Source organism: Asterias rubens, chromosome 2 (genome assembly GCF_902459465.1).
Source record: "Asterias rubens chromosome 2, eAstRub1.3, whole genome shotgun sequence".
In the NCBI taxonomy this organism is placed as follows: Eukaryota; Metazoa; Echinodermata; class Asteroidea; order Forcipulatida; family Asteriidae; genus Asterias; species Asterias rubens.
The window spans coordinates 9,742,978-9,886,990 of NC_047063.1; the positions used below are offsets into that span (position 1 = coordinate 9,742,978).

At 41.0% G+C, this 144,013-nt stretch overlaps 3 protein-coding genes and 1 pseudogene across 4 annotated transcripts; 2 read left to right on the forward strand and 2 right to left on the reverse strand.

Annotated features, from left to right (window-relative positions):
- Nucleotides 1-26,620: 26,620 nt before the first annotated feature.
- LOC117307365 lies at nucleotides 26,621-33,590 on the reverse strand (annotated as a pseudogene).
- A 985-nt stretch (nucleotides 33,591-34,575) lies between these two features.
- On the forward strand, nucleotides 34,576-52,554 carry LOC117307364 (protein transport protein Sec61 subunit alpha). Its single transcript, XM_033792098.1, has 13 exons — nucleotides 34,576-34,719; nucleotides 36,651-36,718; nucleotides 37,078-37,143; nucleotides 38,388-38,466; nucleotides 39,448-39,579; nucleotides 40,598-40,707; nucleotides 42,132-42,285; nucleotides 43,272-43,432; nucleotides 43,973-44,113; nucleotides 45,912-45,968; nucleotides 48,045-48,236; nucleotides 48,757-48,833; nucleotides 50,580-52,554. Exons 1-13 carry the CDS (start codon nucleotides 34,716-34,718, stop codon nucleotides 50,764-50,766), a joined length of 1,428 nt encoding a protein of 475 aa, XP_033647989.1. The 5' UTR covers nucleotides 34,576-34,715; the 3' UTR covers nucleotides 50,767-52,554.
- Nucleotides 52,555-61,243: 8,689 nt separating this feature from the next.
- Nucleotides 61,244-106,326, reverse strand: LOC117307040 (GATA-binding factor 2-like). Of its 2 annotated transcripts, none has more exons than XM_033791677.1 (6): nucleotides 106,022-106,326; nucleotides 91,695-92,074; nucleotides 86,967-87,548; nucleotides 80,873-81,015; nucleotides 75,740-75,865; nucleotides 61,244-63,700 (listed from the first exon to the last, which is right to left on the reverse strand). In XM_033791677.1, exons 2-6 carry the CDS (start codon nucleotides 92,002-92,004, stop codon nucleotides 63,308-63,310), a joined length of 1,554 nt encoding a protein of 517 aa, XP_033647568.1. In that variant the 5' UTR covers nucleotides 92,005-92,074; nucleotides 106,022-106,326; the 3' UTR covers nucleotides 61,244-63,307. The 2 variants fall into 2 exon arrangements, with proteins under 2 accessions (XP_033647568.1, XP_033647567.1); XM_033791676.1 differs by having other exon boundaries at nucleotides 80,873-81,018.
- A 33,247-nt stretch (nucleotides 106,327-139,573) lies between these two features.
- On the forward strand, nucleotides 139,574-140,647 carry LOC117302943 (adenosine receptor A3-like). The gene has a single exon (XM_033786945.1). It carries the CDS (start codon nucleotides 139,574-139,576, stop codon nucleotides 140,645-140,647), a length of 1,074 nt encoding a protein of 357 aa, XP_033642836.1.
- The last annotated feature ends 3,366 nt before the right edge of the window (nucleotides 140,648-144,013 follow it).

The following is a 144,013-nucleotide window of genomic DNA, read 5'->3' on the forward strand; positions in this document are numbered from 1 at the left end:
GACTTAAAAATGCATGGCAATGGAAGGTGATCAGCCTTTTTTTAGCTAGATGAATTTAATCTGGGTGCTAGTTCTATTTAATGTGGAGCTCCATTTACCAACACATCCTTCAAAAGCCAACAAAAACAATCGTTCAGAATTATGTATTACCTTTTAAGTTATAGGCCTTTACCATATTCAGATCATTATGAGCTTGTTACTGGTGATCTTTCGACATCTTCATAATGGTGGCTGACAAACACTACAAAAAAAATGTTAAAAAATAATATAAAAATTACAAGGGGTAAGTTCGGCAGTTTTATCGAATTTGTATGACACGACATGTACAGTCAAATGGATAGCCTGCAGTGAATTTCTAGACATGTTCCAAGTTGTTAGGCTTTCATCGTCTTCGCAGGCAGCAGCCAACTCTGCCAAAGAAACAACCAGCATCGCAACAGAGACAGAATTAAGATAGTACATGACATTATCAGACATATTTTTTAACACAAGATTGATAAGTTTTTGAAAGACAGTCAATAAAACAGTGCCAAGTCGTACATTGTGAAAATTAAGAAAAGGCATAGGGTTTTCTGCTAAAGGGACATGTTTCCTTTGATAGGGCAAGTTGGTCTGTAAAAAGCGTTTGAAACCATTTGTTATGGAATGCATGGTTAGAAAGATGTTTCAAAAGTAGAATAAAATGATCCACACATATATGCCTCGAAGTTGTACGGTTTCCCCAAACATCGTGATCCACAAAATGAACAACTTGCTCGCAGCGTAAAGTGTTTTAAAAGAATGGAACAAACGTTTTTTATTTTTGATAAATGAAACAAAATAAGCTTTGGAACAATTTAAAACTGAAAAAAAAAATCAGTTGCAAATGTCTGAGGACTGGATAAGATTAAAAACAACAGAGTATTATGACCTCAGTGCATGCGACAAGTTTTGTTTGAATTTAGACAAAATAAAGTTCAAATTGAGTAGATATGGGATAAAACTTAAAGACTTACCCAATGTAGATAATAGTTGCAGTCACATGAATGATCTATACTAGTTGTACTGAAGCAGTGAGTATGAAGTGAAGCATCGAGTTCCTAGATAGCACAACCTTTACAGTCACATGGATAGCCTGCAATGAGTTTCTAGACATGTTCCAAGTTGTTAGACTTTCATCATCTGTACAGGCAGCAGCCAACTCTGTCAAAGAAACAACCAGCATGGCAAGAATTATTCAGTCATGAAGCTGATATTTTGATTATCTAAACAAAATCATAATTGTTTGCTTAATAAAAACTCACTAATGATGGTAATTTACCTTTTTCTTAGTATTTGTATTGTATGTGGGCATAACGTTTTTATTATAGGTTGTTTTATTTTAGGTAAATAATAATGACTGAATAATAACACTAACATTACAACTTAAAAACTTCATTAACGAAAGAGTGCCATTAATTTTATATTCTCAGTTATCCTTAAAGTTTATTACATTACCCCAAAGATGCAAACGCTGAATTCCGAAAAAGAAGCAAGCAGCGATCGCGATGTTGCAAATAAACTCTATCGGTCGGAACGACGTGTAGGAACAAATCATCACAGTGAATGTTTGCCACTGCATTTGAAGCCTTAGAAAGATGCGGAACCAATTTCTACAAATAAGCTGTAGAATGTATGGGGTATAAGGTGCCTTGCTACCCGTGACGTCACGCGTGTGAACATGGTACAAACAATGAGTTAAAGGGCTTTGTATTTTTTGGAAGGACAAAAAACACAATGTCTGCAGATTTACATTAAACTTACACAGTCTGAAGATAATGATAGTAGAAAGCTTCCCTGAAAATATTACTTGCTCAGGTGCTGTAGTTTTTATGAAATGAGTAAAACAATGTCATGAAAATAAATTTCGTCTCAGATGGTCTCAGTGATCATGATACGAAAATTATTTTAGAATGTAAAAACGTATTTTCATGGCATTGTTTTACTCATTTCTCAAAAAATACATTACCTCAGCGACTAATATTTTAAGGTATGCTTTCTACTATCATTATCTTCAACGGTGTAAATTTAATGTAAATCTGTGGACATTGTGTTTTGTGTTACAAAAAGTACCCAAATCCTTTAACAACTAACAACAGAAAAGTTATTAATACATTAAAAGGTTGCAATCTGTTTGTTTTCAAAATGTGCTAGAGTCAATACCCAGACGTCACACAACATTGGCTTTACAAAACAATTTATCAGTTAATTTGGAACTTCAGGTTTGGAAATTCTGAGGAACATTTTGCGCAGCATTAGCCCAGAGACAATTAACAGAAAAAGCACAGCATCCATTTTAAGACAATTTTAAGGTTAAAAAACATCCTCAGCAAGTTTTGATAGATTGGGCAACATATTTTAGTAAAAAGTACAAGGGTTGTCAAGATTGCATTTTGAGAGTTGGGCTGGCAATTTGAAAAAAAATCATAAAATATTGGCAAATCTTTTGGGGATGGCACAACAACACTCCTGGGGGGAAAATATGACAACATCCAGCTGTGAACAATTAGAGAGCTGAAATATCGGTACATTGGCAACATTTAGAGAAATATACATCATGAGCCTCGAGTAACAAAGATAGCACAACATGGGTTACAATTTGAACATGAACAAGATTTAGATTGGCATGTCTGGTCAGTGAGAGGATACAGAAATGAGCAAACAATCAACAATGGAAAAGTTTCCGTATGGCGCCACCACTTTTTCATTCGATATGAAATAATATAGTATCTTATTTACCTCAATGGGATATCCCTTTCTGTAAAAATGAGTGAAAAAGTGGTGGCGCCATACGGAAAGTTATCCGATTGGGCAATATATTTTGGTGAATATCACATGGTGTAAAGATTGCATCTTGAGAGTTGGGCTGGCACTTGGACAGGATTCACATGACCAAAATTATCAGCAAAAGGCCAAAGGAAAAAAAATGCAATCTGGGCCCAATTTCATAGAGCTGTTAAGCACCAAAACTTGCTTAGCATAAAATTTTCGACTTGATAAAGACAGGTATACCAACCAAATGTCCACGTCAGAAAAAAGAAATTTCATGCTAATCAAATTTTCATGCTTAGCACCTCTATCAAATTGAGCCCTGTTTGTTTTTAAAATGTGCTAGTGGTAATCCCCAGACGTCACAAAATTGGCTTCACGGAACAATTATCGGTTAATTTAAATTAAAATTATAAAAAAAAAAAAAATTAAAAAAAAAATTAAAAAAAATTAAAAAATCACGTTTGCAAACTCCGAGGAACTATACGACTTGTGCAGCATCAGCCCAGAGACATTAAGAGAGAAAAGCACAACATCATCTTTAAGACAATTTCAGAGTTAAAAAACATTCACTCAGCAATTTTTGATAGATTTGGGCAACATGTTTTGGTGAAATGAACAAGGGTGTACAAATTGGCTTTTGAGAGTTGGGCTGGCACTTGGATATACATGTAGTTTGATAATGGACAAACAAAATCATAAAACGATGGCAGGTCTTTTGGGGATGGTACAGCAAGCGTGGGGAAAATAAATATTACAATAACCACTTGTGAACAATTTTAGAGCTGAAATATCGGTAGATTGGCAACATTTGGAGAAATAGACAGAGCCTCGAGAAACATCAACCATATCGAATAGCTTGACCATTGAGTATAATAATTTTCAGGTGTGTACGCAATGACAGGATAGGAATATGGGGGGGGGAGAAAAATCTGTTCAACAGCAAGAGTCTTTAATTTCACCGGGTGGTTATTGGTGGCTCTGGATGGGTTGGTCCACGGTCCATGCACGGTGTATGTGAGGGTGCACACCCGGTACTTTTGCGAACATTTGCAATGCTGTTTTTTTTTTTTTTTTTGATAACGGCTTTAACGTCTCTAAATGCAACTCGGAAACATAGATTTCAATTAAACAATGATATGCTCTGTTCAAAAATGCTCGTCCCGATTTGTGGGTATGGTCACACTGTACATAACTTACGGTTTTTATGTTGGGGTTTTGTATGCAGCAACACTGGCACTGAAGAACACACTTAAAAAATAACATCGCCTCCTCGAGAAACCTCCTCAAGAAACATGCTATTAGCATCATAAACAGTTGCCAGATGACGATGTTACAGAAGCACGATGTTTCACGATGCAAATACTTGGTATTTTAAAACCCAAATCACACCGAACTCGCTCAGAATATTTGTCTCGGTGCAACCATGTGCAATACGTAGCCTGGGTTTCACGCTGCCCGCTTTCTCCGTCGCCGAGCTAGCCGCGGTTCTGGCCCTATTTCTGGACCGAAAATTAGGGAAAATAGAATCCATGCAGTTAAAGGCGGTTGAATTCTGGCCCCACTGCACGGTACATAACAGTACTTGATACCGTGGGGTCGAAGCAGGAATTTTCAAGTTTGTTTAACCTCGTACAAACGAAGCCGCACTTCGGCCTCGTTGTACGGTGCTTGCGTGTTAAGAGCCTTAGACAAGGCTAGGGGATGGCTGAACATCATGGTGCCGGTCGAATGGCCATGCAGCATGCAGCATGCAGCGTGACTAGCTCTATGGTAGCATGTAGCATAGGACTCTTCCTCTGGCAATGGGCTGTGCCGTGGTGTGTACCACAGCATATACAAACAGCACACATGTTAGATGAAGAGTACTACTATACATAGGGCTACATGCGAACGTGTTTTGTGTGTGTCATAAGGGACTGCACTGTGGGTATGCTGCCGTATGGTGAATGGGTGAACCATAGAGTACTCTATGGGTGAACCATGGAGGTAGAGTTCTGAGCCATTATGCTTTAACTCCACGCAGGCAGTAACACACTGTCTGGCATTTAAACATTTTCATTCAATACGCCTAGCATTTCGACATTTTCATTAATCCTACGGTATGCTCGACGATTGTCTAGAGAGTAAAATTAATACAAAAGGCTCAACATAAATCACTTTTGCTATATGAGGGGTGCTAATAGACTGTGTTGAATATGACGTCACGCTGCTCAAATATCTGACCTACAAAAACGAATACAAAAAAGCCTGCCATAAATTCACCATATTGCAGATTTTATTTTGAAGGAAGCTTAATCGGTCCACTAATTAATACCTAATGAGTAATTAACTGCTTGAAACACGTCATGTATGTTAACCATATATAGAACTTGTACGGTAATTTTAATATTAAGTAGGATTTGAAACTTTGCATGTTGGAAGTAAGATATAGAAAAGTTTGCGGTAACACCATGTAATAACAATCTCTCAATGAGTTGGGGTGGTTCTGAAAAGAACCGTTGGATTAACTCGACGTTTCGATCAGTATGCTCTGATCGTCTTCTCCAGAAGGTATGGTATGTTAACCATATATAGAACTTGTACGGTAATTTTAATATTAAGTAGGATTTGAAACTTTGCATGGTGGAAGTAAGATATAGAAAAGTTTGCGGTAACACCATGTAATAACAATCTCTCAATGAGTTGGGGTGGTTCTGAAAAGAACCGTTGGATTAACTCGACGTTTCGATCAGTATGCTCTGATCGTCTTCTGGAGAAGACGATCAGAGCATACTGATCGAAACGTCGAGTTAATCCAACGGTTCTTTTCAGAACCATCCCAACTCATTGAGAGATTGTTATTACATGGTGTTACCGCAAACTTTTCTATAAATTTTAATATTAAGATGTGTAATAACCGTACAGTACTTCATATTGCATAAAAGATGTAGTTTTTGTTTCATAATAACTTAAGTTTGGACCTGACACCCTTCATGAAGAGTCTATCATAAGAACCCTATGAACATTGAAAAAAACTATTACAAAAAGGCATACCATAAAGTCACTTTGGTTATGAGGGGTGCCAATTGGCAAACTTCACTAAGAGTCTACACTCATGTGTGCAGAGAGTAAAATTATTACAAAGAGGCATACCATAAAGTCACTTTGGTGACAAGGGGCATTGAGGCAATGACCAGGGTATGAGGCAATGACCAGGGGCATGGAACAATAACCAAGGGCATTTAGACAATGCCCAGGGCCCAATTTCATGGCTCTGCTTTACCGCAAGCACAGAATCGGCGCTTACGGATGCAGGGAATTTTGTGCTTACGGCAAGCGTATTTCAGCAGCAAATTTTGGCTTCTGCTCGTTACAAGGCATTCTACGCTTACAAGGCTAGCGCAGAAATTTGGCGCTTGGACGTAAGCGGAGAACCGTGATCGTAAACGCAGATTTTGGCGGTAAGTAGAGCCATGACATTGGGCCCAGGGTTTGAGGGCAATGACCAGGGGCATGGAGACAATGACTCGAGGCATGGCGGCAATGACCAGGGGCATGGAGGCAGAGATTAGAGGTATGGAGGCAAAGAGCAGGGGCATGGAGGCAATGACCAGGGGTATGGGCCATTTACCAGGGGCATGGGCCATTTACCAGGGGCATGAAGACAATGACTCGAGGCAAGGAGGCAATGACCGGGGGCATGGAGGCAATGACCAGGGGCATAGAGTCAATGACCAGGGGCATGGAGAAAATGACCATGGGCATGGAGGCGGAGACTAGGGGTATGGAGGCAATGACCAGGGGTTTGGAAGCATTGACCAGGGGCATGGAGGCAGAGACTAGGGGTATGGAGGAAATGACCAGGGGCATGGAGGCAGAGACTAGGGGTATGGAGGCAAAGAGCAGTGTATATGAAGGCAATGACCAGGGGTATGGGCCATTTACCAGGGGCATGGAGGCAATGACCGGGGGCATGGAGGCAATGACCAGGGGCATAGAGGCAAAGAGCAGTGTATATGAAGGCAGTGACCAGGGGTATGGAGGCAATGACCAGGGGCATGGAGGCAATGACCAGGGGTATGGAGGCAATGACCAGGGGCATGCAGGCAATGACCAGGGGCATGGAGGCAATGACCAGGGGCATGGAGGCAATGACCAGGAGCATGGAGGCAATGACATGGGGCATTGGAGGCAATGCCCAGGGGTATGGAGGTAATGACCAGGGGCATGGAGGCAATGACCAGGAGCATGGAGGCAATGACCAGGGGCAGGGAAGCAATGCCCAGGGGTATGGAGGCAATGACCAGGGGTATGGAGGCAATGACCAGGAGCATGGAGGCAATGACATGGGCATGGAGGCAATGACCAGGGGCATGGAGGCAATGACCAGGAGCATGGAGGCAATGACCAGGGCCATGATTGCAATGACCAGGGGCAATGAGGCAGGCACTGACCAGCGGCATGGAGGCAATGATCAGGGTATTGAGGCAATGACCAGGGGCATAGAGGCAATGACCAGGGGCATGGAGGCAATATAAGCAGGGTTTGAAGGCAATGCCCAGGAAACCAATTACAGGCTATAGGGATAGATGCAATGACTGTGGGCATGGATGCATTTACCGGCAGGGGCATTGCGCAATGACTAGGGGCATTTCACAATGACCAGGGCGCAATCCCAGGGGCATTTTGCAATGACCAGGGCGCAATGCCCAGGGGCATGAAACCAATTACCAGGGACATGCAACAATAACCAAGGGCATTGAGGCAATGACCTGGGGCATGAGGGCAATTATGTCTAGGCACATCAAGTCAAGGTACAAGGGTATGGATAGGAGCTTAGGTATAGAGGCAATGACCAGGGGTATATGGATTCAATTACCAGGGGCATGGAGGCAATGACCAGGGGCATGGAGGCAATGACCAGGAGCATGGAGGCAATGACATGGGGCATTAGAGGCAATGACATGGTGCATTGGAGGCAATGACCAGGGGTATGGATTCAATTACCAGGGGCATGGAGGCAATGACCAGGGCATGGAGGCAATGACCAGGGGCAAGGAGGCAATGACATGGGCATGGAGGCAATGACCAGGGGCCTGGAGGCAATGACATGGGGCATTGGAGGCAATGCCCAGGGGTATGGAGGCAATGACCAGGGGTATGGAGGCAATGACCAGGAGCATGGAGGCAATGACATGGGCATGGAGGCAATGACCAGGGGCCTGGAGGCAATGACCAGGGGTATGGAGGCAATGACCAGGGGCATGGAGGCAATGACCAGGGGCATGGAGGCAATGACCAGGGGCATGGAGGCAATGACCAGGAGCATGGAGGCAATGACATGGGGCATTGGAGGCAATGCCCAGGGGTATGGAGGCAATGACCAGGGGTATGGAGGCAATGACCAGGAGCATGGAGGCAATGACATGGGCATGGAGGCAATGACCAGGGGCATGGAGGCAATGACCAGGAGCATGGAGGCAATGACCAGGAGCATGGAGGCAATGACCAGGGGCATGATTGCAATGGGGCAATGAGGCAGGCACTGACCAGGGGCATGGAGGCGATGATCAGGGTATTGAGGCAATGATCAGGGTATTGAGGCAATGATCAGGGTATTGAGGCAATGACCAGGGGCATAGGGGCAATGACCAGGGGTTTGACAGCATTGACCAGGGGCCTGGAGGCAATGACCAGGGGCATGGAGGCAATGACCAGGGGTTTGGAGGCAATGACCGGGGGCATGGAGGCAATGACAGGGGCATGGAGGCAATAACCAGGGGTATGGAGGCAATGACCAGGAGCATGGAGGCAATGACCAGGGGCATGGATGCAATGACCAGGGGCATGAAGGCAATGACCAGGGGCATGGAGGCAATGACCAGGGGCAGGGAGGCAATGTCCATGGGCATGGAGGCAATGTCCAGGGGCATGGAGGCAATGATCAGGGTATTGAGGCAATGACCAGGGGCATAGAGGCAATGACCAGGGGTTTGGAAGCATTGACCAGGGGCCTGGAGGCAATGACCAGGGGCATGGAGGCAATGACCAGGGGTTTGGAGGCAATGACCGGGGGCATGGAGGCAATGACAGGGGCATGGAGGCAATAACCAGGGGTATGGAGGCAATGACCAGGCGCATGGAGGCAATGACCAGGGGCATGGGTGCAATGACCAGGGGCATGAAGGCAATGACCAGGGGCATGGAGGCAATGACCAGGGGCAGGGAGGCAATGTCCAGGGGCATGGAGGCAATGACCAGGGGCATGGAGGCAATGACCAGGGGCATGATTGCAATGACCAGGGGCAATGAGGCAGGCACTGACCAGGGGCATGGAGGCAATGATCAGGGTATTGAGGCAATAACCAGGGGCATAGAGGCAATGACCAGGGGCATGGAGGCAATGACCAGGGGCATGGAGGCAATGACCAGGGGTATGGAGGCAATGACCAGGAGCATGGAGGCAATGACCAGGGGCATGGAGGCAATGACCAGGGGTATGGAGGCAATGACCAGGGGCATGTAGAAAATGACCAGGGGCATTGAGGCAATGACCAGGGGCATGGAGGCAATGACCAGGGGCATGGAGGCAATGCCAGGGGTATGGAGGCAATGACCAGGAGCATGGAGGCAATGACCAGGGGCATGGAGGCAATGACCAGGGGTATGGAGGCAATGACCAGGGGCATGGAGACAATGACCAGGGGCATTGAGGCAATGACCAGGGGCACGGAGGCAATGACCAGGGGTTTGGAAGCATTGACCAGGGGGGAGGCAATGACCAGGGGCATGGAGGCAATGACCAGGGGCATGAGGGCAATGAACAGGGGCATGGAGGCAATGACCAGGGGTTTGGAAGCATTGACCAGGGGGGAGGCAATGACCAGGGGCATGGAGGCAATGACCAGGAGCATGGAGGCAAAGACCAGGGGCATTGGAGGCAATGCCCAGGGGCATGGAGGCAATGACCAGGAGCATGGAGGCAATGACCAAGGGCACGGAGGCAATGACCAGGGGTATGGACGCAATGACCAATGACATGTTTATGCAACAGCTTCTCGAAACAAGACCAAAAACTGTTCCTCATCTTTAAAATAAATTTTGTTGTGCTTACCTTTCAAAAAAGGTTACTCTACTTGGAGATGATGAAACTCAACCTGGTTGATTGGGGATCTCAATGAAGCTCAAGCAAACCACTCTATATTAATCAAATTATAAATATTGTCAGTAAATTATTTGCATTATTTAGAGCTATAAAAATATAGCCAGAATGTTGTTTATAAAAGTTGTTGTTTTTCAAAGAAAAAATACTCAATTAGTGACAATCTTGTTTTTTAGAAACACGTGATAATACAGCAAGACACTTGTGACTTTATGCGATTTTACCCCTTGTGATTTATAAAACTTTAGCTCATTATCAACAATAAAGCAAGACTTACCCCTTTTTACCAGGGACATGCAACAATAACCAAGGGCATTGAGGCAATGACCTGGGGCATGAGGGCAATTATGTCTAGGCACATCAAGTCAAGGTACAAGGGTATGGATAGGAGCTTAGGTATATGGATTCAATTACCAGGGGTATATGGATTCAATTACCAGGGGCATGGAGGCAATGACCAGGGGCATGTAGGCAATGACCAGGGGCATGGAGGCAATGATCAGGGGCAATGAGGCAGGCACTGACCAGGGGCATGGAGGCAATGATCAGGGTATTGAGGCAATAACCAGGGGCATAGAGGCAATGACCAGGGGCATGGAGGCAATGACCAGGGGCATGGAGGCAATGACCAGGGGTATGGAGGCAATGACCAGGAGCATGGAGGCAATGACCAGGGGCATGGAGGCAATGACCAGGGGTATGGAGGCAATGACCAGGGGCATGTAGAAAATGACCAGGGGCATTGAGGCAATGACCAGGGGCATGGAGGCAATGACCAGGGGCATGGAGGCAATGCCAGGGGTATGGAGGCAATGACCAGGAGCATGGAGGCAATGACCAGGGGCATGGAGGCAATGACCAGGGGTATGGAGGCAATGACCAGGGGCATGGAGACAATGACCAGGGGCATTGAGGCAATGACCAGGGGCACGGAGGCAATGACCAGGGGTTTGGAAGCATTGACCAGGGGGGAGGCAATGACCAGGGGCATGGAGGCAATGACCAGGGGCATGAGGGCAATGAACAGGGGCATGGAGGCAATGACCAGGGGTTTGGAAGCATTGACCAGGGGGGAGGCAATGACCAGGGGCATGGAGGCAATGACCAGGAGCATGGAGGCAAAGACCAGGGGCATTGGAGGCAATGCCCAGGGGCATGGAGGCAATGACCAGGAGCATGGAGGCAATGACCAAGGGCACGGAGGCAATGACCAGGGGTATGGACGCAATGACCAATGACATGTTTATGCAACAGCTTCTCGAAACAAGACCAAAAACTGTTCCTCATCTTTAAAATAAATTTTGTTGTGCTTACCTTTCAAAAAAGGTTACTCTACTTGGAGATGATGAAACTCAACCTGGTTGATTGGGGATCTCAATGAAGCTCAAGCAAACCACTCTATATTAATCAAATTATAAATATTGTCAGTAAATTATTTGCATTATTTAGAGCTATAAAAATATAGCCAGAATGTTGTTTATAAAAGTTGTTGTTTTTCAAAGAAAAAATACTCAATTAGTGACAATCTTGTTTTTTAGAAACACGTGATAATACAGCAAGACACTTGTGACTTTATGCGATTTTACCCCTTGTGATTTATAAAACTTTAGCTCATTATCAACAATAAAGCAAGACTTACCCCTTTTTACCAGGGACATGCAACAATAACCAAGGGCATTGAGGCAATGACCTGGGGCATGAGGGCAATTATGTCTAGGCACATCAAGTCAAGGTACAAGGGTATGGATAGGAGCTTAGGTATATGGATTCAATTACCAGGGGTATATGGATTCAATTACCAGGGGCATGGAGGCAATGACCAGGGGCATGTAGGCAATGACCAGGGGCATGGAGGCAATGATCAGGGGCATGGAGGCAAATACCAGGAGCATGGAGGCAATGACATGGGGCATTGGAGGCAATGCCCAGGGGTATGGATTCAATTACCAGGGGCATGGAGGCAATGACCAGGGGTATGGATTCAATTACCAGGGGCATGGAGGCAATGACCAGGGGCATGGAGGCAATGACCAGGGGCATGGAGGCAATGACCAGGGGCATGGAGGCAATGACCAGGGGCATGGAGGCAATGATCAGGGGCATGGAGGCAATGACCAGGAGCATGGAGGCAATGACATGGGGCATTGGAGGCAATGCCCAGGGGTATGGAGGCAATGACCAGGGGTATGGAGGCAATGAGCAGGAGCATGGAGGCAATGACATGGGCATGGAGGCAATGACCAGGGGCCGGGAGGCAATGACCAGGGGTATGGAGGCAATGACCAGGGGCATGCAGGCAATGACCAGGGGCATGGAGGCAATGACCAGGGGCATGGAGGCAATGACCAGGAGCATGGAGGCAATGACATGGGGCATTGGAGGCAATGCCCAGGGGTATGGAGGCAATGACCAGGGGCATGGAGGCAATGACCAGGGGCATGGAGGCAATGACCAGGAGCATGGAGGCAATGACCAGGGGCAGGGAGGCAATGCCCAGGGGTATGGAGGCAATGACCAGGGGTATATGGAGGCAATGACCAGGAGCATGGAGGCAATGACATGGGCATGGAGGCAATGACCAGGGGCATGGAGGCAATGACCAGGAGCATGGAGGCAATGACCAGGGCCATGATTGCAATGACCAGGGGCAATGAGGCAGGCACTGACCAGCGGCATGGAGGCAATGATCAGGGTATTGAGGCAATGACCAGGGGCATAGAGGCAATGACCAGGGGCATGGAGGCAATATAAGCAGGGTTTGAAGGCAATGCCCAGGAAACCAATTACAGGCTATAGGGATAGATGCAATGACTGTGGGCATGGATGCATTTACCGGCAGGGGCATTGCGCAATGACTAGGGGCATTTCACAATGACCAGGGCGCAATCCCAGGGGCATTTTGCAATGACCAGGGCGCAATGCCCAGGGGCATGAAACCAATTACCAGGGACATGCAACAATAACCAAGGGCATTGAGGCAATGACCTGGGGCATGAGGGCAATTATGTCTAGGCACATCAAGTCAAGGTACAAGGGTATGGATAGGAGCTTAGGTATAGAGGCAATGACCAGGGGTATATGGATTCAATTACCAGGGGCATGGAGGCAATGACCAGGGGCATGGAGGCAATGACCAGGAGCATGGAGGCAATGACATGGGGCATTAGAGGCAATGACATGGTGCATTGGAGGCAATGACCAGGGGTATGGATTCAATTACCAGGGGCATGGAGGCAATGACCAGGGCATGGAGGCAATGACCAGGGGCAAGGAGGCAATGACATGGGCATGGAGGCAATGACCAGGGGCCTGGAGGCAATGACATGGGGCATTGGAGGCAATGCCCAGGGGTATGGAGGCAATGACCAGGGGTATGGAGGCAATGACCAGGAGCATGGAGGCAATGACATGGGCATGGAGGCAATGACCAGGGGCCTGGAGGCAATGACCAGGGGTATGGAGGCAATGACCAGGGGCATGGAGGCAATGACCAGGGGCATGGAGGCAATGACCAGGGGCATGGAGGCAATGACCAGGGTATTGAGGCAATGACCAGGGGCATAGAGGCAATGACCAGGGGTTTAGAAGCATTGACCAGGGGCCTGGAGGCAATGACCAGGGGCATGGAGGCAATGACCAGGGGTTTGGAGGCAATGACCGGGGGCATGGAGGCAATGACAGGGGCATGGAGGCAATAACCAGGGGTATGGAGGCAATGACCAGGAGCATGGAGGCAATGACCAGGGGCATGGATGCAATGACCAGGGGCATGAAGGCAATGACCAGGGGCATGGAGGCAATGACCAGGGGCAGGGAGGCAATGTCCAGGGGCATGGAGGCAATGTCCAGGGGCATGGAGGCAATGCCCAGGGGTATGGAGGCAATGACCAGGGGCATGGAGGCAATGACCAGGAGCATGGAGGCAATGACCAGGGGCAGGGAGGCAATGCCCAGGGGTATGGAGGCAATGACCAGGGGTATATGGAGGCAATGACCAGGAGCATGGAGGCAATGACATGGGCATGGAGGCAATGACCAGGGGTTTGACAGCATTGACCAGGGGCCTGGAGGCAATGACCAGGGGCATGGAGGCAATGACCAGGGGTTTGGAGGCAATGACCGGGGGCATGGAGGCAATGACAGGGGCATGGAGGCAATAACCAGGGGTATGGAGGCAATGACCAGGAGCATGGAGGCAATGACCAGGGGCATGGATGCAATGACCAGGGGCATGAAGGCAATGACCAGGGGCATGGAGGCAATGACCAGGGGCAGGGAGGCAATGTCCATGGGCATGGAGGCAATGTCCAGGGGCATGGAGGCAATGATCAGGGTATTGAGGCAATGACCAGGGGCATAGAGGCAATGACCAGGGGTTTGGAAGCATTGACCAGGGGCCTGGAGGCAATGACCAGGGGCATGGAGGCAATGACCAGGGGTTTGGAGGCAATGACCGGGGGCATGGAGGCAATGACAGGGGCATGGAGGCAATAACCAGGGGTATGGAGGCAATGACCAGGCGCATGGAGGCAATGACCAGGGGCATGGGTGCAATGACCAGGGGCATGAAGGCAATGACCAGGGGCATGGAGGCAATGACCAGGGGCAGGGAGGCAATGTCCAGGGGCATGGAGGCAATGACCAGGGGCATGGAGGCAATGACCAGGGGCATGATTGCAATGACCAGGGGCAATGAGGCAGGCACTGACCAGGGGCATGGAGGCAATGATCAGGGTATTGAGGCAATAACCAGGGGCATAGAGGCAATGACCAGGGGCATGGAGGCAATGACCAGGGGCATGGAGGCAATGACCAGGGGTATGGAGGCAATGACCAGGAGCATGGAGGCAATGACCAGGGGCATGGAGGCAATGACCAGGGGTATGGAGGCAATGACCAGGGGCATGTAGAAAATGACCAGGGGCATTGAGGCAATGACCAGGGGCATGGAGGCAATGACCAGGGGCATGGAGGCAATGCCAGGGGTATGGAGGCAATGACCAGGAGCATGGAGGCAATGACCAGGGGCATGGAGGCAATGACCAGGGGTATGGAGGCAATGACCAGGGGCATGGAGACAATGACCAGGGGCATTGAGGCAATGACCAGGGGCACGGAGGCAATGACCAGGGGTTTGGAAGCATTGACCAGGGGGGAGGCAATGACCAGGGGCATGGAGGCAATGACCAGGGGCATGAGGGCAATGAACAGGGGCATGGAGGCAATGACCAGGGGTTTGGAAGCATTGACCAGGGGGGAGGCAATGACCAGGGGCATGGAGGCAATGACCAGGAGCATGGAGGCAAAGACCAGGGGCATTGGAGGCAATGCCCAGGGGCATGGAGGCAATGACCAGGAGCATGGAGGCAATGACCAAGGGCACGGAGGCAATGACCAGGGGTATGGACGCAATGACCAATGACATGTTTATGCAACAGCTTCTCGAAACAAGACCAAAAACTGTTCCTCATCTTTAAAATAAATTTTGTTGTGCTTACCTTTCAAAAAAGGTTACTCTACTTGGAGATGATGAAACTCAACCTGGTTGATTGGGGATCTCAATGAAGCTCAAGCAAACCACTCTATATTAATCAAATTATAAATATTGTCAGTAAATTATTTGCATTATTTAGAGCTATAAAAATATAGCCAGAATGTTGTTTATAAAAGTTGTTGTTTTTCAAAGAAAAAATACTCAATTAGTGACAATCTTGTTTTTTAGAAACACGTGATAATACAGCAAGACACTTGTGACTTTATGCGATTTTACCCCTTGTGATTTATAAAACTTTAGCTCATTATCAACAATAAAGCAAGACTTACCCCTTTTTACCAGGGACATGCAACAATAACCAAGGGCATTGAGGCAATGACCTGGGGCATGAGGGCAATTATGTCTAGGCACATCAAGTCAAGGTACAAGGGTATGGATAGGAGCTTAGGTATATGGATTCAATTACCAGGGGTATATGGATTCAATTACCAGGGGCATGGAGGCAATGACCAGGGGCATGTAGGCAATGACCAGGGGCATGGAGGCAATGATCAGGGGCATGGAGGCAAATACCAGGAGCATGGAGGCAATGACATGGGGCATTGGAGGCAATGCCCAGGGGTATGGATTCAATTACCAGGGGCATGGAGGCAATGACCAGGGGTATGGATTCAATTACCAGGGGCATGGAGGCAATGACCAGGGGCATGGAGGCAATGACCAGGGGCATGGAGGCAATGACCAGGGGCATGGAGGCAATGACCAGGGGCATGGAGGCAATGATCAGGGGCATGGAGGCAATGACCAGGAGCATGGAGGCAATGACATGGGGCATTGGAGGCAATGCCCAGGGGTATGGAGGCAATGACCAGGGGTATGGAGGCAATGAGCAGGAGCATGGAGGCAATGACATGGGCATGGAGGCAATGACCAGGGGCCGGGAGGCAATGACCAGGGGTATGGAGGCAATGACCAGGGGCATGCAGGCAATGACCAGGGGCATGGAGGCAATGACCAGGGGCATGGAGGCAATGACCAGGAGCATGGAGGCAATGACATGGGGCATTGGAGGCAATGCCCAGGGGTATGGAGGCAATGACCAGGGGCATGGAGGCAATGACCAGGGGCATGGAGGCAATGACCAGGAGCATGGAGGCAATGACCAGGGGCAGGGAGGCAATGCCCAGGGGTATGGAGGCAATGACCAGGGGTATATGGAGGCAATGACCAGGAGCATGGAGGCAATGACATGGGCATGGAGGCAATGACCAGGGGCATGGAGGCAATGACCAGGAGCATGGAGGCAATGACCAGGGCCATGATTGCAATGACCAGGGGCAATGAGGCAGGCACTGACCAGCGGCATGGAGGCAATGATCAGGGTATTGAGGCAATGACCAGGGGCATAGAGGCAATGACCAGGGGCATGGAGGCAATATAAGCAGGGTTTGAAGGCAATGCCCAGGAAACCAATTACAGGCTATAGGGATAGATGCAATGACTGTGGGCATGGATGCATTTACCGGCAGGGGCATTGCGCAATGACTAGGGGCATTTCACAATGACCAGGGCGCAATCCCAGGGGCATTTTGCAATGACCAGGGCGCAATGCCCAGGGGCATGAAACCAATTACCAGGGACATGCAACAATAACCAAGGGCATTGAGGCAATGACCTGGGGCATGAGGGCAATTATGTCTAGGCACATCAAGTCAAGGTACAAGGGTATGGATAGGAGCTTAGGTATAGAGGCAATGACCAGGGGTATATGGATTCAATTACCAGGGGCATGGAGGCAATGACCAGGGGCATGGAGGCAATGACCAGGAGCATGGAGGCAATGACATGGGGCATTAGAGGCAATGACATGGTGCATTGGAGGCAATGATCAGGGGTATGGATTCAATTACCAGGGGCATGGAGGCAATGACCAGGGCATGGAGGCAATGACCAGGGGCAAGGAGGCAATGACATGGGCATGGAGGCAATGACCAGGGGCCTGGAGGCAATGACATGGGGCATTGGAGGCAATGCCCAGGGGTATGGAGGCAATGACCAGGGGTATGGAGGCAATGACCAGGAGCATGGAGGCAATGACATGGGCATGGAGGCAATGACCAGGGGCCTGGAGGCAATGACCAGGGGTATGGAGGCAATGACCAGGGGCATGGAGGCAATGACCAGGGGCATGGAGGCAATGACCAGGGGCATGGAGGCAATGACCAGGGTATTGAGGCAATGACCAGGGGCATAGAGGCAATGACCAGGGGTTTAGAAGCATTGACCAGGGGCCTGGAGGCAATGACCAGGGGCATGGAGGCAATGACCAGGGGTTTGGAGGCAATGACCGGGGGCATGGAGGCAATGACAGGGGCATGGAGGCAATAACCAGGGGTATGGAGGCAATGACCAGGAGCATGGAGGCAATGACCAGGGGCATGGATGCAATGACCAGGGGCATGAAGGCAATGACCAGGGGCATGGAGGCAATGACCAGGGGCAGGGAGGCAATGTCCAGGGGCATGGAGGCAATGTCCAGGGGCATGGAGGCAATGCCCAGGGGTATGGAGGCAATGACCAGGGGCATGGAGGCAATGACCAGGAGCATGGAGGCAATGACCAGGGGCAGGGAGGCAATGCCCAGGGGTATGGAGGCAATGACCAGGGGTATATGGAGGCAATGACCAGGAGCATGGAGGCAATGACATGGGCATGGAGGCAATGACCAGGGGCATGGAGGCAATGACCAGGAGCATGGAGGCAATGACCAGGGCCATGATTGCAATGACCAGGGGCAATGAGGCAGGCACTGACCAGGGGCATGGAGGCAATGATCAGGGTATTGAGGCAATGACCAGGGGCATAGAGGCAATGACCAGGGGCATGGAGGCAATATAAGCAGGGTTTGAAGGCAATGCCCAGGAAACCAATTACAGGCTATAGGGATAGATGCAATGACTGTGGGCATGGATGCATTTACCGGCAGGGGCATTGCGCAATGACTAGGGGCATTTCACAATGACCAGGGCGCAATCCCAGGGGCATTTTGCAATGACCAGGGCGCAATGCCCAGGGGCATTAAACCAATTACCAGGGACATGCAACAATAACCAAGGGCATTGAGGCAATGACCTGGGGCATGAGGGCAATTATGTCTAGGCACATCAAGTCAAGGTACAAGGGTATGGATAGGAGCTTAGGTATAGAGGCAATGACCAGGGGTATATGGATTCAATTACCAGGGGCATGGAGGCAATGACCAGGGGCATGGAGGCAATGACCAGGAGCATGGAGGCAATGACATGGGGCATTAGAGGCAATGACATGGTGCATTGGAGGCAATGACCAGGGGTATGGATTCAATTACCAGGGGCATGGAGGCAATGACCAGGGCATGGAGGCAATGACCAGGGGCAAGGAGGCAATGACATGGGCATGGAGGCAATGACCAGGGGCCTGGTGGCAATGACATGGGGCATTGGAGGCAATGCCCAGGGGTATGGAGGCAATGACCAGGGGCATGGAGGCAATGACCAGGAGCATGGAGGCAATGACATGGGCATGGAGGCAATGACCAGGGGCCTGGAGGCAATGACCAGGGGTATGGAGGCAATGACCAGGGGCATGGAGGCAATGACCAGGGGCATGGAGGCAATGACCAGGGGCATGGAGGCAATGACCAGGAGCATGGAGGCAATGACATGGGGCATTGGAGGCAATGCCCAGGGGTATGGAGGCAATGACCAGGGGTATGGAGGCAATGACCAGGAGCATGGAGGCAATGACATGGGCATGGAGGCAATGACCAGGGGCATGGAGGCAATGACCAGGAGCATGGAGGCAATGACCAGGGGCATGATTGCAATGACCAGGGGCAATGAGGCAGGCACTGACCAGGGGCATGGAGGCAATGATCAGGGTATTGATGCAATGATCAGGGTATTGAGGCAATGATCAGGGTATTGAGGCAATGACCAGGGGCATAGGGGCAATGACCAGGGGTTTGGAAGCATTGACCAGGGGCCTGGAGGCAATGACCAGGGGCATGGAGGCAATGACCAGGGGTTTGGAGGCAATGACCGGGGGCATGGAGGCAATGACAGGGGCATGGAGGCAATAACCAGGGGTATGGAGGCAATGACCAGGAGCATGGAGGCAATGACCAGGGGCATGGATGCAATGACCAGGGGCATGAAGGCAATGACCAGGGGCATGGAGGCAATGTCCAGGGGCATGGAGGCAATGATCAGGGTATTGAGGCAATGACCAGGGGCATAGAGGCAATGACCAGGGGTTTAGAAGCATTGACCAGGGGCCTGGAGGCAATGACCAGGGGCATGGAGGCAATGACCAGGGGTTTGGAGGCAATGACCGGGGGCATGGAGGCAATGACAGGGGCATGGAGGCAATAACCAGGGGTATGGAGGCAATGACCAGGAGCATGGATGCAATGACCAGGGGCATGAAGGCAATGACCAGGGGCATGGAGGCAATGACCAGGGGCAGGGAGGCAATGTCCAGGGGCATGGAGGCAATGTCCAGGGGCATGGAGGCAATGATCAGGGTATTGAGGCAATGACCAGGGGCATAGAGGCAATGACCAGGGGTTTGGAAGCATTGACCAGGGGCCTGGAGGCAATGACCAGGGGCATGGAGGCAATGACCAGGGGTTTGGAGGCAATGACAGGGGCATGGAGGCAATAACCAGGGGGTATGGAGGCAATGACCAGGAGCATGGAGGCAATGACCAGGGGCATGGGTGCAATGACCAGGGGCATGAAGGCAATGACCAGGGGCATGGAGGCAATGACCAGGGGCAGGGAGGCAATGTCCAGGGGCATGGTGGCAATGACCAGGGGCATGGAGGCAATGACCAGGGGCATGATTGCAATGACCAGGGGCAATGAGGCAGGCACTGACCAGGGGCATGGAGGCAATGATCAGGGGCATGGAGGCAATGACATGGGGCATTGGAGGCAATGCCCAGGGGTATGGAGGCAATGACCAGGGGTATGGAGGCAATGACCAGGAGCATGGAGGCAATGACATGGGCATGTAGAAAATGACCAGGGGCATTGAGGCAATGACCAGGGGCATGGAGGCAATGACCAGGGGCATGGAGGCCATGCCAGGGGTATGGAGGCAATGACCAGGAGCATGGAGGCAATGACCAGGGGCATGGAGGCAATGACCAGGGGTATGGAGGCAATGACCAGGGGCATGGAGACAATGACCAGGGGCATTGAGGCAATGACCAGGGGCACAGAGGCAATGACCAGGGGTTTGGAAGCATTGACCAGGGGGGGAGGCAATGACCAGGGCCATGGAGGCAATGACCAGGGGCATGAGGGCAATGAACAGGGGCATGGAGGCAATGACCAGGGGTTTGGAAGCATTGACCAGGGGGGAGGCAATGACCAGGGGCATGGAGGCAATGACCAGGAGCATGGAGGCAAAGACCAGGGGCATTGGAGGCAATGCCCAGGGGCATGGAGGCAATGACCAGGAGCATGGAGGCAATGACCAAGGGCACGGAGGCAATGACCAGGGGTATGGACGCAATGACCAATGACATGTTTATGCAACAGCTTCTCGAAACAAGACCAAAAACTGTTCCTCATCTTTAAAATAAATTTTGTTGTGCTTACCTTTCAAAAAAGGTTACTCTACTTGAAGATGATGAAACTCAACCTGGTTGATTGGGGATCTCAATGAAGCTCAAGCAAACCACTCTATATTAATCAAATTATAAATATTGTCTGTAAATTATTTGCATTATTTAGAGCTATAAAAATATAGCCAGAATGTTGTTTATAAAAGTTGTTGTTTTTCAAAGAAAAAGTACTCAATTAGTGACAATCTTGTTTTTAAGAAACACGTGATAATACAGCAAGACACTTGTGACTTTATGCGATTTTACCCCTTGTGATTTATAAAACTTTAGCTCATTATCAACAATTTTAAAGCAAGACTTACCCCTTTTTCAGATTTAGCCCAGTAAAAAAAAATGCAAGGCCTATCCCTTCTGTTTTTATGCAATTTTAACCCTATTTCAACAAAAATGCAAGGCTTATTACCCTTGTGATTTTATGCAAATTTTGCCAATTTTCAACAAAAATTCAAGACTTATGCCCACCCCTTTTGATTTTATGCAATTTTAGCCCAGAAATTGACATTTTAGTTAAGCACCTGCTTGCTTTATGTTGACAAATAAATTAATTTTAAAGAAGATTTTCCTGTACAAGTTTATGTGACAAGTGAAGGTGCACATGGAATGGATTTAAAAACTCACTTATTGCATAGAATTGTGAGTTTTCACTGTTGAGAAAGACTTCAAGCCTGAAGCCTTCCTCTTCCTCATATTCAATTTATTTGGTGAAACAAACTCTTTCACTGAAACTACATTACTACTGCGGGGGTTGTTTCTAACAAATGTTTTATACTATCAACAGCTATCAAGTGAGCTTTAACAAAGTTGACGTATAGTAATGTTTGCTCTTAAAGACACTGGACACGTTTGGTAATTGTCAAAGACCAGTTTTCTCACTTGGTCTATATCTCAACAACATTAAGCATAAAATAACAAACCTGTGAAAATTTTGACTCAATTGGTGTTAAAGTGGTGAGAGAATAATGGAAGAAAAAACAACTGCTCTTGTCGCGTAAGTTGTGTGCCTTCAGTTGACTCTTTTGATGATTACTCAAAAATAAATTGTTAGCATAAAAGCTGTCTCGTGCACAAAGCTACAAAAGAAAAAGAGAATGAATCCACAGGTCGCGACCCGAAAGTTAACTTTTCACAATATGAACACTGAGGGCGCACTTGGCTTACCTACATTATTTTATGCATATGTTGGGATACACCAAGTGAGAATACTGGTCTTTGACAATTACCAAAAGTGTCCAGTGCCTTTAACAGTGGTCCACATGCCAAATGATATATAAATGCTACCGATCAGTCAAAATTCACCCCAAATAGTTTTTCAGCTAGCTAGTTCAGTGTTGAAAAGCATCCCCATTTCATATGAAATATGGACAAGTGAAAAAGCTGACAGACTAGTGAAATAACAAGTTAACTGGTGCTGCTGGCAAGTCCCTTAAAGATCACAGCAAACCATGCATTAGTACAATTCTACTTTAAAGGCACTGGACACTAAAGGCCTGGGCGACTAGTGTCGTAGTCGAGTTGCGACTACCATTCTTCATCTACTCGGCCATGACTACTAGACTACTACAAAAAATAGTTGAGCCTTCTACAAAATTAGTTGCAACTATTACAAAAATAGTTGAGCCTACTACAAAAATAGTTGAGCATACTACAAAAATAGTTGCAACTACTACAAAAATAGTTGAGCCTACTACAACAAAAAGTTGCGACTACTACCAAAATAGTTGCGACTACTACAAAAATAGTCGCGACTAGCTGTTTGGTGAACCAATATTGTGTTGCTCGCGACAACATAGTTTTCACTTACAAAACACAATCAGGCATCAGACACAATCCTTCAATCCTTTTATCTTGAATTTTTCTATATTGCATTTGCCACACTGCATCTTGAGAATTAAAATAGTCGCGGCTAGTACAAATATGCCTTAATTTGAGACGCAAAGAGTCGAGTATAAAGTAAATTTCACTAGTCGCCCAAGCCTATCTGGACACCTTTGGTAACTGTCAAAGACCTGTATTCTCACTTAACGTATAAATTAATTGGTCATCGAAGTTGCAAGAGAAAAATGAAAGAAAAAAACACAATTTTTGAACACTAATGAAAGAAAAAACACGATTGTTGCACAAAATATTGTGTGCTAATTTTTATATAAAAGGATTCAAGCCTGAAGTATTTTATGGAAAAGTTTCCGTATGGCGCCACCACTTTTTCATTCGATATGAAATATTATAGTATCTAATACCTCAATGAGATATCCCTTTGCATAAAAAGGTTATCATAATAATTTTTGTTAATCCGTTAATTTAAAGTTATAAATTCATAGGAATTATTTAACAATTTGACTCGACATTTGCGTTTTCAAGTGTGTCTGCCCGACTACGACTAGTCACCATATACAACAAAATCCACAAAGTACCAGACTAGTACCAGTCAGGAAACGTGTATTTAAAATAGCCGCCTGGCCGGAAAGCGTTGTTTGCCTAATTTTGACCGTTTTGAAACCTCAAAATCACCGTAAAGATGTCCTTAATATAAGCTATAAGTAATATTCTACTCACCTCGCTCATATTATTGCGGTTGTTTTGTCGGCCGAATTGGCTAGAAAGAATGTGGAGTGTGGAGGGAGAACACGAAGTCTTCAGATGTCAGCCATTTTGTCTTTAATTTTGAGGCCCACAATGCACCGGGTGCTCGCGCAAGCAAACGGAAATGGAAGATAACATTTGCCACTTTGTTATAAAAAATCGTTTCGAATAAGCATTTTTAGATTGGTTTAAAGACTTTTGGAAAGACGGGTGAGCAATAAAATCAAGAAATAACTGAAGTTTCTCTTTCCTTGATAAAGGAAGGGATGATTAGGGCGGCGCCGAGTGAGATGTTTTTCTCCTTATTTTTTACTAAACGTAAAAAACATTTTAAATTTGAAAATACGAAAAGTAATTTCTCTTTTAAAGAATCCAAGCATAAAGTAATATGACCGAGAGTAAATCTTCACACATAAGGAAGCATTTATTATTAGTTTCATTACAAGTTTGTAACAATGTTTATAGGTTTTCAAGGGAATGTATGTACGTTTGGTAATTACTCCTAAAATTCATGGCAAGACAAACTTATTTGGTTACATATTATGTAGCAGCTCTCAATAGTATAAAGCATTTTAAGAATCATTTCGTTTCGAAGTAAAGTAGTAATGGAAAATCTGTTATTTTTTTCCACAATTTTTTGATTTGAGTATCAGATTGTCTTTTTCAATTATGGATCATTATTCCTGCGTGGACATATCCCCAAAACGCTCCCACCTTTTGAAATTAAATTCTCACACGCTAGATTTACTGTATGTAGTTATCTAAGGTATATATACTCATTATAGGCCATGGAGTTGCATTTCCTAGAACGAATAACACACCTAAACCAAATGTATTATAAGGGTTAGACCTTGTTTTATCAAGGATGCTTGTTTAATACATGACACAAATAAACTTGCTTTCTAGATAAATACTGGCAACTGGAACTGTTTGGTCACTAGCTCTTATTATATGAACTTATTTTTTTAAATAAAGATATTCTAAACCATATAGGAGTGAGGTCTTGGGTTGGTGGATCACGTGGTCCAAAATGATAATAATACTGATATTTAATTCGATATCACATTTGAATAAAATGTAGCAGCCCTTAGCGTTACTAAATAGTTGTTTTATATCAACTATACCATGAATACCAGCTAGTTGCTTTGCTCAATGGCAACGGGTCACTGTGTACTAATTGTCTTTAGAATAAGGATTACCAGTGATGACATCATTTCTATTTTTAGGCCACACATGTAATGCATTGACAAAAACATTTTGAAAACAAGAAATGACATGGTGAACGGTAACATATTACATGTATATGGCAAGTTACTTATTGTCCACCGCTTAATTTTTTTTTTCAATTGAACATTTATGATATAATACCTTAGTTAAAATGCAGAAAGCAAGCCACTTACAGTGTGTTCTACATACCACAATACAATTGTAATTTTATAACCACTACAGTTGAATTCACAAAGACCATAGAGTTATCTCTTAGTGTTACAAGCACACAATTTAAATAATAAAAAATATAGAATTTGATTTTTTTCTCTCCAAATTGGCCTAGCACTAAATTATTTGGTGCGCAAAACTTAAAAGAGTAGTCTCACTTTCTTTGTGAACAAACATAAGTGCATATGAAACTTACACATTATAATTTACAACAGTTTTTTTATACAATTACAGATTTTGTAACAACCTACATGATTTTTGGGGCAACTTAGTCATTAACATTGTCATGTAAGAAACCACTCAAAGGGAAATTGGGGTTGAACAAAGGAAAAAGAACAATAGCAGGATTTGCACCAACAACCTCTGGATTAACTTGCTCAACCAACTGAGCTATCTAGCCCTATGTTGCGCAAGCGGTCCACTTTCATGGCAGTTTCTTCGTTCGGTGAGTTGCCAGGGATTACACCAAAGGTTATAAGTAGCCAGGGATAACACCAAAGGTACCGAGTAGCCAGGAGTCACACCAAAGGTACCAAGTAGCCAGGGGTCACCTAGAGGTAACAAGTAGCCAATGGGTCACACCAATGGTCATGAGTAGCCAGGGGTCACAACAAAGGTTACAAGTAGCCAGGGATCACACCAAAGGTTACATTGTAGCAAGGGGATGACACAAAAGGTACCAAGTAGCCAGGGGTCACCTAGAGGTAACAAGTAGCCAATGGGTCACACCAATGGTCATGAGTAGCCAGGGGTCACAACAAAGGTTACAAGTAGCCAGGGATCACACCAAAGGTTACATTGTAGCAAGGGGATGACACAAAAGGTTACAAGTAGCCAGGGGTCACACCAATGGTCATGAGTAGCCAGGGGTCACACCAAAGGTGACAAGTAGCCCGGGGGCAAACCAAAGGTTACAAGTAGCCAGGGATCACACAAAAGGTTACAACAAGTAGCCAGGGGTCACACCAAAGGTTACAAGTAGCCAGGGATCACAACAAAGGTTACAAGCAGCCAGGGGTCACACCAAAGGAAACAAGTAGCCAGGGGTCACACCAATGGTCATGAGTAGCCAGGGGTCACACCAAAGGTTACAAGTAGCCCGGGGGCAAACCAAAGGTTACAAGTAGCCAGGGATCACACAAAAGGTTACAACAAGTAGCCAGGGGTCACACCAAAGGTTACAAGTAGCCAGGGATCACAACAAAGGTTACAAGCAGCCAGGGGTCACACCAAAGGAAACAAGTAGCCAGGGGTCACACCAAAAGTAACGAGTAGCCAGGGGTCACACCAAAGGTTACATTGTAGCAAGGGGATGACACAAAAGGTTACAAGTAGCCAGGGGTCACACCAATGGTCATGAGTAGCCAGGGGTCACACCAAAGGTTACAAGTAGCCCGGGGGCAAACCAAAGGTTACAAGTAGCCAGGGATCACACAAAAGGTTACAAGTAGCCAGGGGTCACACCAAAGGTTACAAGTAGCCAGGGATCACAACAAAGGTTACAAGCAGCCAGGGGTCACACCAAAGGAAACAAGTAGCCAGGGGTCACACCAAAGGTAACGAGTAGCCAGGGGTCACACCAAAGGTTACAAGTAGCCCGGGGGCAAACCAAAGGTTACAAGTAGCCAGGGGTCACCTAGAGGTAACAAGTAGCCAGGAGTCACACCAAAGGTAACAAGTAGCCAGGGGTCACAAAAAGGTTACAATAGCCATGGATCACACCAAAGGTTACGATACAACCTGGGAAGCGTCTTATGGGGATTAAGACTTTTGATACACACTTGAGCGCAAGATTATATTGTCAGACAAGCAGATTCTTGCAGACAATGTAATGTTTAGTTACAAAATATCTCTGAAAAATCAAACTCCAGATTAAATAAAAATAAATATTTTCAGATTAAAATATAAAATGATTGAACCATTCGTTTTCAAAATTGGAAAGGTTTGCCTTTAAAAGGCTTCTCGCCTCATTCTCAAATGAAGAATTTATACTGCAACAAATTAATCATGATGTGTGACAGCTCCGATGGATGACACACATTACTCTAAGCCAAATTCATTGGGGGCTAATAGAGTAATAAATAATTAAAAAATTTCGTAAAATTGTTTGAGTTCTGAACTCTTCTCATAGGGCATATTTTTAGGTTTACAAAATACAACTAAAATCATTGAAAAGGAAGACATGTAATTAAATAAGCTTCGGTGATAAAACTTTGCTTTTGTTATAAATGTAACATGTAAATGGCTTCACTTTTTGACCCTAGCAGAGTTCTTTTAATTTTGAAGGTGAAAAGGCTAGCCATTGATAAAGACTCTGCTAAGATCGAAACGCGAGGCCAAAAACCCTTTTAGGTTTGTAAGCAGTTTGCAACAGCCAATTACAATTTTGTATCACTTCATACTGTATATCATACGCATTTGAAACTACTGGGCAAGAAACTTTACCAAAAAAATCACAGACAGGAGCATCCACACGTATTGTACACAATATACTCGCACAGCAAATCACCCAAAACGAAATTAGCAAGTTATTTCTTGCTTACACAGGCCCTCTAGGATACAGGCCTGATACTTCACAAGGGAAGATTTTCTCCATGGTTGCATTGATGCCCTTGAAATGCTAACAATAGATTTTACAATTTCCTCATAGGATACCCTTTATCAAGGAGAAAATGCCTTGGTGCCCTTGCCCTTTCAAAAACAAAGCATATAATACAGGCCTGTCTATAGACAGTGCTCTTTCGTAAAACACATCTTTGTTTTGAAATCCACGTTCGGCTATTGGCTCCATCCGCTTATTGAAACTCCATTCCGAGAAAGCAAAGGTTTTTCACAAACAATGTGTGAGCGCTGGTTTCAAAGTGGGCCTTTCACATGCGAACTACAAACTAACTATCGACCATTCATTTGGGCGCAGGTTGTCGGTCCCAATGGTTGCATGTGATATCATTTACACAATCACATACACCAGTTCCTGACAACCCTTGTTTATATGCAAGTTTGCACTGTTGTTTATTTATCAGTTTGCTGGTGTTCTGTCTTAATCCTGTTTTGTGTATATAGTGCAGTAAAACACCACTGATCGCTTTCTCAATGCACCATTTGTTCTCAGCATTCTGACTCCAAAGATGATTGTGTCTGAGAGCATTTTGTCGGGAATTGCAAGTAAAAAATTAAAAAATTAAGGCTTTCTTGATAGCATGAGAACTTTGAGGAAAGCAATTTCAAATTATAATTTTCAACAGCACTGCTGCAGGCCTTGTGAAAAGACCTCAAAGTTTAGTGACTCGTAAAATTTCTGGTTTGTGTTTTTTTCCCCTTGAATCCCAGACATTCTTTTTAAACTTCCATACACTCCCATCTATCTTGTACACACACCGTCAGTCTCGGAAACATTTCCTCAATTTGTGCGATATGCTGCTGCCGAATGTACTCCGTGTCGAATATCCACAGCTCCAGGAGGCTCTTGAGGCAGCCAAGGACCTCTATCAAAGCTTCGGGAGAAACAGGCGTCCCGCCTCCGAGGTCTAAGATCTTCAGAGATTGGAGGTTCTTCAAGTGCTTCAGACCCACATCAGTGATGTTGCAGCAGTAGTGCAGAGTAAGGTCTTCCAGCTTGGTCAGGCTGTTCCCAATCTTGAAGAAGGCTGTGTCGCTGATTTGTGAGCACTGCTGGAAGCGTAGTACTCTCAACTCTGTCAGCTGCTGAACGAGGCAAGTGAATCCGCGCTCCGTGTAGGTCCCTTCGCTCTCGTCCACAACGCTACTGCGACAAGAGACAAGCTGCAGGGACTTTAAAGTCCGCAACGTCGCCAGATGACCCAGGGTGTTGTTGGTGATGTTCGGGCAAAACACTTCCAGCTTCTCTATTTGGAAGAGCAACCCCTGCGTCAACGGGCAGTACCAGTTTGCGGCAAACTGGTACGAGCCCAAATGCAGCTCCATCAGATACGAGGGAAGAAAAGAAAGGTCTGTTGTCTTTAAATCCTTCCCCTTAATGGACAGTTTTGTCAGGCGTGGACATTGTTTGTTGAGTAGCTGCAACATTTTGTTGCTGGCGCGGTAGAGTCAATGTTTCCAGTGCGTCGGTGAAGTATGTCTGCATGAACAACAGTATCTTGGTCAGGCTGCTCTTCCTGCTGGCAGGTATGTGAGCATCCTTCCACAGATGTTTGTCCTTCATGAGGGAGCTCCATCTCCTACAAACACTGAAAATACACCGCAGAAACAAGAATTTGAGTCAAATAACTAATGATTAAAGTTATATCAGGCAGTCATGAGTAAATTCGATTCTGACAGGTCGTTCCATTGCAATAAAGAGTGTGATACACACATGTTTTGTACAAATATTGACGGCTTCAAGTGCTATGGTTAAAACTATGACACCCCAGGTGATCCCTGAGCATTCTTGTTTCCCCCGGTGGGAGTCGAGGGGAAAAACGTGCTCAGGGGATCACCTATGTTTCATAGTTTTCACCTTAGCACAAGTAAAAGGCAGTCAATATTTGTTTTATAATACCCCATACATACCCCGCACCGAAGGTTTTTACCGCAGACATTTGTTTCTAATGGGAATTTACAGCTGTGAATTTACATAATACGGGTTAATACAGCTGGAGCATATCACAAAGTAATAGAAATTGATGTCTATAGAATCTGCCATTTATGCTAAAACAGTTTGGTTAATGCTTTATAAACTTTGCTGTTGGTAATTCAAGATGGCGCGGCCCACTGTCTTTAAAACAATTATAATAATATCATAAGAAATACTTTATAGCGCAATTCAGTACTACTGACGTACTCTCACTGCGCTTTACATAACAAATAAACAAATTTATACAAGAGAAAGCAACAAATAAACTAAAGAGTATAAGATTACAAAAAAGATTGAGTGAACAGGTGGGTTTTGAGATGTGATTTGAAGAGGTCCGGGTTTATCTGAGAATGGGTTTATCTGAGAACGGAGGATAGCAGGAAGAGAGTTCCAAAGGGTGGGTGTGCTGAAAGCAAAGGCTCTTTTACTGTGCGGACGTTATTATTTCCTTACCGTGCTGATCGGCACCTGCTCTTGATTGACAGGAAAGAAAAAATATGAATAAGGCTCTCATCGGGCAGACAGCAAACACCGGACTCTGATGGGACCAAAGAGGCTTTGGCCTTCAGCCTTGGTGACCGACATAACATGCTTGCTCAGTGATACTGCTTTAATGTAGGACACATGGTCAACAATAGTGGGCTTTGATTACGTCGGGACATGGATCCAGTCAGCATAAACCATGGCAACTAAAATGGAAACAGAAACAACATTAATAGGCCGAATAATAATAGTGGCTTTCATATAGTGTTCATACTCGTCACACTTGGTGCTCACTGCTCAAGGCGCTTCAATTTCAGTATTTTCCTGCAACGAGGTACATGTTGTATGTGGAACTACTATTTGAATTATAAGATAAACTCCTTTTCACAATTCCGTAGCACCATGCAAGGGTTTACAAGTTGCTACTGGTGCAATATGCAACAAATTCAACCGGGAACAATTTTCGATAAGTGCACTGGGTTCTCTTACATTTTTTTATAAATGTTAAATATAAAACACAGGGCGAATGGCTTTACATCCCATCCTAAGGAAGAAGTATCTTGCTTAAGGATACAAGTGTCACGACTGGGACTCGAATCCTCACTCTGCTGATCAGAAACACCAGAGTTTGAGCCAGGTGGGGGGGGGGGGTTACTCAGAACTTTCCTGGGCTCTGTGAAACACATTTACTATCGATGATTGGAACCGTCTTGCCACTGGGCTAGCTTGCTGGTCTATCAGTTGGACATATCTGCACTAGCAATGCAAAGGTTGAGGGTTCGGGTACCACCCTTGTGATTTGCCTGTGGATTTGTTCACAGAGCTTACATAAATTTCACCTTTATTTGCCAATCATAGCAAGAGAGACCACCTAGGCTACAGTACAACTCAACATTTTAAAGGAACACGCTGCCTCTGGATCGGACGAGTTGGTATACAAAGCGTGTGTAACCATTGTATGGTTAGAAAGAGGTTTAAAAAAAAATAATACAATGATCCACACAATTATGCCTCGAAATTGCATGGTTTTTCTTTTACCTCGTCGAATAATAATATATATAAGGCTCCCCCGGCTCACGGGGGAGCCTTATGTTTCTAGAAGTAGCTGGCTAGGTAGTTGCGATACGTACGTAACCCTCCTGCCGGCGGCGGAGCGGGAGGCGAGCCAGAGGCTCCGTCGTCGGCAGGAGGGTTACGTCGCAGCTTCTGGCTAGGTAGAGTAGAGAGAAAGCATCCGTTGTGTTGCCGTTGCGTCTGTCTGCTGTGATTGAATGAGATGTCTGTCTGTTTGATTGTTTTTATTACTAATGAGTAATATTAGACAATCCCACAGAATTCTTGCAATTCTTTAAAAGTGACAGCATAGAGTAAGGACAGAGAGTAAATGGACAAAAACAAGTTAAATACATGACATTTTAGAATTAAAAGAAAGCTTGTCAAATTCCATTACATTTACAAACTTGTAAAATGGAATCTGATTCTGAGGAATTGAATGTCATTTTAATTTAAAAGACTAATATACAAATATTTAAAAAAGAATAGAGTAAGAAGAGCAAAAAAATGGATTTTAAGAGCTTATTTTCATTGTGGTCCTCTGTATAAAAAAATCATTCAAAATTAAAGAAGACATAAAATAGAAACAGTGAAAAAGGATACAAATTACGAGAAAATTGCACGTGGGGTGGATAGAGTAAAACACTAAACATGCCATACATATACAAATAAGAAACAAGCAAGATAAAAAATTACTTGAAAAAAAGGACGTCAGATATTATTTAAAAAAAGAAGCTGTTCTTACACTGTATCTATTCTTCGATTTGAGGCACACGTAGCTCAACCACGGAGGTAGAAGAATGTTCAGTTCAAGTTCCTTCTTGTTGAAAATCAATAGTTCCAAAGATAAACAATTGTTTATTGCCTTCCCTTCCGTTGTGATTTATGTCCAGTTATATAAGGCCGTGTCCGAAACGGCGACTTCGGCTACAGCTACGTCTAGATCAGCGCGTCTACCAGTGTTGAAGAATAGGCAGACGCGCGCGATCTAGCCGTAGCTGTAGCCGAAGTCGCCGTTTCGGACACGGCCTTAATTTTGTTTAACCCAGAGCCGTATATTGGTTATTTGTACATGTATATGGAATATAAAACCCATGCACTTGATGTTGATTCATTAAAGTGACATTTTAGCAAATACTACCTCCCTGCAGCCGATTTCACGAAACTTTACGCAACTGCGTGAGTCCACTTGCGCAATTTTAATGGCGCAAGTTGCTCCATAAACGTTGCACAAGTGGACTTTTGCAGTTGCGTAAAGTTTCGTGAAATCGGCTGCTGGTCAAAGACATGATGTTATTAGGATGTGGCTGTTCAGTGTGAAGTATTTTGGTAATGAAACGTTGGCGAAGGAGGCTGTTTACAAGTAACTACAATGAATGAAAGCTTAAATTTGTGTTTCCTTATTAAATGTTTGTTTACACATTTACTTTGTTTCCTTTTTTTTGGGGGGGGGACACAGATCAAAATATCATGTAACAAAACTGGACTGCTTTGACAGTACATGTGTATATTGTTATACATGCACATGCCATTGACAGTATGAAATAATCAGTCTCTTACTGCCAAGTTTGAGAAGTATTCATCCAGCCTTTGTTTGCAGCATGACCTGTCCTGTTGTGTTGGCATCTCCCTACAGTTGGTACAAACCCACCAGCTTGGCAAGAGCTTTGCGGAGGTGGATGATGTGGACTTGGAGGTGGTGGGTTTGATGAGGTCTCCAAGATGTTTACGCCAAGTCCTGGCATCTGCTCACATAGTACCTTCAACAAGAAATTGAAAACCATTGATATGACTTATTATATTATTAGTTCTCGAAAATGTTATTTTTTATTGTTTGAAAGGTCACACTTCTTTGAAAGAATTCGGGTTGACTTGGGTACGAGTTGACTTGGGTACAATATTTTGGGTAAACTGTTAAAAATATACAAAAAACATTTCATAAATCTGTACTATTTACAAAAGCCCTCCCCTTCCCAGCCAGATAAACGACTCTTTTAATTGTAGCATCAAAGTAAATTGGGGTAAATTATGCCAAGTCATTAGTACGCTGGGCACTCGATTCAAATCCCCACCCCCATCTATGCACTGAGTGAATAGATCTACAAATTAATTATATGTAAACTAGTCATAGTACATGTACATTATGTACTCTCACAACTCAGTGCTGCGGCTGTCTCATGGCTGTGAATTTACGTGTCATGTCCACAATAACAACTAACAATAACATTGCACTGGGTATAAACAATCACGGTCCGTTCTCTCTCTCTCGTCGGCTAGTCCATGTCCCACTACATTATTCTTACCCTGATTGGCGAGGTGTCCTTTCCTTCTTTTTGGACGTGTCTTCAATCATCTCTTTGCGTAGAGCAATGAGCTGAATCTGTGTTTTTCGGCGATCCATTTTGACAGCAAAATGACAGCAAAATGGTCAAATGGTGTGTTTACAAATAGAGAACGGTATATTACCTCGTGTTCTTCTGGTAGGTTTACCAGGCCATTGGCTACGGCGCCAGCCTAACTGCTGTGCATCGCGCATAAACGAACGATCGTTTTGACGGCTTGAAAAACGTATATATTTCGCGGGCCATGTTTCGGGGTCAGAGGTCAGTGTTTGTTTTTTTTAATTACCATTCACTAATTACAACACATTAAATGTGTTTTATTGCAAGAACAACTCTTAATAAGTATAAGGAACACCCTCAAACGTGAAATTTTGTGAAATCTGAAGGCAACGTGTTCCTTTAACGCAGCGACGTGAAGAGTACCAGTTATATACTGAGTAGAGTAGAGTAGAATCCTACTCGACATGTGCCCTGGGAAATTTGTTCGCATATATGTTGCAGCAATTGCACAACGTCGTATGGTAGAGAACGGTATATTACCTCGTGTTCTTCTGGTAGGTTTACCAGGCCATTGGCTACGGCGCCAGCCTAACTGCTGTGTATCGCGCATAAACGGACGATCGTTTTGACGGCTTGAAAAACGTATATATTTCGCGGGCCATGTTTCGGGGTCAGAGGTCAGTGTTTGTTTTTTTTAATTACCATTCACTAATTACAACACATTAAATGTGTTTTATTGCAAGAACAACTCTTAATAAGTATAAGGAACACCCTCAAACGTGAAATTTTGTGAAATCTGAAGGCAACGTGTTCCTTTCAGCAGTTATGTATGGTACCCAAACGAAGCATACGGTTTACCCACACATGTAATAATAGGGTGCCACAATCACATTTTGTACACGTCCACGTTTACATTACGTCACGTGACCAAACCATTTTATCGCTGGTGCCCATCCATTATACTGTGCGTTGTCGGTGATGGGCGGGTACCAAGCACTGGAAAATCCTTTCCGTCATCCGTTCGTGAAAAGTCTCAGTCAGGGACAAAATCACGTCGGTTTTTTAACAAAATATCCGGCCTATTCGTCGGTTTTTTTGACTTGTAAACAGGAGACAAAGTCAACAAAATGGGTACGTTAATTGACATATCGTTTTAAATAGTTGCTGTGTGTTATATTTGTTGTGGTATTGAAATACTAATTGCAGTTGTTTGGCTTGAAAACGTTGACAATTTCTAAATTGACCACTGACTGCAATTCGCGTGGTGCGGTGGTGGTTTGGACAAAAATTGTGCCCACCATATGTTGAAATATTTGTAAAGTTATACTGGAAAATTCTTTCGTGCATCAAAAGTGCTCTCTCATGGAAGTTTTAACCTTTTTATTAAAAACATTATGAACTTATGATACTTAAACATGAGGCTATCTGTCCTTAAATTTTGAAATTTAGACTAAAGAAATTGCCCTTTTCTTTTGTTGAAAAAAAAATACTCTGATTCTGAACAAATTTGATTAAAAAATATAAATGACTTTTTCTTAAATTAAACTTATTAGAAGGTTAGTATGGCTGTTCAAATCTTTGTTGAACACAGCCCCACAATTAGGGCCAATCCACTTTGTATCCTTGGCCCTCCCACTCACACTCCACAGTTTTTGGGGCAACCTTTTTTCTCTGCCTTGTTTTCCTCAAGAAAAGATCATGAAACCGACTGAAATGTGCGTCACGCTAACACAGTTTGAACAGGGCACGCTGTATTCGAAAGCGCACGTTTGCTTCAATCAACCATTCCAATCATGCTGCAGTCTCCATCTGTGTTGGGCCAATGAATGTTCTGCTTTTATTTTTTAAACGTAAACAGTTCTTCTCCTTTAGAATTGCAACAAGCATTGTCGCTGTTAAGCACACGCTAAAGCTTTCAATAGCAAAGTCAGCGGAAAAAAAGTTCAGAAACAAAATCACAAGAAATACACAATTAAAACTTAAGGGTATCCTTGCATGAACAATAAAGATTATTTTATCGTTTAATATTATTAAAGGTTAAAGATTTGTTTCTTCCTGATTTTGTTTTGCTGCTGTTTTAGGGGGGTGATTGCAACGTAAAGTCAAAATTAATGTGTATGGAAGGCAATGTTTTTGTTAATTTGTGCTTCTGTGTTAATATGTTGTTTACTTTTTTTTTTCTTTTTTTCTGAGACAGGTATAACTGATAGTTTTTCAGTCATGTCAGTAACCCAATTTTCTCCCAGTTCTTGGATCAGCTGCTCATGTTGCCCAAGACATCAACATGTTTCCCCACCAACTGTGGTCTTCAAGCCCTAAATATTTTCTAGAAAGTACACATCAATTCATAACGAGCATAAGTTATGCTTCGTAACTACATCATTATACATGTACAAATAACAAAGAGAAAAATGCGACTTAATTGGCCCTACTTATTTTCAACTTGTATTTTGAATAATTTATGGAGAAGTATCAAGGCTTTTAAAAGTCACCTGGAAATATAACTTTTTTTCTCTTCAAACATTAGAGTATAAATATGTTCCTGAGCAATAAAATTATTTTTTGAGTAATTGTAATATAATGTAAACGATTTAAATGCTTACAAAAATAAATATAGGTGTGTTTGGTGTGACTCTGCCTACCCCTTTTGTGACGTCAATCGAGGCAGACTATAAAGGATCCAACTTTGAACACACTAGTGCAAGTACATTCAAGTGCTAGTCGTGAGTTTGTACATTAACAACAAAACATTCTTGCATTTTTCCGGCAATGTCGACAAGGTGTATTGCTGCTGGAGGCAGCAAAACAACTAAAGATGGGGTCAGTTTGCAAAGTGCGCCAAGCGACACTATCTTGTGTTGCCACTGCATGCACTGCATGCGATTCTATTTGCAGGTTGCTGTTGATCAACTTGAATCTTGGCCAGAATAATTTGTTGTTATTACAATGAGTTATACGACTAGCTGGATTGATTTATCTGATTTAAAAATAACCGTATCGCTACAGAGTTCATAATGAGTTGTATTGCTAATGTTTTTTGTGTGTTATCTTTTTCATTTCAGTTAAGTTCCTAGAAGTATTGAAGCCGTTTTGTGCGGTGCTGCCAGAAATCTCGAAGCCTGAACGAAAGGTGAGTGAAGTTAACCTGTTCATTTTTTTTGTACTGTTTAGAGCTTCTTTCGCTAGTCTGCCCAAAACAAAATGTGCTTCTATATAGATGTCATCCGATGTGAAGCAATTAGCACAGTTTTAAATTTCAAGATTTTGAGAGGAAAAAAGGCAATTGTATTCCGTTAAACTGCAACCTTAAAACCCGAAAGAAAGCACGAATATCCCCTATTTCATAGTCGGAAAAAAAAGGACTTGAACAGAAAGATTGTAAAATCTGGCTAAATGATAATTAAAATTTGAGGAGCATTTTGGAGGATCAGGAAGGGTTGTTTTTAATATGAAAATATTTCAACCGTTTTGTTTGCTATTTTTGTACAGATCCAATTCAGAGAGAAAGTACTATGGACTGCAATTACGCTGTTCATCTTCTTGGTGTGCTGCCAGGTAAGCATATTTTTTACCAGAAGAGATGTCTTGTCAATCTGTCGAGATGTCATCTCTCTATCGATAATAATGAAAGAAAAAAGCACCCTTGACACACAAAGTTGTTTGCGTTTACATGGTTGATTTCGAGACCTCAAGTTCTAAATCTGAGGTCTCGAAATCAAATTTGTGAGAAATTACTTCTTTCTCGAAAACTATGGCACTTCAGAAGGAGCCTTTTTTCACAACGTTTTATACCATCAACCTCTCCCCATTACTAGTCACCAAGAAAGGTTTTATGCTGATATTTATTTTGAGTAATTACCAATAGCGTGGACTGCCTTTAAAGTGTACTGTTTCCCTTTTTTTTTTATCTTGAGGGCTTCAATTGGTTGTCGTGGCCGAGCATTTCAGGGCATCAAATTCAAGTTCTTTTGGTTAAGTCATCAGGACCTAATTTCATTGAGCTGCTTAAGCACAAAATTCTGCTTAAGCAAAAAATTCATTGCTTAGTAAAATCAGATTACCGACCAAGACTCCACTCAATTGTTATGCTAAGTAAACAACAGCTAAATACTAGTCATAAGCAATGTATATGGCATGAAATTTTGGCCAGTAACATGTGTAGAATAAGCGAGCTATTTTCGTGCTTATGCAAATTTTTTGCTTAAGCAGCTCTATGAAATTGGCCCCAGGTGTGGGTTTGAATTCTGGTCGTGACACTTGTTTGAGCAAAACACTTCACTATAATTGCTTCTCTTCACCCAGGGGTATAAAGTGGTACCTGCGAGGGTAGAGGTTGATATTGTGTATGAAAAAGCCTTAGGAGCCCCAAGGCGGCTGGGGGTGTATACTCTCAGGCCAGGAAGCTGATAAAAATTGCAGGAATGTTAGTGGCCCATTATAAGCCAGAGGAGTGTGTTGCTGTTTTGGATACCCTGCTTGAAATGTGCACACTCTGTTTTATCTGTAACTTACATAAATGTATTGTAAGTGAACAATTTCCAGCAAATTTGAACACCCTTTCACTACATCCTGGCTATGGCTAAAACCTTGTATTGGCTCAATGACCATGATGACCAGGGCTCTATAGTAAAGTGCATTGATACATTGTTGCAAATGTGCTATATAAGATTTCCCAAGAAATCGTCTGTTGATCTTATTCTTACTGTATAAAGTATGAAGTGAACGGTTTCCTTTGTGGGGTATGTTGGGTAGGACTAATGTTGGGGACTACAATAAGAATAATTACATTTGTATTTCAGATTCCTCTGTTCGGTATCATGTCGTCCGACTCAGCCGATCCCTTCTACTGGCTTCGTGTCATTATTGCATCAAACAGAGGTGAGTCTCTTGTAAGCCTGGGGGACTAGTGCGACTTTGTGTCATAGTCGCGACTATTGATTTTCTTATAGCTGCAGCGACTACTTTAGAAAAGTCCTGACTACCTGTTTGGTGAACCAATTGCGTCGCTGCTGACTATTCATGACATCATAATTTACTTATGAAACCTAATCAGACATTAGTGACACAATCCTCCAATCCTTTCAGCCTGAATTTTACGATATTGCGCCTGTGGAAAACATTATGCAATGCATCTTGGGAATTGACAATTGGTCGAGACTGGTGTCGGAGTCAAGGCTAATTGAGGTGTGACTAGTCGAGTAGTAAATTCCACTGGTTGCCCAGCCCTAGTCTCTTGACAGGGATTGATGACCAACCTATTTGATTTCCCTTCGTACGTGTAGTCTTCCCACTCTAGTCCCATTTCCTTCCTGTACTAGTTCCCATACCTGTCAGTTCTTGTATTGATCATGAGCGTACATGTATTTTCCAAAATGAAGCATGAAACTGGTTCTGTAAAAAATTACAAACTTGGCATAATGAACTGGGCCCAGTTTCATAAAAGCCTGTAAGCACAAAATCTTGCTAAGCACAGACAAATTTTGCCTAGCAGAATCTAGTAACTAGCCAAAATTTAAACAAAAGTTTACAAGGGTTGCAACTGGTGCTCAAAACATTTTTTGCTTAGCATCAACATTTGCTAAGCAGTGTTTTCTGCCTAACAGCTTTATGAAATTACGCCTTGTTCTGATTCACAATTTGAGGGTTTATTTGTACAATAATGTAAGATCACTGCAACTTGCTTGTCGCTTATTTGTTGTTGTTGGCCTTGGTGCCCTCAAAATATTCCACTAGAAACTTGAAATATTTTATAGAGGTGCCCTGTAAAAGGAGAACACCACTGTGCATTTAACCTTTTCAAAGACTAAGCATCAGGTCAGAATTAACTAACAGAATGACTAACTATTCTTTCTTACCCAGGTACCTTGATGGAGTTGGGTATATCACCTATCGTGACATCAGGTCTGATCATGCAACTTCTTGCCGGTGCTAAGATCATCGAGGTTGGAGACACCCCCAAAGATAGAGCACTTTTCAACGGAGCACAAAAACGTGAGAGAAATATACAAAATTAGAAAAACGTCAATGTAGAGAATAACAAAAGAGAACACCAGAAGATTAACTAGAAAGTGAAACAGTTATTAATTCCCATCTTTGGATTAATCCCAACTTGAGCAGTCCTTCTAATTTCAGGAATGTTATGACATGTACACATCAACAAAAGCATTCAAAGCTTGTTGCAGAACGAGATACAGTAGCATAATAATAATAATAATAATAACAAATTCTTATATAGCGCATTTCACAATAACCGTATCAATGCTCTTTACATTAGTGCCCTGGTCATGGGGCCAATAACATCCCTGTAATGTTTCTCAGCTCCCTGGGGAGTATACAGCCCTGAGCTGCCTGTAAGGCGCTTGTGGCTTTTTCATACACAATAACAACCTCTACCCTCGCAGGTACCCATTTATACCCCTGGGTGAAGAGAAGCAATTATAGTAAAGTGTCTTGCTCAAGGACACAAGTGTCACGACCGGGATTCGAACCCACACTCCGGTGAATCAGCACCAGAACTTGAATTCGATGCTCTTAACCACTCGGCCATGACACTCTATGACATGGTTGTTGTTTGACAATATCTCCCGGCCTTATAGGGCCTTCTTCACTGGGGCAGTTTTCTCAGTTACCCCGATCATTGCCTTGGTGCCCCTTGAAATGTTCCAATAGAACATAACAATTTCATAGGGGTGCTGTTTGGCAAGGAGAACACACCTTGTTTTCCTGGTCTTTCAAAATCGAAGCATCAGTCCTCACTCCTCTATGTCATGTGATAACATGTGGTTTTCCAATTGATTGCAAATGCTGCGAGCAAATATGCTGCATTTCGGTAATAACAAATGCTTGTATGTTAATGGCCAACTCTATCCCTGTTCTACATGAATGAACTCTGTAAACTGTAAACCAAGTCTTGGTGTCAGTTCAACCATAGACTATGGGTCACACATTTATTAATTACCGATTTCACTTCTGGCTGATTTTAATGGACGTTGTCTGTGTTACTTTGCAGTGTTTGGTATGATCATTACTGTCGGCCAGGCTATTGTCTATGTCATGACAGGAATGTATGGTGACCCCGCTGAGATTGGTGCCGGTATCTGCCTTGTCATCATCATTCAGGTTGGTCAACTATCTCTTCTTTATTTTTGAAATGGTACTTACAAATGAGTGACAAATATTCTTTTTCAATCCTTCTGGAATTAAAAGTGTTGGAATTTGTCTTGTTATTATTCTGAACAATATGCGATTTGAGGCATTGCATGGTGAGGTATCATATTAGTTGCGGTTACACCATCATGTGTATATCTACTTTGTTGGTAGATTTTGTTCTTTTGAGAGCTTGCCCTGCTTGATATTCTACTACCGAAAGTAGAAAATTTCTCAAAAGAACATAATCTACCCACCATGTAAATACGCACATGGTGTTACCGCAAACTAAACAGACTGAACAATGTTTTAAAGGAACACGTTGCCTTGGATCGGTCGAGTTGGTCTTTGAAAAGCGTTCTGTAGCCGTTTGTTATAAAATGCATATGGTTGGAAAGATGTTGTAAAAGTAGAATACAATGATCTACACAAACATGCCTTGAAAAAGCATGGTTTTCCTTTTACCTCGTCGACAAACACGGTTGGCCATTTATGGTTTTGACTCTCATAAATGGCCGACCGTGTTAGTTCGCAACGTAAAACGAAAACGGTGCAATTTTGAGTGATACTTGTGTGGATCATTGTATTCTACTGTTAAAACATCTTTCCAACCATATGCATTTCATAAGAAACGGTTTCAAATGCTTTTTATAGACCAACTCGTTCGATCCAAGGCAACGTGTTCCTTTAATCAGTTAAGATATGTTCCTAGCACAATTTTTGCTCATGTGAGGCCCTGTAAATTCAAAGTGCTTACAGTACCAGACCTTCGTTTTTGAGGAGCGCTCCTACCGCGCTCCTGGGGCTGTTTTCAGGTGCGCGATCGACAGCGCCGCTCCTCGATCATTGCGGTGTATTTTATTTATAACACAAAAGCAGATTTCACGCCAGTTGTTGTTACTTTGCGTGTGACAATAAATAAAAGAAACATTGAACGCTAGAGGTCGCTTTGGAACGATGCACTAGCGTGATATTAAACGCCCTCTATTGGTAAAATCTACGTGAACCAGCAATAAACGCATGTGTATTTGCTAATGCTTTATATCAAAATATGTGAAAACATTTTAGAAAAAAAGGAAACATTAAACATAAAACCTTAAAATCGTGCGGTATTTTGTCACACGGGAGTGGGATCGGGTTGTTTTATTTTATTTTGTCTGTAAATTTTATTTGTGTACGTCCGATCCGACTTGACCATTTTATTACTCATAAACTGAGTATGCTAGTCAAACAAATTGAGCTCCTGGACAATCTAAGAAGAGTGATTTTTTAGGAGCTCAAATTGAGCTCCTGAGTATTCTCAGGAGAGCGATTAAAAGAGCTCCTTCTATTTCTATAAATGAAGGTCTGCAGTACATTTTAATGAATTTTGTATTTTTTTTTTTTTTTTTCAATAGTTGTTTGTTGCTGGTCTGATTGTGCTGTTGCTGGATGAACTGCTGCAAAAGGGCTATGGACTCGGGTCTGGTATCTCCCTCTTCATCGCTACCAATGTATGCGAGACTATTGTATGGAGGGCATTTAGTCCGGCCACCGTCAACACCGGCAGAGGTAAGATTCTTGAAGCCCCTTTCATAAAGATTTCCTGTGCACATTCCACAAATAAATAGTAAATCTAAAAGATGCACCAAGGCAATGACCAGGGGACATGAAGAGCAATCACATTGGTTGCCTCTGTGAAGATTCAGGCATGTCTCTGTTGTGTTGAAAGCAATACCAATATATAATTTTGTGCGAGTACTGAATTTGTATACATGTACATTATAACCTCTAATGAAGGATCTAGCCCAAAGACAATAGACCGATCCATTAAGCTCCACCTCGCTGCATATTGACCAATAACAACCCATTGCACAACCAAAAGTCCCACACTATAAAGTCTGACATGCGTGCCCAGAGTTGTGCAGAATGGCATTGGAGATGCTCACGTGTTCTTGCTCACACATGCGTTGTGGGTGGAGCCTAATGGATCAGTGTATTGCTTTTCATCGGGTCAGGCATTCATATCTTATCCAAGTCCAAATAGCTTGGATTAACATACATGTAGCAGTGGAAGATGTTAGAGGAATGTGCTCATGTGTAGGCAAACGGTTGTCTTAATCCATGTGTGCTACATGGAGTGTTGTTGCTAGACCAATTTTAGTGGTTGGCTCTAAATCCAATTTTATTCATGTTTAGATATGGGGCCACCATTGCTAAAGGGCAATCTAGGGGGAAGTCTGTGCTGGGCAGCACAGTGTATTTTGTTAAGAGTGCTGGGCAAAGTTGGTTAGTTCTGAGCAGGCCTGCCTGGCACTGCCCACCGTGTCTACAACACTGGCCACATGCACCAACAAAGTATAAAAAAATGTTTTTTGTTTGCTTGTTTGTTTGTTTTACAGTTAGAAATTATTTCAAGATCGATTGTATCATTTCACCTGCACCAATCAATTAGGAAGGAGCCACAATGGCAGACTTCCAACCACTTGCTGGGTCTACCGACATGCTCTACCTTTCTAGAGAGACCCAATTAATAACATTTGTTTTGATGTTTTCAGGTACTGAGTTTGAGGGTGCCGTCATTGCCCTTTTCCATCTGTTGGCCACACGTACCGATAAGGTTCGCGCTCTCCGTGAAGCTTTCTACAGACAGAACCTGCCTAACCTGATGAACCTGATGGCTACCATCTTGGTGTTTGCTATTGTCATCTACTTCCAGGTCAGTATATATAAACTATTGGAATAAACTTTAAGTGTCTTTTTTGTTGATTATCTGTGAGTGGTTTGAATATAACCACTGTAGTAAATGAGTTTCATGTGTTAAGGTTGTCACAAAAACAAATTCTAAGTTACAACATGCTGTACACAAATCTGCCTAGTGATTAATCTTGAGCACATATTGATGTACATGTATGTCATATTTTTAGTGTAAAACCAAGTGAACATTACCCATAGCAACTGTTGTACTAAACCTAAAGCAAGCAAATAGTATATCTGGAGCAACCAGTTTACTATTACTAAACAGCATTTTCTTCCTACCTAGTTATCAAGGAAATGTAAATTTCTACTGGAACATTTCTAGAGGGTGCAAGGCTCCAGGGACATTGAGACAATTTTCTCCGTTGCCTCCATGAAGTATCAGGCATGTCATCCAAACCTTAAGCTATGCTGATCCAGAATCTGTACATTTTTCTAGACGTAAAGGAGACTTCAATTTATTTTCATTATTTATGTTTGCTTTTTGTTAAATGAATTGCAGGGCTTCCGTGTGGATCTTCCCATCAAGTCAGCTCGTTATCGTGGCCAGTACAGCTCCTACCCCATCAAGTTGTTCTACACATCTAATATACCCATCATTCTACAAAGTACTCTCGTCTCAAACTTATACGTCATATCTCAGGTTAGTATGATGCAAAGGTCAACACTAGAGGGGGTTGCATGTACAGAGGTCATCTCTGACTTTATTTTGTTATCCATTGACACTGATGGTCGTCTAATGATATAATGTCAGTCTTAAAAACTTCGGTTTTTGAGGCCCTTTCGAATTCTTGGCTTAGGATTTGCGTTCAGGCTCCGTTCTTTTGGGTGGATTTCACAAAGAGTTAAAGACTAGGTTTATCTCAAGTTAAGACAAGTAACTCGTCCTAACTTGGGACTGGTCATACGTTTTTAATATCTCCTAAGACTAGTCCTAAGTTAGGAGTAGTCCTAACTCTTTGTGAAATTGACCCCTGGTCCGACTCCCTGAATGCATAGCATGCGTATTGTCAATACAACTGAGGGGCCTAGCTATAGAGGACCTGGGGTCGATTTCACTAACGCGTTTTGGTCATCGCAAACGCCGAAATCGATCGCTAAATCTAAAATCCATCGCAACTTAGCGATGGATTTTTAGCCGACGATTTCACTAAAACTTAACAATGAATATACTCGTCGCAAAGTTTTATTTAGCGATGACAATCTTGCGATGACATGTGGTCGCAAAGTAAAAGTTCATTGCAAACTTATGATACATTGCGCCATTACGTGCTTATAGTTATAGCGGTGTACGTTTTGACGTATAAATTGCCCGTGATTTAGAGTAAAATGAGTGGCGCTACATTATTTTAGTCTTGCGGTCTTTTACCTGGTAGACTCAGATTGCCGATGACAACTATCAGCGACGCAACTGCAGCAAAGAGCCCCTTAATATCGGAAAAAAGGAGATACTATATGGGTTCGATTATTTTAACCATCATTTTTAGAAAAAATGTGTATTGGCAAATTGACAGTGTGAAGCTTTATTATTAGACAGATATGTCAGAATTTTCATCAACCCCACCGTAACAACAGATTTACGAAAACTGTTTATTAAAATCTAAAATTATAATAGAGGCCATAGGCCTATAAATGCTTTAACCCTTTGTAAATGAATGCCTAAACATGTCCACAATAGTTCGTATGCACCAACATGACAACGACTTACATATAAACTGCACAAAAATACCATTTCATTTCGAGCGACGACCGACGATTTTGTTGCAGGATGTCAAAGGTCACTACTATTAGCCTCGTACAAAAACTTTATTCCCTTTTTAACGTCATCGCAATTGCGATGACTTTAGTGAAACGCAGAATTAGCGACATCGCAATTGCGATGGATTTGAGGTTTGCGATCTCATCGCAAGTGTGTTCGCGATGATCGCAAACATAGACGTTAGTGAAATCGGCCCCAGATTTAGGCTTTTGAGTCACACAAATTGCAAAAGTTTGTTTTATTGTTGATTCTTGTTTATAGGGTGGTTATTGATAACATATCCAAAATCGGACAAGAGTTTCAAGCCAGAAGTGACCTAATTTGCATATTTAAAGTAGGTGGTAATTACCAATCTTCAAGGTCAATTATCTCTAAAACTATTCATTTTATGGACAAGGTTTGTGTTAGAGGTGAATAGAAACCTGACCTTGAGAATATAATAATATGTTTGTAAACTCAATTGATTTTGGATATGTCATCAATAACCACCCAATAAACAAGAATCAACAATAAAACAAACTTTTGCAATTTGTGTGACTTGACATCTAAATCTGGTCCTCTACTAGTCTGAGCTGAAGCCGTAGATTCGAAAAGGAACATAGTTTCCAAACTTCTGGTTTTCCACACTGCTTAGTTTGCTCAGTCCTTTTTTCATATTGAGTTTTATGTTTTTATTTTGCAGATGATGGCTGTAAAGTTTAGCGGCAACTTCTTTGTCAATTTACTCGGTGTTTGGGCGGTAAGTGTGTCCATATTGTTTCAGTGAAATATTAATATTGTCTGCTGACCACAAAGGTTATCAGGGATAACAAGGGTCAGGATCAGCCTTTCTTGTTATGTTTATGCTTAATCCATCCCTTAAAGACACTGGACACTATTGGTCATTGTCAAAGACCAGTCTTCTCACTTTGTGTATCTCAACATATGCGTACAATAATAAGCCTGTGAAAATTTGAGCTCGATTGGTCGTCAGAGTTGTGAGATAATAATGAAAGAAAAAACACCCTTGTCACATGAAGTTGTGTGCTTTCAGCTGCTTGATTTTGAGACCTCAAATTCTAAATCTGAGGTCTCAAAATCATATTCGTGGAAAATTACTTCTTTCTCGAAAACTATGTAACTTCAGAGAGAGCCGTTTCTCACAATGTTTTATACTATCAACCTCTCCCCATTACTCGTTACCAAGTGAGGTTTTATGCTAATAATTATTTTGAGTAGTTACCAATAGTGTCCACTGCCTTTAAATGGTGATTATCAGAAATTGACAAAAGTTAGCAAAACATTTAATTGTGTTAACAGATGTTATGACCAAATTGAACATTTCTGCAAACTTCCAATTTAAATAAAATACCAGTTTTAAAACTCTTTTTGACTATTTTGTTTACCATTGTTACAAACTGATTGTATCTGTTTTTGCTTTGCATTTATGCCGTCCCATAGATGGTTGGCAAAAACCTTGGGTGGTGAATTGGCAGTAGAAAGGCCCAGATTGACTTCTTATTAACTGATATTCTAAATCACAATAGAAATAATTTTTCCTCTAAAGATTGAACTTGTTTACTATGGTTGCTTTTCAATGTCATACATTTCTAGAAAATCCAACAAGTTGTTGCTTAATGGTAGCATTTAACACATGAATGCTAAAAAAAAAATGAAAATTTACTAACTTTGAATTGGGTTTATACAATCCTGTATCTACTGACATTAGCAGCTCTCCCCATGCTGTTATATTATCATCATGCAGGGAAATTAAACTGTAGGCTTCTGTCATTACCCATCATGTCTTTGTGTAGTATGGTGGGGTGTGCAGTGCTTTCAACATTGTTGTCAAGTAAAGTCTGGTGCATACTTCCTGCGAATGCGACATGAATGTTGATGTCCCAAATTTGAGTAATGATGTAAACTTCATGTAAAATTCGCTTCACATTCGCAGGAAGTATGAACCGGGCTTAACCATGCTCAACCCTTAAATTATGAAGGTGTCAGTGCAAAAGTTCATATACATAGATTGCCTTCTTGTGGAAGTGTCGTTGCCGAGCGGTTAAGAGCACCGAATTCAAACTCTGGTGTTTCTGATCACCAGCGTGTGGGTTCAAATCCCCAGCCGTGACAATTGTGTCCTTGAGCGAGACATTAAACCATTGCTTTCGTCCTTCGGATTGGATGTGAAGCTTTGGTCCCATGTGTTGTGTGGCGCATATAAAAGAACCCATTGCACTTATCGAAAAGAGAAGGGGTAGGCCCGCTCTTCCTGGCTGTGGCTGCCCAATGGGTCAAGCACCTTGTAAACCCTTATAAGATGCTACATAATTGGGTCTCAGAATTCTTACTTTTTCAATAACCTCTCTTTCTGTATATACTAAGCACCTTGAGTACCTTGTTGGTAGAAATGTGCGCTATATTAGACTTCGATATTTTATTATTATATTATTCTATTAATTTTTGGTTTTACCCATATACACCGATGTGTGTAGCACTGTATACTCAGTACTTTCCCTGAGTCCTGTGAAAAAAATCACAGGCATTTTACTCGGGTGGGATTCGAACCCATGACCCTTGCAATTCTAGAGCAATGTCATACCAACTAGACCACCGAGATTGCCCGGTAGCTAGAGGCAGTTCGAATCCTATGTTTAGCAGCGGGTACTGCAAACGATTGAGTATACAGTGCTACACACATCGGTGTATATGGGTAAAACCAAAAATTAATATTCTTTATCCCGATGCAAATTTAACATCTATTAAATATATTATTCTAATTCTAGATTATGAAGAGTTTTCATTTTGCCTACAATTTGTGTTTGACTTTGTACAGGAAGCGGGCGATTCGGGGCCGCATCGATCGTATCCTGTAGGGGGACTGTGTTACTACATGTCCCCACCGGAGAACTTTGGCCACATGATGGTCGATCCCATACATGCTGTCTTCTACATCATCTTCATGCTTGGATCTTGTGCATTCTTCTCCAAGACGTGGATTGATGTGTCTGGCTCCTCCGCTAAGGATGTAAGTAATCTTTTTTGGGACTTTTGTTGCCGGTCTAAGAGAGACGATCTCATTGCCTGTATTCAAAAGCCTCCTGAAGACATTTCTGCTCCCCAACCAAACCTAGTTCAGTTGTTATTATTTTTGTCCTCGTTTTCATGTAAAGTACTCTGTTTTCATTAGAGCTTTTTTTAATTGCTTTGTATTATTATTATTTGGGTACTTTTGGTAACACCAAACACAATGTCAGCAGATGGACATTAAACTTACACGGTTTGAAGATAATGGTAACAAAAAGCTCACCTTAAAATATTACTTGCTGAGGCGCTGTTCTTTTTGAGAAACGAGTAAAACCATGTCACGATAATAACTGGTAAATACGTTTTACATGCTAAAGTAACTTTCGTAGTTGGAGACAAAAATTTATTTTTGTTTTTTGCTCATTTCTCAAAAACTACAGCACTTCAGCAAGTAAAATTTATCAACCATATCTAGAAGATGTATATCAATAGCAAGTGATTTGTCTGTTTGTTTGTTGTAGGTCGCTAAGCAACTGAAGGACCAACAGATGGTGATGAGAGGTCACAGAGAGAAGTCCATGATCCATGAACTCAACAGGTCAGTAACATTTTACCATCTCATAGGTTGATTGCTGGCCTGGATTGCACGCAGGCCTCCGTTGCCCCTGGTCTGGGCCTTGGTGCCCTTTAAAAAGTTTCCCATTGACTTTAAGATTCTCTAATGGAAGTGCCCTTTGCAAAATGATAATGGCCTTCCTCTTTGAAGATGAAGTTACAGGCCTGGATTGGCTGTGGTGTTCAAACACTTCAGGAAATCTTTGGTTCCCAATGTGAGGGGAATAAAATGATGCATTTTATCGGGTTCCAACATTGCCCAGTCTGTGATTGTTTTTTATTTGCACTGATAAATTTTGTTACCGTTACTGTCATTTTGTGAATACTTTTGAATTGTTGACGATCATTTATTGTCTTGTTATGCTTTTCATTCAAGCTGTATTGGACACTTTTTTCACAGCTTGTGTTGTATCATAAAATGTTGTGTATTTTACCTTACATCATTGGTACATAATGTGTGTTATAATATTGCTGTGATGCATTTTTTATTTTGAATTTGACTTGTTATTGCCATATTTTATTGTGACTGACATCATTGGTGCATATTTTATATTTTGAATATGATTTGTCGTTGCCATATTTTATTGTGATTGACATCACTGATGCATATGTTATATTTTGAATATGACATGTCATTCCCATATTTTTGTTGCATATTTTATATTTTGAATACGTCTTGTCATTGCCATATTTTATTGTGACTTTTATATTTTGAATATGACTTGTCATTGCCAATATTTATTGTGACTGACATCATTGGTGCAAATTGTATATTTTGAATATGACTTGTCATTGCCATATTTTTGGTGCATATTATGTATTTTGAATATGACTTTTCATTGCCATATTTTATTGTGACCGACATCGACATGGGTGCATATTTTATATTGTGCCATATTTTACTGTGACTGACATCATTGGTGCATAATGTGTGTACCAGTAATAATTTCGCTGTGATGCATTTATATTTTGAATACCACTTGTCATTGCGATATTTTTATTGTTTCTGATTTCTATGAGTGTTTTATATACTCGAACATATTGAATTCGTTATGTGCTGTTTGCTCGTTTGTAATGTGAAATGTGTTTTACCGATTTTAACTACTTTATTGAATACGCCACATTTATTTGATCAGTTGTGCAGTTTTCCAGATTTTTTTTTTTTTACTTTTTTTTTATGCAATATTTTACATACAGGTTCACTAAATATTTAGTGTACCGTTGCTCTTACTTGAAATGTATCATTACACATTAATTTATTTGTTTGTGCCACATTAGTTTGAACTGTTTTTCATTTTCCAATTGCGTATACAATGTATACTGTCAGTCAAACTAGGTCTAAACCAAGTGTGGATTTTCAATGTGTTCTGAATTTTGTAAAGATAAACTTTTTTAAGAAAAGTTGTTTAATCTTAACATTTGTCATTAGGACCTTAAGAAATGTTTTTATAAGTTAGAAATCACGTAGGCCTAATGATAGTGGTTATCTTCACTTTTTTTTTCTTCAATGTGTTCTGAATTTTGTAATGATAAACATTTTTAAGAAAAGTCGTTTAATCTTAACATTTGTCATTAGGACCTTAAAGAAATATTTTTATAAGTTAGAAATCATGTAGGCCTAATGATAGTGGTTATCTTCACTTTTTTGCTCACAAAATCCCCCCTTATAAGTGCAATATTAAATTGAACTGTTATATTGACTTGAGTTATTACCATTGTGTCTCTACAGGTACATCCCAACAGCAGCTGCCTTTGGTGGTCTGTGCATCGGCGCTCTCTCAGTTATGGCCGATCTCCTGGGAGCAATCGGCTCCGGCACGGGTATCTTACTGGCGGTCACCATCATCTACCAATACTTTGAGATCTTTGTCAAGGAGCAGAGTGAGATGGGAGGCATGGGTAGTTTACTCTTCTAGATCACAACCAATCGTCTCACGCCAATTTTGTTTTGTTTTCCTTTTTTGAAACCAATGAAATCCATACACAATTTCATTATAGACCCCTTGAATAAGGCGAAACGCTATAGGACCGCTGATCTCACGCGCATGTTTTTTATGCACAAAGAACAGCCTATTGTCCAATCATTTGCGCTTTTTGTCCCAGTGAGGGTGCTCTTTAAGCGTGGGATGTCACAAGCGGTCTGCATCTTAATATTGTGATCACCTCGTTATCTTGCACGAGAGAGAGGTTCCGTCCAAAGGTGCCATTACACTGGTTTGTTCGGACAGTGAAATACACACGTTTGTGCAGTTTCAAGGAGGCGTGGCGTGTAAAAGCTGTTTTTTTCAAAGACATGTTCGACTGACATGCTGACTTCATCTTAAATGACTGATGCTTTGTATGTGCAGCACCTTTCACACATCATTGGTTCTTCGGAAGAGTAAATTTGGGGTGAACTATTTATGAGACAGCGACTCGGCTACCAAGGTACATTTTAGAAAGTTACTGAATGTTGAATGTAGCTGTTCTAATTTGTTGACACTGACTAAATTCAGAGAGTGTGTTTGTTAGCAACTTTGATGGCATCACAGTTCCCACTCTGCAGTTTTTGAACTTCAGACTTCGACATTTCCTGTAAAATGAAAGCTGTATTTTGTGGCAGTGTATTTTTTTTAATATGAAAATACAGTTCCCCCATTTGCCTATAAAGATGAGTCTTAAACATTTTAAGATGCAGGTATTTGACAGCATTATTAGGTCACTATTATAACAAATTTCAATGAAATGACTGTCTGCTCAAACTTTTGTTTAATTTTTCCTTTTTTTCCCCTTTTCCCCTTTTCTTTATAGTAGTGTTGGTTAAGGCTTTAATAAACAAAAATGGTTAGTTTATTGCAGCTTTTGTTTGTAGTTCTTTTAGAGAAAATTTATGTGTTAAATCAAACCCACAGCTAAGTTTAAGTGCTTGATTTTTTTCTGATTTATCTTGAACCAGTCAATGAACTAACACCATCAAATGTTCATTAAAACTGGGCTTTTACTGCCGGTACATTTTGTATTAGGCTGCTAGGTTTAATATACGTTTTGCTAAAAATTGAACATTTTGAAACAGATTTGGTCGAGTTTTTTGTTTTAATGAAAAACCTCTTTCTGAAACTGACCCCTTGCTTAGTGTATTGTAAATTGAAGTCCCTAGTGGAATTTGAAAAAAATTGTTGTAGAATTAGAAAATAATTGGTAGTTTCTTCAAAAGGATTAAATTATTGAGAAATTCCCTTTGTACAGACTTGCTCCAAGAAAGAGAGAACAAAAAGAACCATTCAGCGAAAGTAGAAATTTACTTAATATAATTTATGTGTTTACAACCTTGTTTTTTGATCGTTTTGTTTTTACTAAAAGGGAACAAATCCCTTAAAATGATAATTTCCTATCCAGACTCCTTAATGGTGGTTTCTGTCTGTGCGCTTTTGAAAATCATTTTGTGCTTCGAAATTCAGACATTTCTAAATTAGAGCACAAATGGTTTTGAAAATGCGCAGCCTTCATTTGAAGTTTTCCTGGACAACTGTACCAGTGTTTAATTGGTCAGAATTGGTTAACGCCAGTGAAATACTTCCCCCCACAACATTTCGGCATACATTGGTTATGCTACGGATTACCATCTTCAATATTTCCTGTGGTTTTATTTGTATGTGCTCATTCGACTTTACTCACATTTGTAATGTAACAAAGTCGCGAATAAAATCGGACGGACGGAAAACGAACTGTTCTATGCGAGTTTAATTTAGTTGTTTGCATCAAATGTGGAAACCTTTGTAGACCTTGTATTAAGGCGAAGGGAATAACACTTGCATGCATCGTATAGCTCCTGCTTTCAAGATCTTGCACTCAATTATTTAGTGAATTTTTAGTAGTACATTTTGTACATGTAAGCATATTATTGTCGCGAGTGCGATGCGAACCCCCCCCCCCCTGCTTTGAATTACATGGCTAGTACTATTCATAACAAAACATGGTTGCAGTGCATCACTGTCTTGTGGCTCGATTTATTACTCGCTATTGTAGGTTGTTTTAAGTTCTGTCGGTACTCGATGATGGTTCTACGGACGTATATAAACTGGCCGAGCAAGGTCGGGTAATGACCCCGGGAAAACAAGTCGTCTTTCGAAAAGATGTACTCTGACATACTCCCGTTGATTGTAAATCAATAAAAGTATGTTAACTGTATAATGGAGAAAGTATTTTTTTTTTTTCGTTGCGTCTGTGAAATAGTTGGTGCTTGGAAAGCGTCGAGCGAGGGCGACAACTTGCGTTACATTTTCTATTGACAATTTGCTTATTAATCATCATTATTTATGTTGAAAATTTTGTCCATGTGCAGGCCTGTTACTTGACGGAGGCAACAAGGCGATTGCCTCCATGCCCCCGGTCACTATTATTGCCTTGGTGCCCTTGAAGTGCTCGAGTTGTACCTGTACAATTTCCTTATAGCGAGGAGAACATGCCTTGGTGCCCTTGCAAAACGAAGCATGCAGTGCTTCATGTAAATATTTGTTGACAGTGGATTGTTGATACAAAGTAAAATCGCAAAGAGTTCTCTTCTCTGTGTGGATGTGACTGTTTACATCCTGCATATATATACAGTTTGTAGTAGTTTATAATTAAAGGCTACACCACTGTTAAAATGATGTCAATCAACTCATCCTTTGGAAAGTAATGGGTTGTCTGTTATTGTTGGTTATTTTATTTATTCACGGGCCTACAAACTTTGCAAACATTTATGTTAATTGGTTTTAACGGGGGGAAACCAAACAGCAATGTTTTATCATTGAGAAAGGCCTTTACAGTGTGGCTAATCAACACTTTGAACCATAAATGGACTTGACATAAAAATGTCAATTGCAGGAACGTGACTTCATTTGAAGGCCAGTCAGTCATCTCCCATAGCACATAGTCGCCCCATTGAGATAGTCCCTGTCCCCTGCAAGCTATAGATTACCGCCCCTCAACATAGAAATGTTAACTTTTTGTCCATGATGTTCAGCCTTTAATAGCCTGTGCACAATAGACCTATTAACAGACTTAAAAATACTGACGTCGAACTGTCATCGATAAAAGATTTGCCTTTTTAATCTTGCATGGCGAGTTGTCCAAATTGATAGGCGTGTGTTTCCTATTAGAGACGTGTTAGCCCCTCAGCGTTTAACTTTCGTCAAATCTAGCCTCTACACTCGGGCCCTCTGTAAAAACAACAACCCGCTATAGATGCGCACCTTTAATTGAATATCAACCGATCCACTGTTCTCTATATTCAGAACTCATGTGTTCCTAATCAATGTTAGTTCCAGAACGTTAAATGCGCATTTCCCCCTTTCTAACCCTGATTTGGATGGGAGACTGCGCGGCCGCAATGTGACCTTTTTCCTTCGACGGAATTATTGGCCTAATTTCCTTCTCTCCAAATAAAATTATGGCGTCTTTAATTTGTTAAGCCAGGGGCGCGTTAATTGGATGTGCTGCTTAAAAGCTGGCTCTTATGTTTGCGAGATAAAATGTTCTCACCAAAAATGATGCTGGGAGGTGGGGACGTTTAAGCACTCTGATGACGTCATAACTTAAGATATGTTGCAAGTCTTAATCTGTACTAGACAGCTTCTTAAAGAGGGATTTGGTTATAATTGTGGTTAAAACATCTTTGGTTTCATCTCAAAGCTTTTGCGAGATATTGTTCTCACCCAAATTGATGCCGGGGAGGTAGGGACGTTTAAGCACTCTGATGACGTCATAACTGAATATCTTTTGGAGTCTTAGTATGTACTGTACTAGGCAGCATCCTTAAACTTAAAGAGAGATTTTGTTGTAATTGTGGTGAAACGTCTTTGGTTTCATCTCAAAGCTTGACACAGCCTTCTGAAACCGTTCTCCCCAAGTGGGGGAAAATGGCGCTTGAATACCCGAGTCCTCAAGGTTCACTGTTGCTTATTTTGATTGCTGGAATTGAAACATACCTATATATGAACGGCCAGACTATTTGCCTGACAGCAAATCAGTCACCCTTTTTCGAATGTCTTACAAATATTTCTTATTGAAAAGTACATGTAATGTACACTCTTTTGACGGTCTTGTGCATGTTCAAATAATCCCAATTCTTTCGAGTATATATAATCCCATTTTTTTCGTAGCCCTCAGCTCACTTGTGTGTAAAGTTTTTGTCACCCGTGTTTCCTCAACTATTATCACCTAAAGAAGTCTTCTATAACGGAATGGCCTTTTTAAATTCATTTTTTTCTTATAATTTTGTTTCGCTTCGCCCCTCGTTAACGTGCGATTATTGAATTATGTGTTCGTGCCCATTTTGTGTGACATTAAAGGCAAAAATGTACTCGTTAAGTCCAAATCTTGTAATTTGATATCCAATATAGGTTTCCAAATCCTGGAATGTATTGATTTAGTTTTGGTTTTGTATAAAAAAAAACCATTTCAAATCTGAAAGTGAAACCAATGCTAACTGCATTCTTTAAAAAAAAATTAGATTATTAAAATTATCTTTAGGCCTAATATCCTACATGTAGACGTTAAATAAGACATCGTATATTGGGCATTTATCGTGGTGTAAGCTTACATTAAACAGCACCTCATTTAATTGATAACAATCTCAAGCCATTTTCCTAGTCGTCAACTTTCACTTGCAAAGAAACACAGCAGTCCTGCTGACCGACAACCCGAACGGACGGCAGGTGCGAGAGTACCGTGCATCCTCTCTTACATCCACGCCGTGTTTTCGTCACTTCCATCGGCCTTAACGAGTGGCGACGGCATGCTGCTGGGGTCGGTGGCTCGCAGTTGTCTCCCCTCGCAGTGGGGTGACATTTCTGAATGAAAAACCTTTCGAGACAGCTTTATTAAACACTTCACGATGGTCGTATTCAAAACGAAAGTTCATTGGACTCTGTGTTCTCGAAGAAACCGTACGGGACTTGCACTAAAATACAGTTTTTGAAAAAGTAAAAAAAAAGCAAAAAACAAATTGAACAAAACTATAAGACTTCACCTCTTCCAACCCAATTTTCACGGATGTAAATTCAAGCCTGAGAATAAAACTCACAGGAAAACTTAATGTTTTAATAATATCAGCTTCCTAGCCGAAAGCTGCATGCTAAGTCAAAATAGCATGATTTCTATCTCCTCTGTACTTGTTCGTGTTGAAGCTTCTGTTTAGCGTTTGTTGAAGACGTATGCATCATTAGTTAGTCGTGTCACCAATGCAGGGTTTTATGCCGATGATAATGATTACATGTAGATGATGTGGCATAGTTCTTGGGTCATAGGATCGTGACCACTAGGTGTAGCTTTGTTTCTGCATGCTAAGTCAAAATAGCATGATTTCTATATCCTCTGTACTTGTTCGTGTTGTTGTTCTGTTTAGCGTTTGTTGAAGACGTATGCATCATTAGTTAGTCGTGTCACCAATGCACGGTTTTATGCCGATGATAATGATTAGATGATGTGGCACAGTTCTTGGGTCGTAGGATCTTGACCACTAGGTGTAGCTTTGTTTGTACCATAGCACGTGCTGCCCATCCAGCCCCCCTCCTCCCCTGAACCCCCCCCCCCCCTCTTGCCAAATCAATCTAGCCTTGTTCTTTGAATAGCAACTATAATGTCATTGATAAAAGGGAAACGTCCCCAAATACATTGGCGCCTTAAGCTACCTGGAATCCATTATTGCCGAGGGAAGGGCACGCGGCGTGTGTTGACATTTTGAACATTAAATTTAAGACGAATAAGTTATGGGATAAAACCCTAGGTCTAGCAGACATAAAGACAAGTTCATGCTGAAATCACGAACTTCTTAGCGGGAAAGACAAATCACTCACCAGATAATAAAACTGTTCAAAGTTTTAAACAAAATATGATCTATTAAAATATTACTTATTTGAGCCTGTAAAGATGAAAGACGTTTTTATTTGATGGAAACAAGCCAAACTCAATCAGCCTGATCAATAACCCATGCCAGTGTGGGGTTCCTATATAAAACTGCTCTCTTGAGTACTAAGTAACATCCAGTAATGGAGTCCGACTATGTTTTTATGTCTCAGTTTGGGCCCTCAAGAACAAAATGATGGCACACCGTGTCCAATTATAAATTCGTAACAATTTGGGTGACCCACAATTGGAACAAACTGTGTAAATACCGCCCTCTTTTGATGCCAATATTGAAAAGAATGACTAAATAATAGCGGATAATTGTACTTATATTTAATTAATGATCTTTTTTTTTTTTACAAACAATTGTTTATATTTCTCCCTTTGGAGCTGTACCGATGGGTAAAGTAGATCTGCCCTGCCAGTGGTGAAATGGACAAGTCGGACGCTCATCATCAAGTCTGATGTGCGCATTTTGCAAACTAGACACACAGTCCCTATACACTAATTATTCCCCATTTCTCATTTTGATAAGGCTTGTCAGTAACAGCCCATAAATATTGGTGTGGAACTGGACTATAGCAATGTTCCAATCTTCTATCAAATTATTAGAGTTTAGACACTAACGAAAAAGTCAAAGCTCATTTTTCATTCATAACAATACTGTTTTATTGGATCATATAAATTATAACCAGTCAATAGAAGTGTATTATAGCATTGATTTGTTTTATGTCCTACAAAAACATCTTTCACAGCTCTGGTGGATTAGATAGGACGTGGATAGTTGAACTAAAATCTTTGTCAAAATGACTTGAAGTTATGCTGTAGTTTTTCCTCGTTGGGGGCCTCCGCATCACGGCCTTCGTGCCTCCCTTTAATCGCGAATGGGTGGCCCAAGCATTTTGGCCGGGATTGTAGCCCATCAGTTGTTTTCTGCGTTCAGGGATTCAGACCAGAGAACGGAGCCTGAAGCCGAATCCTAAGCCAAAGCCGTGGATTCGAAAGAGCCCAAGTAAGGGTCTTTTGTTTTGGGGGTGGGGTTTTTTAAGGGTAAATATTTTAAGCGTTAGGTAGGCTAGTTATTCCACGAGTTGTAGTAAGAATTTGATACTATTGGGACGGATTGTATTGATAGACATTTGTTCTATTACAATTTAATGTACAAAATACTCGGTATAAGCAGAGTTCGTTTCTGACAGTCACTTAAACAATTATGAATACTTTACACTGTTCAGGTTGTACGTATTTACAATTTTTGTTTTATATTATCACTTTTCTTGTGACGCTCTACAGTTAAGAAACAGTCATACAACATATACGACCACATTGACGTTTCCTTTATAGAATAAGAGACGAGATTCGAACACTCCATATGTTTGACTCCTAGAGCGACCTTGTGGCCTGTCCTGACCCCCCCCCCCCCCAAGTTGCCAAACTGAAGATTTAAGGAGAAATAGTTTGTCTCATTTATTATTTACTATCCCATTCCGCATGAGTGTAATGATGGGAGACATTCAGGGAACAATCCATGGCCGTTGACTATATACAATAGACCTTTGGCAAGGTGTGGCCATCTTGATTTTCCACTCATTCAATTAATAAAACCAAAACGAGACCGGTGGAAGAATTAGTCTGGCTCCTTATATATTCACTTTGTTAGAGTGGTGTCAGTTTTGCTCTTTTGAGGGTGAGAGTCAATCTTTGTCACTCTCTTTGAGTGAATATGGAACTCACTCTGGTTGTCCGCCATATGGCTGTTTGTAAGAGTGGTATGAGGGACAAAATAAAACAATGGTGGCATTCTTTTACATCAAGAGATCATATTAACATTGATTACCGGTATACTGGATACAAGTGGCATAGTACAAGATGGTGGTACAGGTGTCTCAAAATGAACACCATCATGTTTGAATGCTGTTCGAGACGTCGAGAACACACCGGCTCTTTTTAGAGCCGAGAGAGTTTACACATGGTCCCCGCAAGTCTACTATTCATATATACATTTTTAGACTCTTACCATAATGCTTACAATAAGGCCTAACTTGACTTGACAATTTTAAGAATTCATATAACTATAATTACGATGTCTGTCATTGCAGTTAGAGCAAATCCACACCATAATAGTTACTACAGTCATAATTTCTGCCGCTTGTATTGGACAAGATGAAGCGGGAAATACCACGATATAATTCCCGATGGACAGATAATATTAAGAGTTGGTAATTCCCTGATAATTCCAAAGTCTTTGAAATTTAATACCATACTTCCGTGTTCGGTGGCATTAGATAGGAGCGTCTTCGGGAGAGGGTCTGTACGGGTGAATTCTCCCGAGGGGACGGTCGGACTAGTGGGTGACCAACTCCAAGGTTCAAGAGCCGCCAGTCGGATCCCCTAGATTTTTGGGAAAGGTTAGGACTGTAGCCTACTCTAACTAGTTTTAATAAGTCTTTGATAAAAACAAATGGCCAGTGTTGAAAACCGCTTATACCATTACCAACCAAAAGGACATGTTGTGTGAGTGCAAACAAATTGTTAATGGCCTGACGTTTCGATCCTAGCAGAGTCTTTCTCGAAGGCTAATTGACCAGTTTTCAGTCTAAAAATACAATACCGTGCGTCGGGTAAACAAAAAAGTGTTTTTCGCTGAGCGGTGGATACGAAATGTTCAACAAAGACGCATTTGTACATTAAATGTAGTCTCTACGTAAATCGACAGAGCTCGAAAATGTTGAAAATAAAATGCTGGTGTGGATAGTATTGAAAAAAAAAATCCAAATGATAAACACCCACTGTCTCTCTCTCTCTCTCTTTTTTTTTGGTGGTTGGGGATCTTACCTTTGTCTCTGCCTTGAATGGTTTCTCAAAGACTTTGTATAACAAACTTCCTTGTGGAGCACCCCAGTCTTATAGAGTTAATATTGAGTCCTTATGTTCCCCTATTTTGTTTTGTTGGTCTCTAGTGTACCAACAATGAGAACACTCGTAAAACCGGTATGACCACTTACAATTTCGGGCCATATAGTTCAACACCTGGCCGCTTTTGGGCTCTACAAAAGTCTGCTCATAATACTTTTGGAATAATCGTCAAGCAAAAAATATTGAAACCATTTGAGATGTCAGTGCGTCCTGCTTTAGTGGTTTTGGGGTATACAACGAATTCTTGCAAGTAGTATTGGGTTTAATCAATGTTGTTACTTTGGATCTTCCGAAGTCCTGGGATGGATTTCACAAAGAGTTGAGACTATAAAATTTAGTCTCATATCAAGTGAGGACGAGTCTAACTTAGGTATAGCCCGAGTTTTAATAAGTACAAGAGTGTTGGGACTAGTCCTATAAGTAGGACTCTCTTGTGAAATCGGTCTCTGTCATTTGACATCCGCACCTCAAAATGTCCGGCTCATTTATCACTGGGCCTGTTATAAATTACAGTAAACAAACACTCAAGTATGGCTACTTTTGACAAAGATTTAAGTGACAACGACTTACTTTTTATTGACTTTGTAGGTGAAGTCAATGTCCCAAAAGGACGGTCTTAAGAATAGGGTTTGCCATTTTTGTGATGTGAATACCATAGGACAACCCCTTTGAACAAATTTGTAGTGTAGGTACAAAATACAGTGTAAATCTTGTAGAAACGGCAAATACTAATTAGTTTGAATTTGTCATTTAATAAACGGATGAAAGAGCTTGAGCGAGACAGGGAAGTAGACCATAATGCACTTTCATTGGTATGCATTGAATCAATTAATGTTTATTAATGTTTAATAACACATAATGTTTTAATAGGGCACAGTGCAAAGCTCCAAAAAACGAGGGCTCGGTTACCAACAGAAAAACAACATTTTACCCTCTTTTTTTCTGGGAATATTATTATATGGATGTCAACACTGGAATAGTATACACACACAGGGCTTGCCTCTAATAATGCTTATCAGTCTACATGATTATACACATAATTCGCAACAACTCCCGGCCTGTCAAGTCTGCATAACCTCACACGCGACACTCACACGCCCCGACGGGAGGCTGGCAAATCCACCCAAAAGCCGGCGGTAATCCCTAGGCTTATCCTGGCCCGGGCTCGAGGGTCCCTAGGCCCCCCCCCCCCTTTAACACAAACGCACCACGGCTTATCACAATGCTAAATGTGTGTAATCGGGTTTTCGCTTAGCGCTTCCTTCCTCCCAGGGGTTCCAGCTAATGTCCACATGGTCTTCGCTTGCCTCGTCCTCCCCCCCCCCCCCCCCTCCATCCCCACCACCTCCACCCCCACATTTTAAGTGCATACGCTAATATTTGTGAATAATTTGATGTACTAAACAAACTTTCGCGTCGTGTGGTGGTAATTATTATCCAATTCACGCTCATGGCTAAAAATAAACCCATCCCTGAAATTCATAAGTCAACTGGCCGTGTCTCAACGCCCTTAATATTTTCAATTTATGTCTGCGGTCTATCATCAGTAATTGGTGACGCAACCCGTTTTCAAATTTACTTAGAACAGAAAATACGAAACAGAAGTTTGGCTGATGCTCAGAATAAAGGTGAATTTATTCGGGATGGTAATTTCGACGGACAGCATGCTTTTATAAAAAGTACAAGAAATTGCGAAAATAAAACAAGGATCTTTTGCTGAAAGTCCAAGACATTTTGACAAATATAATGAGATTTTCTCTATAGTTTTAGGTTGAATGGAACTAGGCTAGGCCTATATACCTCTAAGAAACTCCTGGTCAGATTTGCATGCATTCCCAGGGGCCTGATCCGTTTACGGTCAGACTAGCCCGGAATGTGTGTCAAACCATGGTCAAAGTGACTCAAAAATTAGTCAAAATCCCTATAACAAAAAATAGTCAAAACCTAAATTATAACAGATCCTGGGTCATGCCGACCCAGAAGTGCGTCAGGGCCCGATTTAAAAAAAGGTTGGTTTTTACTTGTAAATCAATCGTTGTTGCTAAGTAAGGTGTGCTGTCTCAAACAAATCACTTTTAGACAACTCATTTTCAAGATAATCTTTAGTGCTTTGTGAAATTGAACCAAGAGCCCCTCCGACTCGCGTCAATTCTAACACGGGGTCAATTTTACTCTGGGTCAATTCTGACTCGGGGTCAATTCGACTCGGAGTCAATTCTGACTCGGTGTCAGTTCTGACTCGGGGTCAATTCTGATTCGGGGTCAATTCTGACCAGGATTTAATTCTGACTAGGGAGTTTTAAGAGTGAAGGCTCCAACACACACAATGAACAGTTATTTTTGAAGATGAAACACAATTAGAGCAATACTATTATAACATTCATTCACTGACAAGTTTAGGGGTCTACTTTATTTAAGGAATGTATTTTATATATTTATATATAAATAATTACAATAAAAAAAACATATTATTAACAAATCTTTCGTTTTGGAAACATCAAGAATGTCTAATAATTAAGAAATGTATTGTTTGAAAATTGTCAGTCCTTTCTCTTAGACCATTTAAAACTGCCATTTGTTTCTTTGCTGAGGTTTTGTTCCCAAAACACTAAGCCAAAGTAATAACGTTCTCCTGAAGACAACCAGAGCTTACTGATCGAAACAACGAGTCGTTAATCTTTTCAGAAACACTACTACTCAAAAAGAGATATCGACATGGTGTAACCGCAAACCTCTCTCTCAGTTTAAACCTAGCCTTCACGAAGTTCAATTGGTGTTGGTCGTACTTTCGGCAAGTTAAAAACCCCAACTAAGGAACCACCCCTAGTGTAAAACACTCGGGTTAAGTGCCTCTGATACAGTGTGCTAATTGTTTTAATTCTGTAAGCTTTTACAGTGAGCCAAACAATATTATGCAAATGCTCCACAAACAAACAGATCACAAAGAAAAACGAAATCCGCAATCTTCTAAACTGTTATTTTTATGTATTACATCTTTTTACGAATACTGTTGTTTTGTTTATAGGAATTCTCAATTACAAGGAAACAATACAAATATATCTTACAATGAACACTCACACCGTATAGTTACGTATTTATAAACGGATGTACAACTAATATGATGTTAAACTCTGTAACATGGACTTGACTCGCACTGCAGGCCTATCTACATGACATCAACATTGTCAAAAGTCAATTTGGAGCGATCCCTGTATGTTATCTTCCTACTGGTGTACACTCTCTCGGTCAACGATATCCACATGGTCTCGTATACAGAACGGAACTTTGAAGCATTTTCCACCCTTTCAAAGCTCAATGGAAAGGGTGCAGCCAATGTCATTGCAAGCTCAAATCCTTTACAATGTTTGGTTGAAGTCTACACATACATCTTTCAATCTGCCAATGCAACTGAACAATACTGCCATCATTGTCTATGTCCATGGCGCCATTTTGTTTTTAATGTACATCGTCAGCGTTTGACGTCACAGCCACACTTTCCCGTTTAAGTCGCTGCTGTCACAACATGGCACCGTCGTTGAATACCTTAATAAAGTCTGGGTAATTGTTTTTGACACAGGGGTTACAAGACAACTCCCCACCCCTTTTAATTTCGTGTTTATAATAAGTCCGTACTTTTCATCAGGCGACACTGTGTCCAGTTTCTGTACCGTCGAATCAAGCCATCGCTCCCACCATGCTGCTGGTCGAGGAGGACATCGGTAAGCTGCACGGTACGGGCACGTGGGTTGGTCCGGTTGGATACAGAGAGTTACACAGCGAGGACGGACTGTACGTCATGGAGTGCGGGTGGGAGTGGTGATGGGAATGGTGGATAGACGCCGAGGTGGGCCCGGTCATACTGTAGTCGCTCATACCCGTGTGGTAGTGAGGATGAGGGTGGGAGAGGTTCTGGTGCGGTTCGGCAAACATGGGGAACTTGGGGTAGTTGTCCTCCATCTGTTTCATGGACTCCATGGCTAGTTTGCCTTTGTTCTTCTTGGACTTGGTGGAGAGTTTGCGATTCCGCGTCTGGATGCCGTCTTTCTTCATTGTCAGTGGTCGATTTACCTGGAGATAATAGAACGGTAGAGGGCGTAAGTTTTAATGTGGATTGTTTGGCTGATAGTAGTTGTAATACAAGCCTTTCATATCTATCTGTAAAAGACTGACGCTCAACGGGAACGATTTTCTCTATGGTTATTGAGCCCACGTGGGTGATTTGTGGTTTTCAACCACTGTCCCTCGTCAATACTGTAAGTGGTTGGCACTTTTCTGGTGTAGGAACCCCTCTGCACCTTTACCCTCTGCAAGAGGTGCGAAGCCAATGTTATTGCACCTCATACTAGTTTCCAGTTTGGGGAGGGTCATTATTACAATAGACTTCGCACCTGGCACTTCAAGCAAACAATTTCCGTGTACGTCAATATTGTAAAAAAAAAAAAAATAAAAAAAAAAAAAAAAGATCCTTGGCATTTTGTAGTTGAACTACATCTTGGCTCAGAGAAGTATCAATAAGAAAGTAACAACTTTGCTGTACTGTTCTTCTATGGCTGGCACACAATATTGAGTCTCAACACGTCAGAACCACCCCAGCACACACAACAAGTGATGTCAACTCAACTTTAAAAATACATTGGTCAGTCAGGAAGGCACATTGTGGGAAACCATGAGTGAGCAACAGTTATTTCAGAAATCTGACGAAGGTGTCAGTTATTGGGGACAATGGAAGTCAAGGAGAACATAATTCGAAACGGCAGCCCAGAAGGGAGGGGTTCACAACCAAAATATTTCCCTTTCCCCTCGGTGCTGGGAATCGTGCTGGGCTCGACACATGTACGGAACATGGTCAGCAAACGATAAACCTGATCTCAAGGCTTGATAACCTCATTTGTGTTTAGGCTTTTCTGAAAAATTCATTTTGGCTGGAACTTCGTGACATTTCTTTTAGTTAGATGTGTGTGTAGCCATGGATACAAGAGAGGTCACAGATTGTGTAATACGTGGTCTATGTAACCAAGGACTGTTGATCAGAGATGGTCACAGTGTAGGAAACGTAGCACCCAATCTGCACGATCTAATATTTTATATAAAAAAACCTCAACGTGCCCGTAAATTCCTCATATTATCTCGGTTTGTCAAAAACAATTGGAGCCATTATGTCTCCACCTAAACCTCCGGGCCATCCATCATCAAGTAAGAGGTCACTACATCCGGTGCTTGGGGTCAAAGACACATTAACCTCAATTCAGAATGCCATTTTCCATGATTCCAGGTCAAATATTCCGGAAGTAGGTTATACATCGTGATGTGCTCCTTAATAACTGTTCACATTGTCCAACTGTTTTGGCTATGATTTGAGTTGATTTGGATTTGATTGAATTTTAATTTGATATGATTTGAAATTTTTTTTCCGGATAACACAGCAAGAAGAACATGGAAAATAACATAACTGAGTAATTAATCATATTTTAAGCAACTTAACTTGTCAACCATTTTCCCATTCATTTTGATTCTGTTTATAATTGGTTATTCGCGGAAAAAAAGTTTTCACTCCGGCTATCAGTCATATCCATACCGAGTGCCAAAGACAAGGGTTAAATACCACAAGGTCAAATATTGAGGGTCATTCATAGCAGAAGTCAAAGGTCTCAAAGAACGCATACAGATGCGCAGAATGATTTACGATGGGGGCATAATGCCAGTGATGGCTATACTACAGGGTCATTACACGTACCCTAGAGAATGGAAAAAGTCCATGCACAAACGAAATGGGTAACAAGTGCCCCCCCCCCCCCGAATCATTAAAATAGATGAAAGTGAAAGTGTAATGTTTATACAACAATCATGCTGAGAAAGTGAGTTACACTTCCTCTTTCAATATCGAGAAGTAAAAGTAAAAGATTTGAGGAAAAACACTACTTGCTTATATTTTGTTAAACAAATGTTTCAGTTGACTGCAAAACCAGGCGTAGTACGACGTGGTTGCATAATGGAAGCATTTGAATGTTATGCATGTGCCGACAACGGCTCCGAATTGCATGTGTAAAATGAAAAGTGAATTAAAATCCAGTTCATGTAGAATATTAACATAAAACGAAATATTCTATAACGCGACAGCGGTATTCGAGACAGCTCCTTTAAGCTTCCCCTAATGGAGGCTTTACCAAAGCACCCTATACAAGTATGTCATCCCATCACGTACTGCGGCTTCCCAGTGCCCTTGAATCTGTCGGGACTAGACTGTCGGCAAGAAACCCAAGATGTTTATCTTCAGCGCCACGTGTCAACAATTATTACTCTGACACCTCAGACCTCAACAACTCCTTGCGAGATTCCATCTTTTTTCTCTCTTTCTTTCAAGACACAAATATAACCCCTCAATCGACCACCCTCTCATTAAAATGCGCTTGACACGTAGTTGTCAAAGACAAGTATTCTCACTTGGTGTATCCAACATGTATTAACATGTATTGACATGTTTAAAATAACAAACCTGTGAACATTTTGGCTCAGGTCGTCGAAGAGAATAATGATTGAAAGAAAAACACCCTTTTATAGCACAACTTTGTGTGTTTTCAGATGCATAATAAAAGGTTTTAAGCCTGAAGTCTGTTGTTATTTAATGAGTGAAAAAATTAATATTTTCAAAAATTACGTCCTTTTAGAGGGAGCCATTTCTCACAACTATCAACAGCTCTCCGTTTCCCTTTACCAATTAAGTTCTCATACTAATAATTTTGTTGAGTAAACACCAATAGTATCAACTGCTCTCTTTTGCTCATTACCAAGAAAGTTTTTATGCCAACAATTTGTTTGAGTAAACGTTCAGTGCCTTTACCAATTAAGTTCTCATACTAATAATTTTGTTGAGTAAACACCAATAGGATCAACTGCTCTCTTTTGCTCATTATCAAGAAAGTTTGTATGCTAACAATTTGTTTGAGTATACGCGCAGTGCCTTTAAGCAGAAGTGGGGGTGGAGGTGGGGGAGAAATGAAACACCAAAGCCATGTGTCGTGAACGTTGTACAATTACAACCGAGCTGGCAGTATCAAGGCTGGTGATCAACTAATTTCCATGTATTTATTTTACGGAATACCCACTGCGCCTGTTTAATGTGTAAGGACTTGGGCTGCTGTAGTCGTTTGTGCGTTGGTTCTATAATTTGCTGTATATTAAATCACAGCCCCACAGGAAGAAAAGGCTTAAAGCGAGTTTATACCCTCAGTACAACAATAATGTTTGCAAATGAATTTTTGATAGATTTACTGAGTTGAAAAGTTCCAGCTGCTTTAAGGAGCATTGTGTGAATAGTATAAACCCTCGCCTTTACACAGCACTAGCTGTGATCAATAATTATAAATAATCTAGTTCTATATCGGTCTAGTTTTTAAAGTAAAAGAGTTGTCTGTCTTGAACGGTACGATTTGTCTGTAACTAGTTCGGTTTTATCTTAGATAGTCGACTAGCAGATACTAAAACTTACACACCACTTGTTATGATGAATGCCTGTTCATTTCAAATTGTAGTGCGGATATAGGCCCAGCATGCTGTGCTCCGTTTTTTAAGTGGGACAGTACACCAATAAGTGTTACACCAGTGGTTCCCCTTTAAGTACTATAAATTCAACACACCCCTTTAAGATCCTTATCAGCACAAGCCACGCGTAGGCCACACGCCGACCCCAAGCTTCGTCAGGTAACCCATGCTGCCTGGGTGCCACGCGGCACCAGCGGGTCGGGTTTTTACGACCAGCGGGGGACGACGCGAGGCCTTCTCCATTTACGAGTTTTAATAAACTTTCACTTTTGATTTTCGTACTTTTTTTCATCGTTTATTAATAGTTCATTTCCGCGTTGTTTCGCTTTTCAGTCATAAATACATCGTGGCATTGGTAGTAAATAATCATTTTGTTATTGGCAGTTTTGGGGACCCTTGTGTTGTTTTGTTGACTACCTTTTATTAATGCGGTCTAGAAAGCAAGTTTGTTTGTCTCGCCAATGTCGTTGTCTCCAGTCTGAGACTAATAAGTTAATGTAAACCCGTCTATCAAAAGCCTTCTTACTAACTTCCACGTCACGTCTTTAAAAAATTTGGTTCAACACATTAAACTGGCCTTCAGTCCATGCCTGACACTTCTTTGCATGTTATCTTGAACAACACAATACCCAAGTGATGGGCGACGACTAGCCCTATATAGGACTCTTCCTCTGTAGTACAATACGAAAGTGTAAGACCACCAGGGCTAGGCGACGACCTGTTTTAAGCTGTACAGACCAATAAATGTTGATTTTTCTTAGATAAGCAGATGGTTTCTTCAAAGTCTTGTTTTCTTGTTACAATTTTATTATTCATTTGTATCATTCTGACATTGTTTCCCATTGGAGTTGGGTGACAATCATGTTTTGAGTTTACGGCTTTCCTTACCTTGCCTATTTGGAAAATGGGTACAGAGGCCACATTTTTAAAACATGCTTATATTTTTACGTGGGCCTGCACTATGTAGGTATATCTGTGAATTAAGGCCAAGCCTATCTGTCCATGTGAAATAGACTGCACTATAGGAAACGTATCAAAATTAGGAAACCTTATATCAGAATGATAATACTTCCTTTATTGTGCCAGTCAATGCTTGATATAACCATGAGTGAACATACAATCTAGTTCCGTCTGCTTAGTTTGTTTACCAACACGTTTTGAAAAGAGTCAGTTATAATTTGATGTTTTTTCATGTAAAAATGGTGGTGTGGTAACATCAATGCATATGTTCAAATTATTCAAACTGGTTTGTCATAAAAGTGTTTCCCTTTAATAATAAGCACTGGCGAGTTTTGTTCAACTACAAAGGTTAACCCGCATATTTACCCTTTCAGTTAAATATCTGATTCCATGCAGAAACATTGCTCCAACTTGTGTGGCTGCCTCAAATCCCACAAGATACCCCCGTGGTTTCCCTTTGAGACGATTACCCTATCCCCATATTCCGTGCTCGGTGTTTATCAAACCCCGTCCAGAACTCCCCTGGGTGGGGAAAGAACTCCCCCGGGTCGGGAAGTCGGGAGCCTAGTTACCATTGACCTGATATCTCTAAATACGGCACCCGGCACCCGACGACCAGCTCCTCCACACTAGGTACCAACCAGCCTATAATAATATAAAGCCCCTGTAGCGCTCGTCCACATGTACAGTTCCCATGTGAACGTTTACGTCATAGCACCTTGCGTTTGACGTATGTGTGCAGTGGCGTTTTGGGAAGCTCACCCTGTTTCCCCCTCCACGCAGGATATGCCCGATAACTATAAGCTTTATTTTAAGAAAGCTGGAGGCAAGAGTTGTTTTCTCTCTTCCCCGAGGCCTTCTTGTGCTCCATATTGTGACTTCTATTTCTAAGGGCATCGCCACTAGACGCAATCATATAAATATGAAAGGCTGTCCGAAACCTACATTTATAAGTTTGTCAGTCTCATACAGTCAATGCAGAGGGGTATTTGCAATAACCACCGTTCTTTTCAATTAATGTTTCGCGGTGCAAGGTGCACATGAGTGTGTGAGACCTTACCCACTTTGTCAGTACATCCGTATACGTAGATATATGCGGGGGTGCAAAATGAATAATGGTACCTATGACACTGCTCTAGAATTGCAATGGTCTTGGGTTCAAATCCCACCCTAGTAATATGTTTGGGATTTGTTTTCACAGAACTCGGGAAAGTACTTAGTATATGATGCTAAGCACACATCGGTGTATATGGGTGAAACCAAACTGAATATTCTTTATCCCTGATGCAAATACAACATCTGATACCTATACTTTAAAACCTTGCTCAGATCATGCATAGATTCAAAATGCAGCCCCTGGTTGGTTTGATTTATTAACATTAAAACCAGTTTAATACACTGGGATTAGTATAAGCTATGGTATTAAAGGGGGTCAAAGTCAAAACACTGCGCCCGGATAATTGATGCATACTAGCCAGGGACCACAACGACCTATCATGGATGACCAATTTAGATCTCCAGATAAAGTCGGATTTACAGACTTGTGTATCAACTTCTGACTAACCCAAGTACCTCTATTATGAAATATAACTTGTTGCCCACAAACAAATAGTTCACTCATAAAGTTGCTTCAGAAGACCCTTTGAAACAGCTGACTGCCCACCCCCTCCCCAATAAAGCAGTCACCCCCGTCAGAGCCGAGGTCCACCACCAACCACTGATGGGTTCTGTTTGACATTCTGGCCGGTCGGGTCCGCGCCACTTGGCACGGTGGTGGAGAGTCCTCTCCCTGGGATCATAAAGCCACAGGAAGTATGCCGTGTCGAGCGGATACCGATAGCAAGTGAACAGGATGGTCTGATGCGCCTAGATAAGGACTGCCAACCAGGAAGGCTGCCTTCCTCTCTAAGCACCCCCCCCCCCCCCCCCCCCCTCGCTCTCTCCATTGAACCCACAAGAGCCGCTTATATACTAGGCTTACTTACGTCACAACGTCAGCCACGCTTGTGTGCATTTATTTTTTTGCAAGGCATATTTTTAGCGTTTGATAAAAGCGGCGAGTTTTGAAGCAGGCAACAGTAAAATTACAGGTTGCAAGACGTATCTGTGTATAGTCAGATATAGTAGGCCCAGATAAATGTGCAGGGGCCTACTCTTTTATGAGCAAGGTCTGGGGGGCACATCCTTTTTATGACAGTTTTGTTTTACTTTTGCCATTTCCTGGACGGCCTCTTGTTATAATTATTGTATATGGTGTCGAAATTAAATTTAAATTTAAATTATTTCAGCTGCTCCGGGTTCAGTGCAAATTTCGCTATACATGTATTTGATCATGTTCCCATTGTGCTTCCTTATCTTGGGGATTTCCCAAAAATTGTGCAGCTTCTTTGCATAATCAAAGCGTAAACAATAAACTGATGGGAAGGAAACTGTAAAGTCAAGCGAGATATTGTTATACATCCTACTTCTTAATTATAACCCAAATGCCGTAGCCTTACCAGATGATATCACTCAATATGCTAAGCATAACGCAATTATGCTTACCACGGTTACCACCCGAAATACCATCTCACTGTTTCTGCTTATGTTGGCTAACAGAAGGTTTTTAAGCAATAATTACTGCTGTTAAAGGCAAAGGACACTATTGGTAATTACTCAAAACAATTATTAGCATAAAACCTTTCTTGGTGACGAGTAATGGGGAGAGGTTGATAGTATAAAACATTGTGAGAAACGGCTCCCTCTGAAGTGCCATAGTTTTCGAGAAAGAAGTAATTTTCCACGAATTTGATTTCGAGACCTCAGATTTAGAACTTGAGGTCTCGAAATCAACCATCTAAACGCACACAACTGCGTGTGACAAGGGTGTTTTTTTCTTTCATTATTATCTCATAAGTTCGACGTCCAATTGAGTTCAAATTTTCACAGGTTTGTTATTTTATGCATATGTTGAGATACACCAACTGTGAAGTATAGTCTTTGACAGTTACCAATAGTGTCCACTGCCTTTAAGCAGCTCTATGAAAGATGGTACACAAGGTCTATGATCACAATACCCGCACCCATTCTCAGAAGGTCGATCCCGCATCCCTAAACCCTTACGCCTCTAACCCTTACGCCCGTAGTTTTGTCACCAAGATGCCAGACGTATCATTCACAAGAAGTCCCTTGATTCGTTTCTAAATAAAAACGCTCACGGGGGGCACTCAAGGCGGGCAGAGGAATGCCTATAGCAGCTAGCGGTAGCTGACGGGGGCCCCCACCCATGTCGTCTCGCAAGCAAGCCCCCTTGTCTTAATCCCAGGTCCCAGAGGGACCGAGAAAGAAAACGGACAACACCCTGATAATTACCCCCTCTGAATCCGTTATCTTCAGCCGTCATATTGCCTGGGTTCCAAGTCATGTAGCATACCAAACTGATGTTTCTCAACAACCCTCGCTTCTCAATGTTCAAAATTATGTGCAGTCATGATTTGTGGGGGGCTTACTGTTATATTTCTATCAATGCCCCTCAATTAAAAATAAATTAATATCTCCTTTCTGACGTCACATCTGACCTATCCAAATATACCATTCGAGGGTGTATCCTCGTTTTGTGTGTATAGTTTTTTGTATTTTTTCCTCGCGCCACTCGACAACTCTTCAAACCAAATCATCACGCGTTATCTGCGAGAGTGAGTCCGCGTGGGGGATTAGTCCCCACTTTAAACAGGGAGTGTCCTCAAATCAAGAATTTGAAAACGATGTCCATGTTTCTAGAAGATAGCGAGGGGGTTCTTTAACAGGGAGTGTCCCACAGTCAAACATTCGAGATAGCGAGGGGGATTGAAAAGGGGGTCCATACCCCGTGGGACCGGCCCCATCACAGTCACTAACTTATGATGGTAAAGCCGGGCTCGATTGGTAAAAAGAGAGCAAGTACGACTGACTCAATCAGTCAGGAAGACTTGAAGCGGTTTCCCCCATGGCCACCACGCTAATCGGAATTCGTTATTTAATTAATAGCCAACCTAATTGAGGGTTCCGCTGAGGGAAATCAAAAATAGTTAGATTGAATATTTTGTTGAAATAGTTTGGTGTTAATAGTTCGTGTAATGGCACATGTCCCACATGTACGTGTACTTAGTATACACTGGTTCACGCTGATAACTTTTGTAATCGACTATTATTAAGTGTGTCAAGTCTTGATGGCTTATCTCTGACAAGTTATGGTAATACACACAAATTGGGATGCCTAACCCAGTAAAGATAGGCCTATGGAGAGTACTGCTAATATTAAGGATAGGTCAGCAATGACGAAAACGGTTACACGTTTAAAAGACTGCTGGAAAGAATCGCATATTTTTAAGTTTTCTGTCCGAGTGTATAGAATGAATTAAAAGAACCATTTGCTGCTCACTTCATTTCTGAAACCAGTGTCTGTCGACGTGTTTTATTTAACGTCAATCTTGAGAAAATGAAATGTTTCTTTCTTCTCAAAAGTGTAGAAAGTGTGGACTTTCGCAGTGTCAGGGGGTTCATTATAATCTTGTGATAACTTGACTCAAACTTAGAACTAACTCGATGTTTAGAATCCTATATTTGTATTGAGTCCTAATTAGGTATACGCGTACCTTTCATACAGAAATGTGTGTAGTGTACATGTTCCCCACCCCCCCCCCCCCCATTTCATTGATAGTTCTGCTTTTGTCACCGTTTGTGCAATATTGAAGTTGGCAGTTGGCCCTGGGTTCAATTTCATAAAGCCTGTAAGCACAAATTATCTTAAGCACAGACAAAATATTGTAATAGCAGAAATTGGTTATTAGCCAAAAGTCCATAATATTTGTATTGTTGTGACTGGTGGCCCAACCGTACTGTAATTAGCATAGCAATTTAAAAAAAAAACGGTATTTATGCGCGGTTGGGGGGGGGCGGTGCTAGCGAGGATACTCTTTCCCAGGGTAAACTCAAACATGCATGGGCGTTGAAACTGAATGTCAATCCCATCAAACTGTTGACAGCAGTCTAAAACAAGTGTACACAACGAGGTTGAAGTGAGTCTAAGCCCCCGTGCCCAAGGGACAAGGGACCCGTGTCTGGGTCTAGTCCAACCAACCCCTGGCACTGGGGTTTACTCGTGCTGCGGGTTCCCCGGAGAATGCGCTCCGTCAAGGTCAGGCTCATACGTGGGGACGATCAGAAAGTACATGACCTTCGAATATCAATTAATCATCATTTTATGAAAAAGATGGACTCCTCGAAAATCACACACTTCTTTTCTGTCAGTACAAACTACGGGAAAAAATTGAATCACAGAATAAGATATAGGGACATAGGCCTACGTTTAATATATCTTTATTGTGGTGCCACCGTGTTGGAGGCTGTGAGCACAAGTTTGTACCATTGAACAGAAACCAAATTAAGAACTCGCAAAGAAATGTTGAAATGTAAGGTAAATTTATTCAATTCCAAACTTCCAAGTTTATCACAAGAAAATTAGAGCAAAACAAAAACAGGGGAAAACCTGTCTGTACATTGATTTCTGCTTGTCGTTTGTACAGCCTTTGAAATGATTTTGTCGGTCGTTTTAATTGTTTCATTGTGGACAGATCCCATTTTTTCAAACAGAAAAGATCCATCTGTTTTGGCCTTGCGTATATAATTGTTTTCTTCGCCATCTTGTTTTTATCCGGCACACTTTACCTTACCCCGCCCCTAATTGTTTCTACTTATTCCCAAGAGTGCCAGGCCAGCTAACGTCTACCATACTAAATGGACTTCCCCTCGCCTCGTATAAACACAACCGAGCTGACACCATCAATTGATAAGCCACTGTGTATTTCAGTCACTAAAAGGTGAACAGGTTTTGCTTTTCCCACAATGGCAGGAGGCGTGGGGCGGAAAGCCTCCTTATTCCCACTAGAGGGTCTATCCATGTGATTACAAAGGAAATCTCGTCTTTCCACACGAGAGTACGCGTCAATCAACATCTAGGAGCGCGAGATCAATTTTACAGGATTAATTTTTGTATCACGGCTATAGCTTGAGTTTTACGAGGCGTGATGTGAGTACAGTGCCACCAAAATAAGTTTATCCCAGCATAGAGCAAGGACCAAATATTTCAAATGACTTGGCATTTGAACTGGTAGTTCGGATACATAAGCCTCCTTGTTTTTCGACCACCTGGGTCAATTGTCGAGAAACTAACTGGCTTGGGGGACATTTGTGTTTGACATGTCTTGTAAATACTGAATTTATGTGTCGTTTCTCTTAATGCTGTATTGATTGTTTCTAAGATATGGGTTAGTACCTCGCGCTGTAAAATTAATAATATTATCATTCGGGGAAAAATGGGAAAATTTAGTCTGAAGTGAACCTGGAAAAAAAATCCAGTGGTGTACTTCACGTATGAGGGAACAGTGATATGATCTCTGTATAGAGTGTGTGCTAGAGAGAGGTCGAGTAGACGTCAATGGTCCTCCGAGGGGGAAATAGAAAGTAGGTGGACTGTTGCAAATTAGTTCTGCAGCATCTTTAGGAATTGACATACAGGGCAAGGACCTGAGATGCCTGAGTATAGGCTGAAAGATTTTGGCTGATCTGTATGATCAAGAATCTCTCAAAACCGTTAGTGTGGAAAATGTACAATGGAGTGCCAGCCTGTTTCACTAAAAAGGCCTGACAAAAAGTTTCGAAGTTTGGAACTTGTTGTTGTAAGCGTGAACCCTGCTACTAGTCCCAGTCCCCAGAAAGATTTGGGAATGGGTCTTTGCTGGCTAGGTTGGGTGTGGTTACCATTCCATGTACTTGAATGTTTTGTATCAATAACTCTTCATTGCTTGTTACCAAGTAAGTTTTTATGCTAATCATTATTTTGAGTAATTACCAATAGTGTCTAGTGCCTTTAAGCAGTGTCGGATCCAAGTGGTAATGTAATAACATGTGATAACACGTGCCTCAATCGTAATTTTGAACATCAACGTATTAAACATGGTATAAAAATACACAAGAAGCCTTTGCATAAACAGTTCGGTAGCATGACCCATGACACCAAAAGGTCAGGTCACCAGGGTACGGGGTGGCATTGCTGGTATATCTGATTACAGAGAGGGAGACCGTAAGCCTCGCGAGGTCAAATGTCAGGTGTGTGTGCAGCGCGAGCCGAGACACGTGCCACACTGCACTAGCCCATCAGTCAACGCCAACAAAAAAGTTACAGAAACTGTTGAAATTTTCGATGACAGAACAACATATTCTCGACTATTGAGTAACTTTGTATAAAACTGGTTTAAATATCAAACTTCCCCCCATGTATGCTCTTCTACCCGACTTGGATACACAAAAAAAGCAAGTGGTTGAGTTTGAAATTATTGTTTTATTGAACATTTTGCCCAGTTTGACTTAGACAAGTGGTAGTAAACCCTATGTAATTTTTTGTAGTTGTGTGAGTTGCCAAAGGATCATAAAAACAAGCTTTCCATGATACAAAACACAATGATGGTTGGTCCCTCTATGTCAATTCTGCTGCCTCGTAAAAATAAAGCAGAAAGTGCCAATTCACAAGAGGACCTAAATAGTGTCAAATAAAGCTTATATAAAAAGTGGATTATATTTCGATGTACTTACCCCATGGAGTTTGTAGTAGAGTCCGCAGGCGTTGCAGACAGGATCACCATTGTGATTCCTCCGCCAGAGGGTTGTGGTCGTTGCTTGGCAATTAGCACATGACGTACCCGCCCGTCTAGCTGCGGACTACATGAGGTGAACAAAAACACCAAAACAAACATGAGTTAATTAAAGAACATGCACGATATAGTTCCATGCGATTACACCATGATTTGAAAGAAAACAAAAACACTGTGTTCATGGAGGTAGAAAGCCAATGAAGTTAAACTGTGGTCTGGTCCTCTTTCAGGTTGGATACTCAGCACCCGTATGCGAACACTGGGAGCCCGACAAGGCTGTCTACAGTGTGATAAGATGTGATACACACTAACCGGGTGTTCAAGCCTTTTTCTTTGAACTTAAACCAAGCAAATTAGTGACGAAACACGTGTATCTGTGTTATATGTTCTTCGAATGAAGACGAACCGATCAATACAATCCATGTTAAACATTCCCGAGGATTTCCCGGTGATTTTCCCCGGCCTGTGCTTGTTCTATTGTTTGTCCGAAGAATTTAAATAAATAAATAAATAACATAAAAAACGAGTATGATTATGATCATACTTGATTTTATGATTATATTTATGATTTATGTTATGTTGTGTTCATCATCGAACGAAGACGTGTACCCATCAATAAAGTGTAACCATTCCCGAGGGTTTCACTGTGAAAAAAAAAAAAAAAACTAAACAAAAAAAAACGAAGAACAGGTTTTCTCATGGCTGATCAATTCGTTATACTTCATTTAATTTAGATTCATTTCAAGACATAGTTGAATTCAGTGTCAACACTTAATCGGACGTGGTGGGTTTAGGCAAGCAGGTTGGGACATAACACACATTTCCTGAAGGACTCTCTACAAAATACGGACTCTTTTTGAATGCCTGTGCTTAAAGAACTTTGCCGAGTACCTCAAATATTTGAATTTTGAAAAATGTATTTGGACTATCTTGTGCGAGAACATGTACATGTAAATGAACGAAACTGATACGTATGGTGTGCGAATGAGACAAGAAAGTCCGAAAGACAGTCAGACGCTTTGTTTCCAACTTTATGGCAAATAACTTTTCATTGCACAAACATTAAACTCAATCGATTCATGATTACTTATATATGTAGTTGTATTCAGGCCCCGTTTGTTTGAGTTTTGCTATGGCTTGTTTATTGAACTTGTTTATATAATGTTTTTAATAATAATATCATTTTGTATTTGTATATTTTTTAATTTCGGGGGTGGTGGCGTGGTGTGGGGACATGGAGGTTACAAGTTACTGCCGAGTCTTAAAACTCCTTTAAACCGATTATGTCCTGATATATTATCGACGGTAATTGCTTGATTAAATATCCTCCAAAATGTAAATGTTATCAATCAGTGAATAGCATTTGGTGCATGCCGGGTCTGAATAGCTCATACACGCTCTATTTAATGGTCTCTCTGGATGTGGTGATGTATTCACTTCAATCAGTGTTTTGTCGTTCAATTATTCCATCTTCATTATGATTACGACTCCCTTGGATATCGAAACAACAACCAATGCTCAATTGGTGACTTAAAGACAGTGGACACTATTGGTAATTGTCAAAGACCAGTCGTCTGACTTGGTGTATCTCATTCTCAACATACGCATAAAATAACAAACCTATGAAAATGTGAGCTCAATCGGTCGTCGAAGTTGCGAGAAAATAATGAAAGAAAAAACACCCTTGTCACACGAGGTTGTGTGCTTTCTAATGCTTGATTTCGAGACCTCAAATTCCAAACTTGAGGTCTCGAAATCAAAATCGTGGAAAATTACTTCTTTGTCTAAAACTACGTCACTTCCGAGGGAGCTGTTTCTCACAATGTTTTATACTATCAACCTCTCCCTATTATACTCGTTACCAAGTGAGGTGTTAAGCTGATAATTATTTTGAGTAATTACCAATAGTGTCCACTGCCTTTAAGTGTAAACACGCCTCATATAATTTATATTGTTTAATATTTCACGTTTTTTAAATTGAGAAAGTAATAAGCTGTCTCGGACTGCTTACTAACCAAAAGAACTATGGTTTAAATGGAAGACAACTAATTAGACAATTTGCAAAGAAATCTGCAAAGTCGAAACGTCTGGCCATTAAATTGTGTTTTAATTTAGGCAGATGCGATGTCCGTGTGACCCCTGAGAAGGGATGATGGCAAATGTTTCCAAGTAAGACCAAAATACCGAAAGCAACTTGAGAGAACTATGTTAAAGATTACCAAAAGGTTAACACCTAAAAATAGGTGCACTGTATAGCTCATGTGAGGTTTTTAAAATACAATTTAGTGTTCCAGTTGATGTCATAAAGAGAGTATCGGAATTTCCGCGTTGGTGGCTTTGTTACCATCCATTTTTAGTTATTTTTTGCTTTATTGCAGGAAGCTATTTTTTATTTACTTTAAAGATGGTTGTTTCAATATTTGTCTTAAATCACTAGACAGTGAATGAATTGGTCAATGGTGCACTCAAACACGCACGCTCTTGTCCAAAGACAAAGTTGAACAATGTCCTAAAGGACAAAAGATACATAATTAAATAGGCTGAGAAATAGAATAGAGAAAGTGGTTCCAGGCTAGGCTGTGACGTGTTTTTACTTATTTATAGTGGTGAGTTTCTTTTTTAAGGATAAATGCTTTTTGTGCTATAGTTTGCAACAACCAACCAGTCTGTGGAACAATTTTTGTTTGTTTGTTTGTTCGTTCGTGTTTTGGTTTTTTTTTTGGGGTTTTTTTGTTGCTCGTTTTGTTGTTTGTTTGTTGTTTTTCCGTTTATGAGGATTTTAGTGGTGGGGTTGTTTGCGTGCTTTTTCATGTGGGGGGGGGGGGGGGGGGCATACACTCGACTTTGACAGTATTCCTGGCAGCATTATTTTTATGTCGCTTAACTTCGATTTCTTCAATTTCCATCGACTGCAAAATATGTATTTAAATTACTCGCAACGCTACACTGCACGATAATGATAAATTTGCTACATCAATTCGGCCGAAACTGAGTGACTACAACCCGTGACTGTATTCATCTTGTACCGCACTGCATTTACGAGAGTGTTCGCCTTGCAATTCACCTCATCAAGTGCACCCTTCAATGACTATAGTAAATTCGATTTGTCCAACCCTTGAAATATGACGGCCTGGCCAAGTGACATGTAAGCCTTCGTCTAATTTTTGGCGCGCTTGCCGAGAGAGGGTGGGAGGAGGTGAAGGGGGGGGGGGGGATGCGGTATCCCTAAGCCGAAAGCACCGATGAATTCGAAAAACACAGAGCGTAGCAAATACTCGAGTAGAGCAGACGACCGACAGGAAATACGCTGATTGAAATGGCGGCTGGGATTGTTACCAACAGGATGGAGGCTTTCCCGCCTAAAACTCTCCCAAGCAGACGACATTGGTAAACAATGACAAATTGGGATTACTGCGCTCCGTTTTGGAATAATTCGCGGGTGCTTTTAGTTGTGTCTTGCGTTTATTACGGGGCTGTGAGTGATCAGTGTTAACTGCATTGGAGACCTGGCGACCCGTCAAAGGGGGCTGGTAATTTCTTTTTACACTTGAGCTGTAATCATTTAATATGTCATCACATTAGGCAATATTGGCTCAACTAGATTTACTAATAGTCCGTGTGGAACACTCTCTGAATCACCCCCTGCGAACGTGGTGATTTTTGAGGGACACTGTACTACAGTAGGATGCTCTATTTTTACTCCTTTTTTAAAGAATAAACTGCGTTTGTTGATGGAGGTGCTCCATGAATAGATTTGAAGAAAGATCATTTAACAAAACGGTGATGTTTTAAGTGTGTTTCTCACGTAATCGTAAATATAAGATTTTACCTGCGTTTCGATTTGGAGGCAGCGTGAGCTGTTTGCAGCAAATACGTTAGTCTGGCGATTTTTTTGCCGCTGCATTGTTTTATTCTGATACTTCCAAACAACTGCGCAATCATACCACTGTGTGTTGCAGTGCTCGCATAACATCACGTATAGTGTCAGTTCATGTTCATGTTCATATTCCGTTACCGGAATGCACTGCTAATTTCTTCCTTTGAAATAAGCACCCGGCATCATGAACCCATGATCGTCGCAGGTATGAATTGTACAGACAGTCCCAATTCTTTATTTGCTATTTCATATTTTAACGTTTCTTGTCTCTACCATGAGTTTGAAACCAGTATCATTTTGTTGTGTACAGTAGATATGAATGGATGAATGAATGAATGGATGTTTTTGAGAGTTTTGTTTTGAGAATGTGCAACTTTCCCCAAAATTCTGAGCAAGACAGTGCAATATTGGTTGGGGGATATACTTTTAGTATTGATCTGCACACATTTAAATTAATTTTTGGTAGTTTGGTAAACAGAGTCAATGTAGGCTATCATAGAGCAAGAGCGATCTTTGTTCTATGGTTGTATCTCCTATCTATTTTTACCTCAATGCTCCACAAACATTTAATTTTGGAAAAAAATGGCAGTGTCTTGTCATACATAGACCATAAAGAAACCCATACAACATCAGCTGAAGCTGCTATGATTTAGTACGGAAACAAGCGGGGTCAGGGAACAGGGTGAGGCTGCTTCCTATCATAGCCCCAAATCCAGGTGGGTACCAGGCTGGATGGGATTGTCACTCAGTAACCCAGAAAAGAGAAAAGGGGTTTGGGGACCATCTTCCATCAGATTCTTGTCAATCAATGGGACATACTCGCAATCGGAATAATATTAGCTATGAAGACAAAAATGGACATCGGGGACTATTTAACTTGATACGACTCGGGATGTTAGGGGATTATTGTGATCGGGTTAAATGTTGATATATCTAAAGATCATGACATCAATAAAGGTCAGTCACAATAGTGTATGGGTACCAGACCACTCGTTGGCTTTGTAGATTGTACAAGCTCAGTGTCCACTGGTGGATTTCACTAAGAGTTAAGACTAGTGTTATCTCGAGTTCGGACGAGTTAAGTGATCACATACAAACAGATTTGTCTGTAAACAGTTGCATGTTTAGTTTCTCTGTCTCTCTGTAATGCAGGGTTGTTTATGCGATTCTTAACGCCGTCAATACATAAGGTCTTACCAGTCTCCGCTTGGGTTTGATGAGAGGTCTGTTCTGCCCGTTCATCTTATGGTACAAGCCGCACGCATTGCACAGGTAGTGCCCGTTACCGTCACGGCGCCATAACGGGGTCGATGTAGCCCCGCAGTTACAACATTCACGTCCTTCTGGAAGAAAAATAGAGATACCAAGATATTGATGAACAACAGAGATATCAGATATTATTGGAAGTAGGATATCGAATTTATTGAGAAACATGACACACGGGTCGAGTTGAACCCTGGTTCAACTGAAAACAAGTTCTCACGAAGTCAAATTGATACATCGGTGTTCCGTATCATAGTGCCACAGTTGAGTTTTGTTGAGTCGTGATGGGTGAAAAGGGCACATGCTAAACATAGGTAATTTTCAAAACCACGGCTTTGAGCTTGGGTAGGCTTAGTCTTTGGCTTTTGCTTATGCCTGGTCTCTGAGTTATTTAGAAGACGCTTTTCCTATACCCAGATACCCAAATGATGTATGGTCTGCCATTATTACATGATGCAAATTCAATGCACGGCTCAGTTCATGCACGTGAGAACCTCATTTTCAAAAATGGCCGCGCAAGCAAGATTAACCTTGCGTGATGACGTCAACTGAATTGGGCCAATAAACTTAATCTGCGACCCAACAACTCTTGATAACAATAAAGACCACACAGCAATAAGCCTCTAACCAAAATGTGGAATGGTGTGATGGTATAGTTCACTGTGGTTTTCTATTGGAGTTGACATGGTGAATAACCCATGCACTAAGGGCCTATATATAATGCACTTATAAGAACCATAATACAATACAAAGTCCTCGGACATCCTGAATCTGAGTTTATCTGATGAAACAATGGGATGTCAGCTGGGAATAATTGGTCATGTCTGTACGATGAACTTAACCACCATTTGATTACTGTGTACCCTGGGAATCTAAGGTACGAGCTCTTGTGTGTTAATGTTGATGTCGATGTTGTTAGACGCTGTATATAGGTCAAAGTTGTGGTGCACTGTTCGATGTAGTTTATAGCCTACCATTACAAAAAGAGTGACGTATATTCCAGGGGGTTTTTTCTGGCAGGCAAGATACTAGTATAGTAAGACACATGTAGTATTACTACATGGGCACTGACCAAGTGGGAAATTTCATATTCTTTTTCATAACTTCTACGTTAATTTAAGACTTGTAAAACTTGTAAAAATAACACCTGTCCAGGTATAAATTACAAATTGATAATCGGACAGTGCAATCTCATTGAAATGCAAGATGTTATGTTTTCTTTCAAGGTGTACAAATCGTGCCTAGAGGAAGTCGGGGCTCTGTGGCCGCTTTTTAAATACATGTTATATCGGACTTGGATGTTACAGGGTCTAGTTGTGTTTGAAAGGGGTTGTTTTCATGTCAGACATGTTGGCAATAAACCGACTTTTCTAATAGAGATTTGGATAGGATGAGCATATAACTTACTGCTTATCTCCAAAGGACGGTCAAACAAGTAAAAAGTGTTTACCACATGCAGTTGATCAAATGAAAGTGTTTATCTCTGATTTGACATTATTTATTGTTTTGAAAAGTCTGTATGGCTTCAGATGTTTCCAGTTTGGGCAGATTACAATTAAGTTTGAAATCGAGTACGGTGTTACCCTCGGGGTAGTTTCACGATGTCCTCCAAAAATGGCGGAGAACTCAGTTATTTCACAACAAGGGAAAACTCTACATTCTTTACCGATACGAGCACTTCTATCGCACAGAACAGACACCAACAAAATCTGGGCCCTAAAATCCTGCACGCTTACAAGGGCAAGATATCATATTTCACATAATAGACCACCGCACACCCGGTGTTGCAATGTATTTTGACATAAACAATCAGCCCAGGAGTGATGCCAGGGCCTCGTAACCCGACACCGGGGCCCACGTGGCAGCACACGCGTCACTGCCGATGGGGGTGTCGTTTTGGGGGAGCTACTTCCGGGAGCGTTTCCAAGGAATCGAGACTGGTGCGGCCCGGAGTTCGAAGGCCACCTCGCACCTTGAGGAAGGTTTGGAAAAAAAAGCCAGGAAGTTGCATCAATGTATTAACTATAATCTAAAAAGAAGAGCACTCTATTGATGTTATTGTTGTTGTTTTTTGTGTAAAACAACGAGCGGGCAAAGCAATGTCTATCGATGGTTGTTTAGGAGAGAAAGTGCAATAATATAATGCCAAAATCCATAAAAAAGGACCTTTGCGTTGAAATTGATGTACGCTGCTTTCACTCACTCTACCTTACTTCACACGAGAAATAACTACTTTAAATGTGTGCAATGTTAAGTTTATACGAATAATAAAAATGCCATGTGTCGGGATAACAACTTTATTCTATATCGAGCGGTACTGAAATCATAGGTTTTGCCAACATTTTGTGACAAATATATTTGGGGCTGTTTAAAGGCAGTCAAAGGCTAAATCAACCAGGCACCATTTTATGAGACACGTTGATTAAAAGCTACAATTGCCATCCAACCATGCTCGCAAGTTCTAAGAAGGTCACAAGTTTACTTATTCATTGTTCAGTGCATCATGATGACTCTATATATGGACCAATCAAACTGCACTATCATTATCAGCCACTGTCAAAACTGCTGCTCCAAATTATCAAATTTACAGCCTCATTGAATTAAATGAAACTGAAAGACTACCCAGCAAATAACTGCAACCCCGACTTGCAACCCCAACTTGGCAAATCTTATAAATGTAGGCTTATTAAACAGAGCGAAATGTAGAAATTCAGTCGATTGTTCGTTGTTTTGTTGTTTTCCTTCGACACTCGTCCCAAGTCCCCACCACATGGCATGGTCTTCTCGCTCCATATTAATACCAAGGCAGAACCCTAATCTTAAGATTGGATTTTATTAAATTTCAACTTCCTGGTTTCAATATTATAATGGCTTTTGCTGTTAACCTTCGGGCACAACAACATGTGGTTTGACCATCAAACACTGAGCGAGAGATCGGGGTGAATTATGGATTCTTCCTGGCTAGTTCCTGGAGAGCCAGGGACACTTGGTGCTTGGCCAGGCTGTGACCCCCAGGCAGGACCCTCTATTCTAAAAGAAAAGAAAACGCCGTTTCCCAATAGATAGAGATAAGTTTTTAGAGATTACCAGTGCAGAAAGTAGAAAAGATAATTAAACATCCAGTGAACTTTGTACCCGACGTTCTCTTTAAGAAATTCTGTACACTAAAGCATTGAAGAACGAAGTACTATACTAACTCATTGTTAGCATTGTTCTAAATACGAGATAATTTACGGTGACTCTGTCTGTGCCCCTTATATCTAACCATATAGCAGGTCAAACTTCCCTCCTGTGATTTACTTATGTGATATTGTATTTATTGCATGTATTTTCTGTTTGATCTGTATTGTATAGATTATGATGTAGATTTGAACTTGATCACTCAATCATGTTTATTGACCCACCTTATTGAATAAATTAACCCGAATAAGCTTCAAAATTCTTAATGAACTGCCTCTGATTACCAGAAGGCCCAGTCTTTGTTTTGAGAAATAAAAATGTTTAGAGTTAGGCAAGAGATTAACTGTGTTATTCAAGTTGATCACTAGGAATTAATCAAACGAAAGCAAATTCACTGTTGATCATGCACAGCCAGAACGTATGTGTAAACAAAGCATAGTGTTTACCACCTGAGGTGGGGCATTGAGTGAAGACTATGTCCAAGTGTCGCTGTGTTTATTTGACATCCAACTATGCATCTTCGCAATACATATCATTTAGACGTCAGTCAATATTAGACTGTTGATCAGTCGTTTACCGCTTCCATTATTATAATCATGTTATAATGAAGACAAATAGTCAGTACTATATTTTTCCAATATTTGACAGCATCTTGTTTCAGTTATATTGGATGCCTGATGCAGGCTATTTAGAGCAGTGTGAAGTTTTCATTTTGTTTAACTACTATCAAACTATTTCAGATGAGGCATATAAAGATGGTTGTCACAAAAGATCGAGCATATCATTGTAAATCGTATTGCTTTTGACTCAAAAAGAAAAGCTTTCGGTAATTCAAGGCTGATTTGTCTTCTTCTTCTTCTTCCTCTTCTTTTCCACCTCTCACTCTCTATATTTCCTTTACGGCCTCCTCTTGTCTTGTTATCTTGTTTACTCATTTGATGTTTAATTTTAAGCGGATCCTATAGAGTTAAATATTATTTCGTGTTGTGGTCTTCATGGAGCTGGAAATACGTTATTGCAAAAACAAAAAGCTTAGCAGCGCCATGTGGCCAAATTAAAAGTACATTTGAACCACGTGGCCAAGTGGTCAATAAACGCTGGGATCAAACATGTTGCTACAAGTTTGATTGGAATACAACATGCTTGATTTGAATGACAGTGTGTAAATACACATGGACATGTTTGCATTGTAAAAGTGGTCGGTTTTAAATAGATAGATACTGGAAGTCTGTATGCGATGAAAGTAAAATCATTTGTAGGCTATCAGGTCTCGATCTTTCTTAACTACGGATTCAACATAAAAGTCATAAAGGCACTTGAACCTTCCTCCAAGCTTGAACCTTCTGGTACTGAACTTGAACTATGGCTTTGAATTTATTTTACACACGATGTATTTGAGGATAACACAAACGTTGATATCGTGAAATTTTGGACCAACTAGTATTTACAAACGAAGTTGTGTTTGAAGCTTTGCATGGTGTGGAGGATACGAATAAACTATAGTAAACTTGCGGAAATAGTAATAACTATCTTTTGGGAGAGTGTTGGTTCATATTTCCGTACATGTTTTTGTAAAAAATAAAATGTGGAATTTGTTAACCTTATAGATCAATATTCTTCATCCTCGGTGCAAATTCTTATCTATTTAGCTTGAGATTAAGTGCTCCTTGTGATGAATCTTCTTGTTGGTTCCAAAGTTCCTACATAGAGAAAGGACCAGAAGGGGTTCCAACTATAGGTTCTTACCAGGGAGAGTGTTGGTTCATATTTCCGTACATGTTTTTGTAAAAAATAAAGTGTGGAATTTGTTAACCTTAGATCAATATTCTTCATCCTCGATGCAAATTCTTATCTATTTAGCTTGAGATTAAGTGCTCCTTGTGATGAATCTTCTTGTTGGTTCCAAAGTTCCTACATAGAGAAAGGACCAGAAGGGGTTCCAACTATAGGTTCTTACCACCTTCTGATGTGTTCAAACTAATTGTACAGCCAAATAGAAAGTCATTCCCACCCTTGCATAAATAAAAAGTGCCTTAGTTTTGTACAGGAAAGAAAGGTTAAGATAATAATACCACTGACGCATCGACAGTTTGATTGTTAGAAACAATAGGTCTGGACATTTCCTCTTTACCATGTTGATTTTCTGGGGGATGACTTCTTCTAACTGGTGGTAGTATTGGTTGGTATTAGAGGTCAGATATAGTATTACAAAACAATGGCTTTATAATGAGGCATATTGGGTACGGATTGGTTTCAGATTTTCATACCAAAACTTTGCAAAGTTATTGTTTTAATTCTACAAATGATGCTGTGTCTTGTGGTAACTGCTGTGATTTTTAGGATGATACGATATGGCGTTTTTCGATACCTCTTATTTCTGGGAGATTTTAAGAGTGACAATGTTAAATGCAAAAATATTTGGAGCTGGACCAACTGTCTGTCTGGGCGGACCGGGGACCAGGCCAGCGCACTAGTGCGTGAGGCTGCATTAATACATTATACAGTGGAGGGTTTACTATTTTTTATAATAACTGGAGGCAGGCATTTATGCTGTCTCTCAATCTGTATGAAATATCTGTTCGAAACTCAGTCTGGTAGAAGATGCCCTTAAAGTGTTGAAGTTGAGATCAGTTTTTGTTACGGTTCAATTTCAAAACACAAATAAATTACATCAGACCAGACAACGTATCTGAAGTGAAACTGAGAACAAGGTCAAAACATATTTCATATCTTCTGAAAAGACTAAACAGTTCTACCTTAATTTTGTTTGACACCTAACAACCATTGATTGACTTGTAATGAATGAGGAGTATTAGTAAAACTTCAACATTGATTAATTATTACTTACCTGAGCTGGACCTGCTTTTGGTTCGAGGCCGGGGCGCAGATCCGTTGAAGTTCCGATTACCAATCACCGCTCCGGTGTGGAACCCCAACGAGTTGGAGAGATCCGGGGCCGGAACGTAGGTAGCGTACGGCATATGATGCTGGGTGCTGTACGGTGTGTCGGCAGCCGATGAGCCCGTTGCCATCGACATGTTGGCTGAGGATGATGATGAGACAGGGGAGGTAAGATGGTGATCCCTGTGCATTGATTTATCCTCCATGTGGGTGTACTCACTGGAGGGGTGGATGCTCAACCCGGCCGTCGTCAAATGGTCCGGGGTGCTGTCCTTCGGTGGTGTCGGCGGAAAGTTGAACAAATGCGAGCTGGATTGAGAGTTGATTCCACCACCCGTAGTGGAGCTGCCGAGAGCCGGTGGACCACCGTGGGACGAAACCGCTGATGAGGCCCCACCAAAAGGGCTGGTACACCAGGCGGAGTGATTGCTACTCTGGTGGACTGGGCGAAGGGTTTTACTGCTCTCGAACCACTGGATAGTTGGAGTGTGGAAATGTGGCCTGCAAACTTGGCTGCCAGAAACTCGAGCTGTGAGTTTGGGTGAACAAAAATTATCACTTTATGAGGCTTGGAAGTCAGAGCTGCTATTATAGGAGATTGTTATAAGTTGGAGCCCGGTTTAATAAGTGCACTTTATAAGTTCAGTTGTGGCGCGTGTGAGGAGTACGTATATATAGCAACAGGACTTTTTGTGTACAGGTCGATCGGTCATGAACACGATGTGTGGACGTACACTGAGAGGCTGGGACCCGACTGGCAGCGAGTTGGTCTATTTATAATCTTGGTCTCGGGAAAACGTAAACTAATACGACACACAGGAAGCAACTTTCAGTTGAGTCCAAGTTATGGGCTTGACATGCCAAGCGCGTGGCACTGCGCCCTGGGTCTCGACATCCTGTGAAGAACCGCATTGAGCCCAGTGCCAGGCTATCCCCCTGGGACTCCACTGTGCAGCAGACCTATGGGTAAAATGGGTGGTGTGGAGACACAGACTGGGGGTGTACAGAGCGCAGCGGCAGCTAGCCCAGCTTTACACTCACCCGTCCGGTAGCCTATTTTTCAAGGTGTTCGGCTCTGAGGTTGCCCATGATCTTATATTATGTCTCATGAATCCTGCACTGGATAATTGACACATTACTAGAGAGGAACCTTGTTGGATGAATGAGCTCAGGATTGGGTCAAGTGTTGATATATTGAACTATAAGACAAGCCCCCAGGACATGTACAGAAGGTTGGCTGGGTTCAAGACTCTTTAAAAAATGAATGCACGAACAGATTTATTATAGCGAGATCTACCAGTTGGAATTCAGTGCAGTTTCATTGAAATCATCAGTGCTCAGAATGCGACCGTCTGCTCGATTTGCTATTGTTGTAACTATTGTTGTTCATAACTAATGACTCCCTGTTCTTTGGTTTGCAGGAGGTATGATCACGCCCACCACCAAAACAAATCTAGTTTTACTTTTATGGCATCCTTTCATAAGGTTCAAGGCCTAAAAAATACACTACGGGGCCAAGGAGATCATTGCCTTTGTTGCCACGCTCTTGTTGCCTCTTCTTAAGATTCTCATAGAGTTTAAAGGTGGTATCCAAATGGAAGTGCCTTTAAAACTGCGAAATGAAAATGCCTTGCCCTCTCAAAGATGAAAATTCCTGGTCCGAAATTAAGAGAATTATTTTTCATAAAAATGGCCGACTTTCGTTAGTTTAATTTATAAGGTTAAAGGTCGACTTGTTGAATGTGTTTGTTATTTCAAAACACGCGCTACCTTTATTTGGAACCTTCAAAATGGCCGTCATTCATTTGTTTTTCCTTCTAAGGTATGATCTGTCGTATTTATTTCAGACAAAGCACGGGCAATACACTTTTAAGCTGACCCGAGGCACCACAATACTCATGGCCACATGTCTCCCACTTTCAATGGAATTGGACCAGAAACTCGTTTTTATTACACTCTCAAAAACAGTTATGGGGTTGTTTCTCGCGAAAATGAACAACCAATTGGCGATCCCGGATGTTTGGCACTCGTACAACGTATCATTAAATTGCTTTGATATTAGTGTAGTTCCCGAATGCAAGCTGTGTTAAACACCATATGACCACCCAAATAGGTCTTGCCAGATGAAACAACACTGAAGTCACAGGGGGTAAAATTGGCTTTAACATTAATAATTTGTTTAACAACATACAAGTAAAAAAGGAAAAAAAATACAATTTTTGAAAAGACAAGTGAAAGTAGATATATATGCTAAAAGAACGTGGATGCAATTTAATATTTGGAATTGTATAAATTCATGTAGTCCCATGGGGTACCGTATTATTGTTAAAGTTTATAACAGCTTACTGATTATGAAGGTCGAACGACTTTTTTTTCTGTAGAATATTTCCTTCCATGAAAATTCGAAAAAAGTAGATGTGAAAACTTAAAGAAGAAAAAAAAATTAAAAAACACCAACTCCTGGTTTTAGTTGCTACAACCAAAATGAAGGACAATGATGATACAATCTGTGCATGGTCTCATAACCCCCACAGTGAATTAAAGGCAGTGGACACTATTGGTAATTACTCAAAATAATTATCAGCATAAACCTTACTTGGTAACGAAAGTTTCTGACATAAATAGATTCGAACTGTGATACGTTATTCTTACTTGACAATGTCTTGTGTGAGCAATTTAGTACGAAACTAACGTTGGACGATAACAACTTTTTTTCGTCGGGCACACACTCTGTCTGCATAGTGTATATTTGCATAATTATTTGACCCAGTACCTGTTGTTTGAAGTCACTCCCAAACCGACCACGCCCGTTCCGGCCTGTCTCGTGGCCCGCCCAGTGTGACCCTCGCCCCGCCCATGGCTGCGAACTATACTCAGAATGTTATGTGCGAGACTGCTTTTAAAAGGAGCAACATTGTTTACGCGCAAAATGACATTGAGTGTTGTGTTACGTTCGCATTCCTGTGCCCCCTTCTCCCCCAAGTTCATGATAAATATTTGTTAGTTCAACCATGGATGCATAAATATATCCATGGTTCAACTTGTCCGCAATAAAAAAAACTAATTTCACGAAAAAAAAACATCAACGACAATATTTAAACAATGATTTTTATTTGATGTTGTAGGTTTATAAGTCGGCAATAACGAATTGGCTGACAAAAGTGGTTTGTCGGACACATTTGGTAGGACATAATGAATGGTCCGTATCTGACATGTTCTGTATTAAATAATCGTAATAACAATTGATTTATACTGCGCTAATTCCAGGCAAAGCTGTTTGAATGCGCATGACTATGAACCATAAAAATGTTAAACCACTAGGAAGTAAACAATAACATATGAAAATACACAGTGTATAAAACTATACACAGTGTAAAGAAAAGAAAAACAAACAAACAAGCAAGCAAGCAAGCAAATTAGCAAACAAACAAACAAACAAACAAACAAACAAACAAACAAACAAACAAACACCTCGTGAATGCAGCCAACCAACCAATTAAACATCAAACAATTTAAATCTAATGTCGTTGAACCGCGTTCCAAATGATTATTGAGAAAAAGTTCCAAAGAGAATGGTCTCGACTAACAGGTTATTCAATGAATGTAACTTGGCATGAGGGAACAATAATAGTCAGAGAGCAATGCTATCCGGTGCATCTTTCATTCAGGCTAATCAACAATGCTTAAACCCGGATCTAGGATAAGAACTAAATTACGATCATGTACGGCGAGACCGGATTAGGAAGAAGGAAAAAAAACTTGGCACCGAATTGAAAATAATGAAGAAATAAATAAAGCAATAAGGAACTTCATTAAGTTTATTCATCAATGCGTGTTGTTTTTAAGAGTTCAAATTGATTTATGTTGACCAGATGGCATCAGTTTTGAACTACACATAGGTCATATTTGTTTATCTGTTGCCAATTCTGCATTAGTTGATTTGACTTACGATTAAGAATGTGGTGGTGTCTGGCAACACATTTAAAACGAAAGTAAACATGGTGTTACCGCCAACCTATCCATAGATAGTAAAGATGAATTGCCTGCATACATTTAGTTGCCGAAAAGTGTTAACGTGTAGCAGCTGCCAACTTTGCCGAAACTGTCATGAAAATAAACCAATATTTTCATGCTCTTGGGAAAAAAATTGAAAATCACCCTGATTATGAAATCATTTTTTCTGTTGTGTTGCATCGTAATTCTAAATATCTCCCCGATTGTTGTACACTATCTCCATGATTGCAAGATGCACACTTTGACAGCTCTGGGGGTCTGTATTATTATTTAATTAGTCCGATTTCTTCGGTGATCTCTTGAAACATGAATAACATCAGTGAAATGAATTCGTCCAGCAATGTTTACATAGCAAAATATTTAGACTGGGGAGTTTTGTGCACACAGAATGGTGATAATATTGAATAACATTAGCAAACGATGATTTTTTGAGTTGCAACTGAGACGTTTTGCGGAACATTTTGCTCTGCTATACAAGGGGAATTGTTCCCTGAACATGAATGTATAGCTCATTGGATGTGAGAAACAAGTCAGAAGCCAAGTATATACACAACGTTATTTTGGATCGCAGTTATTTCACATAGTTCATAATGAAAGGCACGCTAATTAAATCGTCGATAGTCATGAATGTTAGCACAATATTATGGTATGCACCACCTACCGTGTGAAGGCCTGTAGCTGTGTATCGCTGCCGCTCGGGACGCGGCCGAGTTGGCGTAGTAGCTCGGCGGGTTGACAGCGTTTGAGCTCCCGTCAAGAGAGTGGAAGAAAACATCCACTTCATCTGGGGGAACAAGCTGGGTGGGCTCCATGAAGTTTAAACTATGGTGGGGAGCGTGTGGCATCCGTTCTGTGGTGGAAGAAGGGGTCATACTGGCTGGGTGGGGAGCATGGGTGTGTGACCCGTTGTGCCCTTCACCACCGTGCTGGCCGTTGACTACCATCCATCTGGTGTGTTCGGTTAGCTCCATCGTGGCTGGTCTAGCAGATGCAAATTGGCTCCAAGCTGGGTTTTTTTCTCCAAGATTATACGACTAAGATCTGTAAAACAAAAGTGAGGAGAATTCATTAAACAAGAAAATATCACATATAATTTTTTCAATCATATTTTCAAGCTTTTGATGAAATTAAATGATACATATGCGATTTTGATTAATTTGAAGATAGACAACAATGTGAATGAGCGCGGGTAAAGAAACATGAATAACCATACTCTGAATTTAGCTGTTTGTATCTCAGCAAATATTCACATTAAATGGGACAGGCACATGCAAGCAAACGGACGAACAGCAGCCCGATTACACCCAAACAAAGGAAGCAACGAAATTAATTCCGGACTAACAAATTCCAAGTCAAAAGAGACAACGATTTGGCGAAAAAGAGCAGCGATCAAAAACGCGAACTGTAAATATACGCGCCGTCTTCATCTTATCAAGCGATTTATATGGACCAATATTATTGTATATACAGCTAGTTTGAGCAAGTTGATACCTTCTGGTGTACCAGGCCGATACGCTGATATGGAGAAAACATTTGATTCGCATCGTCTTTTTGATCAAAATGCCGATGGACTATAAAAATAAAGAAATAACAACTCTAAGGAGATGTCATCTTGTCGTTTTTATCTGTTCAATTAATCTCAGAACTATCGAACTGGGTATTAAAACCGGTGCCTTTTAGTAGAGAGGCAATAGAAAGAGTGGGGGGTGGGGGGGGGGGGGGCTCACAACATACAGCACTTCTCAGTTAAATTATGTTTTGAAGGATGAAAAATATGGGCAAAGTTTACTGCAGTGATGTTTTTTGTTGGTCCTATGGTAACGCTTGAGCTCCGTCTTGCATAGCGTGTGCACGGGGACAAGAATGTTGAAGTGGGTCCGAGATACGATCGTGTCAACACTGGCCCGAGTGCGGACTCAGGCTTCACGGGGCCCCTAAACCCACCGTAAGAAACAGAAAATCACCACCATAGCCACAAGTGCAAGTAATTGCCTCAAATAATCTTCTCGAGTGCAAACAATGCCCAAGCAGACTGATGAGTATTATTAAAAATTGGGAGAGGGGGGAAAATGAGAGCGAAGGTTTTTTTTCTTGTGTTCTTCTTCGTCTTCTTCTGGTGAGGCACTTGACTTATGGTCGGTGGCATACAGACGGATCTGGGGGAGTTTAGTTGTGTGCGGGTACAAGGCAATTAACACGAGACGACGCGCGGTTCCAACCGTTTTATTTCAAATTTACACGAGTGATGTTTGCAGAGTTCTTAGTGTGTCGACGCCGAAAAATATTGAACATTTCGTCATGGAGATTTGTTGAATTATTATGTTTATGTCGTCAGGGCCGAGACGCATTGGCATGTATTTCCACACACTGAGAGATAAGAGATATTTTATCATGTATTATGGATGGTTTAACGGGGATTTGCTCTCACAGTTCCTTACTTTCCAAAACCAATAATGTTTCCAAGGTTTTTTTTCTTCAAAATATAAAAAACAGTAACATCTTTAATCGTTTTATTTAATTATTACTTTTTAAAATGAAATTTTTTTCTTCAATCTATATATTTACCGGTAATGATTTTTTTTTCTCACAATTGTCTTCCCCCCTTCTTTTTATTGACAAGAACCCTGACTGGGTAAATGTATCTCAAATAATTTTGGTTGTAACTTGAAAAACGAGATAAGAACCTGCGAAATCAGACAATGACTAGATTACGATTTGAACTTGACTAGGTAGCAGGCTCATATCCCGCTCCAGTCATATTTTCATTATTACTATAATAACTGCGTGATCTTTCTTGACTGGTCGCGGGATTGTTATCCGTTTATTCCCGCTAATTGTTTCCTCTAAACTTGCATATTAGTAACTTGAACCTGCAAACAAACAAAATACTGGAAAACATATTGACAGATTTAAGTTTGAAATCCCCGTTATTGGCGGTATATAATTTACATCTAATTTGGGTTTAAGTTCATGCTCTAGAAGTCACTCTGTGTGACGTCATAGCCGGGTGTCCGTGACCCTTCGTCGTTTGCAGAGATAAATTATTACTTTTGACGCCCAGGTAAAATCTTTTATCGAAAAATATCTTGCAGTAAAATCTTTTATCGAAAAATATCTTGCAGTGGAGTGATAGCTTGATAGCTGAGATGCAAGTTGTAGGGCATTGAAATAAACCCAAAATGCACTTTTGTTGTGACGGTGTATTTATATTACAAATCAAACAAAACAAACAAACAAACAAACAAACAAACAATCAAACAAACAATCAAACAAACAAACAAACAAACAAACAATCCGCTTCTGCCTTTAAAGAGCAAATACAAAAAAAAAAAGTATCTGAAGTCAAAGCTGTTAATTTGGTCCAAATTCAATCCATCATTTCGACCTTTTCAAGAAAAGACATTCAGTACTCCCATAAGAGCCATTTGCAGCCCGTAACCGTCTAGGGACGTACAAGCTGTACCGTGCTAGGTACCGCGATACCAAGCCCAGCTTCACCGTGCAGAACACGCTGCAACTCATGGGAGTATTCTCCCCAGGGGACCCTCTCCCCCCCTCTGACGTATTTCCGGGGGTGGGGGCTAGTGTGAGGGGTGAGGTGACGCCATGATATAGCTCACATGTCACATCCACTGTGCGGAGCAGTAACATGGTTGGTCAGGTGTAGCCTAGTGCAGACAGATATGCGGACGGATACACCTCTATATACACCCTTGATGTAGATTTATTTCAGGAGAGGCATTATTGGCTTCTTTCTGGGCTGGATGACCGATTGTACCTCATTTGTTCTCTTTCGCTCTCTCTCTCTCTCTCTCTCTGTCAAAAGGGAAATGAGAATGTTGCATTTTTCATTGATTTAATGTTACGATTTACGATCGTAGCGATGACATTGATTGGATGTACATTGATGCTTATCATATTGACTAAGCTAGAACATACAATGTCCTGAGACAGACAGGGACATTTCTCATCAGTCACTAATTCTTGAAATATTTCATAATATTTATAGTTTGTTTACTCGAGCCAAAAATTGCCGTTACGAGTTTGTGAAGCAACGACCGAGCTCAATCAAATATTTTATTAAAATACTTCTTGCCGGAAGCCTATTTCAGGCGTCTGAAAATACACAAATTTGTGCAACAAGGGAAGGATGTATATTCTTTTTCTTGCAACTTCGACGACCAACCGAGTCAAAATGTTGACAGATTTTTTTATTTTGTGCATAAACAAAAAATGTTGGGAGCACCAAGTGAGAATACCGGTCTAAGACAATTACCATGCGTGTCCAGTGCCTTTAACCATAGCCCATTTGGCTACCCGCAAAAGTGACCCGCAATCGCACCTTGACGTCCACCCCTAAATTTCAGCAACTACTCACTATAAGTTCAATCAGTCGTACCCTTCAAGGCCCAATTTATTGAGCTGCTTAAGCTGAAAATTTTGCTAAGCAGAAATGAGTAGGATACCAGTCACAAATTGTACGTGTGAGATGTTATCTTCGCTGGCAACATTGTTCTGGTGAGCATAATGTGTTGTGCTTAACCATTTTTTAGTGGTCCCTGTTTATTACCTCCATTTTAAAACCGGGTCTAACAGTGGAGGAAGTATTTCCCTAAATTAGTCTAACACATTAGGATGGGTGTGTATTTAGAAGCAGAGCGGACCGGACTTCACACCTGCACAACACTTCACGCGTTTGCCGGTGTGTACAGACGACGCCGCCCCTTCCAGCGCGTCGCGTGCCAGGCAGACTGCCAGTCCTTATTAGCACCCTAGCGCGTGGACCTGCTGGGCCAATAAACGGACCAATAATGACTTTATACATGGTGGACCCTAAGCGTAGGTGCTTCATCACGGGGCTGGATGGGGCGGAAGTTATGATGGGCTTTGGGATCTGATGGCAAGGTAGTGTAAACGGTGATTTAAAAATCTGAAGGCTCCATTTGAGTCTGGAATACCGGAACTTAGAATTCAAGGAAAATACTCATTTGCGAATGGCTGAAATGGGGCGGGCGGGGCGGGGGTGTGGGGCACCCGGTGATTATAAAATCTAGTGCTCCATTTGAGTCTGGAATACCGGATTTTAGAATTCAAGGAAACTACTCGTTTGTGAATGGCTGAAATGGGGCGGGCGGGGGGGGGGGGCACCCGTGGTTATAAAATCCAAGGCTCCAAAGTTGAAAATGGAGTCTACCGAACTTAGAATTCAAGGAAAACACTCATTTGCAAATGGCTCGTTGAATGGGGCGGGGCGGGGAGGTGTTCTCCCGGTATTGTAATCTAGATACAATACTGCAGTGCTTGAGAAAATATACTTAGTTGTTGCAAACTGCTTAGGCCTACCAACGGACATTATGGTATAAATGCAAGAAATGGACGTGTCTACCAAAGCAGAGTCTTTCTTCAAGGCTACTTACTGCTTCTAATGTTACTCAAAGCATTATTGAGGGAATCAATGTGTGGTGAAGAGGTTTTCAACTAGTGGTTTAATCCCAACGAGGCCTGGTTCCTGATAAATTTACCAAGACGAAGTCGAGGTAAATTATCAAGAACCAGGCCTCGGCGGGTTTAAACCACTAGTTGAAAATCGATTCAACACACTTTAATTCCCATTCATCATTACCTTTCGGTCAAAAAACATCAACACTTTTTGATCAAAAAGTAAAATAAATGCAAAAATTATAATTGCTCAATGATTTCTTTCAACACGACACCCCTCCAGCTATGAAATGGTAAGGCCCAGTTAAGGCGCTCGGGTGAACAACTCCTTGTAAGGGAATGCTGTGCGCGTCGCGCGTATCGCGTGATGTGGCACAACTGTTTCAGCCGTTGCTCTCGACCAATAGGAATGAAGAAACTGTCTTAACAACACAGGTGCAAGCTCGCGTGTCACGCCCATGTTTCAACACTTTTTACTTGTTATAAACAAAGGTTTATACACACCCACGTGACGCGCTCTTCACCAATAGAAATAGCGAAACTGTCTGAGGTATTTATGAATCGTAGTTTAATACTATTAATTTATAACATCTTTTTGTTGATGGTTACATAGCATTTGGAATTTCATGACACTCTGGTATACATTTTCCCATTTACAACTTGCAATGGGTATGCTTTATTAGCCGTTTTCGAATTAGTTGTCAGAGTTTGAAACTAGTTATAACATGGAGCTATAAAAAGCAACATGCGGATAAATTGACGCAGTTGTTTATTGCAGAGAACCAGTAGGTAGGGTTGTTTAATAACATCATCGTGTATAAAAGGATTGCATGCACATAGCACCATCGACCACCTTATTCGATAATAAACAATGGCACCTGTGACAATGGAAAAGTGCCAGGTGTACCACTGCACACAACAACTCTCAGCCAGTGATAGCCATTTCACGCGTCCGTGTTCTAGTTTATTGCTCCATGGTTTCATCAAAGATGATGGTCAATGACGTCATGTTTATTACATCAAGCATAATATTTCCCCGGTCTTAATTAGAGTCATGCAACAGACTTGTCCAAATCGTAATGTCAATACCGCCGATCACAGCTCAAGCTCAAAGTCCATTGATGTTGAACTAATTGAGCAGGGATTTAGATGCAGGAACCCAAGGTGGCGCCTGTTACAACCGTCAAGATATAACCCCCCCAAAAAAGTTGGCTCAAAGTGTCTTACAGGATGCGTGGGGGCGCCATTGAAGAAAGTGCACTCCTGTTGAACTGGCACAGTTCGGTCCTCGGGCCTGTGAGTGAACTTTGACATTTTCAGTAACTCTTGACAAAACCTGTTGGTTAAAATGTCAGCATGTACGTGATTTGTGTAGAGGGTTTGGCAGCAACCTTGAACATTCACAGCACAGTGAACTATAAATAAATAAACGTATATTCATACTTTGCTGTGTTAAATGTGTGTGTCTAAAGCGAAGCTGAAAATTTGTAGGCTGCCCCCATATTAGCCTATTATTATGAGAAACAAATAATATATTTTTTTATGATCCTACGATGTGGTTTTCCTCCACGAGCCGTCCATACAGCACAAAGGAAAGAAAGATTACCTTTGACTATAACATAGTTGTATACTGAACGCAGTAATTTGACAATTTGTTGTCTTGTCATGAAGGTTAAAGCCGCTCCAAATCTGTGGAACAATCTTCCACCTTGCATTACACAGTCTTCTTCACTTAACTTATTTAAATCTAAGTTAAAAAACCATTTGTGTATCCTGTAATGCGCAGTAGAGAATATTTATATAGGTAACTGCGCAATTTAAATGTCCGTGTTATTATTGTTATTATTATTATTATTATTATTATTATTATTATTATTATTATTATTATTATTATTATTATTATTATTATTATTATTATTATTATTATTATTATTATTATTATTATTATTATTATTATTATTATTATTATTATTATTATTATTATTATTATTATTATTATTATTATTATTATTATTATTATTATTATTATTATTATTATTATTATTATTATAATATTATTATGACAGTAAAATCAACAGTTGTGAGTTCAATAAAGATATGAACCTGCCAGAAATTCCTTTAAGGTATATAAAAAAAAAAAAAATGTGTACTATTGTTGCAAATCAATCAGGAGTTTGCCTGCTGAAAGTAGGTACATGTACACTGATAAAATACTTGAAACGCTGTCATGTCGAGAACGCAACGAATGCTGTATTTCAAATTAAAATATTGTATATTTCCTCATCAAAATCTTAAAGCCACTATACACTTTCGGAACAGAAAGAAGAAAACAAATTCACAGATTTACAAATAACTTACAGGGTTTACAGAAGGTAATGGTAAAAGACTTCTCTTGAAATATTATTCCATGAAATGCTTTACTTTTTGAAAAAACATTAAAATAACAATTCTCGACATCGAGAATTACGGATTTATAGTAAACACATGTCATGACATGGCGAAACGCGCGAAAACAAGGGTGGCTTTTCCCGTTATTTTCTCCCGACTCCGATGACCGATTGAGCCTAAATTTTCACAGGTTTGTTATTTTTATATACAAGTTGTGATAAACGAAGTGTGGGCCTTGGACAATACTGTTTACCGAAAGCGTCCACTGGCTTTAACCAATAAGAACATGAGAGACCATGTTACCAACACCATCAAAATTCGTTTCGAAAATTTAAAAAGGGGCATTGCAATTAAAACAAAATCGCCTTTGGAAATTGTATCGCATGACAAAAATTAAACTTATATAATTTGTGAATTCCCTTTAAAGTTATAAATATAATTATAGGTAAACAAAAATAAATCGAGAGAGGAAATATTTCGACCTTTGATACTTTCCTCCCGGAAAAGACAGCTTTCCTGCAGACGTCTACAAAGCCCTGCTATATTTATGTACGTACCTTCAAGGCCCTTGGAGACAAATCCAACCCTTGGTGAAAATTGACGAGGTTATTTCATACCTGTCCAACTGGCACTGAACCGTAACCTCTCAAGAATGTTTACTCCTGACGTTCCCACAAAGTGTTATTCCTGTAAGTTTGTACGCTCCACAATACCTCCCTTTACCATCTCGTGTGTATAATCTAATCCAGTTACTAAATATTTTCATAATCGGATTAAGATGGACACGTCGACGTTAATCCACTTAAGTCCACGGGGCTCATATTTTGATTAGCTTTGTTTTAAAAAGAAATAATATTCGCCTTCCCATCAGCTGCAAGGTGGGGTATCACGTTTCTGTCTATGAGGAGTGTATGGTGAATGGTACGTCCGGTATTAATAATAACCTAGGCCCGTGGGGAATAGCTTAGACTGGTGCCGTTGTTTTTATTGATAGGGTTGCAGACTGGTTTAATGCGTGTAGGTTCTAGACTAGCAGGGACTATTGTGTCAATTTTTCACGGGAAGTTAGGTGGTCTTACGATGTCTGTCCACCATTGGTCATTGGCCGAAGATGAAGAAGTGGTTGAAGTGGTTGTAGATGTAATTATGCTGTCTGTCTAGCTGAATTATATCAGAAAATAATAGGCGGTTGTTTTATGCAATGCAAATAACTATTATAGGTAACGTGTTATGATATAAATTGTTTTATTTGAAGTAAATAATTTAATTAGGAGACTGAAATTTTACTTGGCTACATTTTGAGACGAGAACTATAAGTTACAAGACGATCCTGAGACGTGTAGACTTTAGAGGAACAGTGCTGCAAACGACTTGATTATCGACTAAAAATGCCTCGCTCATTTGTGCAATGTTAACTTCTTGCTCATTTTGTTGTCATTTGTTTAACTCGTTTGATTTAAATTGTTTGAATATTTTAACTTGCCTTCCAGTCAATCATGTTACGATGTGGCACGATTGCCTAGACATAAATGGTTCAAAGACTTGCTTACATGCAATTAGGACCAACACTTACCGAACCAAATTCATTTGTTCGAGACAGTCAAAAATCCCATTTGTATCTATTAATTAAAAGGTCTATATCAAAGGCCAATGATGCACTTTTTACATTACATTATTTGAGATTGAAATTGAGCTTGAAAAAGTAGCGTTTTTGTTTTGAATTAATATTTCAATCCGTTTTATTAGCTTGGTAACTTAACTTAATTCAATCTTTTGTTTTCCCTCCTTGATTTAAATTTCGAACAAATTAATTTCTTCCATTTCACCTAAAAAATACCGTCATTGCCGATAATATGAACAATCGTATTTGTTTTCCCTGTTTGAAACGATTTAATTTTAAAAACAAACCATCAAAAGTTTCAGCTTTATCATGGAAGTTATTTGTTCACACATGCTATGTACATTAATTGGACAAGTAGTTTCAGCCTTAAAATCATTTTTGTTTGTGAACAAAATAATAATATGAATGACATGTTCGGTAATGAAATAATAACACAACAACATAACATACTAATCAATTTCAAGTAAATAAAACCGCAAAAGCTTCACCCAAACATTTGGAAATTGACAAAACAACAGGGGTGTGTTAGATGAGTTTTATTATACACAAACTTAATACTCTGCACTTAAACCATCCAAACGTAGACTACAGATGAAAAACAAAAAAAGATCGACTACGAATGTGTTATTCCATAAACAAATATCAGTACAGAGTCTCGACTAGACAGAAATGCATTACGGTGCGAGAAGCGGACTTCTAGCGAGAGATGGTCGCATCTGCCGTAAGCCAGTGAGTAATTTGACAAGATAGCACTTGACATCCCCAGTATGCTCAGAGTCCCTAATTGCCCTGCGACTTACAAATTCGATCGCTCTCGCCCAGAGAATATCGAACTCGAAGAGGAGAAGGAAGGACAAAAAAGTATTATGGGTGGAAGTATTGTAATAATACTACAGAAAGAGGTAATCCTCGCCGGTTTGTGTGAATCACATGTAGACATTATTTGATAGGGCTCTTGTTGTTAGTGACAGAGACACCGGGTGCCGGGCGTCGCTGCACCCGACCACTGCGTCGGTGCAGGGCCGCATGGTCGTCCGCTTGAGTGTGGTCGCACCATCCCGCGGTTTATTTCCTCTTCTTCATATAATATTCACAAACAGCAGCCCCGGGGCAAAGAAGACGAGGAATAGAAATTGAATTGGGAGCAATCACAGTCAACAAAAACCGATTTCATTTTTCTCATTTGTAATGGAGAAAGGGAAAAGACGAAACTAATTCACTCAATGGGTTTGCAATCATGGACTAAGTATGTTAGCCAAATGGAGTTTCATCGGTTATATAATTATAACTGCATAAATTGTAAACAGTTAACACTTCGCCCGAACGAAAACATAGTAGGAGGCCCTACACATAAAAATATAAGTAACTTTAACGCGGCAGCTAGCCAGGTCTATCTTTTTGTAATACTCGGTCGAGGTAAACTAGGCCGACTAATTTTCTGTGTTATTCTTACGCTGTCTGTTCAAATAAATTTAAAGAGCTTGATGTATTTCACCCTTGGAGTGGCTCTGTTGTTAGCCAGTAAAATTGAGAAAATTGCGCATTGTCCCGACTCACAATTCACAATACAATCCTGTATTTAGGCTGTGCGGGAATATATCATGGTTGAAAAGGTCGGACGCTAGACCCGCGTTTTAATTATTTTGACACAAGATGGAATGGTTCACCCTCCCAGTCCATTTCTCGATTATTTATCTTGCTCAATGAACTTTTTCTACCTCTTTATTTGTGGATATGTTGTTGCCCCCCCCTTTCGCCTTGATTACAAGATGACCAGATTTGAACTTTAACGAGTGAGATAGAGCAGTTCAAGTTAACGCGTCATTGGAGTTGGAGAGACCAGACTAGGTCCATGAACGGGAGTGTACAGAGTTGAGAGTGTCTGAATTGGACTCGCTTTTAGAGGATTAACAAATATTGACATATCAATGGCTGATCTAGTTTTCTTGTGTAGCCGATTTCTGAAACGATATATTTGAGTGTATGGGAATGAGAGCAAAAACAAAATGTAGGTCACTGCTCGAGAGCCACACTGGAATTAATAGTAGTAATAGGAATTGGTCACATTCGTATGGTTGGAATTGATTTGTTTGATGTACAACCGAGGCAAGCATTTCATTAGTATGATGTGCAAACGAACATATCAGGCGATCTATATTTAATGTTGGCACGTGTAGATTAATTTTGAACACAGGTGTCATTCCATCTTACATACGGGAACGTTCTTAAAGTGACTATTGAATTCCCCATAGTGTAAACCTGTTTGTTTGTTTGTTTGTTTGTTTGTTTGTTTGTTTGTTTGTTTGTTTGTTTGTTTGTTTGTTTAGATGATCTCCCCGTCAAGGGAACTCAGCAAACTCCCACAAGGGGATATTAACACCAAGCTGGAAACAACAAATCTCTCACATCAAACATTGGTTTAACGTCTATAATTATGATTTTTTTTATGTATTCCTCTTAGTGTAAAACGTCTCTCTTTTAACTGAACATAAAAAAGGGTAACCCTATTATACAGTCATGTACAGTTATTCATGAAACGTGCCGTGTCTTTTCAGGACATGTGTTTTAGATACATGAAGGATTAGCATGACTAACAAAGAGTTCATGTTTTGTGAGATTTTTTTGAAAAATCAGTACAGTTTATAGTTCAATGTACGATGAGTTAGTTTAATGCCAGCCCATTGGATTGGTACATGACTCATTCTAATTTGCACCATTTTTGTAAACGTCCATCAATAACCCGTGATTTTTTTACTTGATTTACTTTTGTTTGATGTACTTTCTGCCCCCACAGTATTTTTTACAGCCGCTATATACCCAAGACAAAACAACAAAAAATACATAAATTCATATTTCCTTCCCAAAAGCGTTGCTAACAAACGCTGTTCGGGTTTTACGCACGCTCGATTTAGACCACTTCAATTGACTGAACGCTGCTTGGATAACAGTAATTGTCAAAAATTGCACTACTGTGAAATAAGCACATTGAAAAGCTGTGAATCCATCCGTGCAAATCTGGGTCTTAGTTTTTGTCCCAATATTGGAGCTTCCTATCAACTTTGATATAACGGGTTATTACACTTTTTCTGCTCAGTATTTGGGAGCACGAATTGTGGGGGTTGCACCATGGTTGCACCGAGTCTCAAACCTCCATGAAGAGGCGGACGACACTATACAGGAAGCGTGTATTATAGACCATTATTAGAATAATAATATCATGAGACCGATGAGAAAGTTTACAGAAAGGATTTTTTAATGAACCGTTTTGCTGTATTGAAAGGGGTCAGGATATGACAGTTGTTCATATTATACCAATGGAGGAGAAAGTGCAAGGGCGTGAACGGATTTTTTTATTTTATTTATTTGATAACGCGTGTATGAAGTAAAGCTTCGTTGATTGCTCGAACGTTTTCTATTGATAAGTCATCGTGTAGTTTCATATAAGACATATATATTTATTTATTATTGAATGAAAATATATGTTTTTATTTGAAGGTTTGGTTCAACCTTCATGACAAGACAACACATTCGTGTTACATCACCAAAGTATAGTTTATGACATTGGATCAGAGGAGTGAAACATTTTTAGCCAGGTTGGCTCAGTGGTTTCCTCCCTGTCTTTCACCTCAATGGACCCCGGTTCGATTCCTGGACTGGCACCAGCGTTGTGGATTGGGTTTTCAGTCCCTATACCTGACTGTGGGAATTTTCCCAAGAAGTCCCCCCCCCCACGTCTTAAACTGAAATGTCTTCATTGTCTTCTTGGCAATCTTTACTTTACGTAAGCATTTTATTTAGGTTATGATTTCAAACATAGTGAGCATTTTATACAATGTTAACTTTTGCTCATTATAAAATTATTTTCCAGATTCGGATTCATTGATCTTAAATCAATCACTGATTTGTATAGATTGCATAAAGTTATCGATTGTGAAAAGTGTACAGGGTGTGCTCGTCGTAGTTTGCAATTATTACTGGTCCATTAAGTCAAGTGCAATTTTGTTAAATGAAATTTTATGCACGAGTGCAAGAGCTCGCGACAGTTAACGTAATCAGTCCGTGGGACCGCTTTTCACGCGTACATCACTGTGCTGGGATAAAATGCATTTTGAAAATAAAACATGTAACTTTCACAAGGGATAAGATGATTGAAATAAACACAAAAAACCTCACATGTTTGACAAACCTATTTTTGTTTGACAAAAATGAAATGGAACGTACAGTCAAACAGTTTGGGCAACATAATAGAGACGCACGAACAAAGGGTAATCGGTACACAATCAAAGCTTGTTATTTTTGTGGAAATACACCAAAAACAGTGCCATGCAACTGTCATGACGGTGATAATGCAGACCGTGTTAGGTCAGTCAAAGCCGGCCGTGTTTAAACCGATCCTAACGGGTTACACTTTTCATCGTCTGGTGGTCCGTCTCGACACATAGTCCCACGATCGCTATGGAATTGCGACAAACGAAATTAGCCACAATCAACATAGCGATTGTAACATTGTAATTGAATTCACATCGCATGGGAATCAGAGTGTCCCTCGCCGTGGATGTAGTTTTCCTGATCCATCTCCAAATGTTTGTTTGACAAGTTGAAGAAATCCATGTTTGATAAGTTGACAGTGAGTATCTTGTAATTACACTCGGCAAAAAGCAGCATTAGCATGGACTCAATTACAACATCATTGTCCAGCCCAGATCAACCGCATAAAACCCATGCTTAAAATGTCTACAAACGTGTCTTTATTGGGACCACGTCCACACGGAGGACGTGTGTTGACACAAATTACAGGTAGGGGGATCATGATCACGACAGACAGACTATGAAATTAATGGCCGTCATGTGCGTGACTTCGCCCGGGCTCGACCACGCGACCCTGGTTTGTTTGCCGAAGAATAACGCGATGTTTTCCCGGGTGAAGCCGGCCGGCGATACACGGTCATTGTGTTGTCCCCGGTGAAGATCAGATCAAATTACCTATACCGTGTTTCAATAAAAGTCACGGCGGGTAAATCTCGTGTATTTGTTTAGTAAGATTATATTGTAATCGAAAGATACATCATCTGTGATCCTTGGAGGCGGTGAGGGTATGATATGGATAGGAGAACTATAGGCGACGGGTGACCATCTTGAGTTAGGAAACAAGTGTAATCCTACGCAATGTAAAAGCTAATTGATAAAATAAAATAAAACCCAAGACTGCAAACAAATTAAATTAAATAAATGATTAAAAAAATAATACGGGAACAAATAAGTAGTGTCATAGTCACTCACTCAATATTGGTCGCCCATAATCATACAAAAACTAAAACAAAACAATACTACCACAAACAACAAAAACGAAATACAAACAAACAAAAGGAAAACTTACAAACAAACACAAACAAACTAACAGGAAGCAATATGTAAACAAAATGAACATAGGGGCGGTATCCAAGTTCGGATCTCAATTGTAACCTCGCTCCAAATAAACGCTGACTTTTGAGATAAAAACACAAGATAAGAAAACAAAAAAGCTTCACTGTTATACTCACCACAATTAACAGTCTTTACAAACTGCGGGCGCGTCTTTATACATTTCCTCAAATCGATTTAATTCATTGTTTTATGGGCGATTATTCCAAATTTCGATAAACTAGAACAAGTGGCTCCGCTCACAGAGAAGACCTATCTCAAGATGTTTTATAAGAACGAAAAACTGGCGCCTTCAGTAACATCACACCCTTGTGGAATTATAACACTTCTCCATTTCAGACACACAGAGAGAGAAGTCAAGTTGGCAGCTCCCCACACTCAGCCCACAACAAAACCTTTCGTGGTGTACCGCGGCATTGTTCGCCAGCCCACCGACTCCTCTAAATATTTTCTTCTCTCCCGAAACTGGGAATGAAAGGGCCACAAGGCGAAAGCGGCTAGACCCATAAGTCACTGCCTCCTAGGCCTAGATGTGCTCTATTGAGCAAAGGCGTGCGCACATATTTGCGAGAGGTTCCTATTTATGTACAGAAAATTAAACAACTGAAGAAGGTCCTTGAAGCGGAAGTAATCGCTTTTCGGAGACTTTCGCAGAGGGCAAAGCCAAGTCACGGCGGCTCTTCAGAAGCTGCTGCGCGGGGGCCGCGGGGCCCAAGCCTCGCTCAGTCAAACCCCCCTCTATACCCGGGGTAAAGAATAAAGTGAGCAAATGACGAACTCGGCAACTCTCGACCGTCGGGGCTTTAACTTCATCACGGACTGGCTGCCTTCCCCCCCAGAAGAAATCCACTGATTTTGTTCCCAGGCCCCAACGTCCTGTTATTCGAAAAACAATCAACGTTCTGATGAAGGGGGAGTAATAATTGTTATTTTTCAAAATGAGCAGTGTGTGTTTGCTTACAGTGTGTTCGTTGGCTCTTGACTCAAGAGAGAGTGTGATGCGCTCGGATGCTTCTCGAGTTCGTTCTCCCGTCCCAAACTAGACTTGACCTATTTCTACACCAGTCTTCTGCTGTCTCATTCAGACCCTCCGGTGGTCATTTATGCCCAGATCGCTCCGGCATGAAAAGAAATTACTACGCTGGTAATCCTGACTATTAGTCGTTCTTTACTCCATGGCCAATCCACAATACATACTTGATTGATTTTTATGCCAAACAAGGTATATCTCACACACAACCTTAAACTTGCAGCGGAGCGCCCGGCTCATTGGGCCTATCGCACGCCTGCATGGCGCGGCCGGCACCCCTTTGAGTCCAAAACAGTAAAGCGGCCGTCGCGGCATAACTTCAAAACACTTCTCTGGGCCGGACTCAACCCACCGGTTTGTTCAATGCCGGGACCCCCTTTGAAAGTGATATATTATGAAGAAATCCGATTTTTATTGTCACCACCGGATTAGCTTGATTTGTTGTGTAGCCAGAAATTTTCATTTTGCTCGCGGACAAAAAGGGGGGAAAATGCGAATTGAGTTTTGAGCGCGTGGATTAAGGATTGGGCATTGAAAGAATAACCGCCGCCTTTCGTGCATAAAGCTTTGTCAAGTGTTGGGATAAATCGAGGGGAAAAAATAAAAATGGCCAATGCCGGGCTGCGATTGGTTTATGCAAATAAGTGAACTTTAAAGGTGTACTATCAGACCTGTTATCACCTGCTGGAAATGAGGGGAAAATTTAACTCTTAAAGGAGAATCAAAAATACCGAAACAAATAAATAAAACGCACAAGATACGGAGAGCAAAATAGAAGTCTCCAAAATATTCCATTTGGGTATATGGATAGTGGATTTCTGGCTACTTTTGTTTAACATTAATATAAATGTTGGAACAACAACAACAAAAACAACTTACAACAACAACAACAACAACAACAACAACAACAACTACAACAACAACAACAACTACAACAACAACAACTACAACAACAACAACGAATGAACGATCATTCAATGAAGTCACATAAAAATTACGTTCTTTTTCAGACTACGTTTTAAAAGATCATCCACTGAAAGAATTCACTTTGTGCTGTTCTTGCATTGTGCTTTCTACGGCTTTGTTTTTATTTGAACTAAAAAATCATGGCTCGGCAAATTTGCGACTCTGTACAGGCCTACTATGGGTGATTTTTTTCAGTGCTAGAAGGAGTTTTGTCACTTCAAGTATAGTCTTCTAGGCCTACCGTGGGTGATTTTTGTTTGTGCTAGCAGGAGTTTTGTCACTTCAAGTTTATTCTTCATCGCCCTCTGGTGTCGGGTCTCATCAAGTGAAAAGCAAGAAAGGGGCAAAAAACTTAAAATGGGGAAAACAAAAATTAGATGCTATACGGGTCGTGGTGTTTTATGGTGGGACGCTTAAGTTTCAGAGGCATAGCGCTAGATCCAAATCTGGAGATCCGAAGCGATTGGGACAAGGAAATTATGGAGGTATCACCAAGACCCATCTTTCTTCTTCACAACCGACGTGTTAAGAAATGTGCAACATAATTCAATCATTGGTGATGATTAATTTCATTATTTCCCTGACACAAACGATTCCGTGTCGACTCTTTATACATTGATGATCTAGATCTATCAGCAAAGCGAACAATCAGCGTGGTTTCAGGTTTTTTTTTTTTTTCCTCTTTTTTTTTTTGGTTCCCTGGTCGGAGCCGGCACTTCTGATATGAAAATTGGTAATCGCATGTAGTTTTGTCGTGCAGTGTTTTGCAGAGAGTGGGGACTGGCAGTCAACTATTAACACCACGCGAGGTAGCCGGTCGTGTTCTTGTTTCCATCTATTTATTAAAGACTAAGACTTGAACGAGAAGCGGCAACATCACACGGCCCGAAATTAAGGAAATGGCGCGCCGACCAAAGGGAAAAACGGCCAGGCCGAAAAAGAAAAACATATGAAGGCGCATCAGCCGTTTGTGCGGGGTTTGTAGCGGGGTGTGCGGCGAGGCTTAGCCCAGGGCTACTAACTCCTCACGCTGCTTTTGTCTCTGGGCTTATTATACCATTTAAAGCGAACTTTTATTAGAGGGGACCGACATATTAGGGAAGGACTTTGTGGCTGGACCTAAATGATTACCTAATTGAAGACTGGTTGACCCAACTGAACTATTATATTATTTTATTATTCACACTGTACCCCACCTGATATCTTTATATTTTCGGCTCGGGCCGAGAGAGAGATTGATGTTTTCTTGAGTGAAGAGGGGGAGAGAGTGAGGGGTGATTTATTGGATGACTTGTCTGGTGAAGCTTAAGATGACGGAGTAAGTCTTGTGTTTTTATAGCTGCTGTATTTGGCTTGTTGCTGATGACGGTGTTCTTGTTTTTCTGTTTTTATTAACTGACATTTTGTAATAATTGTTGGGATGGTGCTGCGGTTGCTGTTGTACGTGGCGTGCATTGTGGTGAGGTGTGTTGGTGGAAAACCTATGAATTGTGGTTGCCGCGACTTTGATACTGTTGTCACTTCGCTTATCGAATATTGCAATTTAGCAACAGCTTTGTTTTGTTTAGCCGGTTTTTTTCCCCGTGTTTTTAAGAAATAATTCTGATTATAAGGTTTTGTTTAATATCATTTTGTTCCTTTTTAGTATTTTCCATCGTCCCTTTTTTTCTTTGTTTGTTTTTAATTGTCATATCGAGGGCAGCATTCTAACGTACATCGGCCATCAATAAGTTAAAACAAAGATGGATTGATTGTCCCTTTAAGAACCCGAACCACCGTGTCTTATTTTGATCGCAGCGACCGTAATAACTACGTCTTAAAGCGTACAAAATGTAGGTAATAAACAATAACAGCTTGTAGTTGTTTTTTCTCTCTCAAATTTGACCACACAAATTAAAGGCTCTGGACACTATCAAAAAAATAGATTATATAAAAACATTGTGAGAAACGGCTCCCTCTATAATAAAGTTGTTTGTGAGAAAGAGGTAAGTTCTCACTCAAATATTAAAATACTTCAGGCCTGAAGTCTCTTTTCGGCATATGAAAGCACAAACATTATTGTGCAACAGTGGTGTTTTTTTTCTTTCAATATTTACAATATCAAATAGTTGCATATTAGATGATCAATTGAGTAAACTTTCCCCACAGATTTTTTATTTTATGCATATATGATTGTGATACATCAAGTGAGAAGACCGGTCTTTAACAATTACGTAAGGTGTCGACTCGGTGCCTTTATAAGCACCCGAACCACAGAGGCCTATTTTGTTTGCATCAATCTAAATAACTACGTATGAAAACGAACAAACAGTCCATTGGTGTTTTTCTCTCAAATTTGACCACCCAGTTCAATGACAATGTTCACTGCTAGGTTGTGTTTTTTTACTGGCAACTTAGGGATAATTATGATGAATGTGTATTGCAAGGCTTGGTAGAAACAACAGTTAGAGCGATATATACTTGGATTTAGGCAGAGGGAGTGAGGCGCCATAGAGTAACCAATCTTGGATTAGCCTTTGTTTTGTACTTGACATAATTATGAGTTGAATTTATAAAATAAGTGTCTGACTGATTTGTCCTATTTTATTTACAAAGAAGTACGGTTCTTCTTATCTGATACTGTGTGGGAGGTTATATTTTGCTGGTTGTTTTTATTTTCATATAATAAGCCACAGGGGAAACTGACTGGGTAAATTTGTACTAAATTTTGGGGTTTGAACAAAGAAAACTGACTGGAGCTGGATTTGAACCCACGACCGCCGGATTAACGTGCCGGTGATAATAATATACCAACTGAGCTAGGTCTATCTAGCTATCTGGTCCTTTCATTATCTTCAACTTGTTTGTCTTCTTCTTTTTGCTTTCTGACGTCCATCATATTTTTATTCTTTTTTTGTGGGGCTGCGTTTTTTTCCCAACATACTGTTGGTTAATGTTATTTTCTTTAGCGAGCTTGTTCTACTTGTTCGTCTTCTTCTGCTTCCTACTTTTGCATCTTTTTATTTCTCGTGGGGGGGGGGGGGGCTATGTTTTTGTCCAACCTACTGTTGGTTAATGTTATTTTCGTCAGCGAGCTTTCCACTAGAAGTCACGGGTATCATTACAATGTTCCTGAGGTGGCTAATTATTGTTGATGGCATAGCGGCGTGCTAATGAAAGCTACAAGACAGCGAAAGATCGAAATCGGTCAATGATTGATGGTGGCCGGGGCGGACATAGATGCAACCCCCCTCTCCAACACTCGTCGTCGCCTGGTCATGTACGAGGTACGGTGCCCGGGCGCGATCTCCCCATCACACACCGCGGTGAGCTTTCTCGCTGTTTGTCATGCAGCGTCACACCCCCGTGCATGCCCACTTTACACGCCCGGGCGTGCAAGAAAGAAGAGAGACAGCACACACAAAAATACTACGATATTGAGTGAGAAATAATAGCGAGCGCGACAGGGGGAAACATGACAAATTATTCCCTTGTGACTATCAAAGCTTCGATGCCTGAAATATTCTTCTATTTGGGCGTCTTTAGTCTCTCTCCCCCGTACCCCATGAGATTCAGGCTTCGTAGTCATGCTCCGGGTTTTTAGTTTAGATTCAGGCGCGGGGAGAAGCGTGAGGAGAAAAAAAACTATCCCGATGAGATCACGAACACGTACCGTAACAAGCGCGTGAAGCATTCTACTTCCACCGCCACTGTATCTAGCTATAGTGTTAATGATACCCCAAGCAAGGCAGACCAGAGAGAGAGTGAGATACATAATGACTCTGTTGCTTTATCGTCGCTGTCCATTAAAGCTTTCCCTATAGTCACTATCCCCTGAAGACCAGCCAGATTGACTCAAAATGACCAGTATACAAACACCATCCTCGCCTTTAATTTTTAACCATGCTCTACTGATAAATTAGCAGGTTTACAGGTTTTTGTTTTGTCGGAGGCCTTGAAATTGGGTTAAAAATCAGGGTAAATATTTGATGATTGGAGGAGATGCGGAAATGTAATATAGACCTATCACCGGTATAGAAGTATTGCTTGCTAATGTTGTTAGTACTCTACGGATCTACTGGAAAAGCAAACCGTCAATATTTGGTTTGTTTTATTCTGGGATGATTTTTTTTATCGACACATGCTTTGAGTTTATTTAGGAAATATATACTGTTTTGTTTGTACTGTATCTCATTAGCTTTGGGTTGCCCCTATTGCTTGTGGATTTGTTTTAATTTTAGACTATAGAGTTTGTTGTGCTTGTCACTTTCAAGTTTACTATTAATTAAAGTTTATTATTAGTATTCACACCATACAAAGCTTGTTAGGCCGTGTCCGAATTGGCGACTTTGGCTAGATCAGCGCGTCTGTCAGTGTTGAAGAATAGCAGACGCGCGCGCCCTAGCCGTAGCTGTAGCCGAAGTCGCCCATTCGGACAAATTCTCATTATATAGTTTCCAATTGCGAATACCGTACCCAAATTGAAATAGTATAGAATATGGGTATGCTTTTCAATTCTGAGTTTAAAATCAAACAATGATTGGGCGAGTGTCATTAACCGAATCACTAACATTTGCAAAAATTGTCCTCTAGTTTCCATCTGCGAATACCTAAATTGAAATAGTAAGAGATGACTACGCTCCTCAGTACTGAGTTTAAAATAAACAATGATTGGGCGAGTGTCATTAACCGAAATAAAACACAAAGATATCCAAATAATGATAAAGTATCTAAATTGTAGAGTATTTGCTAATGGATACGCGTGAAGGCGATGCCATAAAACACACAATCACCCATCGAGGTTTCTCGAAGGATGTGGCGCTCGACTCTCGACGATTATATATAGCTTGTCCAAACATCTCGGGGCTACAAGGCCCTGACGCTCGGCCCCGCAAACCGCTCCGTCCGTCGGGTCCAGGGAGGCCGTGAGCGACTCGGTCCGGGGCCGGGCCCCGGTGAATGTTGAGTGCATATTACGATGCACACTCGAGCTTCAAGTGTCGCCCTTGGCGGGTTTTTAAGCCATGCTCTAGCTTCTACTACCCCAGCCTGTCACAGCCTGTGTCGAAGAACATCATCTCCCCCTGGTCTTTCTTGCCCCAGGCACCCTTCAAACACTATAACGGCATCGCCATAAGTTTTCTCCTTAAGACAAAATTACTGATGTTTTTATTGGTATATTGAGTTGATATTTGAAGGATCAACGAACAATTTTCTTTTCTCATGTCTTTATTTCGGCCTCGACATGAGACCATGTGTTGCTCCCATCTCGCCATAAGTTTTCTCCTTAAATAAAAGCACTTAAATGTTTTTTATTGGTAGCCTATCTTGAGTTGATATTTGAAGAGTAACTGGTGAAAACATTCCCTTTCTCAGATGTCTTGTTTTTGCGCCACGTCATGGGCCATGGAAATTTACTGATGCTTGGATTGGTATCTTGAGTTTGATATTTGAAGAGTGGGGCCTACATGATAACCAACATTCTTTTTCTCAGATGTCTTGTTGCTTCCATCTCGCTTTAAGTTTTCTCCTTAAAAAGAATTACTGATGTTTTTGGATTGGTACCTTGAGTTTGATATTTGAAGAGTAGGGCCTACACGATAACCAACATTCTTTTTCTCAGAAGTCTTGTTGATTTACATAGGCCTTGATTGGCACAGGCCATGTGTTGCTTCCATGTCGCTATAAGTTGTCTCCTTTAGGAAAAATGACTGATGTTTTCGGATTGGTATTTTGAGCTTGATATTCTAAGAGTAAAATGAGCAACAAACATTCCTCCATGATGTCTTGTTTTCGGCCTCAACATTAGACCATGTTGCTCTCTCTGGATGTTTCTGATTGTCGAACTTTTCCGTAGCTAATTCAGTAACTTTGTCGAGAACAAGTTTCTTGCGATGCACACCCTTCCTCCTTTTACAATTCTATGTTCTTGTAAACTTTGTATACACTAGTGTACACAATCACTCTGAAAACGATGACTTTGTTTTGTAAGAAACAAGACGACCAGGGATCATGGATCGTCGGTTTCATCCACTAGCATTCATCCTCGTCCCCAAAGGCAACCCATCCTCTTCGCTCCCGTCTTTCCCGCATTGTCTTTCAATGTGTCATCAATCAACCTCCGGTTCTTTAGTTTCTAACCGGCATACCGGTAATTATTGAGTTGTCAGACTCGGGATAGCAGTTTGCTTAGGATGAGAGGTGCTGATTTCCCGACTCCATGCTGCGCATATTAGTTTCTCCAGCAATGTTTTTCCCTACCTTTTTTCCAGAAGTGTTGTTGCTTTCTTTGGTATAGATTTCCCCGTCAAGCCATTTTGATGATGGGTGAGTTGGAAAGACCGATCATTTTGGGTGAGCCTCGAGGCGGGTGGGCATAATCCCTTTGACGGTGAGGTACCGGGTAGTCCCTTGACTCACCCTCCCCTGTCAGTAGTACCCCTAGCCGAGTTGGGTTTTTTACTCTGACATCAACACATTGCAAACCTATATACCTGTATAAATGACACTTTGAAAGCAGTAACTATCGTGAGAGTACCTCTGAAACTCTACACCATTGAGTTCTGACAGGTGAAATCCAATCGTTGACAATTTTTACCAGAAAATGTGGAGAATTTCCAATCGGTTAATAGCTGACTATTATATATAGTTTGATGATTGTTTTACATAGTGCTGCGGTGGCACTTTTGATTATAAATTATGGCGTTCCATGCATGGGGAGTCATTATGTACTGTTTGTCTTAATCGCAAATAGGCTCCAAAAGTGAAGCTTACTTGGAATGCCTGTTGCTTTTTCCAAACAACTAAAACTACATGTAGTGTTACTTGCCGAGCAATCACGGTGTCATGCGAACTGGAGGGTGTTGAGCGCGTTGTTCACCACTGAATCTAAACGTTTATGTTTCTATTAATGTTAATGTTGTAGGATAGATGCATATCAATGATTGGAACCAGGTATAGAAAGTTATCACTGCGTTTAATCTACAGGTTGAATACAATACATTGGCCATAAAAGGAATTGTAGGCCTATATTATAGCCATTCTGTAAAGGTTATAACTTCTGAAGAGCAAGGTCGAGAGCGGGAATTTTAGACGTATTACGGCCTTTCGACAATCCTGACGACTTCTAAGCAACTCACTGAAACATTTCGTTTTTTGCTTGTAGTTTTGTTTTCAATTAACAATAATAGAGAGGATAACTCGAAAATCACTCCTGCAATCATGAGAATTTATTTGCTCTTAATCCTTTACACATGTACGGAGAATGGATCAACACCCCTCCCCTTCTCTCTCTGATGTCCCTCCCCCCCATCCCCCTGTCCCCCGTCCCCTCACCGTAGACCTTCCCGTTAAGGAGCCAATACACTGCCACAACGTTTCATTGAGTGCAATACAAAAGGCTATAATTGTATGAGTCCATTCTCCTTGAATCCAATGGTTATAGACCCACTTTAAAATTATTATTCCATTGTGTATCAGAGTGCGTTCGTCGCACTGCTCGTGCTGGATGGAAATTTAGCACAAACATTTTTCAAACATTTCCTGCTTTCGCTGATGCAAAAATCCCCACAACACAGTTTCTGATACGGCACACAAGATTTAAACGGCAGAGTGTTTAGGAAGAAACTCTAAATAAATAGTAAACTTGCGGGTACAACCATGTGTAAATCTCTTTTGTGGGAGTGAGGCTCTGAAAAGAGCCAGTGTGTTTGTTAGACTTTTGAAAAAAAAATCAGCCAATAGCCTGAAATACATAAATAATCAAACACAATAATAAAGAAATAATCGGGTAACAGATACTTGCCAAAAAAAAATTCTTTGGAATTTACATATAAAAGAAAGCTTAAGAAAATAACTACGACGTATCAAATTTGATTTGACCGACTATAAAGGTGTGAAGACATGCGGATATAATAACCGTTCATTAAAAGACCTTCAAAAAACGCGCCTGAGAATTGCGCTGTACCCACAAAACAATCTTTTATAAAAAAGTAAATTGGTTTACACGATAAATCCAGAGAGGTTATTCTTTCTAAGCCAAACCAAAGTCCCCGAAGGGGGTTACTTTGTATCAACTATACACATGTTGTTGTTTGAATAGCCTCATTTCAGAACAAGGCCAGTGTGTAGTGGTAACCCTATTTAAAAGTAGGGTCACATTCCAGGTCTAGTATTATTAAGACTCTCGGTGTCCAGAATCAACTTTCTCGCTCACTCTCTTTTTTTTTTTTTGTCTTCAAGTGAGCCGCAAATCGCTGCCGCGGGGGTCATTTCTTAATTATTTTAGCCGATTTGTGATATTGCCTTTGTGCATAAAATCATCATGTTCGGACGATGGGGGTGGTTTACCGGAGTCAAGGTCTCTCGGGGGGGCTGTAGCTGCCCGGGCTGCTGGACGGGTTGGACGGGTGACCAGGGAAGGAGAGGGCGACGCTGGGTGCGCCGTAAAATTACAGCGATTTTAGAGCACGGGCTAAGTCCGGGTGAAAAGTTAGGCACTGGACACCTTTGGTAATGGTCAAAGACCAGTATTCTCTCTCGGTGTATTCCAACATATGCATAAGATTACAAGTCTGTGAAAATTTGGACTCAAATGGTCATCGAAGTTGCAAGAGAATAATTAAAGAAAAACACCCTTGTTGCACAAATTTGTGTGTTTTCAGATGCCCAATAAAAGGCTTCAGGCAAAAAGCCTTTAACATTTCAGTGAGAAATTACTTCTTTCTCAAAAACTACCGTTACCTCAGAGGGAGCCATTTCTCACAATGTTTTTTTACAATCGACATTTCTGGAAAGCATGTTTAGGCTTATACCGCCCTCCCTCAATAACGGTTCCGATATTTGTATTTATAGTTTTTATAAAATAAAATAAAAACTCTTGATTGGAATAAATACTCTTCCAAACCAGTGGTTGTGCCGACCGAAGAGTTTGAACATGTTTCATGCCCTTAAGGGCTATAGATTGAATCAAACGTACATTTGTGTATACGCTATGCTTGCGGTTGTATGTCAACTCCGATTTAAAACAACTATCCATCTCCCCCGTTGAAAACACTTTCAACTTCATAGCAACAGAGATCTGGAAACAATTTTGAGGATCAACAACCACAGTCCAGCTGGCTTGAGTGGTTGTGACACGAGTTATGGATGAAGTGACACTGAAACAATTTGTATAATTTGAAAGATTTCCCTTGCTGGCTTAACGCATTGACCACTAAAAAAGATGCTCAAAACCGGATGCAATTTCACAATTTCCTTTATGGAATACCTTTATTGTATTACTAGATGAATTGTTTCAGGAAGAGCATTGGAAAGAGCACAATTAAAATGTGTTATTAAAACAATGCGGGGATTATTCTGGGACTGTTGGTTGATCTGACAAAATAGTCGCAGACAGTGTTCATGTTTGTGTTATCAACAATACATGAAATAACAATCATGGTGAAAATTTGGGTTAAAAGGCAGTGGACACTATTGGTAATTACTCAAAATAATTATCAGCATAAAACCTCACTTGGTAACAAACACCGGGGAGAGGTTGGTAGTGTGAAACATTGTGAGAAACAGCTCCCTCTGAAGTGACGTAGTTTTTGAGAAAGAAGTACTTTTCCACGAATTCGTGGAAAATAACTTCTTTCTTGACAACTCTTTCCCTTCAGAGGGAGCCGTTTCTCACAATTTTTTATACCGTCAACCTCTCCCCGATGTTTGTTACCAAGTGATGTTTTATGCTGATAATTATTTTGAGTATATTACCAATTGTGTCCACACCTCTAAGCCGTTGCGTGAGTCAGGAGAAAGAAGTGAAAATCATGCACAATGTTCAGCATGTTCGAACACGTTGTCCAGTCATGTTTGGCAACCGAAATCAGCTGTTTTGTGGTTTTTGTATACAGTTTTCTCGAATCTGACTTCAATTTAATGGGGGGAAATGTTCCTGTATGAATTCCATAATAAGTAACATTTCACTTTCAGACTAAAATTCAGCAATTATGTTTTATTATCGTGTGCACTTCGAGACTATTGCCACAAAGTAGTAAACAACCGAAATAAAGTATACACTTAAGAGAGAAATGGAAGTTTAAATAGCTGGCCATCCCTTCAGGGGAACTAGCGCCGTCCATCGGCTCAGGAACACGGTAGAGAAAGCAGAGCAAGTCGGGACCAGATGTGCTTGCTGGCTCTTTGCTGTCACCACACGGATTCGTATCGTAATGCAGCAGGGAAACACAGCTTGGCTCAAAACGCTGCATGCTGCGGTCAATAGCCAACGGGTAAAACGCTGCGCAACAGTGCACTTATAAGACAATTCAAAACAATGCCAAATTATTCATTTGTCACTCTATCATCATGAAAGGAGATAATTATAAAATGGTATACATTTTTTTATTTTCTTTAAGTAAATGCAAAAATAAATTGTTGTTTATGAGTGGGATTAAATAATCGACAAGTTTATTGTTATAAAGGAAAGTATTGTCATTTGTTTTCATATCGGTTTTTCATAAAGCTGTCATGGTCGTGAACGCTTGATGTATCCTCTTTTTAATGGTTTGGTTGCGCGAAAATTTGTTGACTTTTACATGATTTGACGTCCACCATGTTTGTTTAATCCTTGTTTCAGGACTACACGACACATTTCTACGTAAACAAAAGTACAGTTGGGCCCACATAGTTTGCTTTACTTTTAATTTGTGTTGCTTTGTTTTTTCTTTGTGCAAATTCTGATGACGTGTTCTCTCAGTGATTGCGGCAATCACTTGTAATATTTGTTAATTTAACTAATAACAATCAGTAAGCCACTCATCACACGCTGGTAATCGAGTTAATCCCTTCAGTCGATGAGGGTTAATTACCACACTGAGTTAAATCTCATGTTTATTGATAACAGCAGCACACACTCCGGAAACATTCAAGTGCTTTTAGTTTAAGCGTGCCGCAACAATACAACCCGGCCGTCCGTAGCGCCGTTATGGTACCCCTTGATCCGTCACTCCAAGCGGCGTTAGAGGTGACCGAACTACGTGTCGAGTTGAGAACACTTAAAGAAGCGGGATCATGGAGCATTTATTTCCCCGTTTTGACCTTCGGCTTTTGTTGTAGGGTCTTTAGGGTTTCCGTGTTGTACCATCTGTTGGTCGGCTGGCTGTCTATATAATGTATAGTTTATAGTACATGACTTGTGTACCTATGCGAACACTTAAAGACGCATATCAGATGGTCCATAATGACAGCATCCGTCTGATAGACTTACCATCCGCTTGACAGCATACTGAGCCATTTAGATTATAAAGATGCATTGAATAATTAAGATATTTATTTTATTTATTTATTTACTTTAATTCTTCGGACAAAACAATAAAACAAGCACAGGCCGTCCAGGGAAGGGGAAAACTTAAAAACAAAAACTGTCATCAAAAAAGATGTGCCCTCCCAGGCCTAGCTCGTAAGAAGGTTACATACTGTACATGACACACTCTAAAATTGCGGTAAAAATTTAAACAAAAGACGGCATTAAATCAATACACAAACACATTACACAAACGATATACATGAACCTAAGACCAAACTTAGGCCCTTAATTGTCAAGCAAAAAGCAGAACACCAAAACGAGATGAGATGGGGGGGGGGGTAGTAAAACAAAATGACCAATCTCGTTTTGTTCGTAAAGTTAAAAAAAAAATAAAAAAGGGGGGGAGCTTTCACTCTTTCATTCCATGCGTCTACAGTTTTATTCCTAACTTTCGCGCACACGGAACAGTTAATTCTTTAGATATTTTGATGTAAGCAAACAAGTTGACAAGTGACCACTTGGCCACAAAATTGCCGTTGATTTAATTACTTAGCAATCAATAAAACACAGGGGATGATATAATCACAACTTCGCACTATTTCTTCCTCCATGTCCACACACAACCAATCACTCCTTCAGTTTTCACGCAATTGGGGTTTCGCAAAGCATTGGATCAATTAGGACTTCCTGCGGCAATAACATTCTGCTTTAAGGCACTATACACCGTCGGTAATTGTAAAAGACCAGTCTTCTCACTTGGTGTCTCCCGACACATGCATAAAATAACAAACCTGTGATAATTTGAACTCAAATTAATTTGTCGTCGAAGTTGCGAGAGTGAGGAAAAAAAACACCCTTGTCGCAGAAGTTGTGTGCTTTCAGATGCAGAATTCGAGACCTCGGCTGAGGTCTTTTGTTAAATTCAAATATTTAAATGGGAAATTACTTCTTTCTCAAACCAAGTTACATCAGATGAAGCCGTTTCTCACAATGTTTTATACTATCAACAGCTCTCCATTGCTCTTTAAGTATGCCTTTTATGCTAACAATTATTTTGAGTAATTACCAAAAGTGTCCCAGTGCCTTTAATATGGAATCTGTAACACCTAACTCCCCAGTTAGCGCCCTTTGTCACTAGAATAAGTTTCACATTTTGATAGGAATAAACCAGGTGATTTGTTTGTGGTATAGCACCAGTGAAAGTCTCTATTGAATAGTTGTGGTATTGAGAAGATCCGGTGCACCGGTTCTTATTCGGCCCAACTCTTCGATCAGTACGCTCATAAACACCACATACTCCCACCATATTGCAAATTTTCAAAACATGAATAAAGACAAAGTTCTGTTTCACTTCATGTAAAACGAGGAGCTAAGATGTGGAGGGGGGGGGCGATGACTGACGGGAAATTGTATTTCAATAGAAGACAAATGACTTTTGTATATGATCTTTCAGAAGTATCCAGTATTACGAATGCTTCTCTTTGTATATAATGTAATGTCTTCAATCCATGGTTCAGCCACTCCTTTTATGTGTCATGATAGGTAGTGTTTATTTATCTGACCACCTTTTCCCTGAAGATCTTAGCCAGTAACATGACATTTTGGCAATGTTTGAGTCAACCTCGATACCAAGTCCCTTCGTCTTGACAACACTGAGTGTCAGAACAATCCATTATAAACCGTCTGCCAAGGCGCGCCAAGTCCATAAAGGCCAAGACAACCACAGGAGAGAGAAAGGTCTTTGCACTTATGAGTTTTTAACGCAAAATAAATACTAAGACCTGGATCTATAATTTGTTGATCAGTTACAATTAAGATAATATCGATTACCGCGATGGTAAGAATGTTTACTTTGGTTTGAATGGGAAGCATTTCAGACGTGCATGGGTCCAAGGACATCTCATATCATAAACATCTTCACACTTTCACTTTTTAAATTTGGAGGGAAATTAGTGATTAGGTATCGCGTTAACTTTCACACCGGGGCTTTAATGGTTAAAGACGTTCTGGAAATTCGTCTGTTAAAGGTTTGTATAAATTACCAGCATCAGCAGCAACAAGAAAACAACGACAGCAACAACAAAACCAACAACAACGAAGACAACAACAACAAAACAAACTAAAAAACAACAAAAGCCACTGCAGCCCAAAACAAACAGCAACAACAGCAACACCAACAGCATCAACAACAAAACCAACAACAACGACCAAGACAACAACATCAACAGCAACAACCACATCAGCAGCTGCAGCCCAAAACACAAACAACAACAACATAGCTACATCAACAGCAACAACAACAAAGTAACAGCATCAACAACAAAAACAAAACAACAACAACAACAACAACAGCAGCAACTGATGAATAAAAACATCACAACATAAACATGACACCAACATTTAATGTCAATTCTATAAGTGTCTTTCTCATTTGAACGTAAAATATCACAACTCATTTCCGTAGTCACTATACATTTCAATTATTATTTATTCAAACTTTCGTTGATATGTCAGGGTACACGTATTAGTATTGTCAACCGATGAGTAAAGTTCAAAATAGAAACTGCGACCATCATTTGCAATACTGAAGTAAAAATTCAAAATCATTAACATTCCTTGTTTTCTTCTATACCAAAATCCTTAAAGGCAATAATGTTATGCATGCTTTTCGAAAACACATTGTTTTAACCTTCCATTGTACCAACATCATATTTGTGCCATATTTATTCAAAACATGACTCATGTCACAAGTAAATATTCTAACCAATATGTATATTTCCTTCTTGTAAGACGCTTCACAAGATCACTCAGAAGATTCAGACAAACTGACAAGTATAGCTTTGCTAGACTCTGATTATGTTACCATTATCCTTTATGCTGTAAACCCCAAGCACTTGAAGCGTGGTCTGACCAATTCATTTAGACTGTTCATTCATAAATTTGACCGAAACCTGCCAGATTCGTGTAAGGAGTTATATGCATTTAATGAGAATGATAGTGAATTTGTGACAGATTAAATATTATTTTGTTAGAATTGTTTGATTTGACATTACGAAATGAATGTTTTAAGGAGCATCAAACTTAATTCGGAACTCCAAACGAATTCTTTTTATCTTGAGAAATAGAATAGGCGGGTCATTTTAGTTTGCAACAACCTTCATAAATTAATATCATTTATGATTTACGGCATACAAACATTTTCCGTAAATTGACGATTGTTTCATATTCACTGTCCTGTATAGTGAATACAGTAATTAATTAGCACCCATATCGCCATGTAAACCATGTCTTTATAAAACTTTGTAAAAACTGTTAACTGATTTTTTTTTTTTAAATGGCCTGACGTTGATTCAAATTAAAGTACATTAGTGATAAGTATTATACAAACATCTGAGGAACATTACAAAGTCACTTCCGCTGTGTTTACAAAAGTTTCACAAAGTGAAATATTGTCAAAGCGAAACAAATAATGTCCTATCACAAATACATGAGAAACTAGCAATTAGATTTTGAATGGGAAAGAACAAATAAGTTGGAAACGTGCGTTAAAAAATATAAGAAGAATTAATAATTAAAAACATGTTTGTATAGTAAAGGTAAAAATTGTTTTTCACTCGGTCACCAGAGTAACATAAACTGAATTCTTAATACCTGTTTTTCCATTCAAGTATTAAGTTCAAAGTGGAAAATAAAAGACGTCCCTCAAACACATTTCCCAACTAATCTGTAACAAATCGAGATTTTAGTCTAAAGTTTGACAAATCGACTCAACAACCGAAACAAAAAAGAAGGGGGAAAAAGGTAAGTTATGCAAAAATCCATAGCCAAAAAATGCAAGAGATAACGGGGCGCCGTGAACATCTTGATCGAAACAATCAGATATAAGATGCACTCCGTGTAGACTTACCTGAGCTGATGATGAAACCAAGAGACAAGACGCTCTGTCCAAGGAGGATGGATGCTCACTGATTGCAAGGAGAAATGACACTGGATGAGAGTCTTGTACACGAGACTACACCTCCTCAAGATGCTAGCTTTATGGTAGCTGAGGCTCTCGTCTCTTGACGTTGATAGCAACGCAACGTGTTCTCTTTAACCTGGAGTTGGGATGTAGTGGTGCAGTGCAGCAACACCTGAACTAGGAGAGCAGTCACTGGACAACAACACAAAACAAAAACTATACTTGGTTGCTATTTTCTATATAGCTGTGATGACAGCGTCTTGAGTCTGTATAGTGCACGGGCTATAGGCGTCTTTCCTCACCGCTTTTCCATTAAGGAGTGTGGGCAACTTCATTAAAAATCCATCTACGATACTTTGGACCAGCCAGCCGTGGAATATGAATTCGAGATTACGGGCGGGCTTCTCTCTGGGGACACGGTGGGGACATGATCGTGCAAACAAGCCGTGGTGATAGGGTACTGTGTGGTTTGCTGTATATTGGGAGCGGAATTCTACGCGTTGTACCACACATCAGCCGATGACTCTAGCACCCAAATTAAGAAGTCCATCTGGTTGCAAGTCGCCCGGTGGTTGGGGTCCGAGGGGAGATGAGGCTTCTCGTGATAGGAGCCGCCGGTGGTTGTGTGTGTGTGCCACTCGATCGCCCCCAGGCCACAGCTTAGATGCAACTGTAAAAACGTGTGAAATATGACAGCGGAAAAGTTGGTGGGTCCTGACCCGCTATTCTTGAACATCAATCAAGCGAATCGGTTTTGTAGTGATCACCAGCCATGTGGATAACAAGGGGGTAGGGTGGTGTAGGAAATAGCTCTGGAAGTGGCATACTGTGGCGTTTTGTTTCGGGGGAGCAAGCATCAAGTCGTTGGAGACTTGAGTCCATAAAACACTAAGTCAAAATTGATTCCTTATATAGGGCGTGGTCTACACCCCTAATGTGAAATCAGTTTTATGCAGCACCCGTTTCCAAAAGTAAAAAGTACTATCTACGAGGCCGGCTGGCATGGATGCAATCAAGTCTGTTTGTCTTTTTCCCCCCTTCTTTTCTAAATACAAGTTTGGAAAGGGGTTTCGTGTTTGAGGGGGATCGTCCATCACAATTATGCTCCACATCCTGACGTGGCGTGATTGATATACCCAACTACCATCGGCGTCTTCTGGTAACGCCAGAGAAAACGTAACCATGGATACCATCACACCCGGCCAAAATAGTTTTTTTTTCTTTTTCTTTTTATCAGAACACAAAGTCAAAAAACATGTAACTTTAAAAAAATTAATGTTTAGGTTGGAGGAGGGGCGAGGTTGGGTTGGACTGATATGATTGGCTTAACAGATAGATCAACTAGCATCGAATTAGACAATCTCACATTGACGGCAGAAATAGAAGCAGATGGAATGTGGCCGCTGATTCCTTCTTGGTGGCCGATTTTTGGAGGCCTAGTCCTTCGTCATTAAGTCCTGGATCGGCCGTTGATCGTAGAATCAACACTGGAGGTTATGCTAACCAGGATGTATTTATTCAAGTACAAACGATAGTTGGTCATATCGCCCTATAATTCGTACAGCTTTCAAACAAGAACTAAATGACCTATAGGAGAGAAGAAAAACAACTTTACAAAAGGGGGATAGGACTCGCATACCTTGCATGTCTTTTGAAAGCTTACAAAAAAAAAGAAAAAAGAAAAGAAAAGTAAAATCGATATTGTTTTAAGAAGTGAGAAACTATAGTCGTGCAAAACTATAGCAAGTTCAAGAGACTTGACTTGCAAATAAAAGTGATTATCCAGTGATAATGGCTTGATTTTCCAATGGAAGGTTTCATTTTAGTATTCAAGCTTAAGGGCACAGGACCCGCTTGAGATGTATTGAGGAGAAGCGGGGCTTAAGGGCTTTCGGACGGGGAGGTGGACCGTAAGATGGTGCAATGGTGGAGAAAGGGGTCACATGACCTATCTCACGTGATTGCGAGAAGATTTGGATAAAACTGAGCTGAGGTGGTTGGCGAAGTGCCAACAAAACACTTCTGCAAAAAAAACATATTGTATTATACATATTGATTTAAGATTGTCATTTAAAGAATACAGTAACATGAAATTGTCGAAAAATACACATAAAATTATGGTATTAAGATTGTTATACTCTGCAAACACTTGAACCAACTCCAATGAACTGAATTGAAACCAACAACACTAACGAGAATAATTCAGTATAGTGGTGCCCCAGTGGGCAATGGGTTGCTGCTTTAAGTTGCGCTTACTCACAAATCTGATGTCCTGCTATTGATTAAACATTGCCTTTAAGTTACTCTGTTTACCCGTCATACTTTGTAGTGTAAGTTAGCATTCAGGGCTACTGGCAGGAGAAACTGAAATTATTTTAATTCCATTGTCTTAACCGCATCGTACACACTGGTCAGGTCATATGTCATGATATCCTAAGCTGGAATGTGCCACACTCATCCTAGAGGGATGTCAAACAACAAGGATCAGTGATGAGGGGCATGACAAAACTCTACCTGCATCCTTTGTGTACCAAATCGGTATGTCAGTTGTCAATGGTATGATGAAATCATTATCAAGTAAACAAACAAGCTAAAAATACCACAGGGGTGTTGCTGGTGACCTTTTATGTTAAGCAAGATTTACCTGTGCTAAGCAAATGAATGCCTAAAGGCTTTATGAAATTGGGCCAAGGTCCCCCGCTGGTTCTGGATGGTTTGAAACAGTTGATTTAATTTTACCTGAATTATTGAAATCGAAATACCTGTACTCTTTAACTCCTTCCTTTCTACACGCTGAAAATCCACCCCACCCGTCTTAATAAAAAAAACCACCAAGGACAAAGCTTAACAAAGCACTAAGAGCTTCTTAATATCGTCACATCGAATGTATCATTCGAGAGAAAACAAATGCGGAGAAAAAAAAAAATTCCTAAATTGACTTTGCAACGATAACACCTCTAACTGGCGTCTGCAATAGATACCAATTCTTCACTGAATGTGAGCAAAGTACATTGACTCTTGGCTATTCCCACCACCTTTTCCCCCTTAACTTTGTTAAATCCTTAGTGGATTTGTTTCTTCTTCACAATTTATTATAATGCATTCAGGAAGGCAGGGGTATTTTGTGGGGGTTTGTACGCATTTCCCGTTCCTAGTGTTAGTGATTAAACGTATTTAATTATGATTGAACCGCTAATTATACATACAGGAAAAATACGAGTTGGACTCATTAGGTTTCTGAGACAGAGAGCTGAAAAATTTGAAGGAGCTAATTCGGAAACTGGTGGTGTGTTTCGCAGGGAGGGGGTTGGGCGGGGAGTGAGGAGGGAGGTGGATAAGATGCTGGGGTCATGCAGAGTACATTTTTATGTACATGGAAGGGGAATGCTTGTAGACGAAACAACAACATGACATGATTTCATAGGAATGTGTGGTGTTAAGAGCTTAGAGGATACTTGTTCCTCAACCATTTCAGTTTTGTTCATTGAATTAACCAAAAACGCCTGTTGTGTCTACTGAAACTTTAAGTCGTCTTATTAAAACTTTTTCGAAAGTTAGTGAAGGTCCTTAAAGGCAGTGGACACTATTGGTAATTACTCAAAATAATTATTAGCATAAAACCATTCTTGGTGACGAGTAATGGGGAGAGGTTGATGGTATAAAAAATTGTGAGAAACGGCTCCCTCTGAAGTGCCATAGTTTTCGAGAAAGAAGTAATTTTTCACGAATTTGATTTCGAGACCTCAGATTTAGAACTTGAGGTCTCGAAATCAACCATCTAAACGCACACAACTTCGTGTGACAAGGGTGTTTTTTTCTTTCATTATTATCTCGCAAGTTCGATGACCGATTGAGCTCAACTTTTCACAGGTTTGTTATTTTATGCATATGTTGAGATACACCAACTGTGAAGGCTAGTCTTTGACAATTACCAATAGTGTCCACTGCCTTTAAAGGAACTCTGGACACTATTGGTAAATACTCAAATAAATTGTTAGCATAAAAAATAAAAATGTACCGTGGTAACGAGCATAAAAATGTACCGTGGTAACGAGCAACAGAGAGCTGATAGTTTAAAAATATTGTGCGAAACGGGTCCCTCTGAACTGACGTAGTTTGTGAGAAAGAGTTATCTTCTCCCTGAAAAATGTGAACAACTTGACTTCAGGCCTGAAGCCTTTTTAGGCATCTAAGTGCACACATGTTGTGGAACACGTTTTTTTCCCATCCATTATTCTCTTGCAACTTCGATGACTAATTGAGTCCAAACTTTCACATGTTCGTATTTTATGTATGATGTTGGGATACACCAAGTATACTGCTGGTCTTTGATCGACAATGGGTGACCAGTGCCTTTAAAGCGCAGGATTACTTTTTTTTGTGACTTGTCAAAAGATTTTGAAACGTGGTTATTCTCTGTTATTGATTCACTGGTGGCCGTGATTATATGCGGTGTATCCGTGTTGTCGTTGCATGCACCTTCTGTCAATAGCTGCCGTTGATCGAGCCGAGCATACGGTGCACGGAGCCGGTCGCGGCTCGCCCGTAAGACAGTCATCCTATGTATTTCATTTCTGAATCGGAGCTTATTTCATGTTGACTCGCGCACAGACCTAAAATGGACTTTGAATGAATGTATCCGTAGACATATACATAGGCTGGTCGGATTAAGGAAAACTGCACCATGGTCAGAATTAATTTGGATCAGGGCCCCGTGGGCCTGACCCTGAATGGGTCAGTATAACCCGGAATATGTGTCAAAATGACCCAAACATCTTCAAAATAACACAAAATGCCTTTAAGATCCCACTTTTAAACCAGTTTCTGTGTCAGCCTGACACGGAAGTAGGTCAGCCCAGGAGCCTGATCCATTTCTGTATGTGATCCGGAATCGGTGTCAAACGATCAAGAAATGGGTCAAACTGACACACAATTCCGGCTGAAATCAATACCAGTTTTGGGTCAGCCTGACCCAAAAATGGGTCAGGCCTCTTGAGAACCGGAATCCGGGTCAACTCTGCCCCAGTTAGTTTTTAGAGTGATTACTCCAACAGTAGTGTAATCTCAAAGACAAAATTTGTACTGAATAAAACGTCGCCAACATGTTTTGTTCACATTCAGGCTATCTGATGTGTAAACGACCTGCACTCCAAATTAGTTTGACTCTCTTCAAGAAACGAAGAAACACTCTCTGTCTCTTGTTTGTGTAATTCTCCCTCTTCCAGACCTTCAAGGGTTGCCCCTATTTTAAGTGTGTTATGCTTAGATTGTCATCTCCCACAAACTGATCATCTTCTTAAACCCTCAATCTTTCCCATCTATACCTATACAGGTTCTTCAGACAAGAAAATAGAAGGGAAAAAGAGAGAGAAACTGTTTCACCGGATATTTAAATCCGTCCATGGCTTAGATTTAATAGTCGATTATTGTCCGCGCTGTCCCCGTTCATTTTGGTGGAAAAGAAAACTTGAGTTTCTGTTGGCACTGAATGGAAACTTATCTTGGTGTCTTTGGTTTGCCCTTAAGGGTAGGGTACATAAGACATGTGAAGAAACCCAAGAAACTCTGCCATTCCATCTAGGTTGTTTCTTCAAAATACCGCCTCACGGATCTGCATCTCTCTCTAGTAAATACCCCCTTCGAGAATTATAAACACCCCCTTCCCTCTCTTCTTCTTCTTCTTCTTCTTCTTCTTCTCCTCTCGCCCTTTTGAAATCTTGAGGACCCAGAGGCCAAGAACAGGATTAGTGTATCTTCTTAAAACTCGATGTTTATCTCACCTTTTTTCTCGTATTTTGCCACAGACTTTAGTTGTGGAGTGTTATAAATAAAGGGAAATTACATGGCGAATACCTAGGATTCGAGGTTTTTCGTTTTGTGAAAAGACCTATACACCCACATCTGTAGTAAATATTGACCCATCTCCCCTGTCAGTAAACTGCAATAAAAGGACATGAAGATGCAATACAAGGACATGAAGATGTGTTAATAATAAGTTCAATCTGTATTTTTATAAGTTTTTCTGTATTTTTATAAACATGTATGTTTTTTGTTTGAGGGGTCTGGGAGGGCACATCGCTTTGATGACAGTTTTTAAAACTTTTGTTTTACCCTGGACGGCCCCTGCCAACAAAGAATTATGTCCGAAGATTAAAAAAATAGAAAAAAAAATAAAAAACAATAAAAACAACAAGAACTTTATATTTTCTTCAAAAACCCTTCGAAGAACAGACACAATGTCAGTAAGATTCCCAAATCTCATATCTCGCTCATATGTTAATCTTCCAGACAGATTTCTCTGTAGAAAATATTGTCCCATATGTCTTGTCAGTAACCTGCAACAAACCATTGACAATGAAGATGTGTAACAAGTTCAATCAAAACAACAAGAGCTTGATAGTTTCCATAAAAATCCCTCGAATCAGAGACACCATAATATCAGTAAGACTCCCAAATATCATAACTCGCTCATATTAATTGATCTTCAAGTCAGATTTCTCTGTTGGAATAAGGTCCCCGTATTCCCCGTATTAGCTGCATTATTCATCAGCAACCTTCATATCGGCTCTATATGCTGTAAACCCATACAATCGGATGAGTCAAGTTCTTATATCAAAACCCTGAATAATATATGTATAAATCCACCACAGTTCACGATATCAAATGCTGATATTAAATTATGATGGACAATGTTTGTGTTTGGTTATTATTTATTTTTCATGGGCATGTAATGCTTTTTATTCATAAGGGTGTGTCCTGTACATTTACACGGACCACATTAACTTCCCCTTGTTTTCTGGGGACCATCATTTTGTTGGCGACGCTCAGACTGTGGAAGTATATATTCACTGAGTATAACTATTGTGTATCTTATGAAGAAAACAATAAAATACTGACAATGAAGTTGTGTACTAATAATAAGTTAAAGTGGCATCTATGAATCTATGAATTATAAATTTTATTCATAATCTTGTTTTCTAAGGAGGGGGCAATAATACGCTGGATAATGTGCGGTAAAGATGGATGTTGTTGCAATAACATATCTCTTAACAAATATTTTAGTAACATTTTTCCCTCTAAAAGTTAAGGTAAAATGCACCATTAGAGGTTTGTCCATAAACAGTCGGTCAAAGGTGTTACTAATTTCCTTTTGAACTCCGAAGAATGAAAACTCCAGACCGACAACGGCGGGGGAAGAAGATGAAGCAAACATCTCTCTTTCTCCAGAAGTTTTTTGCTCCAAGTCCACGTGCATTAAGTTTTCTTAAGGACTGGATTGGAAGGCCCCCCCTAGGGGGTATCTAAGAAGCCTGAGATTGTCTTGTCTGACTCCCTATCTCCTGATCCCATCAGATCTTAGCTGGCCGGACTAATGCATTCTAGCTTGTAGAGCAGGTGCTGAAAGTATAGAAGATGAGGGGGGGGGGATGGACAGAGCGAGCAAGGAGAAGCACCGAACCCAAGCTCAAGATGGGACTGGAGATACCGGGGCATGAGTGGGTTCTGCGTTCGGTACGGGAGAGAGATGGAGAATGGGAGAAAGTCAGATGGCTTTGCTTGTGATGCTGTTGTAGTTGTTTAAGAAATGTTTTAGTTTAGGTTACTCATGCAGTTGGCCTGTATGATTGAACCCTTCGCATTGATTGATTCTTTATTTTAAAAAAAATATATAACAAAAATGAAGTAAATGTTTATTAGAAAGAAAGAGAGAGACTCTGCTAGGGTATGTCTTGTATTGTTTTTTTCCTTGGGGGTGGATATGTCACATTTTAGGTATAGGTCTGTATATTATGTTTGTTTCATTTTTGTAGGCAGTGCGCTTGTACTGAACTAATACAAAGTCAAAACTTTTAACATCCCATCAGCTATAGGAACTGAAACGTACTGTGATGCCAGTGGTTTCCTGCAAACTCGGAACAAAATCTGCAGACACTTCGGGCGGGATTCGAAGCCACAATCTTCCATACTATAATTGATAACGTATAGCCACAGGACACAGAGCATAATGTAGAAGCCCTAGTAGGAGTCCCAAAACAGCAGGTACCAGCGCTTATTCTATAGCTTAGAGAGGCAGTAATATTGCACTGTGCTGGACGCGAAATTCGCTGACGGCACATAGAATATAAACGCGTTTTACATTGTGCAGTTCCATGATATACGGGACTTGGTCTAAGTTGCGAGAGGTCGTTGGTTCGAACCCGGCCTGCCCCGGCGATTGTGGTGACCCCCCCCCCCCCCCCCCCCGTTTAATAATCGGTAATTATGCCCCTTTTACCTTTCTCTTTTTTTTAAGGTTAAAACAAAATTGAATTAGGGGACTATAGTAGTTGTTTAGTGTTTGTTATCTGTCTTGGATGAAAGAGCAAAGTACAACATAGTTGAGTTTCTTTGTTTAGTGTAGCCTTACTGTAACAAGAAAACAATGGTGAAATACCTCTCAATTCGATCCCAGCACAATCATGAAACATACACTGCAAAACTGGGGTGTTAAAATTGAATCCATGGGTGTTGTCACAAACAGAGATTCAAAATAAATCGTGGATATTTGTAAGAGTCTTTTTTTTTAAATCTTATTTTGAATCTTCAAAAGGAAATAGTCAGTTCATAATATGGTGAGGAACACTCCACTTCTGTGCCTAATGATTCATAACTATTGTATGATATTCTTGAAAAGTTTTCTTTGTTTTCGTATATCCAAAGATACATGAGTCATGGACTCAAGTGTTCATCGAAGTTGCAAGAGAATAAAACACCCTTGTTGCACAATTTGTGTGCTTTCAGGTGCATAGTAAAAGGCTTCAGGCCTGAAATATTTATTTTGACAATTACCAATAGTGTCCAGTGCCTTTAAATGTCAAGAATGACTGAAGTACATATGGACACTGGACGGGTTTGTCTGTCACAAAACACACACATACTGTTACTTTCCCCATCGTGTGGTAATAATATACGATTGTAGACACTGTTTAATTCACATGGAGTCATTGCCTGCCTTATCAATCTGAATATCAAATGAACATTGCTTTCTGTAAGAAACCATCGGAAACAACATCAATTCTCCCGGGTTTTAAGGAACAGCAAAAATGAAGAGAGGGAAAAAACTTCCCCATCCAGCCGTTAGTACTTGTAGCCAAAATACAGAGAGGATCCCAACGAATTCGTTTTTGCGCGAAATGTGGGAGGAATTATCGAGATCCCAATCCGATTAAAATTTAAGTCTTTGCGTTGCAACGAAAGGTTCAGTATGTGTGTGAGGGAGGGAGACAGTAAAGAAAGGAAAAGCTACGGGAGAAAAAGTGAAAGGAGTGAGAGTACGAGGGTTGGAATACAAACTGCGGGTGGCTGGGGGTAAGTCAAGCGGAATATTATAGCATTCCGCCCGGCCGAGCGGCCGCGAAGTGTCGACTCGCACGCCTCATCTTCCGGAGAGGAAATCGACTGCGGATGTCCCAAAACAGAGTGGTGCTCAAAAAGCGTTCAAATCGATCACGGTGGATTTGTTGGAGCTTATACGTTTTTTTTTTTTCTGTGATGGGTCGAGGGATTGAGTGACTTTTGGAGGTTAGCTTAAAAATTGCGGAAGACGCATGTTTTAAGTGCTCTATATTTCGGCAATTGGATGATTGTGTGTCAATTCCGTTAACTTATTTGTCATTTCCGTTGTGGCTATATCTTGTTATTCCTGTGTTATATAGTGGTTTCCATTGCTCACACAAGCTTAATTTGAATGAAGCTTGATTATGAACTATTTTGTTACCATAGAATTTTCAACTATTAAAAGAAAATGAAATTACAACCATCAAGCATTTAAATTTATACATCAAGTTTTACCGTTGTGATATTGACAAATAAAGCAAAGTGACAGCTTTAGTGACACGTGGAATTTGTCACGTGAAATTTGTACTTGATCAGCAGAGTCATGGGTTCGAATCCCCAGCCATGACACTTGAGCAAGATACTTAACCATTGCTTCGTCCTTCGGATGGGACGTAAAGCCGTTGGTCCAATGTGTTGTGTAAACGCATCTAAAAGGACCCAGTGCACTTATCGTATAAAGAGAAGGGGTTCGTCCCGGTGTTCCTGGCTGGATTGGCAGCATTTTGCGCCACAGCACCTTGTAAATCATTACATGGTGCTAAGGATTAGGTCTTATGTCGTAAACTTCGTCCCACTCCTTGCAGTAATAATATCTGGCGCTTTGTATCCTTTGACAAAAATACGGTTATTATTATTAATATTATTACTTCATCAACACTCCTCAAGAAAACATCTTTTTTTTCTTCAGCTCAATTCATTATAGTGAATGTGCGAGCTTTAAAGGCACTGGACACTATTGGTAATTACTTATATGTGCATACAAACTTACTCGGTAACGAGCAATGGATAGCTGCTGTTGATGGTAAAACCTTTAAGACAAACAATAGACATTTATTCTGATGTTAAAGTGGCCTATAAGCTTTGGTGTTGAATTTATCTTATGAAAACAAACAGATAATGATGTGCAATTAGATAATGTTTTCTCGAGCTAGCTGCACGGCACTTGTATTGAAAATAAGAGAAGACATTAGGCCTAAAAACTGTCCTAAAAAATTCCGGCTGATATGCTGTCGCATTATTAAAAACAAATAAATTGCATAACAGCCTTCAACATTGACCCCTTTTCTCTTCACGTTATAGCTCAACTTGTACATTATAAATTTTTAAAACTAATTCGTGTCCCTCTGAAAAACAGCTTTGCTGTATAAATATTTTGACTTGTGCTTTCTTCTGTACAGCGGTTCCAAAAGCAACCGACGTCTTCCTCCGGGGCACAACCGGATGTCATCAACAAGGGGAAACATCATGAGGGGGAAAAAAAGATGAACAGAAAAAAATTAAGTCAACTTTAACAGCATCTGTCAGTAAATCTCCTGGTTATACGGCCACTCAGTGTCCATGCATAATACATATTGGCATTTATATTTCAACCAGGGTTTCCCCTCACGCTAGGCCCCGGGCCATTACCAGATAACGACCATTGAAATACAAAAAAATATGGAGGAAAAAATAAAACACACGACGCACGGAGTACACATTGAGTACAGATTCTTCCCTTGTTTTAAAGTCTTCCTGTTTCTTTTGTTTTCCCTCCCGCCAAAAAAAAAAAAACTGCTGTGGTGGTGTTTTCCAAGCTCTGATCTGCGTATATACTGGGGGTTCCTGAGGGACGTGCGGTAAGTGTCATTATGTACTCATCTAGTGCAGTGTGTGTCTGTGCGTGATCCATCATTCCCGGAGATGGACTCCTGACGGCACGCCGGCTCCTTCTGACTAGTACCGACCGATCCGTCACGTACACGGCAGCTTCTTCGACAACGCTGGCCCGCACTCCTCGCATAATATGGTTTTCCCTGTGACACTTTATTAAACAGCAGTCCTAGCGGCATGCTTGGCTCGACTCCTCTTGCTTCTGATGATCGTAAAGGTGGCGTTTTTTTTCTTCTCGGAGATGTAGATTTTAGAGCATTGATAGTCCCACAGGGCGGGGTTCATTCTTCCCTTTGTGAATTCCAACTTCCATCCTCACTTAAAGCCATATACCCTACCCACTTACCATTTCCCCACACTTTTAATCATTATGAACACAATGTAACCATATTATTTTGGTTTTTACCCATACATCGATGTGTGTTAAAGCACTGTATAACTCAGTACTTTCCCGAGTCCTGTGAACAAAATCACAGGCATGTTGATCGGGTGGGATTCGAACTCACGACCCTTGCAGTTATAGAGCATCGCTTACCAACTACCGAGGTTACCCGGTAGCTATAGAAGCAGTACGAATCCTGTGGGTATCGCAAACGATATATATAGATGTTTTCTTTTTAACCGTGTTCATAACAGAATTTTCCCAAATACCTGTACCGAGAAACACAAGGTAAACACTGCCTGTTTCGACTGTCACCAGACAATAGCAGAAGGCGAGACAGCATTGGGGTGGACCCAGGGGGTGGTGGTCAAAACAGGTTTAGAGTTGAATAATCTGACTAAACAATCGTTGGAGGTCACCAATAGGGTTGCAAATGAAATTTTTAATTCCGTTTATGAAACTTACTGTCTTTAGAAATAGCTATTTAAAATTTAAATTTACACATAAATGTTAAGGTCAAATCTGCCAGAAACTGGAGCATGCGTCTTTCTCAATACACACCGTGCACCAGACTGTGTTCAGTATACATTGTTCTCAATACAATGCATTGGTGGGTGGAACACCTGTTTTCCGTCATCAGCAAAATTAAAGGCACTTTAATTGTTAGCATAAAAACTTACTTGTTAACGAGCAATGTAGAGCTGTTGATAATAATGATAACACACTGTAAGAAACGACTCCCTCTGAAGTAACGTAGTTTTTGAGAAAGAAGTAATTTCTCACTAACATAATTTGAGTTGAATTCGATACCTCAGCTAAGGTCTCGAATTCAAGCATCTGAAAGTATGCTACTTGTGCGACAAAGGTGTTATTATTCTTCCATAATTCTCTCGCAACTTCGATGTCCAATTGAACTCAAATTTTCACAGGTTTATTTTTGTATGCAGTGAGAAGACTGGTCTTTGACAATTACCAACAGTGCCTTTAACCTGGCAAATAATAAGGACTTGTGACCCCAATTTAAAGGCCAACACCGGAATACATTTATGTTTAATGAATCGGGGAGGGAAACATGCGTTGAACAATCGAATTGTTTTGTTGTTCAACATCACGTACACAACACTAAACCCCAAAACATTGAATTGGTTTTATTTTGGGTTTCCGTAACTGTAAATTTCTCATTCATGTCGACACATTCTAAACGTGACACCATTATTGACCGATTTTGAAACAAGAAATCTACCTGTCTACATCCTTATTAAAACCGGTGTGTCAGGAGACCCCCCCCCCCGGAGATTATGTGCCCCCCCCCCCCACCCCCATAATGGCGAACTGTGTGCAAACTACTTCTGATAGCGCCCTCTTTAGAAACCTGCTCTTTCAGACCATGCACGTTAATTCCCCATAACGGGGGACAAAAATCCCCGGTGGACAGTTTTCGCTTCCACACCGGCACAGGAGTGGTATACCATCAGTTTTTGGACAATTACCGTCATTGACAAGTTTTTACCACGGTATAAAGGGGGAAAACACAAACAAGTTTCAAAATTCGGCTAATTTTTTTTTTTTTAGATATCAATTATGTAGCACACGCAAGTGCGCCCTCTATATTACTTACGAGTGATGTAACTTTCTTATTTTGCATAAAATAACTAAGGTGTGTCGTCCGCGACCTTCAGACTCGTCTCTCATTTATTTAATCAGTTAGGTCATATTTGGGAAATAAATGTGCAGGATTCTTAGGCCTACTACAATATTGCCATCTTTATAACATAGGGCTTTCTAGACAAAAAGTACATCGTTTCTTTTCGGGGTCCCACCTAAATATGACCCTTCAGATGACCAATGAACAAGAGGAATTTGGTAAACCTATGGCATGAAAGACTCATCTAAATCATGAACTCGATGACAAACCTTTGCTGTTTTTTCCCCCACCACCTTGTAAAACTTAATATTAATAGGACTCTCTGGTTTTCTACCTGTGTCATGGATAGACTATAGGTGGCAGCAGACCAACTGAGTAAACTCAGATCTACTCCTCCCCCCCCCCACGCCTCACACTTATCAAAATCTGTCGGTCGAGGGCGTTAGCCAAGACTCACTCTGGGGTGGCAATCTTTTTTTCTGAACACCAAAAGTGTCACTGTCGTCGTGCTTTTCAATGGGGACTTTTTCGTCTACTAAATCGATTTAAAATGTGGAATCCTTAAAATAAAAAATGCCACACGCTTAAATTCAAGCGCCAAACTATTATGATTTGTTGTGAACCCACATTTTTGTTTGAATAAATTGTTGTGGTCGTACATGTGTAATTAATAGATTCTGTGAATAATATGAATAATAACAATCTAACCAATCTAGGGTGCTGAGTGCTTCGAATTTTGAGGGGAGCTGGTAAATTTGGGTGTTAAAGGCAGTGGACACTATTGGTAATTACTCAAAATAATTATTGGCATAAAACCTTTCCTGGTGACGAGTAATGGGGAGAGGTTGATGGTATAAAACATTGTGAGAAACGGCTCCCTCTGAAGTGACGTAGTTTTCCAGAAAGAAGTAATTTTCCACGAATTTGATTTCGATACCTAGGTTTAGAACTTGAGGTCTCGAAATCAACCATCTAAACGCACACAACTTCGTGTGACAAGGGTGTTTTTTCTTTCATTATTATCTCGCAAGGGTGACCGATTGAGCTCAAATTTTCACCGGTTTGTTATTTTTGCATAATGTTGAGGTACACCAACTGTGAAGGCTAGTCTTTAACAATTACCAATAGTGTCCACTGCCTTCAAAGTTGACCAAATTAGGCTTGGGAACTTGAAGAGTGCCTCGTGAAAACTGGCAGCAAGTCGGTCCGGGAAAAAGTATTATTCTTTTGGGAGTGTAACTATGTTACAGCAACAATTATCAACAACAACAATAACAACAACAACATAACAACTACAACAACAACAACAGCAATAACAACTACAACAACAACAACAGCAACAGCAGCAACAACAAGGCTTTCACTGATGTTTGTTGTTCTTCTTTGATTAGCCGAAGACAATAATCTGTTGCTTGGATGTTTTCTTTTGTGTGGACAGAAACCATTTTAACCCGTGATTAGGCATAACAACCCCATAGTTTGTCGTACTTGATCCAGGGGGGAAACGGGACGTCATTGCCCCAGTTTAAGTTTGAATGTCAGTGACTGGTGACTTTGTATTTTTAATATTGGGGGCGCTATACCAGTCTTATGTTATTCCATTTGGCGAGGAAAATTTACATTGTATTTTGTTCTCACTTATGTTACACCTGTTCATATTTAGTGCCTTGTCATTTAGCCTTCGATAAAGACTCTGCCAGGGTCGAAATGTCAGACCATTAGATATGTTTTTGCATTAAAATAAGAAATCTGACCCAGTGAAACAAAAACCGGTTGCCATGAAAAGCAGCTGCCCATGATAACCCCTCACGTTTGAAATAGTAAAGTAGCCGTTATAATGTCTTTATGGCAGACTGTACTTTCTATCAAATTGCCTGACTGACGTTATCAATTTATTTCAATAAAATAACTTATTGTCTTTACTTTGTATGTCATTCCACATCAAATTGCAGACCCAGTATATTCTTTGTAACTTAATAAATGCGCTAGTGCTGAAAATAAAAACACACCTAAACTCAATTGGAACTGAAGGGACACTAGTGGAAATGGGCGGGGCTGTGAGTCTTTCCTCTCTCTTTTCTTCCTTGTTTTTCTTTTATCTTTTCTTCTTCTTTTTGTAAATGCAAACCTTGAGTTCCTTTAGGCCTATGTCGGTTTGGGTTTTTTCATCTCAATTTCTCATTTCGCTTGGCATTGGATGTCACAGTTAACTCGTAATTGGAAAGCGAAGGATGGACAATAATTTGAATTGTGTGCTCTCTAGTGATTGCTTTCAAAATAACTATGCATAAACGACATTGGGAGTTGCACTATGACTCGTGTGTACGTGTGAACAGGGAAAAAAAGTAGGCGACGAGGTCTTCAAGGGCCGTTTTCAACCAGCGTGGCCGGTGTCCCATCAGGGAATTCTGTCCGCCGGCGATTCTGTCCCCCCATATGGGAAATTAACATGGGTTGAAGGACAAGAATTCAAAAGAGGGTGCTATCAGAAGTACACAGTTCGCAATATTACGTCGCATTTATATAGTGAGTCTTCCATAACTGTACAATGTCAACGAAGATATACAACCGCTGCATCTCTTAATTCGGCGGACATAGACAAATGCAATCAAGACATCAAAATAATGTAAGGTTTCGAGAGGAAGAAAGGCCGTGTCTGAAATCGCGACTTCGGCTACAGCTACCGGCGACTTCGGCTACAGCTATGGCTATAAATCGAGCGCGCCTGCATGTTCTTTAACACTGGCAGACGCACTGATATCTATCCGTAAGCTGGAGCCGAAGTCGCCGTTTCAGACATGCTGTGTTTAACTGTAAGCATGAGTGAAACCACAAGAGTGATTGTGAATGGGGTGGGGAAGTCCGACTTAAGTTATATCATAACATGTTGGTGACCAGAGCTTTTAATGGCGTACCGCTCTAGATGACTTCGGCTTGTTCATCATTACTTGCATCAGTGGTATACCAGGAGACGGACGTTTTTGGATTTGGTTTACATCTAGCTTTTGCTGTGATGTTGGTCACGTGGTTTACTCTGTATTAAATCTAGGCAAAACGTCTTGAACTTTTATGGTCTTTATTAAGAGTACCGCAAACTGATAACTGAATAAATGTATATGTGAAGTTTCCTTTGTGTTTAATGCATTGAGTATTGTGCAACTCTTGGATAGAATGAGTTCCAACACTACGTTGGACACTACCCCTCATAATGAACCACCCGTTTGGTTCGACACCCTTCGTGCCTCCTTGCTCTTCGTTTCTGTCTTCCTCATCATCACCGGGAACGTCTTGTGTATCTTCGTGGTGAGGCGGTCCACCAAGATGCGTAAAGTCAGCCGCATCTTCATCCTGTCTCTCGCCGTAGCGGACCTGTGCGGGGGTGTCTTCTCCGGGGTGCCACTCCTCGCCACGGAGGCGACGGCACACTGGATCCCGGACATCATCTTGGGGATCTTCTGCAAAGTGTCCTGCATTGCGTCCATTGTGTTCAACGGTGCCTCGTTCTTGTCACTCTTGACCGTGACTCTGGACTGCTACGTCGCGGTGGAGAAACCCCTACGGTACCCGTCCCTTTTGACAGCTAGGAGAGCGTACGCGATAACCTTATTCATCTGGCTCGTGATGTCATGTATTGCAATACTGTATACTGTTGGCTTTGGAGCGGTGTCCCACCTGAAAAAAGAGTGGCACTGGTGTGTGTTGGATGTAAACTTTCTCAGGAGTTACTCTTATATCATGTTATTGGTAGCTTATTGTGGTATGACGATAGTGGTTCCACTCGTCCTTTCTATGGCTCTTTACGGCAGGATTAGGGTGATAATACGCCGCCATAATGTGACCCATCTCGCCCGTGCTGCCCAAACTGGCTACTCGGCCCATCATCAACAACGACCAGAAGGCGCCAAATCCTTGACCACATTTCTCATTGTATGCTGCGGTGGTGCCATGAGTTCCCTGCCTCTTGTTATCATCATGTCGTACTCACACTGGACTGGGAACTACTCTATGTATACGATCAGTACCGCCATGGTACTACATACATGTAACAATTTATTGAATGTACTCGTTCACGTCAGACGGAATAAAGAGTTCCGGACCACGGCTAGTCGCCTTCGGTGTAGATGTAGGAACCGTCAAGATGGGCCAAGAGGTACGGTTCCAAACTCGTTCCTTCTCACTAGCACCTCTGATCCAGTCGCAAAAGAAAACAGTGAGAGAATCATAACATGTAAAGCAAGGCGTTAGCCTAAACTGCAATTGTTAATTAAAACCCTAAAGCAGGGGGCGGGGCGGGGGGGGGGCGGCACACCTGTTTGGTTGCTAAGCCACTGTGGCCTATTGCCAGTAAATGTTTTTTTTCCCATGGGTTAAAGATGGCCTTTCTGATTGCATTCTTATTGTTGACTCTGAGTCTGTGGTATATGTACGGGATTTGTCTGTGGATAAATTCAAGCTTGTTTAAAACTTAAAAGTTTTATGATTTGACTTCATCTATACACTGACAAATTAAGATACCGATTTGTACACAAAGGATGTTGCAGAGTTATACCCTTTCTCCTTCAAACCAAATCACCTGCTGATTTTTGCACCCCCACAATGATGTGTGGTATGGTCCAGCATAGGATACCATGGCCATTGTGGTTGGTCGTGACCTATAGCGGTTAAAGAGCACCGAATTCAAACGCTGGTGTTTCTGATCAGCAGAGTGTGGGTTTGAGTCCCCGGCGTGACACTTAAAGTGACACTAAACCATTGATTTTTCATTCGGACTGACTCCTCGGTAGTGCAGTTAATTACGATCCTATAAGCTAAAGTGGTAATACCAGCCTAGTTCCTACACCATCAGCCAGGGTAATAGTTACAAAATAATATTTTAAAAAGTAGGACAGTTCTTTTCAGAACGTAGAAGTCTCCCGAACATCCGATAAATCTTATACACGGTATAGTAGAATAAGAAAGACAGTTCTCTTAGTACAAACTCTACCTGGCAAGTAGATAGTACACATGGTGTTATCGCAAACCAAACATGATACATCACCATGCAACGCCTCAGAATGACATTGATCTTCGCACTTATCTTTAACTGAGTACACATACGCCACTCGCAATCCGACGTCTCGGCCCTTCTAAGACAATATTTACAATTTCGTAGACTCTCTGATGCACTTATATGAAAGGACTGTACTGTTCTAGTTATCGGCTCTCAGTAACAGCAATATCATATTATCGATTTGAGGCCAATTCTTTGAGCTTCAAATAATGTACTACCACTAGAGAGTATGTGGGGTTGCCCGGGCGCAATTTTTCTGTTTGCTGTACATCAAAATTGCAACAGGTAGTGCTTCTTAAAATATTTTTGTCAAAACACTAATAGGAGACATGATTTTGATGTAAGTGGGTCAAAATCATGTCTAGTGTCGTTTTGACTAACATTTTTTTTTTTTTTGAGTGAACTCGATTCCAAAAAGGAATCTTTAGAATAAAATCAGGATTTTTTTTTGAGGATGGCAATTGTATACTTCGGGGCATAGTTTGTTTCGTGATGCAACTAACTGCCCTTTTTGGTGCAATTAACTGTAGCTGTCTCTTAGTCTTTTTCCATTGTTTTACGGCTTCCTCTGTGTATTCAATTAGTTTTATATATAACTTTATATATAATCATGTGTGGTAATAAAAGGTATTAATAACACAGGATTGGAAGAGCGTGCACATTTTTTTAAAGATGCATTTTTTGTGGAGCATTCTTTTGTTGTTTCCTTTGCCCCTGTATTTATCAGTTTTCCTTTGACTATGTACACATTATGTTCTGATGGAGCACCCCAGACATAAGAATTCCCCTACAATGACAACCTTTTGTTTTCCTTTTTTTTCATGTGTCCTTAAGATCTCCTTAGGGTACTAAATAAGGTAATACAGTCATTCATTTATTTGTCAATTTTGGTGAACCCTTGCTTGAATCTGAAAATTACAGGCACTGGCTCCCACCAAACCAAAACAACAACTTGCTGAATGCCAACAAATGTAGGACTGGTCGTTACACAAATAGTTGCATCCCATCCCTTGTCCAATCACTCAACAATAGCTCTTGATTTTGTGTTCACTCAGATCGTATGCCTTTTGTCCCCATCCGTTCATCTTGTTCCTTTAATGTGACTTGCCGTGCAATATTATTTGTTTGATCTAATTTTGTCACTGGCACTAGCCAGTTTGCTTTTTTAATGTATAAAAGCAAGTTGCAATTCTTAATGGTTTTTCTGTAATTTTTAGTATTTCTATTTTTGTTTATGAATCTCTGTATTTTAAACTCAATGCAGCTTGTAGCTGCGATGTTTGAATGTGTTTTAATAAACCAATAACTAAAATAAAAAATGTAAAACAAAATGAGCACAAAGGTGTACACAATGTATACGTGTACATGAACACCCATTTCTGTTTCTGCATCCCTGTGGAGACGTTCTATTGTGTTTTCCTTTGTCCCTGTAGTTGACTTTGTACACCATATTCCTTGTGGAACAAAGTCCTCTTTAGAAATTCGCTACGGGACCATTGTTCTTTAATGACTTTGTCTTTTATAACAAGGCTCCTTAAAGAGCATTAAATATGAGGACAGCCCTGAGAATTCGTTTTATAATCCGTTTCGTGTGCTAGCGCCTGCCACCAATATACACGTAATCGAGTAAGCCCCGCCCCAATTCTATCATTGACCAATCACATCTGTGAAATCTGTGATCACCGATATTTTGTCAATGATGACGTCACGCATTAATGTAAAAGCTCGAAGACATATGTTTTCAACAGTCTACGCTTTAAGACACAACCCAATTTACTTACAAAATATAACCGTTACAACGGTCGGGAGGTTGTAGACCTTATATTGCTATAGGAAAACATTAAAAAAATCGCTTAGCGTCCTGCCTTTTTTCGCCGGAAAACGTAAAAGAGAAAAAAAAGGAAAACAAAGAAAAACTAGTTTTGATACAAAACTATACACTCGGAGCAGTTATGTTTGAATCTTAAATGTAGCACACCATTGCAACCTTCGACATACATCATTAAGTATTCAACTTAAGTATTAACAGATTATAGATGATGTTTATGCTTTGCTGTCATTGTTTTTCATTTATTTTGTAATAATCCTCGGTTTTATCTCAAGAGAAAAACCTATTTTTGTCTCATGACCTCAAGGAATAAATATATTACGCATTGTACAGCCGAAGGCATCCTTTTTCCCAGATAAGCTAAATGACAACCACACTATTGTTTCTGACTAATGCTAATTTACCCCTTGGTCGTAGTGTAAATTTTGTTTGCACTATTTAAAACTCTTGTTGCAGCCATATTCAACGGTGATCGAAAGCATTGATCCAATGTGAAAGAAAGAAATTCAGTAGTTAATCATAGATGGATTGCATATACACCATCGACCACAATCTGCACGCGTGATATGCGCTGCGCACAACTCTCAGCCAATGATAGCCTTGAATGCGTGCACGTTTCATAAAAGATGGCGGTCAATGACGTCATGCGCAATCCATCTATTATTAATTGACTGTCTTATACATTTGAATAACTTGTTGAGTAAGCTTATTATTTTGTTAACAAAGCTAATCG

Bases quoted from the DNA above. Each gene is read 5' to 3' on its own strand.
- LOC117307364 (XM_033792098.1), top strand. The intron at 38,467-39,447 runs GTGAGTCTCTTG...TTTCTTACCCAG, and splicing joins CATTATTGCATCAAACAGAG to GTACCTTGATGGAGTTGGGT. The intron at 39,580-40,597 runs GTGAGAGAAATA...GTTACTTTGCAG, and splicing joins TTTCAACGGAGCACAAAAAC to TGTTTGGTATGATCATTACT.
- LOC117307040 (XM_033791676.1), bottom strand. From the start codon at position 92,004: ATGGAGCTAACCGAACACACCAGATGGATGGTAGTCAACGGCCAGCAC. The intron at 87,549-91,694 runs GTAGGTGGTGCA...CCAAACTCACAG, and splicing joins CAGCTACAGGCCTTCACACG to CTCGAGTTTCTGGCAGCCAA. The intron at 63,701-75,739 runs GTAAGTACATCG...TATTATCTCCAG, and splicing joins TCTACTACAAACTCCATGGG to GTAAATCGACCACTGACAAT.
- LOC117302943 (XM_033786945.1), top strand. From the start codon at position 139,574: ATGAGTTCCAACACTACGTTGGACACTACCCCTCATAATGAACCACCC.